Below are 144,179 nucleotides of genomic sequence, written 5' to 3' on the forward strand. Positions count from 1 at the left end.
AACAAAGAAAAACCTATTCAGAGAGTGGGTAGTTCACTGGAGACGGTCTTCCACAGCTGGATAATGATGATGTCGTTCAGTAGGTATACTGTCACCCTATAGCTTTGTCTTTTGACAGCTTAGCTTGTTCATGTTTGTACCTGACTTCAATGAAAAAGCTTTGATTCAACTTGAATCCAAAATGGCTGTGTGTTCCCTGCCCATTAAGCTGTATTCTGGCTCTGTGTTTGGTGCAATGGCGAAAGAGGAGGTCCTTGCAGGCTTCCATAGGCATGCTCTTCTCTTTCATCCTACTCTCTCCTCATTTTACTGCTTTACTCACTCATTATGTTTCCTCTGTTCTCTTTACTCACTCATTATGTTTCCTCTGTCCTCTTTACTCACTCATTATGTTTCCTCTGTCCTCTTTACTCACTCATTATGTTTCCACTGTCCTCTTTACTCACTCATTATGTTTCCTCTGTCCTCTTTACTCACTCATTATGTTTCCACTGTCCTCTTTACTCACTCATTATGTTTCCACTGTCCTCTTTACTCACTCATTATGTTTCCACTGTCCTCTTTACTCACTCATTATGTTTCCTCTGTCCTCTTTACTCACTCATTATGTTTCCACTGTCCTCTTTACTCACTCAATATGTTTCCTCTGTCCTCTTTACTCACTCATTATGTTTCCACTGTCCTCTTTACTCACTCATTATGTTTCCACTGTCCTCTTTACTCACTCAATATGTTTCCTCTGTCCTCTTTACTCACTCATTATGTTTCCACTGTCCTCTTTACTCACTCATTATTTTCCACTGTTCTCTTTACTCACTCATTATGTTTCCACTGTTCTCTTTACTCACTCATTATGTTTCCACTGTCCTCTTTACTCACTCAATATGTTTCCTCTGTCCTCTTTACTCACTCATTATGTTTCCACTGTCCTCTTTACTCACTCATTATGTTTCCTCTGTCCTCTTTACTCACTCATTATGTTTCCACTGTCCTCTTTACTCACTCATTATGTTTCCTCTGTCCTCTTTACTCACTCATTATGTTTCCACTGTCCTCTTTACTCCCTCATTATGTTATACTACAACATATGTTATTTACAGAATAAAACTAAGGCTAAAACATCCACCCCTGTTTGAATATAATTATGCTGGCTAACAGGAGTTGCTTAAGATGTGCCATGAACAGTGATCGATGAATCCACTATGATAGAGCACAGTCGGTATCCATGGATATCTGACAACCTTGTTCCAGGATCACACATGTCTCTCAGAGCGAGAAAAAGCTCGGAGCTGGCAGGGGAAGTAAGGCCCTCTTTTGCCAAACATTCTGCGGCAGATGGCAGTCAATTTATAGAAGAGAAGCAAAATTAGTGCCTGGAGAAGCAAGTCTCTTTAATGGTATGTGGTAAAGTATTAATGGTGCCTGGTGGTAGTGCAGGTGAGGAATTTGAGAGCCATGAGACATTGATTAACCTTTAACTCTAATCCTGAAGAACAAAGGTCAGCTAGAAGTGAAGGACTAGCTCTGAGTTACAGTAGGTCACTTCCTACACTGACCCCTAACCCCTACCTCTGTGGATGGCTCTCTGTCTCCTCTGCAGGACTAGCTTTCGTACAGTAGGTGGAAGTGAGAAGAGCTCTCTTAAGATTAATGCACTTACTGTAAGTCACTCTGGATAAGAGTGTCTGCTAAATGAATTTTAAAAAACATTTTAAAAATCTAAATGTAGAAAAGGGGAAGTTAACATTAATTCTGTACACTTTTTTCAGTCCCACTTTATATTGATGACAAAACATACACTACCGACCAAAGGTTTTCCAACACCAACTCATTCAAGGGTTTTTCTTAATTTGTACTATTTTCTACATTGTACAATAATAGTGAAGACATCAAAACTATGAAATAACACATATGGCATCATGTAGGAACCAAAAAAGTTTTATATTTTAGATTTGAGATTCTTCAAAGTAGCCTGTTAGCCTTGGTGACAGCTTCGCACACTCTTGGCATTCCCTCAACCAGCTTCTCCTGGAATGCTTTTCCAACAGTCTTGAAGGAGTTCCCACATATGCTGAGCACTTGTTGGCTGCTTTTCCTTCACTCTGTGGTTTGACTCATCCCAAACCATCTAAATTTGGTTGAGGTCAGGGATTGTGGAGGCCATGTCATCTGATGCAGAACTCCATCAAGGTCAAATAGCCCTTACACAGGCTGGAGGTGTGTTTTGGATCATTGTCCTTTTGAGAAACAAATGATAGTACCACTAAGCCCAAACCAAATGGGATGACGTATCGCTGCAGAATGCAACAGGGTTTTCTAATGATCAATTAGCCTTTTAAAATGATAAACTAGCTAACACAACGTACCATTGGAACACAGGAGTGATGGTTGCTGATAATGGGCCTCTGTACGCCTACAGTATGTAGATATTCTATTAAAAATCAGCAGTTTCCAGTTCTAAAACTTTTGACTGGTAGTTTATAATTACAGTAATAGATCATAATTACTGTAGTGAGTAAAGTATACTTACTATGAAGGTAAAGATTCTACAAAGCAGCTGTAATTGCACATTGAGGTTTGTGTGATTGCTCACAGAGATGTATTTTATACATGCTTTAGATTTGCAAACAAAGCAAATTCATTGTGATTAAAACCTCCACTCACTTTAAAATTATCACTTTTTAATATCACAGTTTGCAATTTCAAATATCTGAAATTGTGAAATGTCATACACCAGCCAACAATTGAGCCTGGATACGAGGTTAGAAATTCTGCAAGCCACAAACAAGTACTGACACAAGTGTTTTCTAAAACCATGTTATTGTGCAAGGTTTTAAGCATGCTGGTCAGTGTGAGAAGGGGGCTGAATAGTACACCCTCATGATCAGTGTGATATGAGTTAATATGAACCAGATCGTCAGGTCTTAACGTCTCATCCCTCTTCAAGAGGAAACCCAGTTCTTTCCCCTCTCCTATCCTGTCTCTCTCTTTCTCTTCTTCCTCTCTTCTCTTGTCACACTCCCTTTGTCTCTCATCCTACTCCTTTATCATATTCCCATACAACCTCTTACACATCTTCTAACCGTCCACTCTCCTCTAACCGCCCACTCTCCTCTAACCTCCCACTCTCCTCTAACCTCCTACTCTCCTCTAACCGTCCACTCTCCTCTAACCGCCCACTCTCCTCTAACCTCCCCCCTCCTCTAACCTCCCACTCTCCTCTAACCTCCCACTCTCCTCTAACCTCCCACTCTCCTCTAACCTCCCCCTCCTCTAACCTCCCACTCTCCTCTAACCTCCCACTCTCCTCTAACCTCCACTCTCCTCTAACCGCCCACTCTCCTCTAACCTCCCACTCTCCTCTAACTGCCCACTCTCCCTAACCTCCCCCTCTCCTCTAACCGTCCACTCTCCTCTAACCTCCCACTCTCCTCTAACCTCCCACTCTCCTCTAACCGCCCACTCTCCTCTAACCGCCCACTCTCCTCTAACCTCCCACTCTCCTCTAACCTCCTCTAACCTCCTCTAACCTCCCACTCCTCTAACCTCTAACCTCCCACTCTCATCTAATCCCCTTCTAACCTCCCCCTCCTCTAACCTCCCACCCTCCTCTAACCTCCCCTCCTCTAACCTCCCAAACCCCCATCCTCCCCTCCTCTAACCTCCCACCCTCCTCTGACCCCCTCTAACCTCCCACCCTTCTCTAACCTCCCACTCTCCTCTAACCTCCCACCTCCTCTAACCTCCCCCTCCTCTAACCTTCCCCTTCTCTAACCTCCTCCTCCTTTAACCCCCACTCTCCTCTAACCCCCACTCTCCTCTAACCTCCCACTTTCCTCTAACCCCACTCTCCTCTAACATCCCACTCTCCTCTAACCCCCCCACTCTCCTCTAACCCCCCCCTCCTCTAACCCCCACTCTCCTCTAACCTCCCACCCTCCTCTAACCCCCCTCTAACCTCCCACCCTTCTCTAACCTCCCACTCTCCTCTAACCTCCCACTCTCCTCTAACCTCCCCTCCTCTAACCTTCCCCTTCTCTAACCCCTCCTCCTCCTTTAACCCCCACTCTCCTCTAACCCCCACTCTCCGCTAACCTCCCACTCCCTCTAACCTCCCACTTTCCTCTAATCCCCCACTCTCTAACATCCCACTCTCCTCTAACCCCTCCTCACTCTCCTCTAACCTCCTCTAACCTCCCACTCTCCTCTAACCTCCCCCTCCTCTAACCTTCCCCTTCTCTAACCTCCTCCTCCTTTAACCCCCACTCTCCTCTAACCCCCACTCTCCTCTAACCTCCCACTTTCCTCTAATCCCCCACTCTCCTCTAACATCCCACTCTCCTCTAACCCCCCCTCCTCACTCTCCTCTAACCTCCCCCTCCTCTAACCCCCACTCTCCTCTAACCTCCCCCTCCTCTCACACCCCCCTTGTCCTATCATGCCTTTTCTCTCCATTGGTCTCTTTCCTCTCCTCCATTTGTCTCTTTCCTCCATTTGTCTCTTTTCTCTCCTCCATTTGTCTCTTTCCTCTCCTCCATTTGTCTCTTTTCTCTCCTCCATTTGTCTCTTTCCTCTCCTCCATTTGTCTCTTTTCTCTCCTCCATTTCTATCCTTCCTGCTTCTTCCACCCCTTTATTCTCCTGAATTCACCTCTTTCCTCTTTTCCCCTTCTTTCCTATCCTAGCTCACCTCCTCCTTCCCTCCTATCCTCTTTTCCCATCCTCCCCTATCCCCTCTCTCCTCTCCAATCCCTAGGCTTTCCTCATTAGTGTTTCTACAGATTAATTATACATTTGACTAGATGTAGTCAAAGTCAGCACTTATAGTCTGTGTGCACATTAGTGGCTTTCATGTATGTATGCATGTGTGTGTGTGTGTGTGTGTGTGGGCATGTATGTATGTAAGTACGTAAAAATTACAGACCTCTTCATGCTTTGTAAGTAGGAAAACCTGCAAAATCGGCAGTGTATCAAATACTTGTTCTCCCCACTGTATGTACGTACGTATGTATGTATGTACGTTTTCTACAATGTAGAAAATAGTCAAACTAAAGAAAAATCCTTGAATGAGTAGGTGTGTCCAAACTTTTGACTGGTACGGTACTGTACTGTACTGTACTGTACGTACAGTACAGTACAGTACCATATCGTACCAGTCAAAGGTTTGGACACACCTACTCATTCAAGGATTTTTCTTTAGTTTTACTATTTTCTACATTGTAGATTAATAGGGAAGACATCAAAACTATGAAATAGCACATATGGAATCATATAGTACCCCAAAAAGTGTTAAACAAATCCAAATATATTTTAGTTTTTCAAAGTAGCCAACCTTTGCCTTGATGACAGCTTTGCACACTCTTGGCATTCTCTCAACCAGCTTATCCTGGAATGCTTATCCAACAGTCTTGAAGGAGACTGTTGGATAATCCACACATGCTGAGCACTTGTTGGCTGCTTTTCCTTCACTCTGCAGTCCAACTCATCCCAAACCATCTCAATTGGGTTGAGGTCGGGTGATTGTGGAGACCAGGTCATCTGATCCGTCACTCTCCTTCTTGGTCAAATAGCCCTTATACAGCCTGGAGGTGTGTTGGGTCATTGTCCTGTTGAAAAACAAATGATAGTCTCACTAAGCGCAAACCAGATGGAATGGCGTATCGTTGCAGAATGCTCTGGTAGCCATGCTGATTAAGTGTGCCTTGAATTCTAAATAAATCACAGACAGTGTCACCAGCAAAGCACACCCACACCATCACACCTCCTCCTCCATGCTTCATGGTGGGAACCACACATGCAGAGATCATCCGTTCACCTACTCTGCATCTCACAAAGACAGGCTGGTTGGAACCAAAAATATCAAATGTGGACTCATCAGACCAAAGGACAGATTTCCACCAATCTAATGTCCATTGCTCATGTTTCTTGGCCCAAGCACGTCTCTTCTTCTTATTGGTGTCCTTTAGTAGTTGTTTCTTTGCAGCCATTCAACAATGAAGGCCTGATTCACTCAGTCTCCTCTGAACAGTTGATGTTGAGATGTGTCTGTTACTTGAACTCTGTGAAGCGTTTAGTTGGGCTGCAATCTGAGGCTGGTAACTCTAATGAACTTATCCTCTGCAGCAGAGGTAACTCTGGGTCTTTCTTTTCTGTGGCAGTCGTCATGAGAGACAGTTTCAACATAGCACTTGATGGTTTTTGCGAGTGAACTTGAAGAAACTTTCTTGAAAGTTCTTGAAATGTTCCGCATTGACTGACCTTCATGTCTTAAAGTAATGATGGACTGTAATTTCTCTTTGCTTATTTAAGCTCTTCTTGCCATAATATGGACTTGTGTCTTTTACCAACTAGGCCTATATTCTGTATACCACTCCTACCTTGTCACAATTCCACAAATTAACTTTTAACAAGGCACACCTGTTAATTAAAATGCATTCCAGGTGACTACCTCATGAAGCTGGTTGAGAGAATGCCAAGAGTGTGCAAAGCTGTCATCAAGGCAAAGGGTGGCTACTTTTAAGAATCTCAAATATAAAATATATTTTGGTTTGTTTAACAAAAACAATTACATTTCTAAGTGACCCCAAACTTTTGAACGGTAGTGTATTTTGATTTGTTACATGATTCCATGTGTGTTATTTCATAGTTTTTATGCCTTCACTATTATTCTACAATGTAGAAAATAGTAAAAATAAAGAAAAACCCTTGAATGAGTAGGTGTTCTAAAACTTTTGACCGATAGTGTATACAGTATGCATGTATGTATGGGGCGGCAGGTAGCCTAGTGGTTAGAGCTTTGGGCCAGTAACCAAAAGGTTTCTAGTTTGAATCCCTGAGCCGACAAGGTAAAAATCTGTTGTTCTCCCCCTGAACAAGGCAGTTAACCCACTGTTCCCCGGTAGTCCGTCATTGTAAAGAAGAATTTGTATGTATGTGGCTGATTGGCTGCTTTGCTTTCGCTCCAGTGTGAACATCTTTCCACCAACTGCCAGCTTTAGCCTCCATGTTTGTAGAACTGCACCACTTGACGCTGTGCTGCCAGCTCTACCTGGTATCTTTAAGAACGAACATGAATATTATTAGTGACAATCTGAAGCTGTACAGTGTGTGTGTCGGGGAGGATGGGGGTTGAGAAGTGGGTGACTGCTGCTGCCTAGTCTGTAAGATGGAGTTCAGTGGTCATATCTGAGGCCCCCTCACCACTCACACACAATCAAATAAACCCAGCCACTTCATTATTCATTCAGCTGGTGCTGCTGCACACAACTCTGCTCAGCTTAACTTGTCTGACAAGACTGTGTGTCTCCTGAGTGTGCGTGTGTGTGTTCACAGTGTGTACCGGTGTGTGTTTAAGCCATGTGTATGTGTATATTCCAGAGTAAGTGTGTTTCTGCTATAGTGAGGTAAGTATCTCTATTTTCAATATCTATGGTGTGTTGAAAATGTGCAGCTTGTGAGTCCATGTGGGTATATATAGTATGTGAACTCATAATGGAAACTCAAGTATGCATTTGAAAAGTGCATTTTCAGTGATAGTAAAATGTAAGCAAGTTCAATTATATCCTAATGTGTATGTGCCATTTGCCAAGGGGTCTGTGTTGAACTGCTAAGGCAGATAGCTCATATTTGATTTCCAGTCCAGGACACAGGCCAGGACATAGGCCAGGACATAGGCCTGGGTACACAAGCCAGGACACAGACCAGGGCACAGACCAGGACACAGGCCCGGGTACACAAGCCAGGACACAAGCCAGAAAACAAGCCAGGACACAAGCCAGGAAACAGGCCAGGACACAGGCCCAAGTACACAAGCCAGGACACAGGCCCGGGTACACAAGCCAGGACACAAGCCAGGACACAGGCCAGGACACAGGCCATGACACAGGCCCGGGTACACAAGCCAGGACACAGACCAGGACACAGGCCAGGACACAGGCCCGGGTACACAAGCCAGTACACAGGCCAGGACACAGGCCCGGGTAAACAAGCCAGGACACAGGCCAGGACACAGACCAGGACACAGGCCCGGGTACACAAGCCAGGACACAGGCCAGGACACAGGCCGGGGTACACAAGCCAGGACACAGGCCAGGTACACAGGCCAGGACACAGGCCAGGACACAGGCCAGGACACAGGCCCGGGTACACAAGCCAGGACACAGGCCAGGACACAGGCCAGGACACAGGCCAGGACACAGGCCAGAACACAGGCCAGGACACAGGCCAGGACACAGGCCAGGACATAGGCCAGGACACAGGCTCTGTCCTCTGTCCCTCCACCAGCTGTGTGTGTGTTCAGCCACAGGGCCAGAGGAGCAGAGGCACGAATCCTGTCACAGTGCTCCCAGGGTGCTGTTATCTATTGTCTTACTACTGTCTAATTCGCTACTTCTATTCCTCCCTCCTTCACTCTCTCCTCAAGCCTGATTCCATTCTCTTCATCTCCTCCTCTCAACCTTAGTCTCTCTTTCAGAGATATATTGAATGTGTTTATATTCATCCTCATGAAAGGTCTTAGAATAAGTCATAATTTGACATTATAAACTGGGTGGCTCGAGCCCTGAATGCTAATTGGCTGACAGCCGTGGTAAATCAGACCGTATACCACGGGTATGACAAAACTTATTTTTACTGCTCTAATTATGTTGGTAACCAGTTTATAATAGCAATAAGACACCTCAGGGGTTTGTGGTATATGGCCAATATACCACGGCTCAGGGCTGTATCCAGGCACTCCGCGTTGCGTCATGCTTAAAAACAGCCCTTAACTGTGGTATATTGGCCATATACCACACCTCCTCTGGCCTTTTTGCTTAATTATACCATAGATTTTCTTTGCAGTGAGGCTTAGTAGAATGAACACTCTATCTCTCACAGACTGCAACTCGCACGTCACAACCCGCTTCACCACACTCAACCCTACATCTATACAAAGCCCCACACCCACACACTCAGACACCCCTCACACTGTGCCCTGAATCCACACACTCCAACCTATTCAAACACAAAGCCACACACCTACAGATGTACACACTACACGCATTGTACAGTCAGAAAAATACACCCACCCACACACAAACCACTAACAACCAAGCACACTGACTCAAATGGGAGAGAGTCAGAAACAGTGTCAACCTTTGTCCCAATTCTAATTGAATTCTAGATGTTGTATTCAACACAGAATCCACACACAGACCCTGTTTCATGGCTCTAGTCTTCATCTACCTGTTTGATGCTGTCTGTGTAACCGCCTGCCTGGGAATGCTCCCTACTAAAGATGACAGGTTGGATCGGCTGGGGACTAAGTCCCTTCACATTGGGTTAGAAGGCTAATGCTGCAACATGACCCATCCCTAGTGTATTCACTGCTGAATGCCTATCTGGTAACACTGCTGAATGCCTGTCTGGTAACACTGCTGAATGCCTGTCTGGTAACACTGTTGAATGCCTGTCTGGTAACACTGTTGAATGCCTGTCTGGTAACACTGCTGAATGCCTATCTGGTAACACTGCTGAATGCCTGTCTGGTAACACTGCTGAATGCCTGTCTGGTAACACTGCTGAATGTCTGTCTGGTAACACTGCCGAATGTCTGTCTGGTAACACTGCTGAATGCCTGTCTGGTAACACTGCTGAATGTCTGGCTGGTAACACTGCTGAATGTCTGTCTGGTAACACTGCTAAATGCCTGTCTGGTAACACTGCTGAATGTCTGGCTGGTAACACTGCTGAATGCCTGTCTGGTAACACTGCTGAATGCCTGTCTGGTAACACTGCTGAATGTCTGTCTGGTAACACTGCTGAATGTCTGGCTGGTAACACTGCTTAATGCCTGTCTGGTAACACTGGTGAATGTCTGGCTGGTAACACTGCTGAATGTCTGGCTGGTAACACTGCTGAATGTCTGGCTGGTAACACTGCTGAATGCCTGTCTGGTAACACTGCTGAATGCCTGTCTGGTAACACTGTTGAATGCCTGTCTGGTAACACTGCTGAATGCCTATCTGGTAACACTGCTGAATGCCTGTCTGGTAACACTGCTGAATGCCTGTCTGGTAACACTGTTGAATGCCTGTCTGGTAACACTGCTGAATGCCTATCTGGTAACACTGCTGAATGCCTGTCTGGTAACACTGCTGAATGCCTGTCTGGTAACACTGCTGAATGTCTGTCTGGTAACACTGCTGAATGCCTGTCTGGTAACACTGTTGAATGCCTGTCTGGTAACACTGCTGAATGCCTATCTGGTAACACTGCTGAATGCCTGTCTGGTAACACTGCTGAATGCCTGTCTGGTAACACTGCTGAATGTCTGTCTGGTAACACTGCTGAATGCCTGTCTGGTAACACTGCTGAATGTCTGTCTGGTAACACTGCTGAATGCCTGTCTGGTAACACTGCTGAATGTCTGTCTGGTAACACTGCTGAATGTCTGTCTGGTAACACTGCTGAATGTCTGGCTGGTAACACTGCTGAATGTCTGTCTGGTAACACTGCTGAATGCCTGTCTGGTAACGCTGTTGAATGCCTGTCTGGTAACACTGCTGAATGCCTATCTGGTAACACTGCTGAATGTCTGTCTGGTAACACTGCTGAATGCCTGTCTGGTAACACTGCTGAATGTCTGTCTGGTAACACTGCTGAATGTCTGTCTGGTAACACTGCTGAATGTCTGTCTGGTAACACTGCTGAATGTCTGTCTGGTAACACTGCTGAATGTCTGTCTGGTAACACTGCTGAATGCCTGTCTGGTAACACTGCTGAATGTCTGGCTGGTAACACTGCTGAATGTCTGGCTGGTAACACTGCTGAATGTCTGGCTGGTAACACTGCTGAATGCCTGTTTGGTAACACTGGTGAATGTCTGGCTGGTAACACTGCTGAATGTCTGGCTGGTAACACTGCTGAATGCCTATCTGGTAACACTGCTGAATGCCTGGCTGGTAACACTGCTGAATGTCTGGCTGGTAACACTGCTGAATGTCTGGCTGGTAACACTGCTGAATGTCTGGCTGGTAACACTGCTTAATGCCTGTCTGGTAACACTGGTGAATGTCTGTCTGGTAACACTGCTGAATGTCTGGCTGGTAACACTGCTGAATGTCTGGCTGGTAAACACTGCTGAATGTCTGTCTGGTAACACTGCTGAATGTCTGGCTGGTAACACTGCTGAATGTCTGGCTGGTAACACTGCTGAATGCCTATCTGGTAACACTGCTGAATGCCTGGCTGGTAACACTGCTGAATGTCTGGCTGGTAACACTGCTGAATGTCTGGTAACACTGCTGGTCTGTCTGGTAACACTGCTGAATGTCTGGCTGGTAACACTGCTGAATGTCTGGCTGGTAACACTGCTGAATGCCTATCTGGTAATACTGCTGAATGTCTGGCTGGTAATACTGCTGAATGTCTGGCTGGTAACACTGCTGAATGCCTGTCTGGTAACACTGGTGAATGTCTGGCTGGTAACACTGCTGAATGTCTGGCTGGTAACACTGCTGAATGCCTATCTGGTAACACTGCTGAATGCCTGGCTGGTAACACTGCTGAATGTCTGGCTGGTAACACTGCTGAATGTCTGTCTGGTAACACTGCTGAATGTCTGGCTGGTAACACTGCTGAATGTCTGGCTGGTAACACTGCTGAATGCCTATCTGGTAATACTGCTGAATGTCTGGCTGGTAATACTGCTGAATGTCTGGCTGGTAACACTGCTGAATGCCTGTCTGGTAACACTGGTGAATGTCTGGCTGGTAACACTGCTGAATGTCTGGCTGGTAACACTGCTGAATGTCTGGCTGGTAACACTGCTGAATGTCTGGCTGGTAACACTGCTGAATGCCTATCTGGTAACACTGCTGAATGTCTGGCTGGTAACACTGCTGAATGTCTGTCTGGTAACACTGCTGAATGTCTGTCTGGTAACACTGCTGAATGTCTGGCTGGTAACACTGCTGAATGTCTGGCTGGTAACACTGCTGAATGTCTATCTGGTAACACTGCTGAATGTCTGGCTGGTAACACTGCTGAATGTCTGTCTGGTAACACTGCTGAATGTCTGGCTGGTAACACTGTTGAATGCCTGTCTGGTAACACTGTTGAATGCCTGTCTGGTAACACTGCTGAATGTCTGGCTGGTAACACTGCTGAATGCCTGTCTGGTAACACTGCTGAATGCCTGTCTGGAAACACTGCTGAATGCCTGTCTGGTAACACTGCTGAATGTCTGGCTGGTAACACTGCTTAATGCCTGTCTGGTAACACTGCTGAATGCTTATCTGGTAACACTGCTGAATGTCTGGCTGGTAACACTTCTGAATGCCTGGCTGGTAACACTTCTGAATGCCTTGCTGGTAACTCTGCTGAATGTCTGGCTGGTAACACTGTTGAATGCCTGGCTGGTAACACTTCTGAATGCCTGGCTGGTAACACTGCTTAATGCCTGTCTGGTAACACTGCTGAATGCCTATCTGGTAACACTGCTGAATGCCTGGCTGGTAACACTGCTGAATGTCTGGCTGGTAACACTGCTGAATGTCTGTCTGGTAACACTGCTGAATGTCTGGCTGGTAACACTGCTGAATGCCTATCTGGTAACACTGCTGAATGTCTGGCTGGTAACACTGCTGAATGTCTGGCTGGTAACACTGCTGAATGTCTGTCTGGTAACACTGCTGAATGTCTGGCTGGTAACACTGCTGAATGTCTGGCTGGTAACACTGCTGAATGTCTGTCTGGTAACACTGCTGAATGTCTGGCTGGTAACACTGCTGAATGCCTATCTGGTAATACTGCTGAATGTCTGGCTGGTAACACTGCTGAATGTCTGGCTGGTAACACTGCTGAATGTCTGGCTGGTAACACTGCTGAATGCCTGTCTGGTAACACTGGTGAATGTCTGGCTGGTAACACTGCTGAATGTCTGGCTGGTAACACTGCTGAATGTCTGGCTGGTAATACTGCTGAATGTCTGGCTGGTAACACTGCTGAATGCCTGTCTGGTAACACTGGTGAATGCCTGTCTGGTAACACTGCTGAATGTCTGGCTGGTAACACTGCTGAATGCCTATCTGGTAACACTGCTGAATGTCTGGCTGGTAACACTGCTGAATGTCTGTCTGGTAACACTGCTGAATGTCTGGCTGGTAACACTGCTGAATGTCTGTCTGGTAACACTGCTGAATGTCTGGCTGGTAACACTGTTGAATGCCTGTCTGGTAACACTGTTGAATGCCTGTCTGGTAACACTGCTGAATGTCTGGCTGGTAACACTGCTGAATGTCTGTCTGGTAACACTGCTGAATGTCTGGCTGGTAACACTGCTGAATGCCTATCTGGTAATACTGCTGAATGTCTGGCTGGTAACACTGCTGAATGTCTGGCTGGTAACACTGCTGAATGTCTGGCTGGAAACACTGCTGAATGCCTGTCTGGTAACACTGGTGAATGTCTGGCTGGTAACACTGCTGAATGTCTGGCTGGTAACACTGCTGAATGTCTGGCTGGTAACACTGCTGAATGCCTGTCTGGTAACACTGGTGAATGTCTGGCTGGTAACACTGCTGAATGCCTGTCTGGTAACACTGGTGAATGCCTGTCTGGTAACACTGCTGAATGTCTGGCTGGTAACACTGCTGAATGCCTATCTGGTAACACTGCTGAATGTCTGGCTGGTAACACTGCTGAATGTCTGTCTGGTAACACTGCTGAATGTCTGGCTGGTAACACTGCTGAATGTCTGGCTGGTAACACTGCTGAATGCCTGTCTGGTAACACTGGTGAATGTCTGGCTGGTAACACTGCTGAATGTCTGGCTGGTAACACTGCTGAATGTCTGGCTGGTAACACTGCTGAATGCCTGTCTGGTAACACTGGTGAATGTCTGGCTGGTAACACTGCTGAATGTCTGGCTGGTAACACTGCTGAATGTCTGGCTGGTAATACTGCTGAATGTCTGGCTGGTAACACTGCTGAATGCCTGTCTGGTAACACTGGTGAATGCCTGTCTGGTAACACTGCTGAATGTCTGGCTGGTAACACTTCTGAATGCCTGGCTGGTAACACTTCTGAATGCCTGGCTGGTAACACTGCTTAATACCTGGCTAGTAACACTGCTGAATACCTGGCTGTGGCTGGCTGGCTGGCTGACTGGCTGACTGACTGGATGGCTAGAGACATATCTCAGAAAAGAATAGACTGGTATGAAATAATGTCCTTTGGTGTCAAGGGAAACGGTGGGATCCATACAAGACATTCCTTTGATCCCACACTGTATAAAGATGGCCATGTCGTCTCCTATAGGAGTGTCAGAGGTATTATTAGCCTCGCGAATGCATCAGATACTATGACAGTGCTCTTATCATACTCTTCAACATAGAGTAGGCTGACACCTTGTGGCATGATGTATAAGTGCAAGAAAATGGGAATTTAGCCCAGGGACACTATTTCTACTGCTTCATTACTCATTTTACATCATTAAATTCATAATATTCCTGTACAATAGCCTAGATCCTAATTTGCGTAGCGTCTGTCGTTTTTCAACCATTATGCATCCTCGTCATGGGATGAGACCACTAAAAAATAAGGAATCAGTAGAGAGAATGACAACGAATATGACTCCTGCATTAGCCTAGTGGTTTGTGAAAAATGACTGTTTTCCCTGCTCTGTTAATCTGAAATTCTGGTCGGGAAAAATTAGTCAGCTTAACCTGCTGCATTCCAAAAAAAAGGCTCCTCTGAATGCCTAAGTCTTTGATGTCGATGACGTGCTCTCTAGTGTTAATGGCGTAAACTGCTACCTCAATATCTGTCACAGGCAGGACTGAATAGAGAGAAAACATGACAGATCAATTAACTGATTATATGAAGGCACAAACATACACACGTGCTTGCACGCACGCACACACACGCACGCGCACGCACAGACATGCACGCACGCACGCAATCACGCACACACACACACACACACACACACACGAGTGGTCTGTTTGTCTCTGACTCTGTATCTTCATGTTCCTCTTATGGGTGATGTCAGTTGCTTAGCAACCAAGCTATCAGGGCCCGTTTGTTGCCATGACAACATGGCAGGGGTATCATAGAGAGAAAAGATATGAAAGGCGAGGGAAGGAAAAATGAGAGAGGGGCTGAGAGTCCAAGAGAGCGAAAGAGGAGGGGGTAGAGAGAGAGTGATGAGAGAGTGAGGGAAAGCGAGCACGAGCACAGAGTTAGACATGTTGTTGATGAGTGTTGATGATATGAAACCTGGAGTGTGCAGGTAGGAGGGTGACATCGGCGTAGGCGGTAGCAGAGAATAGGAAATTAACACTTTTTACATGGTAACGTAGTATTCACGCGTTGTGTATAATGTAGATGTTCTGTGTTATACAACATTTGTTGAGTACTGTTTCAATGAAAAGGACTATATGGCTGTTAGATTGCTTTAATCATGGATACAGAATGTTCTAGTTCAAATACCCTCTATCTAATACAATTGGGCTCTCAGTCCAACCTCAGCTGCTGTCAGAATATATGCAGCAACCCAGTTCAATGGGGCCTAGTCCAGTGGGGTCAGGGCTGTTTTCCCTCTGTTTACCTGCTGTTTCACACCCCTCTGAACCAGTAGTGGTGTGTGGGTAAAATCACTGGGGAAGCCAGTAAAAGAGCCATACTACAACCTATGTTGTGATAATTGCGTTGTTTGCTAGATGACCTATTAATGAATATGCCTTGCGACCATGATATATATAGGGCCTAAAGACAGAGACAATAAGAAGACACAGTGGCAGAATAACTTCAACCGCACCTTTGTTTTATCACAAAACCAGATAGCAACATCTGTCCAGTGAAGTCCACAAAGCATATTGCATGTAACAGACAGTTACACGACCTACAGCATGGTCAAGCAAATGAATGTTTCTGGATTTTTCAGACTACTTAACAACTGTTGATATAGAACCACAGAGAGATACTGCAAGTCACAAAGAAAACAGGAGCTGCCTCCACTATTCCAGCATCATTTCAACTTCAACATCATCAAATCACCTCTGCTTAGTCTAATACAGTGACAACTAAAAGATACCAAACACAATTTAGTCCAATCAATGTAAGCTAAATATGATGTGGCTGTCCATGGTTGTGATTCCTCTGTGTGTGTGTGCGTGCGTTTTTGCAAATATGTTGACTCACCCTACTTGTAGAGAAACACCAACGCCATCCTCCTCTCTTTCGTGTTGACAAAACGGTCTATCACCCTGTCATACAGTACACACTTTTAGTTTTTGTTGTCCCAGGCTACCTGGCTAAAATGCCTGCTCGCTAGCCTAACTTCCATTCATGGGCAACGTTAGCTAGTTAACATCAGCCTTCTACATCTAGCTACATATTGAACTTCCATCCTCTCAGGCTAGGGGCACAACAATGTGTGAATTAATGGTTGGATTAGAATGCCATTGTAGCCTAATCCCTGTCTCCAACCATGGATCATTTAGAAATGGCCAACTTTAGCTAGCTGCCTAGCTAACCACCGGAGAACAACACAACGAGATGCAGCAATTCAAGTTGTTTCTGTCAATGACATGTGCTCTCAATGCGATTTGATAGGAGTGACGCCAAAATCCAAGCGGGCTTCCCTGTTCGCTCGGTCGGATGCTTTCACCAGTGAGATACATTCAGCCTCTTGCAAATTGAAGGAATATTTTGAAACACAGAGACAAAATATAGATAATTTTATATGTTTAAAAAAAAGAAGCCTTGGGAGAAGCCTGGCTTCCCTTGGCCTCCAGGAATACATGCCACTGCTCTGAACAGACTGGAAATAACACAATATTATGTAGCTGTGGTATGAATGTAGTTGGCTCTGGGCTAGCACACACATGCTCTGTGGCCACATCCACTCACATGAATCCATAGTGGGCAGGTGTGGATGGATGCTATAACCCAGATAGGGCTGGGCTCAGGCAAATCAACCTCCGGAGGTGAATGTGTTTTGGTTGTTCTGTGGCTATAGGTTGTTTTGAAATTGAACCAGCCAGTGGGTCATTTGAATTGCAGATGAGTTGGCCTATTACTACTACTGTTTCTTAGGTAGCTCCACATCCTGTTGATTAGAATGTCAAATCAAATCAAATTTGATTTGTCACATACACATGGTTAGCAGATGTTAATGCGAGTGTAGCGAAATGCTTGTGCTTCTAGTTCCGACAATGCAGTAATAACCAACAAGTAATCTAACTAACAATTCCAAAACTGCTGTCTTATACACACAAGTGGAGGGGGATAAAGAATATGTACATAAAGATATATGAATGAGTGATGGTACAGAGCGGCATAGGCAAGATACAGTAGATGGTATTGAGTGCAGTATATACATATGAGATGAGTATGTAAACAAAGTGGCATAGTTAAAGTGGCTAGTGATACATGTATTACATAAAGATGCAGTAGATGATATAGAGTACAGTATATACGTATACATATGAGATGAATAATGTAGGGTATGTAAACATTATATTAGGTAGCATTGTTTAAAGTGGCTAGTGATATATTTTACATAATTTCCCATCAATTCCCATTATTAAAGTGGCTGGAGTTGAGTCAGTGTGTTGGCAGTGTAATGTGTACTCCAAGTGCTGCCAGAACACAGTTGGATATTATAAGCAACTTTAATTGACCATGCACAGGGATTGTCTGAAATTACAAATATTTTGGTTGAATTCAATGCTAGTCCAAATTTGAACATAGATTTCGTTTAAAGCTGCAATGATATCACAGTCCAATACCATGTTCCTCCACTGACCTGAGTCATATAGGAGGAATCCAAATGAGGGGGAAGGTATGTGAGAGAGAGGGACAGAGAGGGAGGGAGGGAGGTAGTGAGGGAGGGAGGGAGGTAGTGAGGGAGGGAGGGAGGGATAGGGGGTGGAGGGATGAGGGAGGAAGAGAGGGAGGTGGAATGAGAGAGAGAGAGAGAGAGAGAGAGAGAGGGAGGAACAGAGGTAGGGAGAGGAGTGGAGGGATTGAGGGGCTATGAACAGTACTGTATGTTTGAAGGGAAGAGCAGAAAATACATGCAAAAGCGTAGGTGAGGTCTACACTCACTCTCTCCTTCTCTCTGTTTCACTCTCTCTTCCTCTCTCCTTCTCTCTGTTTCACTCTCTCTTCCTCTCTCCTTCTCTCTGTTTCACTCTATCTTCCTCTCTCCTTCTCTCTTCCTCCCTCTCCATCGCTCTCAATCCCTCTCTCTCTCCCCTCCCTCTCTCACTGGCTGTGACGAACATATTTTGTGAGTCACGGCTGGATCAGTCAACCAGCTCTCTCTTTTCAGACCCTAGACTTAACACTGAGACGTAGCCAACACCAACTCTGGCTTCCAGGAACAACTCTCTCTCCTCATCTGCTACGATAACCCCCCTACTTCTCCCCTCCCCGCCTCTCTTTTTTATTCCCCCAGCCCATTCACAGTCTCCCATCGCTCTCTCTCTCTTTCTATTCCTCCGTCCCTCCTTTCCTCCTTTACTACTGGCGTCTGAGAGGCTGTTTTTCTGTGTGTCTTGCTCATGAAGGGCCGCAACAAGCTCCCTTCGCTCTGCTCGTGTGTGGTAGGTAGATTTACCTCTGTGTCTTTCGGTATTACCCCTCATCCGTCTCTCCGTCTATGTCTGGCATGTCGGTCAAAGTGTTGTTGATGAGTGGTAGTTGCTGTGGGAACGGTGGTCAATCTGTCTGCCTGGTTGTATGTCGGTCTGTCTGTAGGTCTGTCTGCCTGTTCACCTATAGCTTAGCACCAATAGGAGCTGGAGGTAAAAGCTCTGTTTTTGTCATATGTTGTGCATGCTGTGTTTGGGTGTGTTCCTTAGATTTATAGTTATGCAGTTATGTACGTGTGTGTATGGGAGGGTGGGTTGAATCAGCGTATGAATGTGGCCTGGCATATGTGGTGTGTGTGTCAGGGTAAGTGCGTATAGAGAGTGGTTCAAGTGGACTTGTTGAAGACAGGAGTACATGCCTCCTCTGGTTTTGTGTTAGATTATATTTATTTGGGTGCGTTTGGAAGGTTGTTTCTCTGTACAGTGTGTGTATGTATAGTGTTTGTACATACAGTATGTGTGTAAGTGCACAAATAGGAACATGAGAGCATTGATTAGTTACTGGTAGCTCAGGTCTCCCCAGGCTTAGTTACTGAGTGGACATAAACGGGGCCTGAGCTGTCTGGCCATGATTGTGTGTGTGTGTGCGTGTGTGTGTGTGTGACAGTCTCACTGTGTTTGTTGTGTCTCAGGGTGGTGTGTGACAGTCTCACTGTGTGTGACAGTCTCACTGTGTTTGTTGTGTCTCAGGGTGGTGTGTGACAGTCTCACTGTGTGTGACAGTCTCACTGTGTGTGTTGTGTTTCAGGGTGGTGTGTGACAGTCTCACTGTGTTTGTTGTGTCTCAGGATGGTGTGTGATAGTCTCACTGTGTTTGTTGTGTCTCAGGGTGGTGTGTGCGCGTGTGTGTGTGTGACAGTCTCACTGTGTTTGTTGTGTCTCAGGGTGGTGTGTGCGTGTGTGACAGTCTCACTGTGTTTGTTGTGTCTCAGGGTGGTGTGTGACAGTCTCACTGTGTGTGACAGTCTCACTGTGTGTGTTGTGTTTCAGGGTGGTGTGTGACAGTCTCACTGTGTGTGACAGTCTCACTGTGTGTGTTGTGTCTCAGGATGGTGTGTGATAGTCTCACTGTGTTTGTTGTGTTTCAGAGTGGTGTGTGACAGTCTCACTGTGTTTGTTGTGTCTCAGGGTGGTGTGTGATAGTCTCACTGTGTTTGTTGTGTCTCAGGATGGTGTGTGATAGTCTCACTGTGTTTGTTGTGTCTCAGGGTGGTGTGTGATAGTCTCACTGTGTTTCTTGTGTCTCGGGGTGGTGTGTGACAGTCTCACTGTGTTTGTTGTGTCTCAGGATGGTGTGTGATAGTCTCACTGTGTTTGTTGTGTTTCAGGGTGGTGTGTGACAGTCTCACTGTGTGTGTTGTGTCTCAGGATGGTGTGTGATAGTCTCACTGTGTTTGTTGTGTCTCAGGATGGTGTGTGACAGTCTCACTGTGTGTGACAGTCTCACTGTGTGTGTTGTGTCTCAGGATGGTGTGTGATAGTCTCACTGTGTTTGTTGTGTTTCAGAGTGGTGTGTGACAGTCTCACTGTGTTTGTTGTGTCTCAGGGTGGTGTGTGATAGTCTCACTGTGTTTGTTGTGTCTCAGGATGGTGTGTGATAGTCTCACTGTGTTTGTTGTGTCTCAGGGTGGTGTGTGATAGTCTCACTGTGTTTCTTGTGTCTCAGGGTGGTGTGTGACAGTCTCACTGTGTTTGTTGTGTCTCAGGATGGTGTGTGATAGTCTCACTGTGTTTGTTGTGTTTCAGGGTGGTGTGTGACAGTCTCACTGTGTGTGTTGTGTCTCAGGATGGTGTGTGATAGTCTCACTGTGTTTGTTGTGTCTCAGGATGGTGTGTGACACTCTCACTGTGTGTGTTGTGTCTCAGGATGGTGTGTGATAGTCTCACTGTGTTTGTTGTGTCTCAGGATGGTGTGTGACAGTCTCACTGTGTGTGTTGTGTCTCAGGATGGTGTGTGATAGTCTCACTGTGTTTGTTGTGTTTCAGGGTGGTGTGTGACAGTCTCACTGTGTGTGTTGTGTCTCAGGATGGTGTGTGATAGTCTCACTGTGTTTGTTGTGTCTCAGGATGGTGTGTGACAGTCTCACTGTGTTTGTTGTGTCTCAGGGTGGTGTGTGATAGTCTCACTGTGTTTGTTGTGTTTCGGGGTGGTGTGTGACAGCCTCACTGTGTTTGTTGTGTCTCAGGGTGGTGTGTGACAGTCTCACTGTGTTTGTTGTGTCTCAGGGTGGTGTGTGACAGTCTCACTGTGTTTGTTGTGTCTCAGGGTGGTGTGTGACTGTCTCACTGTGTTTGTTGTGTCTCAGGGTGGTGTGTGATAGTCTCACTGTGTTTCTTGTGTCTCAGGGTGGTGTGTGACAGTCTCACTGTGTTTGTTGTGTCTCAGGGTGGTGTGTGATAGTCTCACTGTGTTTCTTGTGTCTCAGGGTGGTGTGTGACAGTCTCACTGTGTTTGTTGTGTCTCAGGGTGGTGATGACAGTCTCACTGTGTTTGTTGTGTTTCGGGGTGGTGTGTGATAGTCTCACTGTGTTTCTTGTGTTTCGGGGTGGTGTGTGACAGTCTCACTGTGTTTGTTGTGTCTCAGGATGGTGTGTGATAGTCTCACTGTGTTTCTTGTGTCTCAGGGTGGTGTGTGACAGACAGTCTCAGGGTGGTGTGTTGTCTCACTGTGTTTGTTGTGTCTCAGGGTGGTGATGACAGTCTCACTGTGTTTGTTGTGTTTCGGGGTGGTGTGTGATAGTCTCACTGTGTTTCTTGTGTTTCGGGGTGGTGTGTGACAGTCTCACTGTGTTTGTTGTGTCTCAGGATGGTGTGTGATAGTCTCACTGTGTTTGTTGTGTTTCAGGGTGGTGTGTGACAGTCTCACTGTGTGTGTTGTGTCTCAGGATGGTGTGTGATAGTCTCACTGTGTTTGTTGTGTCTCAGGATGGTGTGTGACAGTCTCACTGTGTCTGTTGTGTCTCAGGATGGTGTGTGATAGTCTCACTGTGTTTGTTGTGTCTCAGGATGGTGTGTGACAGTCTCACTGTGTTTGTTGTGTTTCAGGGTGGTGTGTGACAGTCTCACTGTGTTTGTTGTGTCTCAGGGTGGTGTGTGACAGTCTCACTGTGTGTGTTGTGTCTCAGGATGGTGTGTGATAGTCTCACTGTGTTTGTTGTGTCTCAGGATGGTGTGTGACAGTCTCACTGTGTGTGTTGTGTCTCAGGATGGTGTGTGATAGTCTCACTGTGTTTGTTGTGTTTCAGGGTGGTGTGTGACAGTCTCACTGTGTGTGTTGTGTCTCAGGATGGTGTGTGATAGTCTCACTGTGTTTGTTGTGTCTCAGGATGGTGTGTGACAGTCTCACTGTGTTTGTTGTGTCTCAGGGTGGTGTGTGATAGTCTCACTGTGTTTGTTGTGTTTCGGGGTGGTGTGTGACAGCCTCACTGTGTTTGTTGTGTCTCAGGGTGGTGTGTGACAGTCTGACTGTGTTTGTTGTGTCTCAGGGTGGTGTGTGACAGTCTCACTGTGTTTGTTGTGTCTCAGGATGGTGTGTGATAGTCTCACTGTGTGTGTTGTGTCTCAGGATGGTGTGTGATAGTCTCACTGTGTTTGTTGTGTCTCAGGGTGGTGTGTGACTGTCTCACTGTGTTTGTTGTGTCTCAGGGTGGTGTGTGATAGTCTCACTGTGTTCCTTGTGTCTCAGGGTGGTGTGTGACAGTCTCACTGTGTTTGTTGTGTCTCAGGGTGGTGTGTGATAGTCTCACTGTGTTTCTTGTGTCTCAGGGTGGTGTGTGACAGTCTCACTGTGTTTGTTGTGTCTCAGGGTGGTGATGACAGTCTCACTGTGTTTGTTGTGTTTCGGGGTGGTGTGTGATAGTCTCACTGTGTTTCTTGTGTTTTGGGGTGGTGTGTGACAGTCTCACTGTGTTTGTTGTGTCTCAGGGTGGTGTGTGACAGTCTCACTGTGTTTGTTGTGTCTCAGGGTGGTGTGTGACAGTCTCACTGTGTTTGTTGTGTTTTGGGGTGGTGTGTGACAGTCTCACTGTGTTTGTTGTGTTTCGGGGTGGTGTGTGACAGTCTCACTGTGTTTGTTGTGTCTCAGGGTGGTGTGTGACAGTCTCACTGTGTTTGTTGTGTTTCGGGGTGGTGTGTGACAGTCTCACTGTGTTTGTTGTGTCTCAGGGTGGTGTGTGACAGTCTCACTGTGTTTGTTGTGTTTCGGGGTGGTGTGTGACAGTCTCACTGTGTTTGTTGTGTTTCGGGGTGGTGTGTGACAGTCTCACTGTGTTTGTTGTGTCTCAGGGTGGTGTGTGACAGTCTCACTGTGTTTGTTGTGTCTCAGGGTGGTGTGTGACAGTCTCACTGTGTTTGTTGTGTTTCGGGGTGGTGTGTGACAGTCTCACTGTGTTTGTTGTGTCTCAGGGTGGTGTGTGACAGTCTCACTGTATTTGTTGTGTCTCAGGGTGGTGTGTGACAGTCTCACTGTGTTTCTTGTGTCTCAGGGTGGTGTGTGATAGTCTCACTGTGTGTGTGGTGTCTCAGGGTGGTGAAACAAGGTGAAATGTATGTCAGGTCATTGTTAAATAAATTATTCAAGGTGGATGTAATTCACGTACAGAAGAACCTACATTTTACATGGAAATACAGGAAGAACATATGTTTTCAAAAAGGGTGAAGTATATACGACCCCTGTCTTAAGTGACCAACCTTCTTGTTTACTGTGCCTTTAAAGAGGCAACATGTCTCTGGCTATCCCACTGTTTGGCAGAATTCCTGCAGATATGCTGTGATCTCTTCCTGTAATGTTAGTGTTTACCAATCAATTGATTAGAGACCCCCACGATTGGACCATATTGTTCCAGCCCACCACTATAGCACACCTGACTCAGCTAGTCAAATGACCAAGTCTTTGATTAAGAGTGAATCAGGTGTACTTGTTGAGCTGGAACAAAAATGTTCAGTCCTTGTGGGTCCCTGACAAGGTTTTTCCTTTTCATGTTGTCCAACACTGCTGCTGTAGGCCTTCAACAGGTACAGATGTAGGAGCTTAATTTGATCACTCATTTGTTGCGGATAATCTCTCTGCACTGCAGGAAATGCAGACAAGCTTTTTGATTTACATAAATTCACTGAAAACTCAATATTTGGTATTTTATGAGGATCCCCATTTGCTGTTGTGAAAGCAGCAGCTACTCTTCCTGAGGTCCACACAGAACATGACATAATACAGCACATTAATAGACAAGAACACCTCAGACAGAACTACATACATTTAAAGGTTTTGTGATAAAAACCTTTAAATGACACACATACTTTGTTTAATTTCCATGTTAAGTCAGTAGTAAAAATATAAAAGAGTAGAGGGCCAAGAGAGCTGCCCTGCCGTGCACTACACAGTTTAACATTACAGAAGCTTCCATTAAAGAAATTCCTCTGTGTTCTATTAGATAGATATTTCTGAATCCACTATGTGGCAGAGGTTGAAAAGCCCTAACACATATGTTTTTTCTACAGCAGGTTATGGTCAATAATATCAAAGGCTGCATTGAAATCAAACAGTAAAAGCTCCCACAATCTTCTAATTACCAATTTCTTTCAACCAATCATCAGTCATTTGTGTCAGTGCAGTAAATCAAGTCAAATTGCATTTCTCACATGCGCTGAATACAACTGGTGTAGACTTTACTGTGAAATGCTTGCTTATCAGCCCTTCCCAACAATGCAGAGTTTAAAAATAATCATAAAATAGTAACACGAGGAATACAGTAAAATATACAAGAATGGAGCTATATACAGGGAGTACCAGTATCAGATCAATGTGGAGCTATATACAGGGAGTACCAGTATCAGATCAATGTGGAGCTATATACAGGGAGTACCAGTACCAGATCAATGTGGAGCTATATACAGGGAGTACCAGTACCAGATCGATGTGGAGATATATACAGGGAGTACCAGTATCAGATCAATGTGGAGCTATATACAGGGAGTACCAGTACCAGATCAATGTGGAGCTATATACAGGGAGTACCAGTACCAGATCAATGTGGAGCTATATACAGGGAGTACCAGTACCAGATCGATGTGGAGATATATACAGGGAGTACCAGTATCAGATCAATGTGGAGCTATATACAGGGAGTACCAGTACCAGATCAATGTGGAGCTATATACAGGGAGTACCAGTACCAGATCGATGTGGAGCTATATACAGGGAGTACCAGTATCAGATCAATGTGGAGCTATATACAGGGAGTACCAGTATCAGATCAATGTGGAGCTATATACAGGGAGTACCAGTACCAGATCAATGTGGAGCTATATACAGGGAGTACCAGTACCAGATCAATGTGGAGCTATATACAGGGAGTACCAGTATCAGATCAATGTGGAGCTATATACAGGGAGTACCAGTACCAGATCAATGTGGAGCTATATACAGGGAGTACCAGTACCAGATCGATGTGGAGCTATATACAGGGAGTACCAGTATCAGATCAATGTGGAGCTATATACAGGGAGTACCAGTATCAGATCAATGTGGAGCTATATACAGGGAGTACCAGTACCAGATCAATGTGGAGCTATATACAGGGAGTACCAGTACCAGATCAATGTGGAGCTATATACAGGGAGTACCAGTATCAGATCAATGTGGAGCTATATACAGGGAGTACCAGTACCAGATCAATGTGCAGAGGTACGAGGTACTTGAGGTAGACATGTACACAAAGGCAGGGTGAAGTGGCTAAGCATCAGGATTTATAATAATAAGAGTAAAATAAAGACCAGAGCAGCAGAATGCTCTTCTTTATAAGCATGCTGAAAGTCTGTTGTTCATTTGTTTACAGAGAAGTAGCATTATATCTGGTCATTATTATTTCTTCTTAAGTTTGCTAAGAGTTGGTAGCAAGCTGATTGGTCGGCTGTTAGAACCATTAAAGGTTTCTTCGGTAGCGGAATGACTTTAGCTTCCCTCCAGGTCTGAGGACAAACATTTTTCTCCAGACTAAAAATATGACAAAACGGAGTGGCAATATAGTCAGCTGCCATCCTCAGCAGCTTTCCATCTAAGCTGTCATTATCTGGAGGTTTCTCATTATTGATGGGCAACAATAATTGTTCCACTTCACCCAAACGTACTTTACAAAATTACAATGCTTTTCTTTCATTATTAGGTATTTTATGAATGAATATGATGGCTCACAGTCTGTTGTTGGCATATCATGCCTATGTTTGCCTACTATGCCAATTTAATAGTCATTAAAGTAATTGGCAACATCAAAAGGTTTTGTGATAAATGATCCATCTGATTCAGTGAAAGATCGAGTGGAATTAGCCCCTTCGGCCTATAATTTCATTTAAACTATTCCAAAGATTTTTTTCCATCATAATTTATTTTTAATTTTTATTCAGTTTAGTCACTTAAAGTTCTCAATTTACAGTAGGTTTGCCAATCAGATGTGCAGCCAGACTTATAAACCAGTACTTTTTCCTCATCCCTCTCAACCATAAAATGGTTAAATTCTTAATCAATCCACGGGGCTTTAACAGTTCTAGCAGTCAGTTTCTTAATAGGTGTATGGTCTGGATGCTCCTCATTACACACATCAGACCAGAACATATTTTTTGTGACTTCAACATAGGAATCAGTACAAAAGGTTTTGTATGATCTATTATTCTCTATTTTAGGACAAGCCTTTGGAACTTTGGCTTTCCTGGATATGGCCACTATATTCTGATCAGTACATCCAATGGATATGGATACAGCTTTAGAGCAAAGTTCTGCAGCATGGGTAAAAATATTATCAATACACGTGGATGATTTACTGTAGTTCCTGTACTGTTTCTAAACACCCTGGTAGGTTGATTAATAACCTGAGCCAGATAACAGGCACTGGTTACAGTGAGCAGCTTCCTCATAAGCGGATAGTTTGATGAAAACCAGTATATATATTCAGGTTACCCCAAAATAGACCTCTATGTTAACATCACACACATTATCAAGCATTGCAAACATACACTACATGACCAAAAGTATGTGGACACCTGCTCGTCGAACATCTAATTCCAAAATCATGGGCAATTATTAAGGAGTTGGTCCCCCCTTCGCTGCGAAAACAGCCTACACTCTTCTGGGAAGGCTTTCCACTAGATGTTGGAACATTGCTGCAGGAACTTGCTTCCATTCAGCCACAAGAGCATTAGTGAGGTCGGGCACTGATGTTGGGCAATTAGGCCTGGCTCGCAGTCGGCGTTCCAATTCATCCCAAAGGTGTTCGATGGGGTTGAGGTCAGGGTTCGGTGCAAGCCAGCCAAGTTCTTCCAAACAGATCTCGACAAACCATTTCTGTATGGACCTCACTTTTCTGCATGAGGTCATTGTCATGCTGAAACAGGAAAGGGCCTACCCCAAACAGAATAGTCTAGAATCTCATTGTAGGCTGTAGCGTTAAGATTTCCCTTCACTGGAACTAAGGGGCTTAGCACGAACCATGAAAAACAGCCCCAGACCATTATTCGTCCTCCACCAAACTTTGCAGTTGGCACTATGCATTGGGGCAGGTAGCGTTCTCCTGGCATCCATCGGACTGCCAGATGGTGAAGAGTGATTCATCACTTCAGAGAACGCGTTGCCATTGCTCCACAGTCCAATGGCAGCGAGCTTTACACCACTCCAGCCAACGGTTGGCATTGCAAATCTTAGGCTTGTGTGCGGCTGCTCGGCCATGGAAACCCATTTCATGAAGCTTCCTACAAACAGTTCTTGTGTTAACATTGTTTCAAGAGGCAGTTTGTACCTCGGTATTGAGTGTTACAACAGAGGACAGACGATTATGGTATCATTCTGTGAGCTTGTGTGGCCTACCACTTCGCGTCTGAGCCATTGTTGCTCCTAGATGTTTCCACTTCACAATAACAGCATTTGCAGTTGACTGGGGCAGCTGTAGCAGGGCAGAGATTTGGAAAGTTGGCATCATATGACGGTGCCACGTTGAATGTCACTGAGCTCTTCAGTAAGGCATTCTACAGCCAATGTTTGTCTATGGAGATTGCATCTGTCAGCAACGGGTGTGGTTGAAATAGCCAAATCCACTCATTTGAAGGGGTGTCCACATATTTTTGTATATATAGTATATTATCCAAATAATTAATGTTAGCACTTGGTGACCCATAGCAGCACCCCAAAACAAGAGGCATCAGCTGAGGCAGGTGAATTTGAAACTATACACCTCTTCAACAGTACTAGACATGAGATCCTCTCTAAGATATACAGGAATATGGCTCTGAACATATACAGCTGAATCTATTTTCCTGTTGTAACAACTGCTTGTAGAAACGTTTTTGTTTGCTTAAAAGCTCCTTCACCTGTGCTAGAGAAACACTGTCCTCTCCGTTACTCCCACAGGCTTTGGTTTTGTATGTCATGGTAGCGACGTAGGCTAACGCTGGTGCTGCACGTAGTTCCGGAAACTGCAACAATCAGCAGGGATTGAGACAGCCACATGCCCGGGACAATCCGCAGTCCTAGCCACAAGGGCTATCCGTGTCGCTGGCTATGTTCAAGTTCAGGAAACCTTGCTAGCTGAATAGCTAGTTAGCAGCTAGGCTAGCTGCTACACCAAGCAGCTCTTCAGACTTTTGGTTGGCAGGATCCCTGGACAGATAGTGGCGGTCCCAGCAACAGATGCTAACCGAATGCTATCCGAATTCAAAAGGTAGCTAGTAACCAAACGTTTTCAACAGAATACTTTTTCTGAAACAATCAAAAGTTTAAAAACAATAAACCTAGCTCTCCCTCGTTCTGCTTTCAGCACGTGAAAGCCTCTCAATCTAATAAAAGGAGAAACAGTCTTTGAGTCTTACAAAGGTTGCAGAACTGATCATCTCAAAAGAGGTGCCAAGGTAGCATGCTCTAAATGAGGGGTCCTGCTTTAACACTAAAACCTGCATTAACACACAGTTACATTAACGGGACTCCCTAAAAACACACCAGTTTGATACGACTGGAAGGGATTTTTCGTAACAGGTTAGGAGAGCATTTCCACTAACACTAACCCTAAACCTTCTCCAAACCTTAACATAAATTCTCCTAACTTGCTACGTTAATTCTCCTAACCTACTGAGTAATTTGTTCTAACCTGTTCTAGCCTGCTACATAGCTGTATCGAAGTGGCGTGTTTTTAGGGAATCTCTATATTAATAGTATTGCACTTTTCATGTAGCCTACTTTTGTCCAGCTAATAGCTTAACCACCAAGCAACATTATGGACTAAAAGTTAAAATCTTGTTGCTGCAGGATTACTTTGCTACGACAATACTAGTCAAATTAAGATCCTACATCTGTAGCATCAGGTACCCTAAGGTAGTATTCTCTCAACAGGTGCTTTCAAATAGTGCCGCTCCTTGGGTTTCATATCATGTACAGTTGAAGTCGGAAGTTTACATACACTTAGGTTGGAGTCATTAAAACTAGTTTTTCAACCACTCCACAAATTTCTTGTTAACAAACTATAGTTTTGGTAAGTCGGTTAGGACATCTACTTTGTGCATGACACAAGTAATTGTTCCAACAATTGTTTACAGACAGATTATTTCATTTAGAATTCACTGTATCACAATTCCAGTGGGTCAGAAGTTTACATAGACTAAGTTGACTGTGCCTTTAAACAGCTTGGAAAATTCCAGAAAATTATGTCATGGCTTTAGATGCTTCTGATAGGCTAATTGACATCATTTGAGTGAATTGGAGGTGTACCTGTGGATGTATTTCAAGGCCTATCTTCAAACTCAGTGCCTCTTTGCTTGACATCATGGGAAAATCAAAAGAAATCTGCCAAGACCTCAGTCAAAATATTGTAGACCTCCACAAGTCTGGTTCATCCTTGGGAGCAATTTCCAAACGCCTGACGGTACCACGTTCATCTGTACATCTGTACGTTCAATAGTACGCAAGTATAAACACCATGGGACCACACAGCCGTCATACCACTCAGGAAGGAGACGTGTTCTGTCTCCTAGAGATGAACGTACTTTGGTGCGAAAAGTGCAAATCAATCGCAGAACAACAGCAAAGGACCTTATGAAGACGCTGGAGGAAACTGGTACAAAGGTATCCACAGTAAAAACGAGTCCTGTATTGACATAACCTGAAAGGCTATTCAGCAAGGAACCACTGTACCAAAACCGCCATAAAAAAGCCAGACTGCAGTTTGCAACTGCACATGGGGACAAAATTTATACTGTTTGGATAAATGTCTTTTGATCTAATGAAACAAAAATAGAACTGTGACGATAATGACCATCGTTATGTTTGGAGGAAAAAGGGGGAGGCTTACAAGCCAAAGAACACCATCCCAACCGGGAAGCACGGGGGTGGCAGCATCATGTTGTGGAGGTGCTTTGCTGCAGGAGGGACTGGTACACTTCACAGAATAGATGGCACCATGAGGAAGGAAAATTATGTGGATATATTGAACCAACATCTCAAGACATCAGTCAGGAAGTTAAAGCTTGGTCGCAAATGGGTCTTCCAAATGGACAATGACCCCAAGCATACTACCAAAGTTGTGGCAAAATGGCTTAAGGACAACAAAGTCAAGGTATTGGAGGGGCCATCACAAATCCGACCTCAATCCTATAGAAAATCTATGGGCAGAACTGAAAAAGCATGTGCGAGCAAGGATGCCTACAAACCTGACTCAGTTACACCAGATCTGTCAGGAGGAATGGGCCAAAATTCACCCAACTAATTGTGGGAAGCTTATGGAAGGCTACCCGAAACGTTTGACCCAAGTTAAACAATTTATAGGCAATGCTACCAAATACTAATTGAGTGTATTTAAACTTCTAACCCACTGGGAATGTGATGAAAGAAATAAAGGCAGAAATAAATCACTCTCTACTATTATTCTGACATTTCACATTCTTAAAATAAAGTGGTGATCCTAACTGACCTAAAACAGGGAATTATTACTAGGATTAAATGTCAGGAATTGTGAAAAACTGAGTTTACATGTATTTGGCTAAGGTATATGTAAACTTCCAACTTCAACTGTATATCTGACAATCTGCAAGTTGTGCTGTGTTTCTATGATGTTAACGTAGAGCTGTTCTTGAGTTAGCTCTACAATATATAGTGCTTTAATCTGACATTTACCAAACAAAATTGCAGTAGTCATGTAACTGACTGTTACCTACAATTATGCTTTCATCACTTAACTAAAATCACAACACATCCCCTCGCGTTACATAAAAGGTGTGCCTTAAATCAACCCCAAGTCACATCGAATCATGAGAGAGGGGAGACTAGAACACACGAAAGGTGTGTCAGTCAAGGCCAGTGAGGTGGAAGCCAGTGACAGCCGGTGTAGCAGCAGGAGGAGGAGGAGACCCATGGCCTGACTGTACACACTAAGAGGCTGTAATAGTTCATGAGGATGTGCAGTCATACCATAGGAACCCGGTAACCTGACCACCAGCCAGCTAGCCAATGGACTATTCGACGGGGAATCCCCACCCCCTGCAGATGTTGTCATGGAAACACTCTAGCTCTTGTGGGGTATCCTCTCTCTTGCTTGTTCACCAGCTGCAGTGCAGTGTTGGCATGTGAAGCTCACCTCTACACAATGCATTGCTGGGGTTTGAAGTTCACTACTCCACAATGCTCTCCTGGGACGTGTAGTTCACTATTACACAATGTATTGTTGGGATGTGTAGTTCTTTATTACACAATGTTCTGCTGGCACTATTACAGAATGTTCTGCTGGGACGTGTAGTTCACTACTACATAATATAGGCCTGTGAAGTGTAGTTCACTACTACACAATGTACTGCTGGGACGTGTAGTTCCCTATGACACAATGTACCGTTGCGATGGGTAGTTCCCAGAGGTGGAAAAAGTACTCAATTGTCATACTTGAGTAAAAGTAAAGATACCTTCATAGAAAATGACTCAAGTAAAAGTGAAAGTCACCCAGTAAAATACTACTTGAGTAAAAGTCTAAAAGTATCTGGTTTTAAATGTACTTAAGTACAGTGATGGAAAAAATACTTAATTGTCATACTTGAGTAAAAGTACAAAGTAAAAGTAAATGCTATACATCAAATTCCTGATATTAAGCAAACCAGACGGCACAATTTCCTTATTCTATTTTTTTTGACAGCCAGGGGCACAATCCACCACTCAGACATCATTTATAAACTAAACATTTGTGTTTAGTGAGTCCGCAAGATCGGAGGCAGTAGGGATGACCAAGGGTGTTCTCTTGATAAGTGTGTGAATTGGACCATTTTCTGTCCTGCTTAGCATTCAAAATGTACTTTTGGGTGTCAGGGAAACTATATGGACTAAAAAGTACATTAATGTAGTGAAGTAAAAGTTGTCAAAAATATAAATAGTAAAGTACAGATACCCCAAAAAACGACTTAAATAGTACTTTAAAAAGTACTTTACACCACTAGTAGTTCCCTACTACACAATGTACCGTTGGGATGTACATTTCATTACTACACAATATACTTCTGGGATGTGAATATTACTGACACGCAATGTAGCAGTGTGATGTCAAACTTACTATTACACAATGCCAACTTTCAATGTAGCAGTGGTGGACAGTAGTTTAGTGGTATAGGGGGGGGGGGGGGGGGTGTTGATGACTAAACAGACACCTCTTTTTAAGATCCATAGAAATGTTTTTAAAAAACGGACATTATTGATCATATATCCAAGCAGGGTCCCACCATGTGATGTGAGAGCTGTACTGCCTGAACCCACTGAGGAGTAGGCCAGCCCCACATACAGGTTTCTGTGACTGTGGCAGCTAGGCTAGGTCCCACACTGTCTGCCATTCACATAGAACACACCAGAAATGGACTACATCATGGTACATGTATATAACCATAACACTATCATTGAGAGCCTCTTTAAGCAGGCTATAGTGTTTTGGATGACACTGGAAGGCCTCCAGTTTCTTCTAATATGGATAATGTCTATGTTCTCTTGAACGTGTATTTACCAATCACGGCCAGTGAGGTTATTTTCTTTGGGTGTACCTGTTGTGACAAGCAGTTTTTAACAGTATACATCTATCAATCAATCAATCTTCACACTGTTTGTCATCCTGCATTTGTCCAGAAACATCTGAGTCTTTTATCTGTCTGCCTCCCCAATGTTTGGTACCGCAACCAAGGGGGAAGCTCTATTTTAGAAGACAATATCCACGGAAACCATGTTGTGGGGTTCCAAAGCACAGTATGCCTGGTCATATACACAATTATGCATAATGCAGAAACAGAGTGAGTAGCCCCTCAATCCCTCCACTCCTCTCCCTACCTCTGTTCCTCCCTCTCTCTCTCTCTCTCACACACACACACACACACACACACACACACACACACACACACACACACACCCGGTATATATGTAACTTTCTACATGTTTTTCTTTTTGACTTTCTTCTTTGTTCCATTCCATTTTAGGCTGTAGCAATATGAAAATAGGCGTTGTGGGCAAATAATGACATGGTTTTAGCATTTTATAAAGCGTAATATTTACAGTGAGTTTTCTCGATTTAGACATTTGATTTTTGCAGGTGCTAAGTGTTTGCACCCAGGCAAGGTTTTCAAACGTATAGTTTGGTAATGATTGGATGAAAGCCGTGTGGAGTTACTTGGCTGTGTACACAATTGATTTGTTAGTTTATGAACCTCTGTGGTCTCTCTGGAATGCAAGGCTACAGGGTCAAACGGAATTTATCCAGGATATTACACATACGGTAGGCTATAAACTGTGAATGGTGAACTTCCTCTTGGAATAACGACAGCCCATAAATGTTAATTGTAACGTCCCTGACACCTTTACGTGCCTCTTATTACGGGGGAGAGACAAGGTTTTTTGAATAAAATGAAAAAGGTATTTTATCTATGCACACACTGTGCGTCTCCTACCGTCGCATCTGTTCCACTTAACATTGACGTCATTCGAGAGCGTGGAGCACATCGCCGCAGTCTGTCCTGAGATGAATGCACAATATTTAGTCCACCTGGTTCTCTCGCTCCACCGTGTGGACGCAGTCGGTCCTGAGATGAATGCACAATATTTAGTCCACCTGGTTGTCTCGCTCCACCTTGTGGACGCAGTCGGTCCTGAGATGAATGCACAATATTTAGTCCACCTGGTTCTCTCGCTCCACTGTGTGAACGCAGTCGGTCCTGAGATGAATGCACAATATTTAGTCCACCTGGTTCTCTCGCTCCACCTTGTGGACGCAGTCGGTCCTGAGATGAATGCACAATATTTAGTCCACCTGGTTCTCTCACTCCACCTTGTGGACGCAGTCGGTCCTGAGATGAATGCACAATATTTAGTCCACCTGGTTCTCTCACTCCACCTTGTGGACGCAGTCAGCCAGCGCCCCTCCCCCCCCCCACAAAAAAATCTAATATTCAGGAGAACCACTTGAAAAGTTTGATTCCGATAATCTCAGTGTTTGTAGTTGTTATCATAGATTGACATCTACACTTGTAAGTGTGTGTGTGTGTGGCGTGCGTGTGTGTGTGTGAGAGAGAGAGAGATAGATGGAGGGAGGGAGGGGGCGGGTGAAGTGAAGTGGGGGCATATTACACTAATCTGGGCCAGAAGAGCCCGGTAAAGGCATATAGCCTTTCCGGTGTGTTTTAGCTAGGCCTCTGCTTTGTTCTTCGAGAGAGGATGGAATATGGACGCTTTATCATACAACCAGACACAGACTTTGGATGGCCTTGTGTGAGTATGTGTCTCTGCATGTTTGACCATAACGTTCTATTTTAGATTTAGGAATGGTCTCAGTGTTAAACATACCGACACATACTGATATACAGGCGATTGCATTTGCAAGCTGAAAATAGTGTGTCGCTGGCCACTGCGGTGCTGAAGCTTTATTCAACTGCCAGGTCGCAGTTGTAAATGAGAATTTGTTCTAAACTGGTCTACCTGGTTAAATAAAGGTGAACAAAAAAATCGCATTTTAGGACCATGGAGAGTTCCCAGCAGACACTTCTCAATTTGTACATGTGGAGGCGCTATTATAACACCATATGGGTTTTCTATGATCGCTGCGGAGTTGTGAGCGTGAACAGCAGGCAACTTGAGGGGACTATGATGTGCAAACGTCAGCTCATGATAGTAAATAATTGATTGGTTTTTGATTATTTGTTGGCATGTTTTGATAAAAATAACCTACCGTCCAAAAATCATTGTGTATGTCGTGGATTATCGATAGCCTATGTCTGCATGGGAGCCTATAACATAACTGCTTTTGTCTTGATTCACTTATGCAGAGCCTAATACACGTTCCAATTATAATTGCGCATGAAATCCAAACCTTACGGTGGTGAGAGAGAGAGAGAGTCCGATGTGGATGAAGACTTGTGCAAATCATGAATGATGGTTATTCTTGTAACACTTGAATAGAAGGAACATGAGGTGAACAACAGTATTTCATCCTTAATTAACATCTGTCCAGGGTCTAAGCAAACCTTAAAGCTAATAGGCTAGGCTACAATCCATAACTAATGTTCCCGAACTGAAGTTAGATTTTCTGATCATACAAGCGCTTGGAGTTGAACGTCGGATTTCAGCGTTGAGTAGCTTAGCACGTTTCAGGGTAGGCTGCCAACTGTGGATAGCCTAGACACCTGCACCCACTACCGCTCTTCAACGCTCCCTCTGCTCCAGCATCGCTGATCTGGCGGTGGACGGGTATGGTCTGGTCTATGGGTGTTGAACAGATGTCTCCGCCTGTTAGGAATCTAAAGTGCCTCTCACCGATGATGTGTCAGTGTAAGGTCATCTGCAGCAACCGGACTCTCTCCCTCATGTTCGGTTGCAAGGTAAGCTTAGAGCAGTTTTGGTGTAACAGTTGTAGCGAAGCTATTACAACAGTTTGTAATTGCAACACAATTCACGTATATTGGGAGAAAGCGATGAGATGGCGAGACAGATGGCTTAAAAGGATGAATGAGATACTATAGAGCGTGCTTGTGTGTTGGTGTGTGTATTTGTGCGTGTGCACGTTCGTCTCATGTGTTCAAAATCAGAAACCGTTCGGTTGACACAAATGAAATTGCTGACTGAGCATTGTGATCATTCCCCAAATATGATTCCACTACCTCACACAGCTTTTATTTTTAGGCTACTTTTGTGTTTCCACTTTCACATAATGATCTAGTCCCTGATTATCTGAAGCTTTGAAATGTGAGCCTCTGCTGGCAATAGGCCTTATATGGGTTTCCTGGTTTTATGGGCCTACTCATATGGATTATTCACGCCTGATATACAGCACTGTGTGTTCAGATCAACACTGCGGTCAAGTGACTTTGCATGCCGACATTTAGATCTGCCATTTCCACAGGCAATTTCCATGACATATCAACCAGCATATCTGAGCCGTCCATGCATGTTACAGAGATTGTACCATTTGATTATCTTATAAAGACCATCAATGAACAATAAACCTTATACTTCACATTTGTGCTGTTTAAGTTAATGGTCAGCATGTAAACCAGCAGAATCATTATCTTCAGTTGTGGGTCATGAGCTTTCTGTTTTGCATTCCAACTAAGAGACCATATAGATCCCAGCTAGTGCATTTGGGAATATATGTTTTTGGTTTCCAATTGGTTGTGGGAGGAAGCCATGCCTTTACTGACCGGTAAAACTGAATGTTTTTTAAAACATTTTGGGAACAGAAGTGAACATTTAGCCCGTTTAGGAACACTTATTTTTAGGCTACAGGGAGGTTCTGAGAATGTTTTACTCGGTTTCTTTGAATGTTTTCCTGGTAGGTTTTATTAACGCTCTGAGAACGTAAATTCGAGGTTATTTTGAGATATTTTCATAACTTTCTTAAAACTTTCAGTAAATGTTCCAATAAGACTTTTAATAACACTGCTTAGTTTGTGTTCACTTGTTTGAACTCCAAGCCCAGATAGGTATTAATCATGCTAACAATTTTTTTATTTAATTTTTTTATCAGTGAGCTTCGAATCTTCTGTTCGCTATCCATGGAGTTAGTCCACTCCGCCACCAGGATGGAGCTAGAATGCCAGTTTTTTTAATACATACAAAGCTGTTTATTTTAGTCTATTCAAGCAGACCCCATTTCAAAAGGAAACAAGCCCTCATTAAGATCAGATGTGGCGAATTAGTGGGTGCGGCCAACACACCTTAACACACTTAACAAGATAGAGGATAGAGTTTTGTTGATGCTGAGAACGGAATGTATATGTTTGTAAATAACACTTCTTAGAACGTTCTCTAAAAGGTTACAACCTTTTTATTGTGCTTTTATGGAAACTTTTCTTAATTTCCACATCATATTGATGAAATTTAACCAACGTGGAATAGACATCTGTGCCCAATGGGATGAGGAAACTTACAGGAAACGTTATGCTGAGGAAACGTTTTGCTAGAGGCGTCACTACAGACCAGAGTTTGATCCCAGGCTGTATCACAACCGGCCATGATTGGGATTCTCATAGGGTAGCGCACAATAGGCCCAGCGTCATCCGTGTTAGGAGAGGGTTCGGCCATCATTGTAAATAAGAATTTGTTCTTAACTGACTTGCCTAGTTAAGTCAAATAAAAAGTATTTAAATTCCCACAGAACCTTTGTTCTTAACATTCTCTGAATTATTTGCGAACATTCTCAGTGTCAAACATGGAGAAAGTTCCTAGAACATTACAAACATTGAAATGAACCAACTTTTAGGAAACGTTCCTTTAAAGCTACAATATGTACGTTTTTGGGCGACTCAATCAAATTCACATAGAAATGTGAGTTATAGATCTTTAATTCCCGTTGAAAGCAAGTCTACGAAGCTGTAGATCTGTTTTGTGTGCTGTTTCGTTTTTGCATCTTTTACTCGTGGTTTTGTACACCATGCTTCAAGCAGCTGAATATACAATATTTTTGGCGATGAAAAATATTTCACAGAGGTTTAGATCGAACAATTATTCTCTACACATTGACTATTTGTTTTGTCTCGATCACATTTAAGGTAAGACCCAGATGCAGACTGTGTTGAAGTAACAATGTTTATTACAACAACAGGGGCAAAAGTACAGGACGGCAGGCAGGCTCAGGTCAGGCAGAGGTCGGTAATCCAGAGTAGTGGGGCAAAGGTACAGGACGACAGGCAGGCTCAAGGTCAGGGCAGGCAGAAGGGTCAAAGCCGGGAAAAACAAGAAAACGCTGGTAGGTTCAACGAACAAAACCAACTGGCAACAGACAAACAGAGAACACCGGTATAAATACACCGGGGATAATGTGGAAGATGGGCGACACCTGGAGGGGGGTGGAAACAAGCACAAAGACAGGTGAAACAGATTAGACAGACAGTCACATGAACTGAAATGAAGTGGTCTATTAGAATTTTAGCAACCAGGAAATGGCAGAGCAATTTCTGCATAGTGCATCTTTAAAGTAACAAAATACCAATATCATTCCATTTTTTTTTGTCAAGTTCCTTAAAATGTGCAGAGAATGTTCCAAAGCCAAGCAACTATCCTGTATCATTCCCAAAAGGTTGTGGGAAGGTTGTATGGAAAATAATCATAGGACAACCACACTCTCACCAAGCTCTAAGAAACATATGGTTCTCAGAAATGTATGTGCTAGCTGGAATATAGCTTCTTATCCTTAAATTCAGAGAGAGCTGTTTGTGACCTTTGGATAAATCCAATTTATTGGTAAGGGTGTTCACTTTGAGATCAGTCCATAAAGGCTACTAACTGGTTGGGGGCTGTCTATTGTGAATCAAAAGTGTAATGATTGGTACCACTGCAAATTAGATCACTGTCGTGGTAGCCTCGTCGAGAACCAGGCTCCCCTAAAACGGGAGGCATGACAATGTGAGACTACTGTCATGGAGACTAGAAGGTGTCTATCTTGACTGTATCAATGCCATCAGCCTTGGTAGGCAAAATTTATTGTGGAATGAGATCATTGAACAGTTCAAAGGAAAACTTCACTGCTAGTCACTATTTGGGGTGTTTTCCCAGTCTCCCTACAGAATTATGATTGATGAGAGGTGTTTCAGATATAATTATACAACATAGCGGTATTTTTGAGGCGGGAGAGTTCAACCAATGATGTCATTGGTTAATTGAGCCTGCTGTCTGATATGGTGGCCTTTGTGTTTAGCCAATTGCACGGTAATGCTATCAGCGAGTAGACATGGTTGTCCTTGTTCAATAGAGCTATTGGAATTGTCTCAACAATGTTCCTATCAGTTTGGAACCACCAAGACTCTTCATAGAGCTGGCAACCCGGCCAAACTGAGAAATCGGGGGAGAAGAGCCTTGGTCAGGGATGTGACCAAGAACACCAATGGTCACTGACAGAGCTCCAGAGTTATTCTGTGGAGATGGGAGAACCTTCCAGAAGGATAACCATCTCTGCAGCACTCCACCAATCAGGCCTTTATGGTAGAGTGGCCAGACGGAAGCCATCAGTAAAAGGCATATGACAGCCCGTTTGGAGTTTGCCAAAAGGGACTAAAGGACTCAGACCATGAGAAACAAGAATCTCTGGTCTGAAAAAACCAAGATGAACCTCTTTGGCCTGAACGTCTGGTGGAAACCTGGCACCATCCCTACGTTGAAGCATGGTGGTGGAAGCAACAGGGACTGGGAGACTAGTCAGGATCGAGAGAAAGATGAACGGAGAAAAGTACAGAGAGATCCTTGATGAATACGTGATCCAAAGACCTCAGGATCTCAGATTGGGGCGAAGGTTCACCTTCCAACAGGACAACGACCCTATGCACACATCCAAGACAACACAGGAGTGGCTTGGGGACAAGTCTCTGAATGTCCTTGAGTGGCCCAGCCAGAGCCCGGACTCGATCGAACATCTCTGGAGATACCTGAAAACTGCTGTCCACCGACGCTCCCCATCCAACCTGATAGAGCTTGAGAGGATCTGCAGAGAAGAATGGAAGAAACTCCACAAATTCAGGTGTGCCAAGCTTGTAGCGTCATACCCAAGAAGACTCTAGGCTGTAATCACTGCCAAAGATGCTTCAACAAAGTACTGAGTAAAGAGTCTGAATACTTCTGTAAATGTGATATTTCATATTTTTTGTTTGAATAAATAAATAAAATATTTTTTGCTTTGTCATTATAGGGTATTGTGTGTAGATTGGCAAGGGGGAATTTTTTAAAAATTAATTTTAGAATAAGGCTGTAACATAACAAAATGTGGAAAGTCAAGGGGTCTAAATACTTTCCAAAGGCACTGTATACTGAACAAAAATATAAAATCGCAAAATGCAACAATTGTAAAGATTTTCCTGAGGTCATAGAAGGAAATCAATCAATTTATATAAATTAATTTATGGATTTCATATGACTGGGCAGGGTCGCAGCCATGGTTGGGCGTGGGAGGGCATAGGTCTACCCACTGGGGAGCCAGGCCCAGCCAATCAGAATAGTTTTCCCTACAATAGGGCTTTATTACAGAAATACTCCTCACTAACAGGGATGTAAACAGATTTGTGCACAAAATGAGAGAAATAAGCTTTTTGTGTGTATGAAACATTTCTGGTATCTTTTATTCATCTCATGAAACGTGGGACCAACACGTTACATGTTGCATTTATATTTCTGTTCAGTATATATATGTCATACATTGACTTAACTGTCCCTGCTTACTGCGGTGTAAACTTACCTCGGTCTTTTCCTATTATATATTTATTTCCTCATAATGGAGTCATGGAAAGATTTAGTTAAGGTGACTTACATTAGTTATTGGTGCGGAGCTTGATGTTGATGGGATCAGAATCTGTAAATGGAACACATAGGCCAGTCACATCAGCCTCTGTGGTAGTTAGTTAGTTAGCTAACCCCAGTCATATACACTAACTGCTTTAGCGCCTATTAACGATAGAATCTTTTGACCAGGGGTGTTTTGTTAAGAGTCCCGACGCTTGCTCTAAACGTTAACACGCATCGCTTGTGGTACGTTTTTGTAAACATACGGTATCTTTCATATCAGCAATATGTAACAGTATAACTTTAGACCGTCCCCTCGCCCATACCCGGGCGCGAACCAGGGACCCTCATCATTTTCACACAAAAAAGGTTCAATTACTACACACCTTTATAGGATTAGTGTTCCCACATGGCCATATCGCCATGCTACCTCGCTTGTGTACAGAAGACAGACTGAAGACATTGGCAGATACCTGTGCTAATTAGCTATCTAGCGTGCTCTGAACACCTGTGTGTAAACGTAAGTGGAGTGGAAGTGTAGTTTGTCAACTGGAGGAACACACAGCTTGTGGATCTGTGCAAAACTGTTACAGTAAGTGTGTATATTTTTTGAAATATTATTTCTTGCTGATATGAGAGATATGGGGCATATCAGCATATGTTTCGAAAAACATTTTGATTATTGACTTTTCAATAATCAAACACAGCATAGGAAGTGTAGTTCACATAAAGCCAAATGTGGGTGAATGTAACTGCTGAAAAACCTACATACGGAGAAGGGTTTTCAAGAGCTAGCTAGCGGTTAGATACGGCTCGGTAGGCTGTAGCTAATATAACCTAAAGTAGCTAACGTTAGCTTGCAAAGTTACAAATCACATCACCAGAAAGCAGTTGGCTAATTACATTGATGTGCTTTGGAATGTCTAGCCAGCGTATTATGAAAGCTAGCAAGATTTGGTATAGATAAACAAATGTAATTCTCTACCTAGTTAGCTATGTTACCGCTGCCAGATTTAGTAAGGTAACCAATGAAATTATACCCCAGCAGCCTGTGCTTGCTTTTAGTTTGGACAGCCACGTTGAGCACCACACCATGACTAAACTGTACAGTTGTTCTCGACACAAAAATCCAAATAAATAATTATTCACACGCTGATGTTCTATGAACGAGTGGCTGGTCCAGTGAATAGCGTTAGCTACCCGTTGACACCCATTCTCAACTGGGTCCACCTCGACAGGCGCTGTACTTGTCACGACTTCTACCGAAGACGATGCCTCTCCTTGTTCGGGCGGTGCTCGGCGGTCGACGTTACCGGTCTTCTAGCCATCATTGATCCATTTTTCATTTTCTATTGGTTTTGTCTTGTCTCCCTACACACCTGGTTCCAATCCCATTCATTACCTGTTGTGTATTTAACCCTCTGTTTCCCAGCATGCCCTTGTTAGAAATGTTTTGTTTTTTTCATGCTCGTGTTGTTTGTATTGGTGGGCGACGGGTCCTCGTACCCACTTTGCTTTTATTTATGTAAAATGGTTTTGGAGCTGTGTTTATTTAAGTTATTAAACTACTCCATTCAAACGAAGTTGGATTCTCCTGCGCCTGACTTCCCTGCCACCTATACACACGACGTGCGACGTGACAGTCCTACATCCTGAAATCGCAATGAATTCTGGATATTGTGGTTTGCTTACAACCATGAAGTGTAAATGTCTCATTTCTACCGGTGAGATGCAGAAACGCTCGCATTTGTGTGTAGTGAGGAAATGTTCCATTTCTATGACACGTATTATATGTTCATAACATAACAACATATACAGTGAAAGAGCAGTGGTGAAATGTCCCTTTAAGAACTGAGTTCTGTAGAACCTGTGGATTTGTCACCCAGTGATGGGCTTGGTACAGTATGTGTGTTTCCAGTTGGACAACCACAGCCTAAGTATATCATGCTTTCAAAGACACTTATAAGACTGGTGCCGTCACCTGGCCGTATCTGTTGATTTGATTCCCTCACTCGCCCATCCACTTCATCCCCTCTTTCGCCCCTCCCATTTTCAGGTGTTTCTGGCCGGACAGCTTGCTCTGTTTCTCCTTCCCCATGGCATGGAATGGGTCTTCAGCCTGTTTTCCTCCGTCTCTTAGCTGTATCTAGATAACCGTTTCTTCTCTGGCTCTGCCAATTGGCCGTGCTGTGTCCATTAACAAGGTGCCTGGGTCTCTGTGGTATCTAACATATCCAGATACTTGTGAGACCCAGGCAGCACCTCCACTTCTCATCCTCTCCTCTCCCTTCGGCACCAGATACTAGTTCCCTCCCTCCCTTAACACCATCCTGCACCACAGCTTCACACACACACTCAAACAGACTCCACTCCGAAGCCCAGATAGCACAGAGAAAGAATGAGAATGTGAGCGAGAGAGAACAAGAAAGAAAAATGAGAGTAAGAGATCAGTGTTTCAATTCCATCAGTGTTTACAAATCTGAGGAGCAGTAGTGTTGGAGTGTACCAATATTTTGAAGTGTATTGAAAATTGAAATGGAGATACTGATATGCATTTACTCATGGACAGACAATCTTTGATCTAAAGGAGAAACAGTTGGCCCAAACATGGCGCCAGCATGATGTATACAGTGAGGGGAAAAAGTATTTGATCCCCTGCTGATTTTGTACGTTTGCCCACGGACAAAGAAATGATCAGTCTATCATTGTAATGGTAGGTTTAATTGAACAGTGAGCGACAGAACAACAAAAATCCAGAAAAACAGATGTCAAAAATGTTATAAATTGATTTGCATTTTAATGAGGGAAATAAGTATTTGACCCCTCTGCAAAACATAACTTAGTACTTGGTGGCAAAACCCTTGTTGGCAATCACAGAGGTCAGACGTTTCTTGTAGTTGGCCACCAGGTTTGCACACATCTCAGGAGAGATTTTGTCCCACTCCTCTTTGCAGATCTTCTCCAAGTCATTGAGGTTTCGAGGCTGACGTTTGGCAGTTCAAACCTTCAGCTCCCTCCAGATTAAGGTCTGGAGACTGGCTAGGCCACTCCAGGACCTCAATGTGCTTCTTCTTGAGCCACTCCTTTGTTGCCTTGGCCGTGTGTTTTGGGTCATTGTCATGCTGGAATACCCATCCACGACCCATGTTCAATGCCCTGGCTGAGGGAAGGAGGTTCTCACCCAAGATTTGATGGTACATGGCCCCGTCCATCGTCCCTTTGATGCAGTGAAGTTGTCCTGTCTCCTTAGCAGAAAACACCCCCAAAGCATAATGTTTCCACCTCCATGTTTGACGGTGGGGATGGTGTTCTTGGGGTCATAGGCAGCATTCCTCCTCCTCCAAACACGGCGAGTTGAGTTGATGCCAAAGAACTCCATTTTGGTCTCATCTGACCATAACACTTTCACCCAGTTGTCCTCTGAATCATTCAGATGTTCATTGGCAAACTTCAGACGGGCATGTATATGTGCTTTCTTGAGCAGGGGGACCTTGCGGGCGCTGCAGGATTTCAGTCCTTCACGGCGTAGTTTGTTACCAATTGTTTTCTTGGTGACTATGATCCCAGCTGCCTTGAGATCATTGACAAGATCCTCTCCTGTAGTTCTGGGGTGATTCCTCACCGTTTTCATGATCATTGCAACTCCACAAGGTGAGATCTTGCATGGAGCCCCAGGCTGAGGGAGATTGACAGTTCTTTTGTGTTTCTTCCATTTGCGAATAATCGCACTCACTGCTGTCACCTTCTCACCAAGCTGCTTGGCGATGGTCTTGTAGCCCATTCCAGCCTTGTGTAGGTCTACAATCTTGTCCCTGACATCCTTGGAGAGCTCTTTGGTCTTGGCCATGGTGGAGAGTTTGGAATCTGATTGATTGATTGCTTCTGTGGACAGGTGTCTTTTATACAGGTAACAAACTGAGATTAGGAGCACTCCCTCTCAGCTCGTTACCTGTATAAAAGACACCTGGGAGCCAGAAATCTTTCTGATTGAGAGAGGGTCAAATACTTATTTCCCTCATTAAAATGCAAATCAATTTATAACATTTTTGACATGTGTTTTTCTGGATTTTGTTGTTATTCTGTCTCTCACTGTTCAAATAAACCTACCATTAAAATTATAGACGGATCATTTCTTTGTCAGTGTAGCCGGGAATGGCTGGTGTATTTTATTGATTGTCAATTCAGTATCCTCTCTACACTATCTCTCCTCTTTCCCCTCTTTCCTCTCTTCTCTCCAACGCTGTCTCCCTGGCCTGTTCCATCCTCCCTGCTGGCTGGCTTGGTGTTGCTCTAGCACAAGCCCCATTCCATTACTTAGTAGACTTGCTGAGTTGAATCTCGGCCAGGATGACTGAAACTACAGATGCCAAAAGGTCATTCGACCAAATGGAGTGAAGCCCTGGACTAGTGTAAAGGGACATACAGTAGAACACATTTAATAACATTACTCTCTAGTTCACATTCTCTTAATAACCCCAAATAATTCCAAACATTTTAGTTGCCTTGATGTATTGTCTGTGTAATCCCTTTGTGGAGATGACTGGTAGTGATTGAATTGAGAGTTGCTGTGTCATGTGTAGGCTATCTCTGCCTTCCCAACTGCTTTTCTGGATGGACTGTCCCTTAAGACCACACATGAGCGATTTCATTGATTGAATTATCTTCCATTATCTGAAGTTAAGAGTAAGCATTCATTTCAATGCAATTACATTAAATCTAACTAGCAGTGCATGTTACTGTAACATACATGTACATGATCACATCCAAGATACACTCCTACCACAGCCTTCATTTGATCAGCATCAAATCTATTTTCTTGTCTGCCTACTTTCCTCTGATTAAAAATGTTTTCACACATTTTTACCCCCTTAATTTCTCTCTGTTTGTTCATCTGTTGTTGGAGGAGTCTTGTACCACATTACCTCACTCCTCCTCCTTGTTATCTCCTCCTTTCACTCTCCTCCTCCTTGCTCTCTCCTCCTCCTTGTTATCTCCTCCTCCTCGCTCTCTCCTCCTCCCTGTTATCTCCTCCTCCTTGCTCTCTCCTCCTTGCTCTCTCCTCCTCCTTGCTCTCTCCTCCTCCTTGTTATCTCCTCCTCCTTGCTCTCTCCTCCTCCTTGCTCTCTCCTCCTCCTTGTTATCTCTCCTCCTTGCTCTCTCCTCCTCCTTGTTATATTTTCCTCTATACTGACTCTCCCAGTTCTCCCCCTCTTTCCCATTTCTCCACTTCTATCTCTCAAACCCCCTCCCCATCTTTTTCCCATTTCTCCCCTTCCCTCTCTCAAACCCACTCACCCCCTCTCTCCCATTTATCCACTTCCCTCTCTCAAGCCCCCTCCCCCCTCTTTCTCATTTCTCCACTTCCCTCTCTCAAACCCCCACCCCCTCTCTCCCATTTCTCCACTTCCCTCTCTCAAACCCCTCCCCCTCTCTCCCATTTCTCCACTTCCCTCTCTCAAACCCCCTCCCCCTCTCTCCCATTTCTCCACTTCCCTCTCTCAAACCCCTCCCCTCTCTCCCATTTATTATTTTACATTTCTCAACCCTTTCCTCGTTCATCCACGCACCCATCTCTCTTACCTCTTCCAATCTCTCCCTTTCTCTCTCTCCCTCTCCTCTCTCTCCCTCTCTCTCTCCCTCACTCTCTGTGTGTGTGTGTGTGTTGTGGTCTTGCTGTCTCAGTGTAATGTGATCCAGCAGCAGTGCTGATTGCCCCCTGCTCTGCTCTGGTTGCTAGGCAGCTGATCTGAGACCAGTCCCTCCTTAGTGCTGCACCTCCCTTGCCGACCCTTCTGCCTGCCGCCAAAGAGAGGAGGGGGGATGGTAGCACCGTGACACCAATCTGAATGCCACACATTTACATTTACATTTAAGTCATTTAGCAGACGCTCTTATCCAGAGCGACTTACAAATTGGTGCAGTCACCTTATGACATCCATTTACCACCCTGTGAAGTTCATAATAGCTTAATAAACTGTGTGTTTTCCAGAGTCGTATTGGGAGGACCCCACACCATGTCATCGCGTGACTCCAAGTTTACTCTCAGGCCACCAGGCAGGCAGGCGACACTCAGTCAACCCCTAGAATCTTCTAGGCTCTAAGGATGGGCAGAGGCTTGTCAGACTGCAGTACTGCAGAGTGTAGTGTACACAGCCAGGGGACAGCAGGGGTTAGCTATGAACTGGTTACACAGATATGAACAATAACCTCTAAGGTCGCTCCGGCAGATTGGCTGTATGATGCGGGGCCTTCTTCTAATGTCTTGGTGTTAAAACACTACATGCACATTTGAGCCTTCTATGTCATTCATTACCTGAGCGTAGGCCCCAGTGTGTGGCTAGCACAGTGGGTTAGCTGTTGGAAGGTTGCCCAGGTGTTGGGTATCAGTAGGGTGGTAGCTATGGTTATTGGTTAGTAACAGAGTGTTAGCTTGCTGGGCTGCTGTGGTGATGCTCCATTTGGTGGTGAAGGATAATGGTCTTAGACTTACTTCACAGTGGACTCATTTAGGGCCCCATTTTCTGTCCAAAGACAGCTCTCAGATGCACTAGAGCAGTTTTGTTATTTTTGTGCATAAATGGAAGCACATTGGAGCCACATTGACTCCTTTAGGGGATTGAGTGAAAAACTCTTGCCCTTTCTTGGTTGGTGCATTTAAAGTGTAACAACCACAGAAGCAAGGAACGTTTACATTTCTGAGCTACATTTAGCTGAGATGTAGGCTCTGTTTTGCACACAGGCACAGTGTCTGTGTTGAAATGAAAGCTGTTGTTAACTAGGGCTGGGAATGGCCAGGGACCTCACAATACAATGTTATCACTATACTTAGGTGTCGGTACAATATGCATTGCCATTCTCACCATTAAATACTGAACAAAAATCTATAGTTACAGTTCACGAAAGAAAACCACTCAGTATCTCTAAAACCACTCAGTATCTCTAAAACCACTCAGTATCCCTAAAACCACTCAGTATCTCTAAAACCACGTAGAGAAATGAACATTACATTCTCTGGCAACAGCTCTGATGGACATTCCTGCAGTCAACATGCCAATTTCACGCTCCCTCAAAACCTGAGACATCTGTGGCATTGTGTTGTGTGACAAAACTGCACATTTTAGAGTGGCCTTTTATTGTCCCCAGCACAAGGTGCACTTGTGTAATGATCATGGTGTTTAATCAGCTTCTTGATATCCCACACCTGTCAGGTGGATGGATTATCTTGACAAAAGAGAAATGCTCACTAACAGGGATGTAAACAAATTTGTGCACAACATTTGAGAGAATAAGCTTTTTGTGCACATGGAACATTTCTGGGATCTTTTATTTCAGCTCATGAAACATGGGACCAACACTTTACATGTTGCTTTTTATATTTTTGTTCAGTTTATATGTATTGTGATTTGATACTGTGATTTTATTGCAATTCAACGTTCCAAACATATTGCTCCCCATATGTCTGCTGCAGAGGGACAAGAGAGAGCTATTCAGTAATGGAAATAAGTGCTGAAAACAAATTGTCTCCCTGTTTAAAAAGAATATGGAGAACAAGCTAGCTGATGCAGGTACAGCTAACTAGCACAAAAATAATATTATCAAAACAATAGGATATATTGTCCAACATAATATATTGATATGTAACTGTATCAATTTGATCCCCATCACTATTGTTAACCCCTGATATGTAATGCCGAATAGCATTAACCACCCCCTTCTCTCATCCCTCTCCTCCTCCCTCACGTCTCTCTCTTTCTCTACTTCTCTCTCTCTCTCTCTCTGTAGAAGTACCGGTACCAGGATGAGGAGACACCCCCCTTGGAGCACAGTCCAGCCCATTTGGGTCAAGGGAAAAGCGCTGAGATGCTTCACATGAGCGATAAGAACCTCGCCGCCATGGAGGCAATGCATGGCTACACGCCGCACACACACATCTCCCCTATCAAGGTAGGACAAACTCACGTATGTTACATACCTCTGTCAGGTAGGACAAACTCACGTATGTTACATACCTCTGTCAGGTAGGACAAACTCACGTATGTTACATACCTCTGTCAGGTAGGACACACTCATTAATCACTGCACCCACACTTACAGTATATCTCCCCCTTTAAAGAAGGACACACAACAATCACAAGCAAATACATCCACCCATGCATGGTACCACCCACACACAAACTGTCTCTTTATATCACTCTACATCTATTTCTATCCCTCTCACTCTCTCTCTCTCTCTCTCAGTGCATCCTCTTGGGAAAAATGCATTCACATTTGTCTTTGTCTCTGAAATCAACATTCACAGTTGGTCAGTGTCTTCATCACAGTCTGTGTATTGGATTGATTTTGTGTACTGTGACTTGAATGATATGACTCCTGCCTTTTCCTGGACTTGTTCTGATCCATGTGGTTTCCCTGAAGTCTAGAGTCAAGGAGCCTGAAAACGATCCTAAATCGTATGACATTTCTTGAAGGCAAGATCATTAAGACTTCACTGAGGACATGTCTGTGACGTGACATTTTGATCATTGCATTATGACATCACCAATCATCTGCCCAGTTAAGTCCTCCTACACTCACTGCAGTGTCAGCAGGACCTAAGGGGACTTGATGTTTTCACTTCTCTGTACATGCTGCTCATATCAAAGGCCCCTCTGTGAGACTGTCTGGTCTGATCTCCAGGATGATCTGTTCCACTGATCCCAAGTACAGATATAGTGCTCCCTGAGTTCCCTGTTGGCTCTCTTTTAGTGTAGATGAAGGTTAAATTAGATTATCACTGATTCAGGTTATGGTATTGCTTAATTACAACAACACATACATTTGATCATTATCTCTTATGTTATGACAAAGTGCAGATGTGATGTTCATTGTCTCTCCCTATTTTTGGAATACTCCCTACTTTGTTGGTTCCGCTTTGAGATGGAGTTAGATCCATTTTAAAGGTCTTATGTTTGTCTGGTCACTCAGATCGGAGGGTATTTGCCCCCTCGTGTGTTAGCTAAGAGGAACTGCAACTTAATTTCTGCACTGGAGAAACTGGATTCACTTCATGTGAAATGTTCTGTTTATTGACACCTGAAGCATTTATTCTGTGAAATAATCATTAGTGTTCCTCGATGTTAATGTAATGCTGATAGGTCTGGTCCTAGTTGCTGATTAGACAAGGAGAGATCAAGCTGTTATACAGCTTATAATATGGAATGTTCCACCCAATGACAGGAATAATGATGGTGGTGGGGATGGCAGGTTTTTTGTGTTTTTATTCTTTTTCCGATGTCTAGTTTTCCATGTCTAGTTCCATGTCTAGTTCCATGTCTAGTTTTCCATGTCTAGTTCCATGTCTAGTTCCATGTCTAGTTTTCCATGTCTAGTTTTCCATGTCTAGTTTTCCATGTCTACTTCCATGTCTAGTTCCATGTCCCCACTTTTGTTTCTTGTCTCATCCTCTGGCTTTCCTTCTCTTACATAACACGCATCCTCTGGCTTTCCTTCTCTTACCTAACTCTCATCCTCTGGCTTTCCTTCTCTTACCTAACTCTCATCCTCTGGCTTTCCTTCTCTTACCCAACACTCATCCTCTGGCTTTCCTTCTCTTACCCAACACTCATCCTCTGGCTTTCCTTCTCTTACCTAACTCTCATCCTCTGGCTTTCCTTCTCTTACCTAACACTCATCCTCTGGCTTTCCTTCTCTTACCCAACACTCATCCTCTGGCTTTCCTTCTCTTATCCAACACTCATCCTCTGGCTTTCCTTCTCTTACCCAACACTCATCCTCTGGCTTTCCTTCTCTTACCTAACCCTGATTGAACTAACAATGCTAACTACCTTCTATTTCAGTTGAATAGTTGGATAATACTTATTTTGTTTACTTACTTCACTCTTCTTCTTCTTCTTCTTTTTCTTCTTCTTCCTCCTCTTCCTCCTCCTCCTCTGGTATTTACACCTATCTGTATGATTACTTGCGTAGCACTCTGCAATATAACCTGTCAATGTATTACCCTGCTCTTCTTTTTTTAACTCAAACTAGATTATAACACAACACTAGATTATAACACAACACTAGATTATAACACAACACTAGATTATAACACAACACTAGATTATAACACAACACTAGATTATAACACAACACTAGATTATAACACAACACCTGTTTATAACACAACACCTGTTTATAACACAACACCTGTTTATAACACAACACCTGTTTATAACACAACACTAGATTATAACACAACACCTGTTTATAACACAACACTGTTTATAACACAACACTAGATTATAACACAACACTAGATTATAACACAACACTAGATTATAACACAACACTAGATTATAACACAACACTAGATTATAACACAACACTAGATTATAACACAACACCTGTTTATAACACAACACTAGATTATAACACAACACTAGATTATAACACAGCACCTGTTTATAACACAGCACCTGTTTATACTATTTTATTCCAATTTTCTTTGCCGTACTATTACCCCTTCTTCTCTGTGCACCCCATTCCTTGTTTCTTACTACCTATCCTCTTATCTCCTCCACCCTAGTTACCCTCTGCCCTTTACCATCTCTGTTGTTTTGCAGCCAGTGTTGATGTCGTCAGGCCACACTCCTATGTACACCTCTGCTGTTTCCACACTGGTAAGAGCACAGAGCTCCCCTGCTGCTCAGAGCAGAGCTGTTGTTGTCATCACCATCATCCCTGCGGCTTTCTTACATCGTTATGTATCCCCCGTTGTGACAACATTACCAGTCCTGCAGTGATGTCACATGTAAAACTTGGTTGTACTGTATCATCACAGTTATGTTGCATCATACATTCTGTAGTTGTTCTTTCAAGGAGTATAAAGTCATCTGTGATGTGATCCTAGTGGTCATCTGTGATGTGATCCTAGTGGTCATCTGTGATGTGGTCATGATGTGGTCATGCTCACACAGTAGTTATCAGCATCTGGACTGGTCATTTTCACATTGCAGAGTAGTTGTTGTTTAAGAGTGGGGTTTCATCTTCTACAGTATTTACTTGTTACTGGCTAATGTCTGTGTATTTTTATGTGTGAAGCTGGAATCTGTTTTGGATCACGGTGAAAAATGTGTAAAGCTCCTAGATTTATTTATTTTGTTGCGAAAAGCTTTGGCAGCCTGGTCTATTGGACTGGTTAGCAGCCTGGTCTATTGGACTGGTTGGCAGCATGGTCTATTGGACTGGTTGGCAGCCTGGTCTATTGGACTGGTTGGCTGCCTGGTCAATTGGACTGGTTGGCTGCCTGGTCTATTGGACTGGTTGGCAGCCTGGTCTATTGGACTGGTTGGATGCCTGGTCTATTGGACTGGTTGGATGCCTGGTCTATTGGACTGGTTGGCTGCCTGGTCTATTGGACTGGTTGGCTACCCGGTCTATTGGACTGGTTGGCTACCCAGTCTATTGGACTGGTTGGCTACCCAGTCTATTTGATTGGCTGGAGGCCTGGTCTATTGGACTGGTTGGCTGCCTGGTCTATTGGACTGGTTGGCTGCCCGGCCTATTTGATTGGCTGGATGCCTGGTCTATTGGACATGTAGGATGCCTGGTTCTTTGGACTGGCTAAATGCCTCATCTATTTGACTGGTAGGATGCCTGGTCTATTTGACTGGTAGGATGCCTGGTCTATTGGACTGATAGGATGCCTGGTCTATTTGACTGGTTGGCTGCCTGTTCTATTGGCCTGGTTGGATGCCTGGTATATTGGACTGGTTGGCTGCCTAATCTATTGACCTGGTTGGATGCCTGGTTGGATGCCTGGTCTATTGGACTGGTTGGATGCCTGGTCTATTGGACTGGTTGGATGCCTGGTCTATTGGACTGGTTAGCTGCCTGGTCTATTGGACTGGTTGGCTGCCTGGTCTATTGGACTGGTTGGCTGCCTGGTCAATATTGACTGGCTGGCTGCCTGGTCAATATTGACTGGCTGGCTGCCTGGTCTATTTGACTGGCTGGCTGCCTGGTCTATTTGACTGGTTTTCTGCCTGGTCTATTTGACCAGTAGTGTGCCATGTCTATTGGACTGCTTGGCTGCCTGGTCTATTTGACCAGTAGGATGCCTGGTCTATTGGACTGCTTGGCTGACTGGTCTATTGGACTCTTTGGCTGCCTGATTTATTGGACTGGTTTGCTGACTGGTCTATTTGACTGGTTGTCTGCCCGGTCTATTTGACTGGTAGGATGCCTGGTCTATTTGACTGGTAGGATGCCTGGTCCATTTGATTGGTAGGATGCCTGGTCTATTGGACTGATTGGCTGACTGGTCTATTTGACTGGTTGTCTGCCCGGTCTATTTGACTGGTAGGATGCCTGGTCCATTTGACTGGTAGGATGCCTGGTCTATTGGACTGATTGGCTGGCTGGTCTGTTGGATGGGTTGGCTGCCTGGTCTATTTGACTAGTGGGATGCCTGGTCTATTGGACTGGTTGGCTGCCTGGTCTATTGGACTGCTTGGGTTCCTAGTCTATTTGACTGGTTGGCTGCCTGGTCTATTTTGACTGGCCGGTTTCCTGGTCTATTTGACTGGCTACCTGGTCTATTTGACTGGTAGGCTGCTTGGTCTATTGGACTGGTAGGATGCCAGGTCTATTGGACTGGTAGGATGCCAGGTCTATTGGACTGGTAGGATGCCTGGTCTATTGGACTGGTAGGATGCCTGGTCTATTGGACTGGTAGGATGCCTGGTCTATTGGACTGGTAGGATGCCTGGTCTAATTGACTGGTAGGATTCCTGGTCCTTTGGACAGCTTGGTTGCCTGGTCTATTTGACTAGAGGGTTGCTTGGCTTGTTTTACTGGTTGGCTCTCTGGTCTATTGGACTGGTTGTCTGCTTGGTCTATTGGACTGGTTGTCTGCCTGGTCTATTGGACTGCTTGGCTGCCTGGTCTATTTGACTGCTTGTCTCCCTGGTCTATTTAACTGTTTGGTTCCTAGTCTATTTGACTGGTAGAATGCCTGGTCTATTTGATTGGTTGGCTGGCTGGTCTATTTGACTGGTTGGCTGCCTTGTCTATTGGACTAATTGGCTGCCTGGTCTATTTGACCAGTTGGATGCCTGGTCTATTGGACAGCTTGGTTGCCTGGTCTATTTGACTAGAGTGTAGCTTGGCTTGTTTTACTGGTTGGCTCTCTGGTCTATTGGACTGGTTGTCTGCTTGGTCTATTGGACTGGTTGGCTGCCTGGTCTATTTAACTGTTTGGGTTCCTAGTCTATTTGACTGGTTGGCTGCCTGGTCTATTTTGACTGGCCGGTTTCCTGGTCTATTTGACTGGCTACCTGGTCTATTTGACTGGTAGGCTGCTTGGTCTATTGGACTGGTAGGATGCCTGGTCTATTGGACTGGTAGGATGCCTGGTCTATTGGACTGGTAGGATGCCTGGTCTATTGGACTGATTGGATGCCTGGTCTAATTGACTGGTAGGATTCCTGGTCCTTTAGACAGCTTGGTTGCCTGGTCTATTTGACTAGAGGGTTGCTTGGCTTGTTTTACTGGTTGGCTCTCTGGTCTATTGGACTGGTTGTCTGCTTGGTCTATTGGACTGGTTGGCTGCCTGGTCTATTTAACTGTTTGGGTTCCTAGTCTATTTGACTGGTTGGCTGCCTGGTCTATTTTGACTGGCCGGTTTCCTGGTCTATTTGACTGGCTACCTGGTCTATTTGACTGGTAGGCTGCTTGGTCTATTGGACTGGTAGGATGCCAGGTCTATTGGACTGGTAGGATGCCTGGTCTATTGGACTGGTAGGATGCCTGGTCTATTGGACTGGTAGGATGCCTGGTCTATTGGACTGGTAGGATGCCTGGTCTAATTGACTGGTAGGATTCCTGGTCCTTTGGACAGCTTGGTTGCCTGGTCTATTTGACTAGAGGGTTGCTTGGCTTGTTTTACTGGTTGGCTCTCTGGTCTATTGGACTGGTTGTCTGCTTGGTCTATTGGACTGGTTGTCTGCCTGGTCTATTGGACTGCTTGGCTGCCTGGTCTATTTGACTGCTTGTCTCCCTGGTCTATTTAACTGTTTGGTTCCTAGTCTATTTGACTGGTAGGATGCCTGGTCTATTTGACTAGAGGGATGCTTGGCTTGTTTTACTGGTTGGCGCTCTGGTCTATTGGACTGGTTGTCTGCCTGGTATTTTGGACTGGTTGTCTGCCTGGTATTTTGGACTGGTTGGCTGCCTGGTTTATTTGAGTGGTTGGCTGCCTGGTCTATTTGACTGCTTGTCTGTCTGGTCTATTTAACTGTTTGGATTCCTTTTCTGTTTGACTGGTATGATGCCTGGTCTATTTGACTGGTTGGCTGACTGGTCTATTCGACTGGTTGGCTGATTGGTAATTTTAACTTGTGAAATACCTGATCTCTTTGACTGCTTGTCTGCCTGGTCTATTTAACTGTTTGGATGCCTGGTCTATTTGACTGGTTGGCTGCCTGGTCTATTTTGACTGGTAGGATGCCTGGTCTATTGGAATGGTAGGATGCCTGGTCTATTGGAATGGTAGGATGCCTGGTCTATTGGACTGGTAGGATGCCTGGTCTATTGGACTGGTAGGATGCCTGGTCTATTGGACTGGTAGGATGCCTGGTCTAATTGACTGGTAGGATTGATGGTCCTTTGGACTGATTGGATGCCTGGTCTATTTATATGGGAGTTTGCTTGGTCAATTTGACTGATTGGCTGCCTGGTCTATTTGACTGGTAGAATGCCTGGTCTATTGGACTGGCTACCTGGTCTATTTGACTGGTAGGCTGCTTGGTCTATTGGACTGGTAGGATGCCTGGTCTATTGGACTGGTAGGATGCCTGGTCTATTGGACTGGTAGGATGCCTGGTCTATTGGACTGATTGGATGCCTGGTCTAATTGACTGGTAGGATTGATGGTCCTTTGGACTGATTGGATGCCTGGTCTATTTATATGGGAGTTTGCTTGGTCAATTTGACTGGTTGGCTGCCTGGTCTATTGGACTGGTTGGCTGCCTGGTCTATTGGACTGGTTGGCTGCCTGGTCTATTGGACTGGTTGGCTGCCTGGTCTATTGGACTGGTTGGCTGCTTGGTCTTTTCGACTGGTTGGCTGCCTGGTCTGTTTGACCAGTAGGATGCCTGGTCTATTTGACTGGTAGGCTGCCTGTCCTTTTGGACTAGTTGGCTGCCTGGTCTATTTTGACTGGTAGGATGCCTGGTTTATTTGATTGGTTGGCTGCCTGGTCTATTTGATTGGTTGTCTGCCTGGTCTATTTCACTGGTAGGATGCCTGGTCTATTAGACTGATTCGCTGGCTGGTCTGTTGGACGGGTTGGCTGCCTGGTTTATTTAACTAGTGGGATGCCTGGTCTATTGGACTGATTCGCTGGCTGGTCTGTTGGACGGGTTGGCTGCCTGGTTTATTTGACTAGTGGGATGCCTGGTCTATTTGACTGGTTGGCTGCCTGGTCTATTTGACTGGTTGGCTGCCTGGTCTATTTGACTGGTTGGCTGCCTGGTCTATTGGACTGGTTGGCTGCCTGGTCTATTGGACTGGTTGGCTGCCTGGTCTATTGGACTGGTTGGCTGCCTGGTCTTTTCGACTGGTTGGCTGCCTGGTCTGTTTGACCAGTATGATGCCTGGTCTATTTGACTGGTAGGCTGCCTGGCCTTTTGGACTAGTTGGCTGCCTGGTCTATTTTGACTGGTAGGATGCCTGGTTTATTTGATTGGTTGGCTGCCTGGTCTATTTGATTGGTTGTCTGCCTGGTCTATTTCACTGGTAGGATGCCTGGTCTATTGGACTGATTCGCTGAATGGTCTGTTGGACGGCTTGGCTGCCTGGTTTATTTAACTAGTGGGATGCCTGGTCTATTGGACTGATTCGCTGGCTGGTCTGTTGGACGGGTTGGCTGCCTGGTTGATTTGACTAGTGGGATGCCTGGTCTATTTGACTGGTTGGCTGCCTGGTCTATTTGACTGGTTGGCTGCCTGGTCTATTTGACTGGTTGGCTGCCTGGTCTATTGGACTGGTTGGCTGCCTGGTCTATTGGACTGGTTGGCTGCCTGGTCTGTTTGACCAGTAGGATGCCTGGTCTATTTGACTGGTAGGCTGCCTGGCCTTTTGGACTAGTTGGCTGCCTGGTCTATTTTGACTGGTAGGATGCCTGGTTTATTTGATTGGTTGGCTGCCTGGTCTATTTGATTGGTTGTCTGCCTGGTCTATTTCACTGGTAGGATGCCTGGTCTATTGGACTGATTCGCTGGCTGGTCTGTTGGACAGGTTGGCTGCCTGGTTTATTTGACTAGTGGGATGCCTGGTCTATTTGATTGGTTGGCTGCCTTGTCTATTTGACTGGTTGGCTGCCTGGTCTATTTGACTGGTTGGCTGCCTTGTCTATTTGACTGGTTGGCTGCCTGGTCTATTTGACTGGTTGGCTGCCTTGTCTTTTCGACTGGTTGGCTGCCTGGTCTGTTTGACCAGTAGGATGCCTGGTCTATTTGACTGGTAGGCTGCCTGGCCTTTTGGACTAGTTGGCTGCCTGGTCTATTTTGACTGGTAGGATGCCTGGTTTATTTGATTGGTTGGCTGCCTGGTCTATTTGATTGGTTGTCTGCCTGGTCTATTTCACTGGTAGGATGCCTGGTCTATTGGACTGATTCGCTGGCTGGTCTGTTGGACAGGTTGGCTGCCTGGTTTATTTGACTAGTGGGATGCCTGGTCTATTTGACTGGTTGGCTGCCTGGTCTATTTGACTGGTTGGCTGCCTGGTCTATTTGACTGGTTGGCTGCCTGGTCTATTTGACTGGTTGGCTGCCTGGTCTATTTGACTGGTTGGCTGCCTGGTCTATTTGACTGGTTGGCTGCCTTGTCTATTGGACTAGTGGGATGCCTGGTCTATTTGATTGGTTGTCTGCCTGGTCTATTTGACTGGTAGGATGCCTGGTCTATTGGACTGATTCGCTGGCTGGTCTGTTGGACGGGTTGGCTGCCTGGTTTATTTGACTAGTGGGATGCCTGGTTTATTTGACTGGTTGGCTGCCTGGTCTATTTAAATGTTTGGATTCCTAGTCTATTTGACTGCTTGGCTGCCTGGTCTATTTGACTGGTAGGATGCCTGGTCTATTGTACTGATTCGCTGAATGGTCTATTTGATTGGTTGTCTGCCTGGTCTATTTGACTGGTAGGATGCCTGGTCTATTGGACTGATTGGCTGGCTGGTCTGTTGGACGGGTTGGCTGCCTGGTTTATTTGACTAGTGGGATGCCTGGTCTATTTGACTGGTTGGCTGCCTGGTCTATTTGACTGGTTGGCTGCCTGGTCTATTTGACTGGTTGGCTGCCTGGTCTATTTGACTGGTTGGCTGCCTTGTCTATTTGACTGGTTGGCTGCCTGGTCTATTTGACTGGTTGGCTGCCTGGTCTATTTGACTGGTTGGCTGCCTGGTCTATTTGACTGGTTGGCTGCCTGGTCTATTTGACTGGTTGGCTGCCTGGTCTATTGGACTGGTTGGCTGCTTGGTCTATTTAACTGTTTGGATTACTAGTCTATTTGACTGGTTGGCTGCCTGTTCTGTTGGACTGCTTGGCTGCCTGGTCTATTGGACAGCTTGGCTGCCTGGTCTATTTGACTAGTGGGATTCATGGTTTGTTTTACTGGTTGGCTCTCTGGTCTATTGGACTGGTTGGCTGCCTGGTCTATTGGACTGGTTGGCTGCTTGGTCTATTTAACTGTTTGGATTACTAGTCTATTTGACTGGTTGGCTGCCTGTTCTGTTGGACTGCTTGGCTGCCTGGTCTATTGGACAGCTTGGCTGCCTGGTCTATTTGACTAGTGGGATTCTTGGTTTGTTTTACTGGTTGGCTCTCTGGTCTATTGGACTGGTTGGCTGCCTGGTCTATTGGACTGGTTGGCTGCTTGGTCTATTGGACTGGTTGGCTGCTTGGTCTTTTCGACTGGTTGGCTGCCTGGTCTGTTTGACCAGTAGGATGCCTGGTCTATTTGACTGGTAGGATATCTGGCGTATTTGACTGGTTGACTGCCTGGTCTTATGGACTGGTTGGCTGCCTCGTCTATTGGACTACTTGGCTGCCTGGTCCATTGGACCTTTTGGTTGCCTGGTCTATTTGACTGTTAGGATGCCTGGTCTGTTGGACTGGTTGGCTGCCTGGTCTATTGGACTGGTTGGCTGCCTGGTCTATTGGACTGGTTGGCTGCCTGGTCTATTGGACTGGTTGGCTGCCTGGTCTATTTGACAGCTTGTCTCCCACGTCTATTTAACTGTTTGGATTACTAGTCTATTTGACTGGTTGGCTGCCTGGTCTGTTGGACTGCTTGGCTGCCTGGTCTATTTGACCAGTTGGATGACTGGTCTATTGGACAGCTTGGCTGCCTGGTCTATTTGACTAGTGGGATGCTTGGTTTGTTTTACTGGTTGGCTCTCTGGTCTATTGGACTGGTTGTCTGCCTGGTATTTTGGACTGGTTGGCTGCCTGGTTTATTTGAGTGGTTGGCTGCCTGGCCTATTTGACTGGTAAGCTACCTGGCCTATTTGACTGGTGTGCTACCTGCTCTATTGGAGTGGTTGGCTGCCTGGTCTATTTGACTGCTTGTCTGCCTGGTCTATTTAAATGTTTGGATTCCTAGTCTATTTGACTGCTTGGCTGCCTGGTCTATTTGACTGGTTGGCTGCCTGGTCTATTTGACTGGTTGGCTGTCTGGTCTATTTGACTGGTTGGCTGCCTGGTCTATTTGACTGGTTGGCTGCCTGGTCTATTTGACTGGTTGGCTGCCTGGTCTATTTGACTGGTTGGCTGCCTTGTCTATTGGACTGGTTGGCTGCTTGGTCTTTTCGACTGGTTGGCTGCCTGGTCTGTTTAACCAGTAGGATGCCTGGTCTGTTTGACTGGTAGTCTGCCTGGCCGTTTGGACTAGTTGGCTGCCTGGTCTATTTTGACTGGTAGGATGCCTGGTTTATTTGATTGGTTGGCTGCCTGGTCTATTTGATTGGTTGTCTGCCTGGTCTATTTCACTGGTAGGATGCCTGGTCTATTGGACTGATTCGCTGAATGGTCTGTTGGACGGGTTGGCTGCCTGGTTTATTTAACTAGTGGGATGCCTGGTCTATTGGACTGATTCGCTGGCTGGTCTGTTGGATGGGTTGGCTGCCTGGTCTATTTGATTGGTTGTCTACCTGGTCTATTTCACTGGTAGGATGCCTGGTCTATTGGACTGATTCGCTGGCTGGTCTGTTGGACAGGTTGGCTGCCTGGTTTATTTGACTAGTGGGATGCCTGGTCTATTGGACTGGTAGGTTACCTGGTTTATTTGATTGGTTGGTTGCCTGGTCTATTTGATTGATTGTCTGCCTGGTCTATTTGACTAGTGGGATTCTTGGTTTGTTTTACTGGTTGGCTCTCTGGTCTATTGGACTGGTTGGCTGCCTGGTCTATTGGACTGGTTGGCTGCTTGGTCTATTGGACTGGTTGGCTGCTTGGTCTATTGGACTGGTTGGCTGCTTGGTCTATTTAACTGTTTGGATTACTAGTCTATTTGACTGGTTGGCTGCCTGTTCTGTTGGACTGCTTGGCTGCCTGGTCTATTGGACAGCTTGGCTGCCTGGTCTATTTGACTAGTGGGATTCTTGGTTTGTTTTACTGGTTGGCTCTCTGGTCTATTGGACTGGTTGGCTGCCTGGTCTATTGGACTGGTTGGCTGCTTGGTCTTTTCGACTGGTTGGCTGCCTGGTCTGTTTGACCAGTAGGATGCCTGGTCTATTTGACTGGTAGGATATCTGGCGTATTTGACTGGTTGACTGCCTGGTCTTATGGACTGGTTGGCTGCCTCGTCTATTGGACTACTTGGCTGCCTGGTCTTTTTGACGGGTAGAATGCCTGATTTATTGGACTGGTTGGCTGCCTGGTCCATTGGACCTTTTGGTTGCCTGGTCTATTTGACTGTTAGGATGCCTGGTCTGTTGGACTGGTTGGCTGCCTGGTCTATTGGACTGGTTGGCTGCCTGGTCTATTGGAGAGGTTGGCTGCCTGGTCTATTTGACAGCTTGTCTCCCACGTCTATTTAACTGTTTGGATTACTAGTCTATTTGACTGGTTGGCTGCCTGGTCTGTTGGACTGCTTGGCTGCCTGGTCTATTTGACCAGTTGGATGACTGGTCTATTGGACAGCTTGGCTGCCTGGTCTATTTGACTAGTGGGATGCTTGGTTTGTTTTACTGGTTGGCTCTCTGGTATATTGGACTGGTTGTCTGCCTGGTATTTTGGACTGGTTGGCTGCCTGGTTTATTTGAGTGGTTGGCTGCCTGGCCTATTTGACTGGTAAGCTACCTGGCCTATTTGACTGGTGTGCTACCTGCTCTATTGGAGTGGTTGGCTGCCTGGTCTATTTGACTGCTTGTCTGCCTGGTCTATTTACATGTTTGGATTCCTAGTCTATTTGACTGCTTGGCTGCCTGGTCTATTTGACTGGTTGGCTGCCTGGTCTATTTGACTGGTTGGCTGCCTGGTCTATTTGACTGGTTGGCTGCCTGGTCTATTTGACTGGTTGGCTGCCTGGTCTATTTGACTGGTTGGCTGCCTGGTCTATTTGACTGGTTGGCTGCCTTGTCTATTGGACTGGTTGGCTGCTTGGTCTTTTCGACTGGTTGGCTGCCTGGTCTGTTTGACCAGTAGGATGCCTGGTCTGTTTGACTGGTAGGCTGCCTGGCCGTTTGGACTAGTTGGCTGCCTGGTCTATTTTGACTGGTAGGATGCCTGGTTTATTTGATTGGTTGGCTGCCTGGTCTATTTGATTGGTTGGCTGCCTGGTCTATTTCACTGGTAGGATGCCTGGTCTATTGGACTGATTCGCTGAATGGTCTGTTGGACGGGTTGGCTGCCTGGTTTATTTAACTAGTGGGATGCCTGGTCTATTGGACTGATTCGCTGGCTGGTCTGTTGGACGGGTTGGCTGCCTGGTCTATTTGATTGGTTGTCTACCTGGTCTATTTCACTGGTAGGATGCCTGGTCTATTGGACTGATTCGCTGGCTGGTCTGTTGGACAGGTTGGCTGCCTGGTTTATTTGACTAGTGGGATGCCTGGTCTATTGGACTGGTAGGTTACCTGGTTTATTTGATTGGTTGGTTGCCTGGTCTATTTGACTGGTTGGCTGCCTGGTCTATTGGACTGATTCGCTGGCTGGTCTGTTGGACGGGTTGGCTGCCTGGTTTATTTGACTAGTGGGATGCCTGGTCTATTTGACTGGTCTATTTGACTGGTTGGCTGCCTGGTTTATTTGACTGGTTGGATGCCTGGTCTATTTGACTGGTTGGCTGCCTGGTCTATTTGACTGGTTGGCTGCCTGGTCTATTTGACTGGTTGGCTGCCTGGTCTATTTGACTGGTTGGCTGCCTGGTCTATTTTACTAGTGGGATGCCTGGTCTATTTGACTGGTTGGCTGCCTGGTCTATTTGACTGGTTGGCTGCCTGGTCTATTTGACTGGTTGGCTGCCTGGTCTATTTGACTGGTTGGCTGCCTGGTCTATTTGACTGGTTGGCTGCCTGGTCTATTTGACTGGTTGGCTACCTATTGGACTGGTTGGCTGCTTGGTCTTTTCGACTGGATGGCTGCCTGGTCTGATTGACCAGTAGGATGCCTGGTCTATTTGACTGGTAGGATATCTGGCGTATTTGACTGGTTGACTGCCTGGTCTTATGGACTGGTTGGCTGCCTCGTCTATTGGACTACTTGGCTGCCTGGTCTTTTTGACTGGTAGAATGCCTGATTTATTGGACTGGTTGGCTGCCTAGTCTATTTGACTGTTAGGATGCCTGGTCTATTGGACTGGTTGGCTGCCTGGTCTATTTGACTGTTAGGATGCCTGGTCTATTTGACTGATAGGATGGCTGGTCTATTGGACTGATTCGCTGGCTGGTCTGTTGGACGGGTTGGCTGCCTGGTTTATTTGACTAGTGGGATGCCTGGTCTATTTGACTGGTTGGCTGCCTGGTCTATTTGACTGGTTGGCTGCCTGGTCTATTGGACTGGTTGGCTGCTTGGTCTATTGGACTGGTTGGCTGCTTGGTCTTTTCGACTGGTTGGCTGCCTGGTCTGTTTGACCAGTAGGATGCCTGGTCTATTGGACTGGTTGGCTGCCTGGTCTATTGGACTGGTTGGCTGCCTGGTCTATTGGACTGGTTGGCTGCCTGGTCTATTGGAGAGGTTGGCTGCCTGGTCTATTTGACAGCTTGTCTCCCACGTCTATTTAACTGTTTGGATTACTAGTCTATTTGACTGGTTGGCTGCCTTGTCTGTTGGACTAATTGGCTGCCTGGTCTATTTGACCAGTTGGATGACTGGTCTATTGGACAGCTTGGCTGCCTGGTCTATTTGACTAGTGAGATGCTTTGTTTGTTTTACTGGTTGGCTCTCTGGTCTATTGGACTGGTTGTCTGCCTGGTATTTTGGACTGGTTGGCTGCCTGGTTTATTTGAGTGGTTGGCTGCCTGGCCTATTTGACTGGTAAGCTACCTGCTCTATTGGAGTGGTTGGCTGCCTGGTCTATTTGACTGCTTGTCTGCCTGGTCTATTTAAATGTTTGGATTCCTAGTCTATTTGACTGCTTGGCTTTCTGGTCTATTTGACTGCTTGGCTGCCTGGTCTATTTCACTGGTAGGATGCCTGGTCTATTGGACTGATTCGCTGAATGGTCTGTTGGACGGGTTGTCTGCCTGGTTTATTTAACTAGTGGGATGCCTGGTCTATTGGACTGATTCGCTGGCTGGTCTGTTGGACGGGTTGGCTGCCTGGTTTATTTGACTAGTGGGATGCCTGGTCTATTTGACTGGTTGGCTGCCTGGTCTATTTGACTGGTTGGCTGCCTGGTCTATTTGACTGGTTGGCTGCCTGGTCTATTTGACTGGTTGGCTGCCTTGTCTATTGGACTGGTTGGCTGCCTGGTCTATTGGACTGGTTGGCTGCTTGGTCTTTTCGACTGGTTGGCTGCCTGGTCTGTTTGACCGGTTGGCTGCCTGGTCTGTTTGACCAATAGGATGCCTGGTCTATTTGACTGGTAGGCTGCCTGGCCTTTTGGACTATTTGGCTGCCTGGTCTATTTTGACTGGTAGGATGCCTGGTTTATTTGATTGGTTGGCTGCCTGGTCTATTTGATTGGTTGTCTGCCTGGTCTATTTCACTGGTAGGATGCCTGGTCTATTGGACTGATTCGCTGAATGGTCTGTTGGACGGGTTGGCTGCCTGGTTTATTTAACTAGTGGAATGCCTGGTCTATTGGACTGATTCGCTGGCTGGTCTGTTGGACGGGTTGGCTGCCTGGTTTATTTGACTGGTTGGCTGCCTGGTCTATTTGACTGGTTGGCTGCTTGGTCTATTGGACTGGTTGGCTGCTTGGTCTTTTCGACTGGTTGGCTGCCTGGTCTGTTTGACCAGTAGGATGCCTGGTCTATTTGACTGGTAGGATATCTGGCGTATTTGACTGGTTGACTGCCTGGTCTTATGGACTGGTTGGCTGCCTCGTCTATTTGACTACTTGGCTGCCTGGTCTTTTTGACTGGTAGAATGCCTGATTTATTGGACTGGTTGGCTGCCTGGTCCATTGGACCTTTTGGTTGCCTGGTCTATTTGACTGTTAGGATGCTTGGTCTATTGGACTGGTTGGCTGCCTGGTCTATTGGACTGGTTGGCTGCCTGGTCTATTGGACTGGTTGGCTGCCTGGTCTATTGGACTGGTTGGCTGCCTGGTCTATTGGAGAGGTTGGCTGCCTGGTCTATTTGACAGCTTGTCTCCCACATCTATTTAACTGTTTGGATTACTAGTCTATTTGACTGGTTGGCTGCCTTGTCTGTTGGACTGCTTGGCTGCCTGGTCTATTTGACCAGTTGGATGACTGGTCTATTGGACAGCTTGGCTGCCTGGTCTATTTGACTAGTGGGATGCTTGGTTTGTTTTACTGGTTGGCTCTCTGGTCTATTGGACTGGTTGTCTGCCTGGTATTTTGGACTGGTTGGCTGCCTGGTTTATTTGAGTGGTTGGCTGCCTGGCCTATTTGACTGGTAAGCTACCTGCTCTATTGGAGTGGTTGGCTGCCTGGTCTATTTGACTGCTTGTCTGCCTGGTCTATTTAAATGTTTGGATTCCTAGTCTATTTGACTGCTTGGCTTTCTGGTCTATTTGACTGCTTGGCTGCCTGGTCTATTTGACTGGTAGAATGCCTGGTCTATTGGACTGATTCGCTGGCTGGTCTGTTGGACGGGTTGGCTGCCTGGTTTATTTGACTGGTTGGCTGCCTGGTCTATTTGACTGGTTGGCTGCCTGGTCTTATGGACTGGTTGGCTGCTTGGTCTTTTCAACTGGTTGGCTGCCTGGTCTGTTTGACTGGTTGGCTGCCTGGTCTATTTGACTGGTTGGCTGCCTGGTCTATTTGACTGGTTGGCTGCCTGGTCTATTGGACTTATTGGCTGCCTGGTCTATTGGACTGGTTGGCTGCCTGGTCTATTGGACTGGTTGGCTGCTTGGTCTTTTTGACTGGTTGGCTGCCTGGTCTGTTTGACCAGTAGGATGCCTGGTCTATTTGACTGGTAGGCTGCCTGGCCTTTTGGACTAGTTGGCTGCCTGGTCTATTTTGACTGGTAGGATGCCTGCTTTATTTGATTGGTTGTTTGCCTGGTCTATTTGATTGGTTGTCTGCCTGGTCTATTTCACTGGTAGGATGCCTGGTCTATTGGACTGATTCGCTGGCTGGTCTGTTGGACAGTTTGGCTGCCTGGTTTATTTCACTAGTGGGATGCCTGGTCTATTTGATTGGTTGTCTGCCTGGTCTATTTGACTGGTTGGCTGCCTGGTCTATTTGACTGGTTGGCTGCCTGGTCTATTTGACTGGTTGGCTGCCTGGTCTATTTGACTGGTTGGCTGCCTGGTCTATTTGACTGGTTGGCTGCCTTGTCTATTGGACTGGTTGGCTGCTTGGTCTTTTCGACCGGTTGGCTGCCTGGTCTGTTTGACCAGTAGGATGCCTGGTCTATTTGACTGGTAGGATATCTGGCGTATTTGACTGGTTGACTGCCTGGTCTTATGGACTGGTTGGCTGCCTCGTCTATTGGACTACTTGGCTGCCTGGTCTTTTTGACTGGTAGAATGCCTGATTTATTGGACTGGTTGGCTGCCTGGTCTATTTGACTGTTAGGATGCCTGGTCTATTTGACTGGTAGGATGCCTGGTCTATTGGACTGATTCGCTGGCTGGTCTGTTGGACGGGTTGGCTGCCTGGTTTATTTGACTAGTGGGATGCCTGGTCTATTTGACTGGTTGGCTGCCTGGTCTATTTGACTGGTTGGCTGCCTTGTCTATTGGACTGATGGCTGCTTGGTCTATTGGACTGGTTGGCTGCCTGGTCTATTGGACTGGTTGTCTGCTTGGTCTTTTCGACTGGTTGGCTGCCTGGTCTGTTTGACCAGTAGGATACCTGGTCTATTTGACTGGTAGGATATCTGGTGTATTTGACTGGTTGACTGCCTGGTCTTATGGACTGGTTGGCTGCTTGGTCTATTGGACTGGTTGGCTGCCTTTCTATTTGACTGGTTGGCTGCCTGGTCTATTTGACTGGTTGGCTGCCTGGTCTATTTGACTGGTTGGCTGCCTGGTCTATTTGACTGGTTGGCTGCCTGGTCTTATGGACTGGTTGGCTGCTTGGTCTTTTCAACTGGTTGGCTGCCTGGTCTGTTTGACCAGTTAGCTGCCTGGTCTGTTTGACCATTAGGATGCCTGGTCTATTTGACTGGTAGGCTGCCTGGTCTATTTGATTGGTTGTCTGCCTGGTCTATTTCACTGGTAGGATGCCTGGTCTATTGGACTGATTCGCTGAATGGTCTGTTGGACGGGTTGGCTGCCTGGTTTATTTGACTAGTGGGATGCCTGGTCTATTTGACTGGTTGGCTGCCTTGTCTATTTGACTGGTTGGCTGCCTTGTCTATTTGACTGGTTGGCTGCCTGGTCTATTTGACTGGTTGGCTGCCTGGTCTATTGGACTTATTGGCTGCCTGGTCTATTGGACTGGTTGGCTGCCTGGTCTATTGGACTGGTTGGCTGCTTGGTCTTTTCGACTGTTTGGCTGCCTGGTCTCTTTGACCAGTAGGATGCCTGGTCTATTTGACTGGTAGGCTGCCTGGCCTTTTGGACTAGTTGGCTGCCTGGTCTATTTTGACTGGTAGGATGCCTGCTTTATTTGATTGGTCTGCTGCCTGGTCTATTTGATTGGTTGTCTGCCTGGTCTATTTGACTGGTAGGATGCCTGGTCTATTGGACTGATTCGCTGGCTGGTCTTTTGGACGGGTTGGCTGCCTGGTTTATTTGACTAGTGGGATGCCTGGTCTATTTGACTGGTTGGCTGCCTGGTCTATTGGACTGGTTGGCTGCTTGGTCTATTTGACTGGTTGGCTGCTTGGTCTTTTCGACTGGTTGGCTGCCTGGTCTGTTTGACCAGTAGGATGCCTGGTCTATTTGACCGGTAGGATATCTGGCGTATTTGACTGGTTGACTGCCTGGTCTTATGGACTGGTTGGCTGCCTCGTCTATTGGACTACTTGGCTGCCTGGTCTTTTTGACTAGTAGAATGCCTGATTTATTGGACTGGTTGGCTGCCTGGTCTTTTGGACTTTTTGGTTGCCTGGTCTATTTGACTGTTAGGATGCCTGGTCTATTGGACTGGTTGGGTGCCTGCTCTATTTGACTGGTAGGATGGCTGGTCTATTGGACTGATTCGCTGGCTAGTCTGTTGGACGGGTTGGTTCCTGGTTTATTTGACTAGTGGGATGCCTGGTCTATTTGACTGGTAGGCTGCCTGGCCTTTTGGACTAGTTGGCTGCCTGGTCTATTTTGACTGGTAGGATGCCTGGTTTATTTGATTGGTTGGCTGCCTGGTCTATTTGATTGGTTGTCTGCCTGGTCTATTTCACTGGTAGGATGCCTGGTCTATTGGACTGATTCGCTGAATGGTCTGTTGGACGGGTTGGCTGCCTGGTTTATTTGACTAGTGGGATGCCTGGTCTATTTCACTGGTTGGCTGCCTGGTCTATTTGACTGGTTGGCTGCCTGGTCTATTTGACTGGTTGGCTGCCTGGTCTATTTGACTGGTTGGCTGCCTGGTCTAATGGACTTATTGGCTGCCTGGTCTATTGGACTTATTGGCTGCCTGGTCTATTGGACTGGTTTGCTGCCTGGTCTATTGGACTGGTTGGCTGCTTGGTCTTTTCGACTGTTTGGCTGCCTGGTCTGTTTGACCAGTAGGATGCCTGGTCTATTTGACTGGTTGGCTGCCTGGTCTATTTGACTGGTTGGCTGCCTTGTCTATTTGACTGGTTGGCTGCCTTGTCTATTTGACTGGTTGGCTGCCTGGTCTATTTGACTTGTTGGCTGCCTGGTCTATTTGACTTGTTGGCTGTCTGGTCTATTTGACTTGTTGGCTGTCTGGTCTATTTGACTGGTTGGCTGCCTGGTCTATTTGACTGGTTGGCTGCCTTGTCCATTGGACTGGTTGGCTGCTTGGTCTATTGGACTGGTTGGCTGCTTGGTCTTTTCGACTGGTTGGCTGCCTGGTCTGTTTGACCAGTAGGATGCCTGGTCTATTTGACCGGTAGGATATCTGGCGTATTTGACTGGTTGACTGCCTGGTCTTATGGACTGGTTGGCTGCCTCGTCTATTGGACTACTTGGCTGCCTGGTCTTTTTGACTAGTAGAATGCCTGATTTATTGGACTTTTTGGTTGCCTGGTCTATTTGACTGTTAGGATGCCTGGTCTATTGGACTGGTTGGGTGCCTGCTCTATTTGACTGGTAGGATGGCTGGTCTATTGGACTGATTCGCTGGCTAGTCTGTTGGACGGGTTGGCTGCCTGGTTTATTTGACTAGTGGGATGCCTGGTCTATTTGACTGGTTGGCTGCCTGGTCTATTTGACTGGTTGGCTGCCTTGTCTATTGGACTGGTTGGCTGCTTGGTCTATTGGACTGGTTGGCTGCCTGGTCTATTGGACTGGTTGGCTGCTTGGTCTTTTCGACTGGTTGGCTGCCTGGTCTGTTTGACCAGTAGGATACCTGGTCTATTTGACTGGTAGGATATCTGTTGTATTTGACTGGTTGACTGCCTGGTCTTATGGACTGGTTGGCTGCCTCGTCTATTGGACTACTTGGCTGCCTGGTCTTTTTGACTGGTAGAATGCCTGATTTATTGGACTGGTTGGCTGCCTGGTCCATTGGACCTTTTGGTTGCCTGGTCTATTTGACTGGTTGGTTGCCTGGTCTATTGGACTGGTTTGTTTGCCTGGTCTATTGGAGAGGTTGGCTGCCTGGTCTATTTGACAGCTTGTCTCCCACGTCTATTTAACTGTTTGGATTACTAGTCTATTTGACTGGTTGGCTGCCTTGTCTGTTGGACTGCTTGGCTGCCTGGTCTATTTGACCAGTTGGATGACTGGTCTATTGGACAGCTTGGCTGCCTGGTCTATTTGACTAGTGGGATGCTTGGTTTGTTTTACTGGTTGGCTCTCTGTTCTATTGGACTGGTTGTCTGCCTGGTATTTTGGACTGGTTGGCTGCCTGGTTTATTTGAGTGGTTGGCTGCCTGGCCTATTTGACTGGTAAGCTACCTGCTCTATTGGAGTGGTTGGCTGCCTGGTCTATTTGACTGCTTGGCTGCCTGGTCTATTGGACTGCTTGGCTGCCTGGTCTATTGGACTGCTTGGCTGCCTGGTATTTTTGACTGGAAGAATGCCTGGTATTTTTGACTGGTAGAATGCCTGGTAATTTTGACTGGTAGAATGCCTGGTAATTTTGACTGGTAGAATGCCTGGTATTTTTGACTGGTAGAATGCCTGGTATTTTTGACTGGTAGAATCCCTGGTTTATTGGACCAGTTGGCTGCCTTGTCTTTTGTACTTTTTGGCTGCCTGGTTTCTTGGACTGGTTGGCTGCTTGGTTTCTTGGACTGGTTGGTTGCCTGGTTTCTTGGACTGGTTGGCTGCCTGGTCTATTGGACTGGTAGGATGCCTGGTCTATTTGACTGGTCGATTGCCTGGTCTATTGGACTGGTTAATTGCCTGGTCTATTGGACTGGTTAATTGCCTGGTCTATTGGACTGGTTAATTGCCTGGTCTATTGGACTGGTTAATTGCCTGGTCTATTGGACTGGTTAATTGCCTGGTCTATTGGACTGGTTAATTGCCTGGTCTGTTGGACTGGTTAATTGCCTGGTCTGTTGGACTGGTTAATTGCCTGGTCTGTTGGACTGGTTAATTGTCTGGTCTGTTGGACTGGTTAATTGTCTGGTCTGTTGGACTGGTTAATTGTCTGGTCTGTTGGACTGGTTAATTGTCTGGTCTGTTGGACTGGTTAATTGCCTGGTCTGTTGGACTGGTTAATTGCCTGGTCTATTGGACTGGTTAATTGCCTGGTCTATTGGACTGGTTAATTGCCTGGTCTGTTGGACTGGTTAATTGCCTGGTCTGTTGGACTGGTTAATTGCCTGGTCTATTGGACTGGTTAATTGCCTGGTCTATTGGACTGGTTAATTGCCACAGCCAGTTATTATTTTGTGTCAATGGTCTACAGGATATGGGTATTTGGATAATCCTTCTGTATGTTTGATATGAGCTAGACTTTAGGCCAGTGCAGCAGGAATAGACAGTGGCCAGGAGTGGGCAGTGTTTAACTGTGGTGTTCTCATCATCACCTTCAATTGGTGGCCAGGTTGCAGGAACTCTAATGCATGTGTTTAATGATGAAGGCAGATAAGAGTTGTTATGATCAAAGTGCAGTTGCTGTTGCATATTGTTTTAAGTTCAGTTGAGGGTGTTGATTAGCGAGATCTTTCCTCCGTACAAACAGTGATTTATATACAGTAACATATATGCATCTCATTAAAAATGGGGCAGGTAGGGTGAGAAAAAAATAAAATATTTGTTGTCTCTTATCTGAACACATTAATCTGTGTGTGTGTGTGTGTGTGTGCCGGTATGAGCTGTGATGTGATGCTGCTTTGTGTGGAGTGCTCCTTAGGGATTCAGCTCCCCAGCCGGTCGGCAGTGATCCAATAAATTATGTCTCCCCAACACACTCACACACACTCTTGCTTCTGCAGCGACAGGAAGCCACTGATGTGGTTTTCTAGGCAGATGGCAGTAGTTGTGGTGTCAGTCGTGCATCTCGTTGGCTGCTAAGTGCCTGACTGCTCCGTTTGCCAACAACACTGAAGACTCCCGCTCTGCTCTGTTCTGTTCTGCTCTGTTCTGCTCTGCTCTGCTCTGCTCTGTTCTGTTCTGTTCTGTTCTGTTCTGCTCTGCTCTGTTCTGCTCTGCTCTGCTCTGTTCTGCTCTCTCTGCTCTGTTCTGTTCTGCTCTGCTCTGTTCTGCTCTGTTCTGTTCTGTTCTGCTCTGCTCTGTTCTGTCCTGCTCTGCTCTGCTCTGTTCTGTTCTGCTCTGCTTTGCTCTGTTCTGTTCTGCCCTGTTCTGTTCTGCTCTGCCCTGTTCTGTTCTGCCCTGTTCTGTTCTGTTCTGCTTTGCTCTGTTCTGCCCTGTTCTGTTCTGCTCTGTTCTGTTCTGCTCTGCTCTGCTCTGCCCTGTTCTGCTCTGTTCTGTTCTGCTCTGTTCTGTTCTGCTCTGCTCTGCTCTGTTCTGCTCTGCTCTGCTCTGCTCTGCTCTGTTCTGCTCTGCGCTGTTCTGTTCTGCTCTGCCCTGTTCTGCTCTGTTCTGTTCTGTTCTGTTCTGTTATGTTCTGCCCTGTTCTGCCCTGTTCTGCCCTGTTCTGCTCTGCTCTGTTCTGCTCTGCTCTGTTCTGCTCTGCTCTGTTCTGTTCTGCTCTGCTCTGTTCTGCTCTGCTCTGTTCTGTTCTGTTCTGCCCTGCTCTGCTCTGTTCTGTTCTGTTCTGCCCTGTTCTGTTCTGCTCTGCTCTGCTCTGTTCTGCCCTGTTCTGTTCTGCTCTGCTCTGCTCTGTTCTGCCCTGTTCTGTTCTGCTCTGTTCTGCCCTGTTCTGTTCTGCTCTGCCTCTGTTCTGCCCTGTTCTGCCCTGTTCTGCCCTGTTCTGCTCTGTTCTGTTCTGTTCTGTTCTGCTCTGCTCTGTTCTGCTCTGCTCTGCTCTTCTGTTCTGCCCTGCTCTGCTCTGCTCTGCTCGGCTCTGTTCTGCTCGGCTCTGTTCTGCTCTGCTCTGCTCTGCTCTGTTCTGTTCTGTTCTGTTCTGCTCTGTTCTGTTCTGCTCTGCTCTGTTCTGTTCTGCCCTGTTCTGTTCTGCTCTGCTCTGCTCTGTTCTGCCCTGTTCTGCTCTGCTCTGTTCTGCTCTGCTCTGCCCTGTTCTGCTCTGTTCAGCTCTGTTCTGTTCTGTTCTGTTCTGTTCTGTTCTGCTCTGCTCTGCTCTGTTCTGTTCTGTTCTGTTCTGCTCTGCTCTGCTCTGCTCTGCTCTGCTCTGCTCTGTTCTGCTCTGCTCTGCTCTGCTCTGCTCTGCTCTGTTCTGTTCTGTTCTGATGCTTTATGGCAGTGGTCACCAACCATTTCTAAGTCAAGATCACTTTCTGAGTCAAAATGCATGCCAAGATCTACCTCAGATTTTTTATTAACATGACTTAAAAAATGTAAGCCGATGCAACATTAACCAATTAAAAACAGAACTGTAGCAATGAGGATTGTGCAGTAAACTATAGGACCAGTACATTATCACTGCATACGGGCTTTGCTTGAATTCTCCTGCCAGTGTTGTTTTTCTCAGACCGTTTTGAAATTATATTTAAAAACATGTAGGTATATGGTCACACTGGTAATAGATCATTTGTTGTATTACTTGTGAAGCACAGCTGAGTGAGCAATATAATTAGCTTCTTTTTTTCTGGACTGATGGCCTGCATCTGATGGTCAGTCTGAGGGTAGGTAGGGATCAGCAGTGAGGCTGCCTCTCACCCAACTCACCGTCCCTCGTCTCTCCCTAAAGGGGACACAGTCTTCCAGCTGATGGCGAAACTTAAGTCGCACCCATTCATTTTGTTTCTCCTATGACCAGTGAAATATTAACTGATATTAAAGAAGACACGAGCTGCTAATAATAACAACACAAGCTTATCACAACACTTTGATGTGCTCATTCATTACAGCTGCAGTGCTGGTTGTACTCATTCATTACAGCTGCAGTGCTGGTTGTACTCATTCATTACAGCTGCAGTGCTGGTTGTACTCATTCATTACAGCTGCAGTGCTGGTTTTACTCATTCATTACAGCTGCAGTGCTGGTTGTACTCATTCATTACAGCTGCAGTGCTGGTTGTACTCATTCATTACAGCTGCAGTGCTGGTTGTACTCATTCATTACAGCTGCAGTGCTGGTTGTACTCATTCATTACAGCTGCAGTGCTGGTTGTACTCATTCATTACAGCTGCAGTGCTGGTTTTACTCATTCATTACAGCTGCAGTGCTGGTTGTACTCATTCATTACAGCTGCAGTGCTGGTTGTACTCATTCATTACAGCTGCAGTGCTGGTTGTACTCATTCATTACAGCTGCAGTGCTGGTTGTACTCATTCATTACAGCTGCAGTGCTGGTTGTACTCATTCATTACAGCTGCAGTGCTGGTTGTACTCATTCATTACAGCTGCAGTGCTGGTTTTACTGCATTCATTACAGCTGCAGTGCTGGTTGTACTCATTCATTACAGCTGCAGTGCTGGTTGTACAGCTCATTCATTACAGCTGCAGTGCTGGTTGTCCTCATTCATTACAGCTGCAGTGCTGGTTTTACTCATTCATTACAGCTGCAGTGCTGGTTGTACTCATTCATTACAGCTGCAGTGCTGGTTTTACTCATTCATTACAGCTGCAGTGCTGGTTTTACTCATTCATTACAGCTGCAGTGCTGGTTGTACTCATTCATTACAGCTGCAGTGCTGGTTGTACTCATTCATCTAGTGCAGCTGCAGTGCTGGTTGTACTCATTCATTACATCTGCAGTGCTGGTTGTACTCATTCATTACAGCTGCAGTGCTGGTTGTACTCATTCATTACAGCTGCAGTGCTGGTTTTACTCATTCATTACAGCTGCAGTGCTGGTTGTACTCATTCATTACAGCTGCAGTACTCATTCATTGCTGTGCTGGTTTTACTCATTCATTACAGCTGCAGTGCTGGTTTTACTCATTCATTACAGCTGCAGTGCTGGTTGTACTCATTCATTACAGCTGCAGTGCTGGTACTCATTTTTACTCATTCATTACAGCTGCAGTGCTGGTTTTACTCATTCATTACAGCTGCAGTGCTGGTTTTACTCATTCATTACAGCTGCAGTGCTGGTTTTACTCATTCATTACAGCTGCAGTGCTGGTTTTACTCATTCATTACAGCTGCAGTGCTGGTTGTACTCATTCATTACAGCTGCAGTGCTGGTTGTACTCATTCATTACAGCTGCAGTGCTGGTTGTACTCATTCATTACAGCTGCGGTGCTGGTTGTAGTGTGAGTGGTGGTAGGGAGAACACGCATTATGGCTTATAAAAGTGTTGAGTCTCTCTCTCTCTTTGCGGTAGGTAGCCTAGTGGTTAGAGCATTGGACTAGTAACCGAAAGGTTGCAAGATCAAATCCCAGAGCTGACAAGGTAAAAATCTGTCGTTCTGCCCCTGAACAAGGCAGTTAACCCACTGTTCCTAGGCCGTAATTGTAAATAAGAATTTGTTCTGAACTGACTTGCCTGGTTAAGTATATATATTTTTTAATTCGTGGTTTTAAACGTTTAGAAATCTCACAATACAAACTTTGCTGTGCGTTCAAGGCTTCTTTTTACAGTCTATGGCGCAAGGAAACTGTGCAGACACAGTGATCTGAGCTATCTGATTGGCCAGTGGAAGGCCTCTAAGTGCAATTGATTTTCTCTCTGGGCTGCTGAAGGGCTGCTAGGGCTGCTGAATCAAGTGCACCTACCGCCAACAGCACTAGGGCTGCTGAATCAAGTGCACCTACCGCCAACAGCACTAGGGCTGCTGAATCAAGTGCACCTACCGCCAACAGCACTAGGGCTGCTGAATCAAGTGCACCTACCTCCAACAGCACTAGGGCTGCTGAATCAAGTGCACCTACCGCCAACAGCACTAGGGCTGCTGAATCAAGTGCACCTACCGCCAACAGCACTAGGGCTGCTGAATCAAGTGCACCTACCGCCAACAGCACTAGGGCTGCTGAATCAAGTGCACCTACCGCCAACAGCACTAGGGCTGCTGAATCAAGTGCACCTACCGCCAACAGCACTAGGGCTGCTGAATCAAGTGCACCTACCACCAACAGCACTAGGGCTGCTGAATCAAGTGCACCTACTGCCAACAGCGTGAAATACATTTGAAAAAACTAGGAAAGGAAGGCTTTATCATTTTTTACAGAAATGTTTGGTGATCAGATAGGAATGCCTTGGAGACCACTGTCTTGATGACCACTACTTTATGGGTAGGATGGCCTCAGGAAGCACTGCAGTGGTTTGGCATGGTGACAGGAGGTGGCCCTGCAAGCCTCCTCCGTTATGGAGATGACAGCACCAGCGTCATAGAGCTTTGGCTTGGAGTCCTTAAGAATGTCTTAAATGAGCTCTTGGTGACGACAGTGCATTGACACTGAGGTCAGCCCTTAAAGACCTGTCTATGATAGGACATTACGACAGGCTGTCCTCGCCAATCCTTTACTGTGTTTTAGTTTTATCACCACTCTGATCCCAATCACCCCTTCTCATGCATGATTTCATTGAACGCTTTTGCCCAATCCTACTCCCCCTATCCACTGCACATTAGCCTACTATTCTCGCTGCACTATGCTATCAATCTGCCCCTCTCCCTCCCTTCTCTGACCCTTTTTGCACTAACTTTTTTGTCTCATCACATACGCTGCTGCTACTGTTTACTGTCTATCACTTAACTCCTAGTTATATGTACATATCTACCTGAATAACTCGTACCCCTGCACATGGACTCTGTACTGATACCCTGTGTATAAAGCCACATAATCATTACTCATTATGTATTTATTATTACTTCTATTACATGTTTTACTTTCAATTATTTCTCTGTTTTCTTTCTCTCTGCATTGTTGGGAAGGGCCTGTAAGTAAGCATTTCACTGTTAGTCTACACCTGTTGTTTACGAAGCATGTGACACATAAACATTTATTTGATACTCAGCATCCTCCCTCTCATCCATCTCCACACTCTCTCCCTCTCATCCAACTCCTCCCTCCCTCCCTCTCATCCATCTCCACACTCTCTCCCTCTCATCCAACTCCTCCCTCCTTCTCTCCCTCTCCTCTAACTCCTCCCTCTCATCCAACTCCTCCCTCTCTCCCTTCCTCTCATCCATCTCCTCCCTCCCCCTCTCCTCCTCCTCTAACTCCCCTCTCCCTAACTCCTCTCCCTCTCCCTCTCATCCATCTCCTCCCTCCCTCTCTCCCTCCCTCTCATCCATCTCCTCCCTCCCCTCTCTCCATCTCCTCTAACTCCTCCCTCTCTCCTTCTCATCCAACTCCTCCCTCTCTCCCTCTCATCCAACTCCTCCCTCTCTCCTCTCATCCATCTCCTCCCTCCCTATCTCTCATCCATCTCCTCCCTCCCTCTCATCCATCTCCTCTAACTCCCCCCTCTCATCTAACTCCTCCCTCCCTCTCTCACTCTCATCCAACTCCTCCCTCTCTCCCTATCATCCAACTCCTCCCTCTCTCCCTCCCTCTCTCCCTCTCCTCTAACTCCTCCCTCCACATACTGTATACTATGAGAGTCTGATGACCTCCCTCATATTTACTGCCATGTTTTGGTTACAGTCAACTAACCCAGTCATTTTTTATGCAGGAATTCAATTACCATTTTCCTCTAACGTATTCCCCATGTCCCTGCATCGCTCCTTCTCCCTTCCTCTCTCTTCCTCTTGCTCCCTCTCTCTCTCTCTCTCTCTCTGCATTCATCTCTGTATCTGACTGGTATCTTCATTTTCTTTGTCTTCCTTACTTTTCTTTAATAAATGTTTAAAGATGTCCCTGCAGCTCCAATGTAATTACTGTGCAAGAGAAGCGTAAGTCTACTGGGAAGGGGAGCGGAGAGCAGAGGAAGAGAAAGACGATGCAAGCTAGAAGAAGAGAAAATCGTCAGCATTAGATAGAAGAGAGGGAGGGAGGGAGTGAGAGTAGAGTGGGCCCTGAGACAAAATTAGGTAAGGGTAGTGCAGGGGGAGAGAACTTATTTACTAAAATGAGGTTGTCAGCTCTGCATGTCCTTACATAACTCGTGTGTGTGTGTGTGCGCATGCTCGTGACTGAGTGATAGAGAGAATGATAGAGGGAGATCATAAAAGAGAAGATGGTGACAATGTCAAGAGACTTTCTCCACTTCCTCCAAGTTTGAGCAGTTTGCCACCAAGGAGCAACGTAATTGGCTGACTCTTGCCGCTAGAGACACAGCAATAGGATGATTGCCAGACCCAGACATTGCACAGTGTTTCCCACTGCATCTCTCACTCAGGCACCCCTCCCTCTCTCTTTCTCTTTGGGGATCTCTCCATCTCTCTCTTAGTGTTCCATCGCTGTCTGTGTTGCTGTCCATGGTGCTGACTTCATTGGTTGCAGCAGAGTGGGGTGGAGAGCTGGTGAAGAGGAGAGGAGGAATGGACACAGAGAGAGAGAGATAGGGGGGTACAGCGAGGGGAAGAGAAACAAACAGAATATTGAATTAAACATTAAATATGTGTTCTCTGTTCCCAGCGCTGCTCTAGTGAAGTGGCATCCCTGTAGAGTCGGGTCCTATTGGGAAAGCCTGGAGCAGTGGAGCACTGTTAAGTACAGCTCAGACAGACTGACTGACAGACTGACAGGTAGACAGACCGAGAGACTAGGGCTGCCTGGTGGCAGAAAGAAAATGTTGCCTGCCAGAGAGGAATAGCTCATTGGAATACTGCGTGTCGGCAGCATGTGGCCAACACAGTAATGACTGCGCAGCTGATTGGCATTGGAAGTGCAACCTACTGTGCTGCATTGGTAGAACACTGTGTAAACTGCTAGGCTGATACAGTGGGTTGCTGCTATGTTGTTTAATTGATGAGTGGTGCAGAGAATATAGTTTGAACTGACTACAGGGATATGAAATATGTATAACCAAGCACATATTGCAGTGTGTTTAACATTAGATTAAAATGTCAATTTAGGGGTGTTTATTACTGCTTGTTCCAAAGCTTAGTCACCACTCCCTCTTCAAACATAAACACAACTCTACCCTCTTTAAACACAAACAAACACCACTAACACCATCAACACCCCTCCCCTGCCATCATAATTGCCATCAAACTTCCCCTTTTCCTTCCCCTGGGGTGGGAGGGGGCACAGCAGCCGCAGCAGCATAAACTGCATCTCAGTGAGCACAGTACAGGGTGGGGGGCATGGGATATTCACTCAGAGAGAGAGAGACTACAGCGGGCTGTTCTAAAACAGAGGATGGAGCTCGAATGGAGAGAACGGTCGCGCTCCTCAGAATATAGAATAACGGAACACATTTTGGATATGCAGGGACTCATGTGTTTAGAGCTTGTTTTCCCAAATTAGATGCAACCATATTCAGTGTGACTTGAATGGAAAAGAAGTATCCCTGTCCTAGGCTATTCGTAGGCTGTGCTATTTATTTTTGGTCCATATTTCAATTGACAGCTGTTCCAAATAGCACTATTTTTGATATTTGAGATGTAGGCTAATTATTAAACAGGCAGGTAGGCTACAATTCCACTCAAGCTTCCGTCTTCCTCAAACGAACGACTCCACACTTGGATTACACAGCAGAGGGAGGAAGGAACGCTGTCGACAGAGTCCAAACTCTACTCAGCCAAGTTATTTTGGTTCCCAGACCGTGATTTCGGCACCCCCGGATTTAAAAAAACATCTGGTTTGGAATGTAAAGCCATCCGCGTTCCTAGCCCAATGCTTGATATCAGCGGTATTGTTGAGATTTTTGGCTTTCGATTGTTTTGCATGAGTTGAATGTTCATGTTTAGTAGGCCTATGGGGTTATTTTAAAAAGCATATTTAACTTATATTGAGATATTCCCCGGCTATACGGATACTCCTAATAATGTAGGAGTGTGGCAGAGACTGCCTTGATATCATCTTTGATATCATAAGTGTTTATGCATTTGTCATATTTTTTGGAGAGGAAACGCCCCTTCAGCGCATCCCCTCTCTTTCTCTCTGCCACCCACTCACCCGGCTCGTCCATTGAAGGTGAACGGTGTTTGTTAGGTTCCACACGGCGGCTCAGTGCTCAGCACTCAGGCAGGATGTTCATCTCGGTGTGGTATGCCAAAAAAATGGGTCGGCGATTCATCGACAACGTCCGGAAAGCCAAGAAGCATCCGCACCATATAATGGTAGGCACCAAGTGAACATAGCGGTTGACTGACTCCTCTGATGACAGTCAGATCCAGCTATGTCATATTGCTATGTGGTGTGGTTTCTGTGGTTAAATGGTGTGTGAAATTGTGTGAAAATTATCAAAATGGAAAATTGAGATTTGTGAACATTACTAGGGAAATATATTGGCTTTTTTGTCATGTTTAACATAGACATCCATTTACATCTTTGCTGCACCTTGAGTGAAGGTGTATTCTGAAGAATCATACATAAACTGCTTTATGTACTCATAAGACTTAGTTTGGTCCATGTCTGGTCTGACACTTGGAGTCTGGCTCTCATCTAAAGCATTTTTTGTAACCAGTTTCATTAGGGTTTTCAACTCTCTGCCCAGAATGTGAAAAGATAAGGAGAAATAAGAGGCGGAATTTGTTGAGTGAGACTTTTGTCAACTCCGTGAACTCATGGGACTAATCGCATGGATGGTTTCTCTTATGGTGACAGGAATGTCGTTTAACTCATGGGACTAATAGCATGGATGGTTTCTCTTATGGTGACAGGAATGTCGTTTAACTCATGGGACTAATAGCATGGATGGTTTCTCTTATGGTGACAGGAATGTCGTTTAACTCATGGGACTAATAGCATGGATGGTTTCTCTTATGGTGACAGGAATGTCGTTTAACTCATGGGACTAATAGCATGGATGGTTTCTCTTATGGTGACAGGAATGTCGTTTAACTCATGGGACTAATAGCATGGATGGTTTCTCTTATGGTGACAGGAATGTCGTTTAACTCATGGGACTAATAGCATGGATGGTTTCTCTTATGGTGACAGGAATGTCGATTTTCTTAATACATTTGCTAATATCGGCACTCGCCAACATGAAGCTTGGATTTCCGGAATGAGGATATTTGTTGCCACACATTTGGTTCCTGAGAAATATGTGTGAATCACAGACCCTGTGTCCCAATCATGTGAACATGACCTCCTTTGTAGCTCCTCTGTCTACACTGTCAGTGTATGCTGGTATTTCAGGGAGTATATAGTCTCTATAGTTCTCACCATCCTCTGAGTCCCTCGCTGCCAAAGGTGCTTTAACAAAGTACTGAGTAAAGGGTCTGAATACTTTTTTGATTTGAATCCATTTGCAAAAATGTCTAAAACCAGTTTTTTGCTTTGTTATAATGCGGTGTTGTGTGTAGATTGATGAGGGGAAAAGGATTTAATCAACTTTAGAATAAGGCTGTAATTGAACAAAGTGTGGAAAAGGTGAAGGGGTCAGAATACTTTCCCAATACAGTTGCAGTTCTCAATATCCTCTGAGTCCCTTCTATGTGATGCTACGCATGTGTCATTTACCGTTTCAGTGTGCAATAATGTGTAGCTGGCCCTTATCTCTTCCTCTCTCTCAAACACACACACACACACACACACACACACACACACACACACACACACACAGCCATTTACACACCGTATTTCTTTTCTGTGGAAGTGCATAAGGGGCTTTCATAAATAACGGTGTGTGAATGATGTCCCGTCAAAATGAACCCCTGTAACATCCCCATTGCACGCACGCACACACACACACACACACACACACACACACGCGCAAACATGCACACACCTGTGTGGATCTGCTGCCATTCCCTCCCTTCCCCCCACATCTATCTCACCCTCTCTCATCCCCCCACCTTCCTCTCCTCCTGTCCTTCTTTGGGCAGAGCTGTGCTGCCCTCAGGTCAGGGCCAGTCTGGAGTGTACTTGCCTCTTCTGTTCCTGTCTCTACTGCTATTGTTCGTTCTCTCTCTCTCTCTCTCTCTCTCTCTTTCTCTCTCTCTCTCTCTCTCGTTCTCTTTCTTTCGCTCTCGTTCTCGCTCTCTCTCTCTCAGCATCTGTTTACCCTGATTTTTCCCCTTAAACAGAGTACACATTTAGACACAGCAACTACAGAAATAGAAACCTCTCTAGTTGCCTGACTGACTGCATAATCAGTGCTGTTCTGGAAGATTATAACACTCCAATGGAAACATCTGACTGTTGATACTCATGTGTCTATATTGCAATATGAATGCTATTCCATATGAAGCACTGAAAATAATTGACGGTTGTGATTGATGTTGGGAGAGATAGTGAGGGTTTGTGTAAGTGGGTTTGTGTAAGTGAGTAAGTGGGTGTGTGTAGGTTTGTGTAATTGAGTGAGTGGGTTTCTGTAGGTGAGAGAGAAGGTTTGAGTGGGTTTGTGTAGGTGAGAAGGTTTGTGCGTGTTTGTGTGGGTAAGTGGAGCATGTTGGCATAGCTTTTAGGTTAATTGTGATTAATTTTGTCTTGACTGACTGAATCCATTAGATAAGTTGCGTTCTGTTTGCTTGATAAATCGTTGAGGGTATTGGAGCACATTCTTATGACACTGCTTAGCTGTTGGCTTATGTAGAGCCACATTGCTTATACCACAGCTACAACATACAGCTAGTTAATGAAACCTCTAGCAGAGACCAGAGGTATTACCCGAGTTAGCCTGTTAGATCATTATCATTTGAAGTGATACCTTTTAATTTTCTTCTAAAATCTCTCTGTAGTCTTATCCACTGACATAACAGCATTGTCCCCTAATTTAGTTCAAAAGAGCTTTTTCCCACTGCTGGGTTGGGGTTGTGCATTAACAACATACAGTTGAAGTAGAAAGTTACAAACACTTAGGTTGGAGTCATTAAAACTTGTTTTCCAACCACTCCACAAATGTATTGTTAACAAACTATAGTTTGTCGGTTAGGACATGTACTTTGTGCATGACACAAGTCATTTTTCCAACAATTGTTTACAGACAAACTATTTCACTTATAATTCACTGGATCACAATTCCAGTGGGTCAGAAGTTTACATACACTAAGTTGACTGTGCCTTTAAACAGCTTGGAACATTCCCGAAAATGATGTCATGGCTTTAGAGGCTTCTGATAGGCTAATTGACATCATTTGAGTCAATTGGAGATGTACCTGTGGATGTATTTCAAGGCCTACCTTCAAACTCAGTGCCTCTTTGCTTGAGATAATGGGAAAATCAAAAGAAATCAGCCAAAACTTCTACAAGACTGGTAGACTTCCACAAGACTGGTTCATCCTTTGGTGCAATTTCCAAATGCCTGAAGGTACCATGTTCATCTGTACAAACAATAGTACGCAAGTATAAACACCATGGGACCACGCAGCCGTCATACCACTCAGAAAGGAGACTTGTCTCCTAGAGATGAACATACTTTGGTTCGAAAAGTGCAAATCAATCCCAGAACAACAGCAAAGGACCTTGTGAAGATGCTGGAGGAAACAGGTACAAACTTATCTATATCCACAGTGAAACAAGTCATATATCGACATAACCTGAAAGGCCGCTCAGCAAGGGAGAAGCCACTGCTCCAAAACCGCCATAAAAAGCCAGACTACGGTTTGTAACTGCACATGGGGACAAAGATGGTACTTTTTGGAGAGATGTCCTCTGGTCTAATGAAACAAAAATAGAACTGTTTGGCCAAAATGACCATCGTTATGTTTGGAGGAAAAGGGGGAGGCTTGCAAGCCAAAGAACACCATCCCAACCGTGAAGCAGCTGGGGTGGCAGCATCATGTTGTGGGGGAGCTTTGCTGCAGGAGGGACTGGTGCACTTCACAAAATAGATGGCATCATGAGGGAGTAAAATGATGTGGATATATTGAAGAAACATCTGAAGACATCAGACAGGAAGTTAATAAAGCTTGGTCGCAAATGGGTCTTCCAAATGGACAATGACCCCAAGCATACTTCCAAAGTTGTGGCAAAATGGCTTAAGGACAACAAAGTCAAGGTATTGGAGGGGACATCACAATGCCCTGACCTCAATCCTATAGAGAATGTGTGGGCAGAACTGAAGAAGCGTGTGCGAACAAGGAGGCTAATAAACCTGACTCAGTTACACCAGCTCTGTCAGGAGGAATGGGCCAACTTATTGTGGGAAGCTTGTGGAAGGCTACCTGAAGTGTTTGACCCAAGTTCAACAATTTAAAGGCAATGCTACCAAATACTAATTGAGTGTATGTAAACTTCTGCCACACTGGGAATGTGATGAAAGAAATAAAAGCTGAAATAAATGGTTCTCTCTTACTATTATTCTGACATTTCACATTCTTAAAATAAAGTGGTGATCCTAACTGACCTAAGACGGAATTTTCGCTACGATTAAATGTCAGGAATTGTGGAAAAACTGAGTTAAAATGTATTTTTATAAGGTGTATGTAAACTTCTGACTTCAACTGTATTTTTAGGGTTTTAGAAGGGAGCATTCTAGTCTCCCCTGCAAGTATAGACATGCTCTCTAGTGCATCCTGATCCTCAAGTGAGTGATGATCAATCTGTGGAGAGACAGAGCAGAAATAAAAGGAATGTTTTGTTTAAAGGGTAGCAGCCGTCGATCACTTTCTTATTGAAAGCTCCGTTGATTCTACCTTTCCTCCAAGCTCTCTCTCACTCTCTCTCCTCTGCTGTCTCTCTCCCTCTCCCTCTCTCTGTCTCTTTTTCATTCTCTCCACTGTTCCCCTTGCTGTCTCTCTCTCTCTGCTCCCCTGTTGAGGCCTGGTAAAAGCCTGCTGGTCAGCATATTTAGGCTAGCTGTGTATTCATATTTCAGCACTCTCTGACGCCTGGCTCTAATTTGATGTTAAAACGTTTCAACTCTAGGGAGGTAGTGAGCATGTGGGGTTATTTTTAGCTGTTTGCCGGTGAACTACCTTTAACCTTTGCCTCTGCAGCAGACTGATTGACGTAACACTGTCTTTCACATCATCACCTAAACCTGCACACTGACTCCACACTTCCTCCTCCTACTCTATAGCAGGTGTATACGTCAACAATACACAGAGCAAAATGTAGCCTTGCAAACACACACATCCGCTCAATCAGATATACAAATGAACAAACACATATTCACTCAATCGCTCTGTTTATCTCTCTCAAACTCTCTTTCTCTCTAAATCTCTTTTTCTCTCTTTTTTCTCTCTATCTCACTTTTCTCTCTCTGGTTCTGTCTTTCTGTTTCTCTTTCTCTGTCTATCTCTCTTCTCTCTTCTTTGTAATGGCTCCAGGGTATTGTGAGTCTAGAAATCAAGCAATCACATCCCACTCCTCCTCCAACCCCTTATCTGTCCTCTCAGTCGTCTCTGTGGGGCGAGGCTCTCCTTCATCTGTCAGGGCTCCCAGTCTCGGTGTGTTTGTGGTTTGCCTTCACCCCTTGTCCTCCCTTGTCCCTTCACCCCTTGTCCTCTGGTGATTACTGCTTCTTGTTTAGACCCTGTCAGCCTACAGAGTGCTGGACAGTGGAGTGTGCTGGACAGTGGAGTGTGCTGGACAGTGGAGTGTGCTGGACAGTGGAGTGTGCTGGACAGTGGAATGTGCTGGATTGGATCTCAGCATGCTCTCCTATGGGGAAAGACAGGAAGTGAAACGTTCGACTGTTAGAGAACAGTGGTTCAGGGTTGGGGATAAAGCTTGGGTTTAAATGACTGCTTAAGTAAGATGTTCATTTAAGAATTAGTGTCAGGATCAGTATTCTGGGCTGTGAGCTTTTGATTCAGAGGTTCCAGTTCGTGGCTAAAGGTCAAGATTCAGGAGTTTGATATTGGACAAGGGATGACAGGGTATATCAGGAGTTTGATATTGGACAAGGGATGACAGGTTATATCAGGAGTTTGATATTGGACAAGGGATGACAGGTTATATCAGGAGTTTGATATTGGACAAGGGATGACAGGGTATATCAGGAGTTTGATATTGGACAAGGGATGACAGGGTATATCAGGAGTTTGATATTGGACAAGGGATGACAGGTTATATCAGGAGTTTGATATTGGACAAGGGATGACAGGTTATATCAGGAGTTTGATATTGGACAGGGTATATCAGGAGTTTGATATTGGACAAGGGATGACAGGTTATATCAGGAGTTTGATATTGGACAAGGGATGACAGGACTGGGAGGTCCGTGGGGCGACGCACAATTGGCCTAGGGGGAGGCTTAGGGAGGGGTTGGCCGGTAGGGATAATCCTTGTCTCATCGCGCACCAGTGACTCCTGTGGCGGGCCGGGCGCAGTGCGCGCTAACCAGGTCGCCAGGTGCACAGTGTTTCCTCCGACACATTGGTGCGGCTGGCTTCCGGGTTGGATGCGCACTGTGTTAAGAAGCATTGCGGCTTGGTTGGGTTGTGTATCGGAGGACGCATGACTTTCAACCTTCGTCTCTCCCGAGCCCGTACGGGAGTTGTAGCGATGAGACAAGATAGTAGCTACTAAAACAATTGGATACCACGAAATTGGGGAGAAATTTTTTGTTTTTTAAATCATTAAAAAAAAGTGAAGGTTTGGGGGCGGCCTGGAAAAGAAAGACGATGGGAGAGTAGGTGGAGTAATTCTGTAAGGGTTTTCCTGTGGTGAAGGAGAAGCGGACCAAAATGCAGCGTGGTGGTTATTCATGTTCTTTAATCAAGGAACTAGACATGAAATAACTAGCAAAACAATAAATGTGCGAAAACCTAAACAGTCCTATCTGGTGCAAACACAGAGACAGGAACAATCACCCACAAATACACAGTGAAACCCAGGCTACCTAAGTATGATTCTCAATCAGAGACAACTAATGACACCTGCCTCTGATTGAGAACCATACTAGGCCGAAACATAGAAATACCCAAATCATAGAAAAACAAACATAGACTGCCCACCCCAACTCACGCCCTGACCATACTAAATAATGACAAAACAAAGGAAATAAAGGTCAGAACGTGACAAATTCCCTATATCCAGCCTCCCACTTCCTGACAAAGAACAGCTAGGGAGTCTCCTATCAAACCCTTGTAGGAGGACTGTGTGTATTAGGGGTTGTGTACTAACTGCACAAGGTATGTTCCTCAGCCTGGATATATAGGATACTTTTGACACGTCAGATAGTAGCTGGACGTGTTTGGCCCAGTTAAAGGCGTTAGCGGCTCTGTGCAGCCATACAGTAACAGAAGGTGACACAGACTCAAGGCAGGAGGAGAGATGTAGGCCGACCCTGGGATGAAATCCCTGCAGTAGGAATACAGATCCTTTTTGAGTTATAAAGTTAGTTTTTTAATCCGGCCCAGATGGTTTGATTAGCCTATAGAGTAACTTAGTACTGCATGTGAGTGGTCTTTAGCTTATAGTTTGTGTGGCCTGCAATTTACAGCTAGAATTATAAGTAATGCAGGTTTTGAGTGGTTTAGCAGCTTGGTTTTGAGGTTGTGAACCTGGAACAGAGATAAGGGAGAGGCTTTATAACACCTACACTCCAATATGTTCTCAATATATCTGACTTCTACGGGATATGAGCCTTACTGGTTATTGTCATTGCTGCCCTTCTCTCTCTCTCTCTCTCTCTCTCTCTCTCTCTCTCTATTTCTGTCCCTCTCTCTCTCTCGTCTCTGTCTCCTTCCTCTACCTCTTTCCTCTCTCTCCTCTCTCTCTCTCCTCTTTGTTTCCTCTCTCTCTCTCTCTCTCTCTCTCTCTCTCTCTCTGTTTCTGTCCCTCTCTCTCCTCTCTCTTCTCTCCTTCTTTCTCCTCTCTCTCTTTCCTCTCTCTCTCTCCTCTGTTTCCTCTCTCTCTCTCTCTCTCTCCTCTTTGTTTACTCTCTCTCTCTCTCTCTCTCTCTGTTTCTATCCCTCTCTCTCCTCTCCTCCTCTCTATCCTCTCTCTCTATCCTCTCTCTCTATCCTCTCTCTCTCTCCTCTGTCTCTCCTTTCTCTATCCTCTCTCCTGTCTCTCTCTATCCTCTCTCTCTATCTCTTCTTTCTCTCTCTCCTCTCTCTCCTCTCCCTATCCTCTCTCTCTCTCCTTTCTCTATCCTCTCTCTGTCTCTCTGTCTCTCTCTCCTCTCTCCTCTCTCTCCCTCCTCTCTCTCCTCTCTCTGTCTCCCCTCTCTCTCCTCTCTCTGTCTACTCTCTCTATCCTCTCTCTCTATCCCTCTCTCTCTCCTCTCTCCTCTCTTTGTCTCTTCTCTATGTCTCCTCTCTCTCCTCTCTCTTTCTCCTCTCTCTCCTCTCTCTGTCTCCTCTCTCTCCTCTCTCCGTCTCCTCTTTCTCCCTCTCTCTCTCTCTCTGTTCCTCTCTCTTTGTTTCCTTTCTCTCTCTTTCTTCTCTCTGTCGCCTCTCTCTCTTTCCTCTCTCTCTCTCCTCTCTCTTTCCAACAGCAATTAATTAAGAGCCTAACAAGCTGCATTAATGAGTCTGTTTGGGCGTATGGGAGGGAGGGGGAGGAGGGGGAAGGTGTAGGGGGCTGCAGAGATAAGTTAAACTTTTATGTTGGGACAGATGTTCGAGAGAGAGAGAGAAAACCGAATGAGTGTGGTACAGTAGCCAACAAGGAATTGAAATGGGGTTTCTGGCTTATGTCCAGGTGAAGATGACATCATCCCTCAGGCGTCCTCTGCTCCGTTAGTAAAACTGTGTGTCTCTATTTAATGCCTCATCACCATACAGATAGATGACCACGCACTAAATGGAGATGGAAGGAAGACTTCTACTCTAGACTAGAGATGTAGAGCAGCAGGTAGCCTAGCAGTTAAGAGTGTTGGACCAGTAACCGAAAGGTCGCTGGTCTGAATCCCCAAGCCAACTAGGTGAAAAATCTGTCAATGTGTTCTTGAGCAAGGCAATTACCCCTAATTGCTTGTGTAAGTCACTCTGGACAAGAGCATCTCCTAAATGGCGACAGTAAGATGACACAGATAATGAGCATATTTCTTGATCTGATCTCAAGTGCCTCTCTCCCTCTGTCTTTTCATGATTGCATTGCATATTCTCTGCATCATAGCATATTACTGTATCTCACCCCATAGTTACAGCATAGGAAGCAATAAGCCCTTCCAAGCAGTTCCTTCTAATAATGCTAATCCTAAAGGAATCCCATAGGAATATTTCTGGAAAGTACAGAGAACTGTACATGAAATGCCTGACAGTTTCAATGTACTGCCCAAATGGAGCTGTCAGTGTCAAGAGTTAAGAGCGGATTGATCCGATGATGCTTCAGATTATGTAATAGACGTAGTGGAAAGGATTTCTACTCCCCTGTTGTTTTTGCTATGATCTTCTATGCCATATAGCTAGAGCTTTAGGCCATCGGAATGAACATCCAGGTTACCATGGAGACAGGCTTTCCTCCGAGCCTCAGAGGCTCCAGTGGCTGATGCTACTTTATTCTGTAGCCATGGTAGCGGCGGTCAGTACAGGAGCGAGGGATGGAGTGGGCCAAACCTCCAGAGAATGAATACAAACTGTCTGTACAGCGAGAACATGTGACATTTCAGTAGATGCAGTATGTGCTGTAATAGCAGCATGGAGAAAGAGGAATGTTTGGATAGAGTCCGAATTTAAGGGATGGAGATGGAATTATCGAGATATGCGATATATCTGGGACTCATTGGAACAGTGTGATTGTCTGTGTCTGTGTATCTCTCTGTGGGCTGTCGGTTGTGTGAAGGTCGGCAGGCTGGTTTCATGCTGCTGTTGTTTGCTGCTCTGTAAGCACTCTGCCTCCCTCATGCTAATCAGGGAGGGACAAAATAACACACAGAGAGAGATGGCAGAGTATTCTCTAAGGAGTACAGCATGCTGCACCCCCTCTTCTGACATCAGATGGGGAGATGCAACAGTCATTATTTTGGAGAGAGAAGCAGTGAGGGGAGAGGGCTGAAAGGGATGAAGGGAGTTCAAAAGAGAGAAAGAGAGAGACAGAGATATAGAGAGATGGAAGTAAAATCCCCACCAGACAGAGTGTAGTCTCTGTCACTGTACAGGACGAGCCTAAACCATCCTAATGCCAATAGGCCTGGCATGTCATTGACTTGTTGTCTTGTCAATTATTGTGTTGTTGTATGTGTTGAACTGCTTTGCTTTATCTTGGCCAGGTCGCAGTTGTAAATGAGAACTTGTTCTCAACTGGCCTACCTGGTTAAATAAAGGTGAAATAAAAAATGTAAAATTACAAAATTAGCATCTCCCTGATTAATGACACCTAGTCTGCTGAAAATAGATGTCCTGCCCATTGGTCTCAGCTTTCAGATGGGCTCTGGTCTGCTCTGGTCTGGTCTGGTCTGCTCTGGTCTGGTCTGCTCTACTCTGCTCTGTTCTGGTCTGCTCTACTCTACTCTGGTCTGCTCTACTCTGGTCTGCTCTACTCTGGTCTGCTCTGGTCTGGTCTGCTCTACTCTGGTCTGCTCTACTCTGGTCTGCTCTGGTCTGCTCTGGTCTGCTCTGGCCTGCTCTGGCCTACTCTGGCCTACTCTGGCCTACTCTGGCCTACTCTACTCTGGCCTACTCTACTCTGGCCTACTCTACTCTGGCCTACTCTACTCTGGCCTACTCTACTCTGCTCTGGTCTGCTCTGCTCTGGTCTGGTCTGGTCTCTCTGGTCTGGTCTGCTCTGGTCTGCTCTGGTCTGGTCTGCTCTGCTCTGCTCACAGGTCATCAGTGACACAACATGCATCCGGAGGCTTTGTAGAACTCTGAGCGAGAGGAACCACACGGATTGCCTTGAAAGCTGGCATCTCTGTTAGATGTTGCCTCGATGTTGCCTTTCATGATGGTGTTATGAAATGACTACAAACCCTGAATGTATTCATAGAAGCATGTCACAGAATGTTGCCAATGTGACACTTTGCTAGATAACGTTGACTCATAGGAAAGAGATGCAATGTCAGGGCCTTGTGGCTGGGGTCTTGTGGCTGGGGTCTTGTGGCTGGGGCCTTGTGGCTGGGGCCTTGTGGCTGGGGCCTTGTGGCTGGGGCCTTGTGGCTGGGGTCTTGTGGCTGGGGTCTTGTGGCTGGGGTCTTGTTGCTGGGGCCTTGTGGCTGGGGCCTTGTGGCTGGGGCCTTGTGGCTGGGGCCTTGTGGCTGGGGCCTTGTGGCTGGGGTCTTGTGGCTGGGGCCTTGTGGCTGGGGCCTTGTGGCTGGGGCCTTGTGGCTGGGGGCCTTGTGGCTGGGGGCCTTGTGGCTGGGGTCTTGTGGCTGGGGGCCTTGTGGCTGGGGCCTTGTGGCTGTTGCCTTGTGGCTGGGGCCTTGTGGCTGTTGCCTTGTGGCTGTTGCCTTGTGGCTGTTGCCTTGTGGCTGGGGCCTTGTGGCTGGGGTCTTGTGGCTGGGGTCTTGTGGCTGGGGTCTTGTGGCTGGGGTCTTGTGGCTGGGGCCTTGTGGCTGGGGTCTTGTGGCTGGGGTCTTGTGGCTGGGATTTTGTGGCTGGGATTTTGTGGCTGGGATTTTGTGGCTGGAGTCTTGTGGCTAGGGTCTTGTGGCTGGGATTTTGTGGCTGGGGTCTTGTGGCTAGGGTGTGGAGCAGTCAGTGTGTGTCAGGCAGGACATGTCACATGGACTGTTTTTGGTGTTGTCATCATCATTGGGCTCTAAAATGGCCGTGGCTGTGACTGTAGGGCCTGCCTGCCTGCCTGCAGAGAGGCTCCACAGTCTGAGCAGGGCAGACTGATTCCATGCCTTCTTATCCTGAGGAATCACTCAAACACTATCCCACTGTACAGACAGAGGGTCGAGACAGAAAAATATTGTATATGCCACAAGGCCATGGCCCTAAATATTCTGTGTGTGTGTGCGTGTGCGTGTGTGTGTGCGCATGCGCATTGAGTGCGCGTGCAGTGAGTGCATGTGTGGGCTAACATTTTCTCTCCTCTCTCTCTCTCCCTTACCTTCACTCTCTCCCTCACTCTCTCTCTCCTCTCTCTCTTCCTCTCTCTCTCATCTCTCTCTCTCCCTTACCTTCTCTCTCTCGCTCCCTCCCTCTCTCCTCTCTCTCCCTTACCTTCTCTCTCTCGCTCCCTCCCTCTCTCCTCTCTCTCTCCCTCTCTCCTCTCTCTCTCCCTTACCTTCTCTCCTCTCTCTCTCCCTTACCTTCTCTCCTCTCTCTCTCCTTCTCTCTCTCCCCTCTCCCCTCTCTCTCTCCCCTCTCTCTCCCCCTCTCTCTCCCCCCTCTCTCTCCCTCTTTCTCTCTCCTCTCTCTCCCTCTTTCTCTCTCCCTCTCTCTTTCTCCCTCTCCCTCCCCTCTCTCTCTCTCTCTCTCTCCTCTTTCTCTCCCTCTCCTCTCCCCCTCTTTCTCTCTCTCTCTCTTCCTCTCTCTCTCCTCTCTCTCTCTCCCTTACCTTCTCTCTCTCGCTCCCTCCCTCTCTCCTCTCTCTCTCCCTTACCTCTCTCTCTCGCTCCCTCCCTCTCTCCTCTCTCTCTCCCTTACCTTCTCTCTCTCGCTCCATCCCTCTCTCCTCTCTCTCTCCCTTACCTTCTCTCTCTCTCTCTCCCTTACCTTCTCTCCCTCTCTCTCCCTTCTCTCCTCTCGCCCTCTCCCCCCTCTCTCTCCCCTCTCTCTCCCTCTTTCTCTCTCCCTCTCTCTCCCTCTTTCTCTCTCCCTCTCTCTCTCCCTCTCTCTCTCTCCCTCTCTCTCTCTCTCTCTCTCTCTCTCTCTCTCCCTCTCTCTCCCCCTCTCTCTCTCTCCCTCTTTCTCTCCCTCTCTCTCTCCATCTCCCCAGGGAAATTCTCCTCCAGTGATGGTGAACACTGACACACTTGACGGCTCCCCCTACGTAAGGATCATACTCCCACTGTATTTAAAGCAGAGCACTGGTTGATTGGTCATCATCCTTCACAATCCTCATCCCATATGTTAAATAATGCCACTTTAATAGTGTTTACATATCTTACAATAATCACATCACATGTACTCTATATACTGTATTTTATACCATCTACTACACCTTGCCCATGCCGCTCGGCCATCACTCATCCATATACTTATATATATTCTCATTCTCTCCTTTAGATTTGTGTATATTAGGTAGTTGTTGGGGAATTTTTAGATGACTTGTTAGATATTACTGCACTGTCGGAACTAGAAGCACAAGCATTTTGCTACACTCACATTAACATCCGTTAAACATGTGTATGTGACCAATACGATTTGATTTGTTGTTCTCCTCATAGACTTTATAATCACTCACTGAAAGTGTGCTGGCACTGTGTCTTCCTCGCAGGTCAACGGGACAGAGGGGGAAATTGAGTATGAAGAGATTACACTGGAAAGAGTGAGTGTCTTTTCAACAGATTACTGGAATGGTGCCAACATGGTGTGAAAGCCTTAATATCATCATCCCACAACCAATCAGGGACAGCCACATTCAAATGTATGTCATCTAGTACAGTTTGGTCTGTAATAGTCACCAGGTTTGATAGTGTACATTATGGTGTGTGTTCAGGGTAACTCAGGCCTGGGCTTCAGTATAGCTGGGGGGACAGATAACCCTCATGTTGGTGATGACCCCAGCATCTTCATCACCAAGATCATCCCTGGAGGAGCTGCGGCCCAGGACGGACGGCTGAGGTACGCCACTAACTACTGTACCTAACGCAGCTAACATCCCCACCTCTTCACCCCCCTCAAGTTGTCAATCCCAACCTTGACTCTCAGTGGACATACATTCACACATCCATAGGCACACTTTTGTGTGTACACACGTGAATATTCACAGGCTCAAGCATACATACGCAAATGCACACAGACACAAACACAAACACAGACACAAACAAACCCACAACTCAGAGGTACACCAGTGATGTAGGCTACTCATGTCAGAGCCAGCTGGGTCTACGAGGGAGAAGTACCAACCCCCCCATACATCTCCTTCACAGACTGCATTCACTCAGTCAGCCAGACAGACACTTTTCACCACTGAGCCCACCCATCACAGAGGAGCTGTCTAAATATAGTCCTCCCCCTCCCTTTGTTCCCTCCTCTTCACCCTACCCAGACCCTCAGTACTGTACCACACTCCACCATCCATCCCTGTGTCAGCCCTGGACCAGACTCCTACTCTCTCCCTCACAGGCCTGTCCATTACTGAAGGAATTGAATATGGCATTTAAAGAGCACATTTGGGATTGTAAAAGGTATCAGAGGAGATGAATATCACACGTCTACCACATTAGTCATGGCTGGCTGTGCTACCTCCATCCAAATCACACTTATCCTTACTCAGACATGTCATATTTCTCTCAATGTTATGGAACATTCTGTAGCTTTGAATGTAATAAAGGACAGTTTGAGAGTCACTCAAATGTGCTGAAATATGCCTCTAATATAAACATTTAGCAGTGTAAATTTAGTGTGTTCTTCGAATGAAGCAAGATGGTATTTAAGAAGCAGTGTTTTCATGGTGGGTGATTATGCAAAGGCAGGTGTCAGAATGTAACTTTAGGAACAGGTGACGTAATGGACAAGGTCATAACAATGTCACTTCCTGAATATTAATGAGCACCAAGGTTTCGAAAAATGTGAATCACATTATGGTGCTTGAAAAGCCTCTGCTATGTATCAACATTCTCTGTGGACCTCAAAATGAGCTGACGCTGAGCCATAGGGCTGGTGGACTGACTGACTGACTGACTCACTGAGCCATAGGGCTGGTGGAATGACTGACTGACTGACTCACTGAGCCATAGGGCTGGTGGAATGACTGACTGACTGACTCACTGAGCCATAGGGCTGGTGGAATGACTGACTGACTGACTGACTCACTGAGCCATAGGGCTGGTGGAAATGCCTGACTCACTGAGACTGACTGACTGACTGACTGACTCACTGAGCCATAGGGCTGGTGGACTGAATGACTGACTCACTGAGCCTGGCTGGTGGAATGCCTGACTGACTGACTGACTCACTGAGCCATAGGGCTGGTGGAATGACTGACTGACTGACTCACTGAGCCATAGGGCTGGTGGAATGACTGACTGACTGACTGACTCACTGAGCCATAGGGCTGGTGGAATGACTGACTGACTGACTGACTCACTGAGCCATAGGGCTGGTGGACTGACTGACTGATTCACTGAGCCATAGGGCTGGTGGAATGACTTACTGATTGACTGGCTGACTCACTGACTCACTGACTGACTGATTGACTGACTCACTGACTGACTGACTGACTGATCCATAGGGCTGGTGGAATGACTGACTGACTGATTCACTGAGCCATAGGGCTGGTGGAATGACTGACTGATTGACTGGCTGACTCACTGACTGACTGACTGACTGATCCATAGGGCTGGTGGACTGACTGACTGAGCCAAAGCGCCGGTGGACTGGCTGACTGACAGCCATAGGGCTGGTGGACTGACTGGCTGACTCACTGACTGACTGAGCTGTAGGGCTGGTGGACTGACTGACTCTCTACCTACCTTATGGACAAACATTTTTAAAAAGAAACATGTTTTTTTCAAAAGTCGGACACATAAATTCCCCACGTTTGAAATGTTGTTTCCACGTGTTTATTTTACGCCACTTTCAGATACATACAGTGGGGCAAAAAATTATTTAGTCAGCCACCAATTGTGCAAGTTCTCCCACTTAAAAAGATGAGAGGCCTGTAATTTCCATCATAGGTACACTTCAACTATGGCAGACAAAATGAGAAAAAAAAATCCAGAAAATCACGTTGTAGGATTTTTAATGAATTTATTTGCAAATTATGGTGGAAAATAAGTATTTGGTTGTTTATCTCAATACTTTGTTATATACCCTTTGTTGGCAATGACAGAGGTCAAACGTTTTCTGTAAGTCTTCACAAGGTTTTCACACACTGTTGATGGTATTTTGGCCCATTCCTCCATGCAGATCTCCTCTAGAGCAGTGATGTTTTGGGGCTGTTGCTGGGCAACACGGACTTTCAACTCCCTCCAAAGATTTTCTATGAGGTTGAGATCTGGAGACTGGCTAGGCCACTCCAGGACCTTGAAATGCTTCTTACGAAGCCACTCCTTCATTGCCGGGCGGTGTTTTTGTTATCATTGTCATGCTGAAAGACCCAGCCACTTTTCATCTTCAATGCCCTTGCTGATGGTAGGCTTGGTTACTTTGGTCCCAGTTCTCTGCAGGTCATTCACTAGGTTCCTCCGTGTGGTTCTGGGATTTTTGCTCACCGTTCTTGTGAGCATTTTGACCCCATGGGGTGAGATCTTGCGTGGAGCCCCAGATCGAGGGAGATTATCAGTGGTCTTGTATGTCTTCCATTTCCTAATAATTGCTCCCACAGTTCATTTCTTCAAACCAAGCTGCTTACCTATTGCAGATTTAGTCTTCCCAGCCTGGTGCAGGTCTACAATTTTGTTTCTGGTGTCCTTTGACAGCTCTGTGGTCTTGGCCATAGTGAAATTTGGAGTGTGACTGTTTGAGGTTGTGGACAGGTGTCTTTTATACTGATTACAAGATCAAACAGGTGCCATTAATACAGGTAACGAGGAGGAGGACAGAGGAGCCTTTTAAAGAAGAAGTTACAGGTCTGTGAGAGACAGAAATCTTGCTTGTTTGTAGGTGACCAAATACTTATTTTCCACCATAATTTGCCAATAATTTCATTAAAAATCCTACAATGTGATTTTCTGGATTTTTTTTTTCTTATTTTGTCTGTCATAGTTGAAGTGTACCTATGATGAAAATTACAGGCCTCTCTCATATTTTTAAGTAGGAGAACCTGCACAATTGGTGGCTGACTAAATACGTTTTTGCCCCACTGTATGTTCTACAATCCAGGAACCGACCAGGACTGACCCTGCTTAGCTTCACACACAAACCAGCCGTGGGATGCAGGGTGCAATGTTGCTGGAAGGAATGTGCCTAAACTTGCAAGTAGAAAAAAGCCAGCAAAAGCAAAGGCCAGGGTCACATAACCAGGGTCACATAACCAGGGTCACATAACCAGGGTCACAACCAAAGAAAGGGACAATTCAGGAAAGAGGGAGTTTATTTTAATTTTATTGCGTTATCATAAAAAAGTTTTCACTGAAGAAAAAAGTGTCCATTTGCAGTTAATTTGTTCTTGCATTTCAAAATAATTTCTTTGCAATATTTTCTTCTGCTTTCAATGTCATTATTTTCTGTCTGGACGTACAGCAAGATTATGCCACCACTGGAACGTGATCCATTAACCTGCCCAATGTTTTTGATTTTGTCCAATGTTCCACCAATGTCTCGCAAAATAGTTCCATTTTCCTGCATTGGGGCTTCTTAGATGTGGTCACACTAATTCCACCGTTGGAAACATTGCTACTGAAACATGTTAACACCATCTTTTCACATGTGAGGAGAATAACATTATTTCAACCCCACATGTCAATCTGCAATTCTACATATGAAAGTGAGATTTTCACAGTTGTAGTTTTCTTACATGTAAAACCGCAAATCTGATTTTCACTTTCACATGTGGAATTTCAAGTTCATCTGTTAAAATCAGATTTAAAAATCTAATTTGCTGTTTTATATGTCAAACTTTCACGTGAAAATCTCACTTTCACATGTAGAATTGCATTCCCATGTGAATGTTTTTCACGTGAGGTGAAAACATGTTATTCTCCTCACATGTGAAAATGTGGTGTTAACATATGAACTCTAAATGTAATACCTGTGAAAATATGGTTTCACTTGTGAAATGTAAACTCAACATGTGAAAACAGATATTTCACATGAGAAAATGTGATTTCACATGTGAAACTGCAAATTTGACTTGTTTTTTTGTAAGGGTCTGACTGACTGACTGATTGGCTGGCTGGCTGACTGACTCTGACTGCTCCTCTCTCTGGGTAGTTAGTGATAGAGTGAAGGCCAGCCCAGCTGCAGCAGGTCACGTGCCACAGGACAGGAGGATGGGGCCAAGAGAGTATTCTGTAACAGAGATGATGGTGCACAGGGCCATCTCAAACAGAGGAGAGAATAGGAGAGATATCAGAGGAGGAGAGACATTGTTTTGGGGTATTATTCTGTGTGTCAGACTTGTCACTAACTTATCACCTCTCTCTCGCTCTTTTCTCTCTCTCTCTCTCTCTCTCGCAGTGTGAATGACAGTATCCTGTTTGTAAATGATGTTGATGTGAGGGAGGTGACCCACAGTCTGGCTGTAGAAGCTCTGAAGGAGGCGGGGGCCATCGTCCGCCTCTACGTGCTGCGCAGGAAACCAGCCGCAGAGAAAGTTACAGAGATCAAACTCATCAAAGGGCCCAAAGGTACAGCTCGGTTTAGGTTTCTGTTTGTATACTTTACATATTTGTGTACCTGTCAGTTATTATTTACATTTACATTATCTTACATCTTTCTTCCTACCTCCGTCTCTCTCACACATGCTCTCTCTCCTTCTCTTTCTCTCCCTCTCTCTTTCTCTGTTTCTCTTTCTCTGTTTCTCTCTTGCTCTCTCTCTCCTCTCTCTTTTTCTCTCCCTCCTTCTGTTTCTCTCTTGCTCTCCCTCGCTCTTTCTCTGTCTCCCTCTCTCTCTCTCTCTGTTTTGTCTCTCTCTCTCGCTCTCTCTGCCTTATCCTGGCCCTAGGTTTAGGTTTCAGCATCGCTGGAGGAGTGGGTAACCAGCACATTCCAGGAGACAACAGCATCTATGTCACTAAGATCATCGAGGGTGGAGCTGCTCACAAGGACCAGAGGCTGCAGATAGGGGATAAGATACTGGCGGTCAGTCCAGACAGACAGGCAGACAGGCAGACAGGCAGACAGACAGACAGACAGACAGACAGGCAGGCAGGCAGGCAGACAGGACAGACAGACAGACAGACAGACAGACAGACAGACAGACAGACAGACAGACAGACAGACAGACAGACAGACAGACAGACAGACAGGACAGACAGACAGACAGACAGACAGACAGACAGACAGACAGACAGACAGACAGACAGACAGACAGACAGACAGACAGACAGACAGACAGACAGACAGACAGACAGACAGACAGACAGACAGACAGACAGACAGACAGACAGACAGACAGACAGACAGACAGACAGACAGACAGACAGACAGACAGACAGACAGACAGACAGACAGACAGAGTAGACAGACAACAGACAGACAGACAGACAGACAGACAGACAGACAGACATTTAGACTACTTCAGTAGCTTAGACAGTGCATTAAGAGCAGACAGAAACAGACAGACAGACAGACAGATTTACAGACAGACAGACAGACAGATTACTTTCATTAAGACAGACAGATAGATGACAGACAGACAGACAGACAGACAGACAGACAGACAGACAGTTATTTAAGACAGACAGACAGACAGCATTGCAGACAGACAGACAGACAGACAGACAGACAGACAGACAGACAGACAGACTACAGACAGACAGACAGACTTGACAGACCATGACAGACAGACAGACAGACAGACAGAGACAGACAGAGACAGGACAGACAGACAGACAGACAGACAGACAGACAGACAGACAGACAGACAGACAGACAGACAGACAGACAGAGTAGAGGAACACTTTGACATGCCAACACATTTAGTCTACTTCAGTAGCTTAGGTGCATTAAGAGCCTACATAAATTACAGTTTTATTTTTCACAGCCTAAGATTACTTTCATTAATATCGTAATAGATGTGTGAGATGGGCGAGTTATTTAATTCACTTCAGCATTGCTGCTGCCTGCACTGTGTGTCACTACTGCCATCTCTTGGACCATGGAGCAATTGCAGCTGAGTGTGAGGTTAGACCCAATATGGACTCAATGCAGAAGCTACAAAATGTTGTAGGTGGCCCTGCCAAATGGAGCCTGGTCCACTGCTTCATGTCCTAACGAGCCATGACATCATACCAGTCATGTAGAATAGCTTCAAATCCTTCCCAACGAGCCATGACATCATACCAGTCATGTAGAATAGCTTCAAATCCTTCCCAACGAGCCATGACATCATACCAGTCATGTAGAATAGCTTCAAATCCTTCCCAACGAGCCATGACATCATACCAGTCATGTAGAATAGCTTAAAATCCTTCCCAACGAGCCATGACATCATACCAGTCATGTAGAATAGCTTAAAATCCTTCCCAACGAGCCATGACATCATACCAGTCATATAGAATAGCTTCAAATCCTTCCCAACGAGCCATGACATCATACCAGTCATGTAGAATAGCTTCAAATCCTTCCCAACGAGCCATGACATCATACCAGTCATGTAGAATAGCTTCAAATCCTTCCCAACGAGCCATGACATCATACCAGTCATGTAGAATAGCTTTAAATCCTTCCCAGTCATGTAGAATAGCTTTAAATCCTTCCCAGTCATGTAGAATAGCTTTAAATCCTTCCCAGTCATGTAGAATAGCTTTAAATCCTTCCCAGTCATGTAGAATAGCTTTAAATCCTTCCCAGTCATGTAGAATAGCTTTAAATCCTTCCCAGTCATCTAGAATAGCTTTAAATCCTTCCCAGTCATGTAGAATAGCTTTAAATCCTTCCCAGTCATGTAGAATAGCTTTAAATCCTTCCCAGTCATGTAGAATAGCTTTAAATCCTTCCCAGTCATGTAGAATAGCTTTAAATCCTTCCCAGTCATGTAGAATAGCTTTGAATCCTTCCCAATGAGCCATGACATCATATCAGTCATATAGAGTAATTTAGAATACCTTCAAAACCTTCCCAGTGAGTCATGACACAATATCAGTTATGTAGAATATATTCCAAACCTCCTCAGAGAGAAGCATCACTTTGACATGTCAGTGACTGGGAAGCTTTATAAATGCCTGTCAGCACACCATGAGCTATTTTACTGCATCTCTGACGTACAGGTTACAAAAATCTCTGATCTACAGGTTACAAACATCTCTGATGTACAGGTTACAAACATCTCTGATGTACAGGTTACAAACATCTCTGATGTACAGGTTAGAAACATCTCTGATGTACAGGTTAGAAACATCTCTGATGTACAGGTTACAAACATCTCTGATGTACAGGTTACAAACATCTCTGATGTACAGGTTACAAACATCTCTGATGTACAGGTTACAAACATCTCTGATGTACAGGTTACAAACATCTCTGATGTACAGGTTACAAACATCTCTGATGTATAGGTTACAAACATCTCTGATGTACAGGTTACAAACATCTCTGATGTACAGGTTACAAACATCTCTGACGTACAGGTTACAAACATCTCTGACGTACAGGTTACAAACATCTCTGACGTATAGGTTACAAACATCTCTGATGTACAGGTTACAAACATCTCTGATGTACAGGTTACAAACATCTCTGATGTACAGGTTACAAACATCTCTGATGTATAGGTTACAAACATCTCTGATGTACAGGTTACAAACATCTCTGACGTACAGGTTACAAACATCTCTGATGTACAGGTTACAAACATCTCTGACGTACAGGTTACAAACATCTCTGATGTACAGGTTACAAACATCTCTGATGTACAGGTTACAAACATCTCTGATGTACAGGTTACAAACATCTCTGATGTACAGGTTACAAACATCTCTGACGTTACAAACATCTCTGAGGTTACAAACATCTCTGATGTACAGGTTACAAACATCTCTGATGTACAGGTTACAAACATCTCTGATTACAAACACAGGTTACAAACATCTCTGACGTACAGGTTAAAAACATCTCTGACGTACAGGTTACAAACATCTCTGACGTACAGGTTACAAACATCTCTGACGTACAGGTTACAAACATCTCTGACGTACAGGTTACAAACATCTCTGACGTACAGGTTACAAACATCTCTGACGTACAGGTTACAAACATCTCTGACGTACAGGTTACAAACATCTCTGACGTACAGGTTACAAACATCTCTGACGTACAGGTTACAAACATCTCTGACGTACAGGTTACAAACATCTCTGATATGTACAGGTTACAAACATCTCTGATGTACAGGTTACAAACATCTCTGACGTACAGGTTACAAACATCTCTGATGTACAGGTTAGAAACATCTCTGACGTACAGGTTACAAACATCTCTGACGTACAGGTTACAAACATCTCTGATGTACAGGTTAGAAACATCTCTGATGTACAGGTTACAAACATCTCTGATGTACAGGTTACAAACATATCTGTGTCTGTGTTCAGGTGAACAGTGTGTTCAGGTGAACAGTGTGTGTCTGTGTGTTCAGGTGAACAGTGTGTGTCTGTGTGTTCAGGTGAACAGTGTGTTCAGGTGAACAGTGTGTGTCTGTGTGTTCAGGTGAACAGTGTGTTCAGGTGAACAGTGTGTGTCTGTGTGTTCAGGTGAACAATGTGTTCAGGTGAACAGTGTGTTCAGGTAAACAGTGTTTAGGTGAACAGTGTGTGTCTGTGTGTTCAGGTGAACAGTGTGTGTCTGTGTGTTCAGGTGAACAGTGTGTGTCTGGAGGACGTGATGCACGAGGATGCAGTGGGAGCCCTGAAGAACACAGCTGAGGTGGTTTACCTCCGGGTGGCCAAGCCTAACAACCTCTACCTGAACTCCTACAACCCCCCTGACCTCACCAGCAGTAAGTGAAAGTGTGTGTGTGTGTGTGTGTGCGCGCTCAGCTCTAATGGTCCATGTCTTCTTTCTCCAGCATACTCCCCTCACATGGACACAGATCTTGGCCCCACCTACCTTGGATCAGATTACCCACAAGCTCTCACTCCCACCTCGCCCAGTCGCTTCTCTCCGGTGTTGCACAGCTTGATGGGGGATGAAGATCTTCCCAGGTGAGGAACGCTTTCTGGGCTCACTCATATACCAAATCAAGCCATGCCCTTTCTGAAAGGCATCTCATGTGGATCGTAAATGATTGATGTGAAATTGAAAAGCTCCTGGCGGGGGTGGATTTGGTTGACATAGACCTGACCCATAGACCTGACCCATAGACCTGACCCATAGACCTGACCCAGAGCTAACCAAGTATTATTCCATTTTTCTCTCTCTGCATCCCTCCTTCTCGTGGCCCAAAATGCGGTGTCCCCATTTCACTACACATTTACACATCTCTCTACCCTTCTCCCCTCCCCCCCACATTATCACTCCCTCTTTTTAGTCTCCTCCTTCCCCTCCATTTCTCCTCGTCTCTCCCTGACCCCCCGTCCCTCTCCCTCTCCCCTGCTCTCTCTGTCAGGGAGCCTAGGAGAGTGCTGATCCACCGGGGTTCTACAGGCCTGGGTTTTAACATCGTGGGAGGAGAGGATGGAGAGGGAATCTTTATCTCCTTCATCCTGGCAGGGGGGCCTGCCGACCTCAGCGGAGAGCTGCGCAAGGGCGACCAGATCCTCAGCGTAAGGACACTCACGCAAACACACACAAATGTATTCATATTCTGAATACACACACATACTCACATGTGTATAGTCACACACCCACACATGCACAGAATGATATACACACGCTATCATTTTCTCTCTCTCTCTCACACACACACACACACACACACACATACACATACACATACACACATACACATACACACACACAGCTTCATACACACACACAGCTTCATACACATACTTCTTTTGTGTGTGTGTTTGTGTGTGTATCAGGTAAATGGAGTGGACTTGCGTATCGCCACCCATGAGCAGGCTGCTGCAGCCCTGAAGAACGCTGGCCAGACTGTCACCATCATTGCCCAATACAGACCAGAGGGTGAGGCCAGCACTACAGTAACCTAGCATTGAACACCACACTGCACACCCATACGCCAAGGAACCGTACATGAACTAATGTGTGTGTGTTCACCCTACATATGCTAATGTGTGTGGGTTCAGAATACAGCCGTTTCGAAGCAAAGATCCACGACCTGAGGGAACAGCTGATGAACAGCAGCATGGGATCTGGTCAGACAACACTGAGGAGCAACCCCAAGAGAGGCTTCTACATCAGGTACTCATTAATACTGCACTATATACTATATACAACCCCAAGAGAGGCTTCTACATCAGGTACTCATTAATACTGCACTATATACTATATACAACCCCAAGAGAGGCTTCTACATCAGGTACTCATTAATACTGCACTATATACTATATACAACCCCAAGAGAGGCTTCTACATCAGGTACTCATTAATACTGCACTATATACTATATACAACCCCAAGAGAGGCTTCTACATCAGGTACTCATTAATACTGCACTATATACTATATACAACCCCAAGAGAGGCTTCTACATCAGGTACTCATTAATACTGCACTATATACTATATACAACCCCAAGAGAGGCTTCTACATCAGGTACTCATTAATACTGCACTATATACTATATACAACCCCAAGAGAGGCTTCTACATCAGGTACTCATTAATACTGCACTATATACTATATACAACCCCAAGAGAGGCTTCTACATCAGGTACTCATTAATACTGCACTATATACTATATACAACCCCAAGAGAGGCTTCTACATCAGGTACTCATTAATACTGCACTATATACTATATACAACCCCAAGAGAGGCTTCTACATCAGGTACTCATTAATACTGCACTATATACTATATACAACCCCAAGAGAGGCTTCTACATCAGGTACTCATTAATACTGCACTATACACTATATACAACCCCAAGAGAGGCTTCTACATCAGGTACTCATTAATACTGCACTATACACTATATACAACCCCAAGAGAGGCTTCTACATCAGGTACTCATTAATACTGCACTATACACTATATACAACCCCAAGAGAGGCTTCTACATCAGGTACTCATTAATACTGCACTATACACTATATACAACCCCAAGAGAGGCTTCTACATCAGGTACTCATTAATACTGCACTATACACTATATACAACCCCAAGAGAGGCTTCTACATCAGGTACTCATTAATACTGCACTATATACTATATACAACCCCAAGAGAGGCTTCTACATCAGGTACTCATTAATACTGCACTATATACTATATACAACCCCAAGAGAGGCTTCTACATCAGGTACTCATTAATACTGCACTATATACTATATACAACCCCAAGAGAGGCTTCTACATCAGGTACTCATTAATACTGCACTATATACTATATACAACCCCAAGAGAGGATTCTACATCAGGTACTCATTAATACTGCACTATATACTATATACAACCCCAAGAGAGGCTTCTACATCAGGTACTCATTAATACTGCACTATATACTATATACAACCCCAAGAGAGGCTTCTACATCAGGTACTCATTAATACTGCACTATATACTATATACAACCCCAAGAGAGGCTTCTACATCAGGTACTCATTAATACTGCACTATATACTATATACAACCCCAAGAGAGGCTTCTACATCAGGTACTCATTAATACTGCACTATATACTATATACAACCCCAAGAGAGGCTTCTACATCAGGTACTCATTAATACTGCACTATATACTATATGCAACCCCAAGATCAACCCCTACATCAGGTACTCATTAATACTGCACTAAACACTATATACAACCCCAAGAGAGGCTTCTACATCAGGTACTCGTTAATAGTGCACTATACACTATATACAACCCCAAGAGAGGCTTCTACATCAGGTACTCATTAATACTGCACTCTATACTATATACAACCCAAAGATAGGCTTCAACATCAGGTACTCATTAATACTGCACTACATACAACCCCAAGAGAGGCTTCTACATCAGGTACTCATTAATACTGCACTATACACTATATACAACCCCAAGAGAGGCTTCTACATCAGGTACTCATTAATACTGCACTCTATACTATATACAACCCAAAGAGAGGCTTCAACATCAGGTACTCATTAATACTGCACTACATACTATATATAACCCCAAGAGAGGTTTCTACATCAGGTACTCATTAATACTGCACTATACACTATATACAACCCCAAGAGAGGCTTCTACATCAGGTACTCATTAATACTGCACTTAATACTATATACAACCCCAAGAGTGGCTTCTACATCAGGTACTCATTAATACTGCACTATATACTATATGCAACCCCAAGATCAACCCCTACATCAGGTACTCATTAATGCTGCACTATATACTATACACAACCCCAAGAGAGGCTTCTACATCAGGTACTCATTAATACTGCACTATATACTATATACAACCCCAAGAGAGGCTTCTACATCAGATACTGGGTTAATAGTGCACTACATACTATATACAACCCCAAGAGAGGCTTCTACATCAGGTACTCATTAATACTGCACTTAATACTATATACAACCCCAAGAGTGGCTTCTACATCAGGTACTCATTAATACTGCACTGTATACTATACACAGCCACACAACCGCAAAACTGCTACTGTTACGCCCCTGAAAACAGGGGAACGGTGTTGTATTCTCAATTCAACGTATAGTTCAATCATTTCACAAAAGTAACACATTACAAAACAACAGAAAACCCATTATACAAATAACACCACAAAATATCTTATTAACAACGCACATGTTCATTCACAATCGACATAAAATGGCAGCTACTCTCAGTACGATGCTATTCTTCACTTCAACCGAGCAGGGCTAATATTACTCTCTTCAAACTTAACTCTAACTTCCTCAAGACGTTACTAAAACACACTTTAAACACTCTTGACATGTTAGCAAGTTATAACATTTAAATGACTATTTTTATCATCAATAAAGTACCTGAAAACAGGGGAGAAATAATCACGACAGTGATACGGTGTTATATTCTCAATTCAACGTATAGTTCAATGAGAAAAGACCGCGATTTTCCCCAGGAATATGGGTGGAGACCAGAGCAATCGATCTCCGGCTCATAGATTAAGAACATTTCGTAGATCACAGATTAACACTTTTAGGCACTACAAAATAAAGTAATCAATATAACGTTTACACATTACTCTCACAATTCGTACCCTTTGACAGATTTTAACTTTAACACAATTATATGAATGTTATCAATCTCTATCAACTAATACTGAATGCATCTTTTTAACCTTAGATGTTTTAAGATCCCCACATACTATGAACTTACTAATACTTTTTAATGTATAACAGGCTATGAATATTTCCTTTAACCTGTCACACTACTGCCAGGCTAGTACAACACTATGTACTATATACAACCACAGCACTGCTACTACCAGAGCATGACAACCCACTAGACTCCGAAGAAAAGCTGTACTGCTTCTATAACTGTCTTCTACCTCTCCTCCATCTGTTCCAGGGCCCTGTTTGACTATGATAAGACAGCAGACTGTGGTTTCCTGAGCCAGGCGGTGGGCTTCAGGTTTGGTGACGTGCTCCATGTCCTGGACTGTGGTGATGAGGAGTGGTGGCAGGCCAGACGGGTCAGTCCTCCGACAGAAGCTGAGGAGGTCGGCTTTATTCCCAGCAAACGCAGGTCAGACACCTCACAGCAGTGTGTGTGTTTGTGTGCCTGCCTGTGTGTGTGTGTGTGTTGAAGTTTGTGTGTGACTGTATTTCGATCAGCTTTTTCCTTTTAATATACTATTAGTTGTTTTGCTTCTGTATGGTGAAGTGCATAGACAGCATGATTGATGCTGTTTTCTATGGTTATGTAGCAGATGTTTGACTTTCAGCTGTTCATACACTCCTTTCTTTCTGTCTCCTGCTCTTTCTGTCTCCTGCTCTTTCTGTCTCCTGCTCTTTCTGTCTCCTGCTCTTTCTGTCTCCTGCTCTTTCTGTCTCCTGCTCTTTCTGTCTCCTGCTCTTTCTGTCTCCTGCTCTTTCTGTCTCCTGCTCTTTCTGTCTCACTCTCTTTCTCTCCCTCTGCCTTTTACTGCCTTCTTTCATTCCTAACCCCTTCAGGGCAGAAAGGAAAGAGTGGTCTCGCATGGGCACAAAAGAAAGGGTAAGCACATTAGTTAGTGAGCATCTATGAATGATCTTACATCAATGTCTTCTTCTGTCTCTGTCTAAACATCTGTTTTCTCTGTGTTGTGTAGGATCACAGTCGAGACAGCCTCGGGTCTCAAGGTAAGCAGGCGTACAGGAGGGGAGTGGCTCAACCCTCAGTAAAGGAAGAATGACATGGGGGTAGCAGCAGCTGACTGACTGCTGGCTGACTGACTAGCTGACTGCTGACTGACTGACTAGCTGACTGACTGCTGACTGACTGACTGTCTGACTAGCTGACTGACTGCTGACTGTCTGACTAGCTGACTGACTGCTGACTGACTGACTAGCTGACTGTCTGACTGACTGACTGTCTGACTAGCTGACTGACTGCTGACTGTCTGACTGACTGACTGTCTGACTAGCTGACTGGCTGACTGACTGACTGTCTGACTAGCTGACTGACTGCTGGCTGACTGACTGACTAGCTGACTGTCTGACTGACTGACTGTCTGACTAGCTGACTGACTGCTGACTGACTGACTAGCTGACTGTCTGACTGTCTGACTGACTGACTGTCTGACTAGCTGACTGGCTGACTGACTGACTGTCTGACTAGCTGACTGACTGCTGGCTGACTGACTGACTGACTGACTAGCTGACTGTCTGACTGACTGACTTACTGACTGACTGACTGTCTGACTAGCTGACTGACTGCTGACTTACTGACTAGCTGACTGACTGCAGACTGACTGACTAGCTGACTGTTGACTATCTGGCTGACTGAATGACTGACTAACTAGCTGACTGACTGCTGACTGACTGACTGACTGACTAGCTGACTGTTGACTGACTGCTGACTGAATGACTGACTGACTGACTAGCAGACTGACTGTCTTGCAGACTTACTGAATGACTAGTTAACTGACTGTCTGACTGACTGACTGACTGACTGACTAGCAGAGTGACTGTCTTGCAGACTTACTGAATGACTAGTTAACTGACTGTCTGACTGACTGACTAGCTTACTGACTGCTGACTGACTAGCTGACTGTTGGCTGACTGCTGACTGAATGATTGACTATCTGACTAGCAGACTGACTGTCTAGCAGACGACGGAATGACTAGTTATCTGACTGACTGCTGACTGAATGACTGACTGACTAGCAGACTGACTGTCTTGCAGACTTACTGAATGACTAGTTAACTGACTGCTGACTGACTAACTGCTGACTGACTAACTACTGGCAGATGGCTGATGGCTGACTAGCAGACTGGCTGGCTGACTAGCAGACTGGCTGGCTGACTAGCAGACTGGCTGGCTGACTAGCAGACTGGCTGGCTGACTAGCAGACTGGCTGACTGAATGACTGACTGTCTGACTGACTGACTAGCTGACTGTCTGACTGACTGACTAGCTGACTGTCTGACTGACTGACTGCTGACTGACTGGCTCTGACTGACTGGTATTGTTGTGTTCTGCTTCCAGGAAGGGATGATTCTCAACACAGCTATGAAACAGTCACACAAGTGGAGGGTGAGAATACACTTTGAAGTACTATCCTTTCACACTATACTTGTTTCTGCTCATTCCATGTCTTATGTATCCCCTTACCTCTCTCCTCTCTCTCTACATAGTCCATTATGCGAGGCCCATCATCATATTGGGTCCTATAAAGGACAGGGTAAATGATGACCTGCTGTCGGAGTTCCCTGACAAGTTTGGATCTTGTGTCCCTCGTAAGTATTGACCCTTCACAGAGTAACCATTTGCCTGCTTAGTACTCCAGTGGTTTACATTGATCTATTGACAGGGTGATTGATTGACAGCCTGAATGACCACTTGGCCCTTCCCCCACAGACACTACACGGCCCAAGCGTGAGTACGAGGTGGACGGGCGGGACTACCACTTTGTGTCGTCGCGGGAACAAATGGAGAAGGACATCCAGAGCCACCGTTTCATCGAGGCGGGCCAGTACAACAGCCACCTGTACGGCACCAGCGTCCAGAGTGTTCGCCAGGTGGCAGAGCAGGTACAGACAGCACAGATCAGAGACCTTGTCAATCAAGCTTTGGAGATGCATTATCATTGTGATATTTATATTATATTTACATGAGAGGGATGATACAGGGTAGCCTAGTGGTTAGAGCGTTGGACTAGTAACCGGAAGGTTGCAAGTTCAAACCCCCGAGCTGACAAGGTACAAATCTGTCGTTCTGCCCCTGAACAGGCAGATAACCCACTGTTCCTAGGCCGTCATTGAAAATAAGAATTTGTTCTTAACTGACTTGCCTAGTTAAGTAAAGGTAAAAATAAAAATAAAAACATTAGGCCAATCTACATTATTTACTATGCTCACAACAACAGCTGTTGTTCTGTATTGATTGGCTTACGAAGTGAAAAGGGATCTGGCTGATTGAATCCCTTCTCTCTTTCCCTCCCTCTGTTCTCTCCCCCTTCTCTCTCCCCCTCCCTCTGTTCTCTCTCCCCCTCCCTCTGTTCTCTCCCCCTTCTCTCTCTCCCTCCCTCTGTTCTCTCCCCCTTCTCTCTCTCCCTCCCTCTGTTCTCTCCCCCTTCTCTCTTTCCCTGCCTCTGTTCTCTCCCCCTTCTCTCTCTCCCTCCCTCTGTTCTCTCCCCCTTCTCTCTCTCCCTCCCTCTGTTCGCTTCCTCTGTTCCCCCTCCCCTCTCTCGCTCATTCCTCTCTCTTCCTCCATCTCTCCCTCCCCTTACCCCTCCTTTGCTGTGAGTAGCAAGGAAAACACTGTATACTGGACGTGTCGGCCAATGCTGTCCGCAGACTACAGGCCGCTCAGCTTCACCCTGTCGCCATCTTTGTCCGGCCCAAGTCACTGGAGAATGTCCTGTATGTACACACACTTACACACACACACACACACGGACACACAGACTCACACACTAGCTATATAATTGTGTGTGTGTGTGTTGTTTTTGTGCAGAGAGATCAACACTCGACTGACAGAAGAGCAGGCCAGAAAGGGCCTGGACCGTGCTCTCAAACTGGAACAGGACTTTCTAGAGTGTTTCTCAGGTAACACTGTCTAGAACACTGTGGGCTGTCATCTCTTTAAGCAGGAATGTGTTGACCTAATTAGCCTCTAACTCTGCATGTGGAGTGTGACTTGATCTTGATGTTTGCTCAAAAAAATGTTATTCGTGACACCACACACAGATACATATCTGACATTCTCTCTCTCTCTCTCTCTCTCTCTCTCTCTCTCTCTCTCTCTCTCTCTCTCTCTCTCTCTCTCTCTCTCTCTCTCTCTCTCTCTCTCTCTCTCTCTCTCTCTCTCTCTCTCTCTCTCTCTCTCTCTCTCTCTCTCTCTCTCTCTCTCTCTCTCTCTCTCTCTCTCTCCAGCTGTGGTGGAAGGAGACAGCTTCGAGGAGGTTTACCACAAGGTGAAGACGGTGATCGAGGAGCAGTCGGGGCCTTACATCTGGATCCCCACCCGGGAGAGGCTGTGAGGCTGCCCCATAACCCACCCCCACCCCCCCAACCACCCTCAGTCTGCCCTCCAGCCCAACCAGGGCAGAGAGACAGAGAGAGAAAGACAGACAGAGGAACACGTGAAGATAGAGACAGGAGGGGAAACATAATCACACAGAGAGAGAGAGAGACACAGAATAACACTAAAAGAGACACATAAATAGAAACACAGAGAGATAGACATGGACGGTATTGAATAAATATGAATATATTATCAATGTGTAGTGAGTACTGAGAAAGACTGGACAGGGGTGACCTAGTTGGGTGTGGCAGGGCGGGTCAGGGGGCGTCCCCGGAGTAACACAGGGTAAATGATCCACAATCTCTCCCTCTCCTTCTCTCTGTCTCATTGGCTGCCTTTGACATCCCCGCCGACAAGGTGGCAAAACCATCAGCATCCATCTGATCCTTCCTTTTTTATCCCTTAGCCTTCTCTCCTCCTCCTGTCTCCCCTCTCCTTTCAGGACATGAAAAGGAGGGAGAGAGAGAGAGAGAGAGAAGGAGAGTGCATAGACTATGGAAGGACACAGATCCTATTGGGTCCCTCTAATCCAGAGGAGGCTCTTTTCTAGTGAAGAGGCTTTGCTCTATGAACAACATCCCACTAACCAAGACAGGCATTTGCTCAATCACCCACGAAAAGCATTGCAAGAACATTTTTAAAAAGCAGCACAAATGAAAACTCAGAAGTTGAACTTGTGCATGCGTCCTCAGAGGACTCGGAGATGGGAGTTGAGGAAAATGACGGATATTATGAAGACCCTATAGAGAAAAAGAAGAAGAAGAAGAATGGCCACCCGTCTTTCTGTTTTTCCCTCCTTTTTGATGGTGGGAGGTTTTTAGCATGTCTCTACAGAGAGAGGAGCAGAGCGGTGCAGACAAGGAAAGAGGGGGGTGTCTTTCTTGTGTGCAAACTCACTGTGTGCATTGACAATGGAAGACCTCACAGTATAACCACTGGGTCTCTTCTGTACCGCACACACAGTCAGCCGTACAGTAGTACCATTCTAATCCACCTGGCTGTTCTCCAAAAGCACTGGTTGTTCTGCCTGTTTGCAACAGGCAAGTAGATCCCAGGCTGAATGTTCTCTTAATGCACAACAGCAGAATTCTTATGTTCAGCTCTTTAGTGTGAAGAGCACCGCAGCCAATTCTCTGATCACTCTTCCAAAAAGACCCCTCAACAACCCACACACAGTGTTCTCACTGGCCGCTCTGAGCAGTGGTGTGTGTGTGTGTGTGTGTGTGTGTGTGTGTGTGTGTGTGTGTGTGTGTGTGTGTGTGTGTGTGTGTGTGTGTGTGTGTGTGTCTCTTCCTCCCGACCACTCTTTCTCTGCCTCTTTCTTTCTCTCGCTCTATGTTCGTCACACATGAAGGCTACTTATATATAACACGTTTAACAGACAAAATGGCCTATATAAATATATATTTTTAATGACGATTTCTAACAGGAGTTGGAGACTGTAAAATGTAAAATCTCTTCAACAATTTTCCATTGCTTTCTTTGGGTAATGTTTCTCTTGTGTTTGGTGATTTGTTTTGGTCATTGACTTTGCTTGATTTCCCACTCCACACAACACAGTCCTGACAAACAAACACACAAAGAAACACATAATAGCTGAACTATACCTGAGAAATACCTGAGAAATACCTGAGAAATACCTGAGAAATACCTGAGAAATACCTGAGAAATACCTGAGAAATACCTGAGATATACCTGAGATATACCTGAGATATACCTGAGATATACCTGAGATATACCTGAGATGTACCTGAGATATACCTAAGCTGTACCTGAGATATACCTGAGATATACCTGAGATATACCTGAGATATACCTGAGATATACCTGAGAAATACCTGAGAAATACCTGAGAAATACCTGAGAAATACCTGAGAAATACCTGAGAAGTACCTGAGATGTACCTGAGCTGTACCTGAGATACCTGAGATGTACCTGAGATATACCTGAGATATACCTGAGATATACCTGAGATATACCTGAGATGTACCTGAGCTGTACCTGAGCTGTACCTGAGCTGTACCTGAGCTATACCTGAGCTGTACCTGAGATATACCTGAGATATACCTGGACTATACCCGAGATATACCCGAGATATACCTGAGATATACCTGAGATATACCTCGAGCTATACCCGAGCTATACCTGAGCTATACCTGAACTATAACTGAACTATAACTGAACTATAACTGGACTATAACAGAGATGTAACTGAGATGTAACTGAGATATAACTGAACTATAACTGAGATGTAACTGAACTATAACTGGACTATAACAGAGATGTAACTGAGCTATAACTGGACTATAACAGAGATGTAACTGAGCTATAACTGGACTATAACAGAGATATAACTGAACTATAACTGAACTATAACTGAGATGTAACTGAACTATAACTGGACTATAACAGAGATGTAACTGAGCTATAACTGGACTATAACTGAACTATAACTGGACTTTAACAGAGATGTAACTGAGCTATAACTGGACTATAACAGAGATGTAACTGAGCTATAACTGGACTATAACTGAACTATAACTGAACTATAACTGGACTATAACTGAGATGTAACTGAGCTATAACTGGACTATAACTGAACTATAACTGGACTATAACAGAGATGTAACTGAGCTATAACTGGACTATAACTGAACTATAACTGAACTATAACTGGACTATAACTGAGATGTAACTGAACTATAACTGAACTATAACTGAGATGTAACTGAACTATAACTGGACTATAACAGAGATGTAACTGAGCTATAACTGAACTATAACTGAGCTATAACTGGACTATAACTGAACTATAACTGGACTATAACTGAGATGTAACTGAACTATAACTGAACTATAACTGAGATGTAACTGAACTATAACTGGACTATAGCAGAGATGTAACTGAGCTATAACGGGACTATAACAGAGATGTAACTGAGCTATAACTGGACTATAACAGAGATGTAACTGAACTATAACAGGGATATAACTGAACTATAACTGAGATGTAACTGAGCTATAACTGGACTATAACAGAGATGTAACTGAACTATAACAGGGATATAACTGAACTATAACTGAGATGTAACTGACCTATAACTGAGCTATAACTGAGCTATAAAAGAGATGTAACTGAACTATAACTGAACTATAACTGAGATATAACTGAACTATAACTGAGATGTAACTGAGCTATAACTGGACTATAACAGAGATGTAACTGACCTATAACTGACCTATAACTGAGCTATAACTGAGCTATAAAAGAGATGTAACTGAACTATAACTGAACTATAACTGAGATATAACTGAACTATAACTGGACTATAACAGAGATATAACTGAGATGTAACTGAGATATAACCGGACTATAACTGAGATATAACTGTAACTGAACTATAACTGAGATATAACCGGACTATAACTGAGATATAACTGAGATATAACTGAGATATAACTGAACTATAACTGAGATATAACTGGACTATAACTGAGATATAACTGGACTATAACTGAGATATAACTAGACTATAACTGGACTATAACTGGACTATAACTGAACTATAACTGGACTATAACTGAGATATAACTGGACTATAACTGAGATATAACTGGACTATAACTGAGATATAACTAGACTATAACTGAGATATAACTGGACTATAACTGGACTATAACTGGACTATAACTGGACTATAACTGAGATATAACTGAGACTATAACTGGACTATAACTGAGATAACTGAACTGTAACTGAACTGTAACTGAGATACAACTGAGATATAACTGGACTATAACTGAGATGTAACTGAGATGTAACTGAGCCTCAATTATTTATCTCCAGTTACACATCTCACTTCCTGGTTGGAGGTGCAGTATATAATACAGTAATATTGGATGGGATAAAAAAGATGGTGTGTGTTGTATGTGGGTGGTTGTGCAACTGTGAGTGTCTGTGTGTGTTCTTGCTCGTGTGTGTGAGTGCCAGGCTCTTGAGATTTAGTGCAATGGTGTAATGATGATATGCAATGAGAGTGGGTTTGTGTGTCTTTAAAATATATACAAGCCTAGTAATAATTTGCACTGATAGCATTAATACAGGTATTGAGTGAGAATCAGACAGAATACAACATGAATTCATTCAAACACTAGTTTGCATTTATTTAAACATTGTTTAGAACTTTTGATTTCATGTTTAAAAGTTACAGGTGGAAATGACCGTTCATATTTATTGTTCCTTTATTTTAGCTCACTTGCTTTCCCCAGTGAGAGATGGAAAGTCTTCATGTTTTGGATTGATTATGTATTGTTAACTGCTCTCGCTCTTTCAGTTTTACTCACTTAGAAGTCTGTATATTTTATTGTATACTTTTTTGTTGTTGCACATTGTCAGTTTTGGGGGACTGGCCAGAACTATTGTAAATACAGAGATGTTGGGGTCGTGTGGGGCGTGGGACTCTGGCCATGCACACTGCTGATTGGACATTAGACAAACCATCAGAGCCTCAGCACTGGGACCTGAGCCCACAGCCCTGCAACAACCTCTAATACACAGGAACACGTCACTTTGGGTGGGTCTCACACACACACACATGCACACACACACACATGCAGACACACACACAAGAACAAACATTCTACATGAATGGAATAATATGCTATCAATTTGTTTATTTGAAAAATCTAATGTATTTCTTATTCTCTGTTTGTCATCCATATCATAGTGTGATACTCCTAAACAAAATATATATTCATTTTTACTGAAAAGACTGATGATAAATTACGACAAAGTCAACTGATGCTGAAAATATGTTTAAAATGATTTATCTTGCAAAAGATAACAATATCAAGCAAACTAATATGTTTCATTTCAGTGAATTGCTTGTTGTAAATGAGCTATAAAAACAATACAATAATTAAAATAAGCTTTCTGAAAAAAAGCTGTGTCATGGCACCTTTTTTGGGGGGGGGGGTTGAAGAAGATTCCATGTTGTTATTTGGTACCAAGCCAGAAACCATGCAAGATAACGTTGGTCCTCAGCCTGGGAAGAGGAAAAATACATTTGGCTTCCAGGGGGTGCTCAAATGTCATTTTTGTAAGAACTTCTCTGCAGTCTCCAATTTCACCTACTGCAGGCTCTTATCTTCTCCAGTCTCACCTACTGCAGGCTCTTATCTTCTCCAGTCTCACCTACTGCAGGCTCTTATCTTCTCCAGTTACACCTACTACAGGCTCTTATCTTCTCCAGTTTCACCTACTGCAGGACCTTATCTTCTCCAGTTTCACCTACTGCAGGCTCTTATTTTCTCCAGTTTCACCTACTGCAGGCTCTTATCTTCTCCAGTTTTACCTACTGCAGGCTCTTATCTTCTCCAGTTTCACCTACTGCAGGCTCTTATCTTCTCCAGTTTCACCTACTGCAGGCTCTTATCTTCTCCAGTCTCACCTACTGCAGGCTCTTATCTTCTCCAGTTTCACCTACTGCAGGCTCTTATATTTGTTTATTTTTCCTTTTGCTTGTGGTGTTTTTGTGTGTTCCCAAATTCATTGATTTCCTTTTTTCTATCTCTCTGTGTCCCCCCCACCTTGCTGACACTCAGGGGAGTTCAAGTCCCACCCTTATCCCTTTAGGAAATCACACAACAAAGATGCTTCCTGTGTGTGTGTGTGTGTGTGTGTGTGTGTGTGTGAATGCTCTGGCAGGTCCCTTCACCTGCACTCTGTGCTGATGTTCCACCCCACCCTCATGGTGTACAGCCTTTGTTTCATCCACATGTTCCTCACTGTGGCTCAGCACTTCAGGTCACAACAACAGTATTCCATTACTGTTTGATTTATGAGCACATTATACCGTCAGAACTGGCTCCTCATAGGGTTGGTTTTAGCGCAATGAGATTTGAAATCCCAGGACTACGGATGGATACCTCTGTTAAAGGGATGGGATTACATAAGAATTTACAATAATACTAACAGTATCATAGGTATTAACCATAATACCTGGGTTTCCTCCCTTTAAGTCAGTGTTTAACATCGCTGGTACTCCACTACCCCCAACAGTACACATGTATATTGTTACCCTGGTACTCCACTACCCCCAACAGTACACATGTATATTGTAACCCTGGTCCTCCACTACCCCCAACAGTACACATTTATATTGTTACCCTGGTCCTCCACTACCCCCAACAGTACACATTTATATTGTTACCCTGGTCCTCCACTACCCCCAACAGTACACATTTATATTGTTACCCTGGTCCTCCACTACCCCCAACAGTACACATTTATATTGTAACCCTGGTCCTCCACTACCCCCAACAGTACACATTTATATTGTTACCCTGGTCCTCCACTACCCCCAACAGTACACATGTATATTGTTACCCTGGTCCTCCACTACCCCCAACAGAACACATGTATATTGTTACCCTGGTCCTCCAGTACCCCCGACAGTACACATTTATATTGTAACCCTGGTCCTCCACTACCCCCAACAGTACACATGTATATTGTTACCCTGGTCCTCCACTACCCCCAACAGTACACATTGATATTGTTACCCTGGTCCTCTAGTACCCCCAACAGTACACATTTATATTGTTACCCTGGTCCTCCAGTACCCCCGACAGTACACATTTATATTGTTACCCTGGTCCTCCACTACCCCCGACAGTACACATTGATATTGTTACCCTGGTCCTCTAGTACCCCCAACAGTACACATTTATATTGTTACCCTGGTCCTCCACTACCCCCAACAGTACACATTTATATTGTTACCCTGGTCCTCTAGTACCCCCAACAGTACACATTTATATTGTAACCCTGGTCCTCCGCTACCCCCAACAGTACACATTTATATTGTTACCCTGGTCCTCCACTACCCCCAACAGTACACATGTATATTGTTACCCTGGTCCTCTAGTACCTCCAACAGTACACATTTATATTGTATCCCTGGACAAACACCTCATTCAGCTCATTGAGGGTTTGATGATTAGAAGACTAGTTGAATCAGGTGTGCTTGTCCAGGGTAACAATATAAATGTGTACTGTTGGGGGTAGTGGAGGACCAGGGTTACAATATAAATGTGTACTGTTGGGGGTAGTGGAGGACCAGGGTAACAATATAAATGTGTACTGTTGGGGGTAGTGGAGGACCAGGGTTACAATATAAATGTGTACTGTTGGGGGTAGTGGAGGACCAGGGTAACAATATAAATGTGTACTGTTGGGGGTAGTGGAGGACCAGGGTTACAATATAAATGTGTACTGTTGGGGGTAGTGGAGGACAAGGGTTACAATATAAATGTGTACTGTTGGGGGTAGTGGAGGACCAGGGTAACAATATAAATGTGTACTGTTGGGGGTAGTGGAGGACCAGGGTAACAATATAAATGTGTACTGTTGGAGGTAGTGGAGGACCAGGGTAACAATATAAATGTGTACTGTTGGGGGTAGTGGAGGACCAGGGTTACAATATAAATGTGTACTGTTGGGGGTAGTGGAGGACCAGGGTTACAATATAAATGTGTACTGTTGGGGGTAGTGGAGGACCAGGGTAACAATATAAATGTGTACTGTTGGGGGTAGTGGAGGACCAGGTTACAATATAAATGTGTACTGTTGGGGGTAGTGGAGGACCAGGGTTACAATATAAATGTGTACTGTTGGGGGTAGTGGAGGACCAGGGTAACAATATAAATGTGTACTGTTGGGGGTAGTGGAGGACCAGGGTAACAATATAAATGTGTACTGTTGGGGGTAGTGGAGGACCAGGGTAACAATATAAATGTGTACTGTTGGGGGTAGTGGAGGACCAGGGTTACAATATAAATGTGTACTGTTGGGGGTAGTGGAGGACCAGGGTTACAATATAAATGTGTACTGTTGGGGGTACTAGAGGACCAGGGTTACAATATAAATGTGTACTGTTGGGGGTACTGGAGGACCAGGGTAACAATATAAATGTGTACTGTTGGGGGTAGTGGAGGACCAGGGTAACAATATAAATGTGTACTGTTGGGGGTAGTGGAGGACCAGGGTAACAATATAAATGTGTACTGTTGGGGGTAGTGGAGGACCAGGGTTACAATATAAATGTGTACTGTTGGGGGTAGTGGAGGACCAGGGTTACAATATAAATGTGTACTGTCGGGGGTACTGGAGGACCAGGGTAACAATATAAATGTGTACTGTTGGGGGTAGTGGAGGACCAGGGTTACAATATAAATGTCTACTGTTGGGGGTAGTGGAGGACCAGGGTTACAATATAAATGTGTACTGTTGGGGGTAGTGGAGGACCAGGGTAACAATATAAATGTGTACTGTTGGGGGTAGTGGAGGACCAGGGTAACAATATAAATGTGTACTGTTGGGGGTAGTGGAGGACCAGGGTAACAATATAAATGTGTACTGTTGGGGGTAGTGGAGGACCAGGGTAACAATATAAATGTGTACTGTTGGGGGTAGTGGAGGACCAGGGTAACAATATAAATGTGTACTGTTGGGGGTAGTGGAGGACCAGGGTTACAATATAAATGTGTACTGTTGGGGGTAGTGGAGGACCAGGGTTACAATATACATGTGTACTGTTGGGGGTAGTGGAGGACCAGGGTAACAATATAAATGTGTACTGTTGGGGGTAGTGGAGGACCAGGGTTACAATATAAATGTGTACTGTTGGGGGTAGTGGAGGACCAGGGTTACAATATAAATGTGTACTGTTGGGGGTAGTGGAGGACCAGGGTTACAAGATAAATGTGTACTGTTGGGGGTAGTGGATGACCAGGGTAACAATATAAATGTGTACTGTTGGGGGTAGTGGAGGACCAGGGTAACAATATAAATGTGTACTGTTGGGGGTAGTGGAGGACCAGGGTAACAATATAAATGTGTACTGTTGGAGGTAGTGGAGGACCAGGGTAACAATATAAATGTGTACTGTTGGGGGTAGTGGAGGACCAGGGTAACAATATAAATATGTACTGTTGGGGGTAGTGGAGGACCAGGGTAACAATATAAATGTGTACTGTTGGGGGTAGTGGAGGACCAGGGTTACAATATAAATGTGTACTGTTGGGGGTAGTGGAGGACCAGGGTTACAATATAAATGTGTACTGTTGGGGGTAGTGGAGGACCAGGGTGGGGTTACTAGTTGTATGGATAGGGTGTCACAAGGATGTGGGGTAAAGTGTGGGGTTAACAGACACATACTAGAGGTAAGAGGCAGAACTGGTCTGTGTTTGGTAACGTTGTTACATCCATCTCGGTGTTAGGAAATATTAGGATATATGGGTGTTTGGATTGTGGTGGGCTGATTTTCGATGGGTGGGGCTAAAGGTTTGTAGGGAGGGGTTGTAGTGAAGGGGGGTGGGGTGTGTTTATGTTATGTTGGGATGGGATGGGATGGGGGTAGAACCTGGTATGGCAACACAGTGTATGTTGTATGGTCTGCAAGACTCAGAGTGTCTGGTTCTGTTCGATTGACTTAATGCTGTTTTCTGCTGAAAGTCTCCCTGGTTGCCAAACACGAGACCATGAGCCATGAAACAGTCCTTTCACAGCTCTCTCACATCTCTCTCCTCTCCCTCTCCCCTCTCTCTCACCTCTCTCTCCCTCTCCCCTCCCTTCCTTCTCCTCTCCTTCTCCCTTCTCTCTCCCCTCTCTCGCCTCCATATCAGCTACCCCCCTCTCCCCTTCCTCTCCCCTTCCCCTCACACACCCACCCACACACTCTCTCTATGTGTCCTTCATGTCCTTCTCCTCTCCCCCTCCTCTACCTGACACGCTCACTCTCTCTTCCTGTATAGGTCTGTGTCCTTCTCCTCTCCCCCTCCTCTACCTGACACATTCACTCTCTCTTCCTGTATCCTCAGTGTCCTTCTCATCTCCCCCTCCTCTACCTGACACGCTCACTCTCTCTTCCTGTATCCTCAGTGTCTTTCTCCTCTCCCCCTCCTCTACCTGACAGGCTCACTCTCTCTTCCTGTATCCTCAGTGTCCTTCTCCTCTCCCCCTCCTCTACCTGACACTCTCTCTTCCTGTATTCTCAGTGTCCTTCTCCTCTCCCCCTGCTCTACCTGACACGCTCATTCTCTCTTCCTGTATCCTCAGTGTCCTTCTCCTCTCCCCCTCCTCTACCTGACACTCTCTCTTCCTGTATTCTCAGTGTCCTTCTCCTCTCCCCCTGCTCTACCTGACACGCTCACTCTCTCTTCCTGTATCCTCGGTGTCCTTCTCCTCTCCCTCTCCTCTACCTGACAGGCTCACTCTCTCTTCCTGTATCCTCAGTGTCCTTCTCCTCTCCCCCTCCTCTACCTGACACGCCCACTCTCTCTTCCTGTATCCTCTGTGTCCTTCTCCTCTCCCCCTCCTCTACCTGACACACTCACTCTCTCTTCCTGTATCCTCAGTGTCTTTCTCCTCTCCCCCTCCTCTACCTGACAGGCTCACTCTCTCTTCCTGTATCCTCAGTGTCCTTCTCCTCTCCCCCTCCTCTACCTGACACGCTCACTCTCTCTTCCTGTATCCTCGGTGTCCTTCTCTCTCCCCTCCTCTACCTGACACGCTCACTCTCTCTTCCTGTATCCTCGGTGTCCTTCTCCTCTCCCTCTCCTCTACCTGACACGCTCACTCTCTCTTCCTGTATCCTCGGTGTCCATCTCCTCCTCCTCTACCTGACACGCTCACTCTCTCTTCCTGTATCCTGTATCCTTCTCCTCTCCCCCTCCTCTACCTGACACGCTCACTCTCTCTTCCTGTATCCTCGGTGTCCATCTCCTCTCCCCCTCCTCTACCTGACACGCTCACTCTCTCTTCCTGTATCCTCGGTATCCTTCTCCTCTCCCCCTCCTCTACCTGACACGCTCACTCTCTCTTCCTGTATCCTCGGTGTCCTTCTCCTCTCCCCATCCTCTACCTGACACGCTCACTCTCTCTTCCTGTATCCTCGGTGTCCTTCTCCTCTCCCCATCCTCTACCTGACACATTCACTCTCTCTTCCTGTATCCTCGGTGTCCATCTCCTCTCCCCCTCCTCTACCTGACACTCTCTCTTCCTGTATCCTCGGTGTCCTTCTCCTCTCCCCCTCCTCTACCTGACACGCTCACTCTCTCTTCCTGTATCCTCAGTGTCCTTCTCCTCTCCCTCTCCTCTACCTGACACGCTCACTCTCTCTTCCTGTATCCTCGGTGTCCATCACCTCTCCCCCTCCTCTACCTGAAACTCTCTCTTCCTGTATCCTCAGTGTCTTTCTCCTCTCCCCCTCCTCTACCTGACACTCTCTCTTCCTGTATCCTCAGTGTCCTTCTCCTCTCCCCCTCCTCTACCTGACACTCTCTCTTCCTGTATCCTCGGTGTCTTTCTCCTCTCCCCCTCCTCTACCTGCTCACTCTCTCTTCCTGTATCCTCAGTGTCCTTCTCCTCTCCCTCTCCTCTACCTGACACGCTCACTCTCTCTTCCTGTATCCTCGGTGTCCATCACCTCTCCCCTCCTCTACCTGAAACTCTCTCTTCCTGTATCCTCAGTGTCTTTCTCCTCTCCCCCTCCTCTACCTGACACTCTCTCTTCCTGTATCCTCAGTGTCCTTCTCCTCTCCCCCTCCTCTACCTGACACTCTCTCTTCCTGTATCCTCGGTGTCTTTCTTCTCTCCCCCTCCTCTACCTGACACTCTCTCTTCCTGTATCCTCGGTGTCCTTCTCCTCTCCCCCTCCTCTACCTGACACTCTCTCTTCCTGTATCCTCGGTGTCCTTCTCCTCTCCCCCTCCTCTACCTGACACGCTCACTCTTTCTTCCTGTATCCTCGGTATCCTTCTCCTCTCCCCCTCCTCTACCTGACACGCTCACTCTCTCTTCCTGTATCCTCGGTGTCCATCTCCTCTCCCCCTCCTCTACCTGACACGCTCACTCTCTCTTCCTGTATCCTCGGTGTCCTTCTCCTCTCCCCCTCCTCTACCTGACAGGCTCACTCTCTCTTCCTGTATCATCGGTGTCCTTCTCCTCTTCCTCTACCTGACACTCTCTCTTCCTGTATCCTCGGTGTCCTTCTCCTCTCCCCCTCCTCTACCTGACACGCTCACTCTCTCTTCCTGTATCCTCTGTGTCCTTCTCCTCTCCCTCTCCTCTACCTGACACGCTCACTCTCTCTTCCTGTATCCTCTGTGTCCTTCTCCTCTCCCCCTCCTCTACCTGACAGGCTCACTCTCTCTTCCTGTATCCTCGGTGTCCTTCTCCTCCCCCTCCTCCTCTCTTCCTGTATCCTCGGTGTCCTTCTCCTCTCCCCCTCCTCTACCTGACACGCTCACTCTCTCTTCCTGTATCCTCTGTGTCCTTCTCCTCTCCCCCTCCTCTACCTGACACGCTCACTCTCTCTTCCTGTATCCTCGGTGTCCTTCTCCTCTCCCTCTCCTCTACCTGACACGCTCACTCTCTCTTCCTGTATCCTCGGTGTCCATCTCCTCTCCCCCTCCTCTACCTGACACGCTCACTCTCTCTTCCTGTATCCTCGGTATCCTTCTCCTCTCCCCCTCCTCTACCTGACACGCTCACTCTCTCTTCCTGTATCCTCGGTGTCCATCTCCTCTCCCCCTCCTCTACCTGACACGCTCACTCTCTCTTCCTGTATCCTCGGTATCCTTCTCCTCTCCCCCTCCTCTACCTGACACACTCACTCTCTCTTCCTGTATCCTCGGTGTCCTTCTCCTCTCCCCATCCTCTACCTGACACGCTCACTCTCTCTTCCTGTATCCTCGGTGTCCTTCTCCTCTCCCCATCCTCTACCTGACACATTCACTCTCTCTTCCTGTATCCTCGGTGTCCATCTCCTCTCCCCCTCCTCTACCTGACACTCTCTCTTCCTGTATCCTCGGTGTCCTTCTCCTCTCCCCATCCTCTACCTGACACGCTCACTCTCTCTTCCTGTATCCTAAGTGTCCTTCTCCTCTCCCTCTCCTCTACCTGACACGCTCACTCTCTCTTCCTGTATCCGGTGTCCATCACCTCTCCCCCTCCTCTACCTGACACTCTCTTCCTGTATCCTCAGTGTCCTTCTCCTCTCCCCTCCTCTACCTGACACTCTCTCTTCCTGTATCCTCGGTGTCTTTCTCCTCTCCCCTCCTCTACCTGACACGCTCACTCTCTCTTCCTGTATCCTCAGTGTCCTTCTCCTCTCCCTCTCCTCTACCTGACACGCTCACTCTCTCTTCCTGTATCCTCGGTGTCCATCACCTCTCCCCTCCTACCTGAAACTCTCTCTTCCTGTATCCTCAGTGTCTTTCTCCTCTCCCCTCCTCTACCTGACACTCTCTCTTCCTGTATCCTCAGTGTCCTTCTCCTCTCCCCCTCCTCTACCTGACACTCTCTCTTCCTGTATCCTCGGTGTCTTTCTCCTCTCCCCCTCCTCTACCTGACACTCTCTCTTCCTGTATCCTCGGTGTCCTTCTCCTCTCCCCCTCCTCTACCTGACACTCTCTCTTCCTGTATCCTCGGTGTCCTTCCCCCCTCTCTCTCCTCTCCTTCCTATCCTCGGTGTCCTTCTCCTCTCCCCCCTCCTGACACGCTCACTCTTTCTTCCTGTTCCTGTATCCTTCTCCTCTCCCCTCCTCTACCTGACACGCTCACTCTCTCTTCCTGTATCCTCGGTGTCCATCTCCTCTCCCCTCCTCTACCTGACACGCTCACTCTCTCTTCCTGTATCCTCGGTGTCCTTCTCCTCTCCCTCCTCTACCTGACAGGCTCCTCTCTCTTCCTGTATCAGGTGTCCTTCTCTCTCTTCCTCTACCTCACTCTCTCTTCCTGTATCCTCGGTGTCCTCTCCCCTCCTCCTCTACCTGACACGCTCACTCTCTCTTCCTGTATCCTCTGTGTCCTTCTCCTCTCCCCCTCCTCTACCTGACACGCTCACTCTCTCTTCCTGTATCCTCTGTGTCCTTCTCCTCTCCCCTCCTCTACCTGACAGGACTCTCTTCTTCCTGTACGGTGTCCTTCTCCTCTCCCCTCCTCTACCTGACACTCTCTCTTCCTGTATCCTCGGTGTCCTTCTCCTCTCCCCCTCCTCTACCTGACACGCTCACTCTCTTCCTGTATCCTCTGTGTCCTTCTCCTCTCCCCCTCCTCTACCTGACACGCTCACTCTCTCTTCCTGTATCCTCGGTGTCCTTCTCCTCTCCCTCTCTCTACCTGACATCTCTTCCTGTATCCTCGGTGTCCTTCTCCTCTCACTCCTTCCTCCTCTACCTGACACGCTCACTCTCTCTTCCTGTATCCTCGGTGTCCTTCTCCTCTCCCCCCTCCTCTACCTGACACGCTCACTCTCTCTTCCTGTATCCTCGGTATCCTTCTCCTCTCCCCCTCCTCTACCTGACACACTCACTCTCTCTTCCTGTATCCTCGGTGTCCTTCTCTCTCCCCATCCTCTACCTGACACGCTCACTCTCTCTTCCTGTATCCTCGGTGTCCTTCTCCTCTCCCCATCCTCTACCTGACACATTCACTCTCTCTTCCTGTATCCTCGGTGTCCATCTCCTCTCCCCTCCTCTACCTGACACTCTCTCTTTCCTGTACGCTCACTCTCTCTTCCTCTAAGTGTCCTTCTCCTCTCCCTCTCTCTACCTGACACGCTCACTCTCTCTTCCTGTATCCCGGTGTCCATCACCTCTCCCCCTCCTCTACCTGAAACTCTCTCTTCCTGTATCCTCAGTGTCTTTCTCCTCTCCCCCTCCTCTACCTGACACTCTCTCTTCCTGTATCCTCAGTGTCCTTCTCCTCTCCCCCTCCTCTACCTGACACTCTCTCTTCCTGTATCCTCGGTGTCTTTCTCCTCTCCCCCTCCTCTACCTGACACGCTCACTCTCTCTTCCTGTATCCTCAGTGTCCTTCTCCTCTCCCTCTCCTCTACCTGACACGCTCACTCTCTCTTCCTGTATCCTCGGTGTCCATCACCTCTCCCCCTCCTCTACCTGAAACTCTCTCTTCCTGTATCCTCAGTGTCTTTCTCCCTCCCCCTCCTCTACCTGACCTCTCTCTTCCTGTATCCTCAGTGTCCTTCTCCTCTCCCCTCCTCTACCTGACACTCTCTTCCTGTATCCTCGGTGTCTTTCTCCTCTCCCCCTCCTCTACCTGACACTCTCTCTTCCTGTATCCTCGGTGTCCTTCTCCTCTCCCCCTCCTCTACCTGACACTCTCTCTTCCTGTATCCTCGGTGTCCTTCTCCTCTCCCCCTCCTCTACCTGACACGCTCACTCTTTCTTCCTGTATCCTCGGTATCCTTCTCCTCTCCCCTCCTCTACCTGACACGCTCACTCTCTCTTCCTGTATCCTCGGTGTCCATCTCCTCTCCCCTCCTCTACCTGACACGCTCACTCTCTCTTCCTGTATCCTCGGTGTCCTTCTCCTCTCCCCTCCTCTACCTGACACGCTCACTCTCTCTTCCTGTATCCTCCGTGTCCTTCTCCTCTCCCCTCCTCTACCTGACAGGCTCACTCTCTCTTCCTGTATCATCGGTGTCCTTCTCCTCTCCCCTCCTCTACCTGACACTCTCTCTTCCTTCCTGTCCTTCTCCTATCTCCTCTACCTGACACGCTCACTCTCTCTTCCTGTCCTTGTCCCTCCTCTCCCCTCCTCTACCTGACACGCTCACTCTCTCTTCCTGTATCCTCGGTGTCCTTCTCCTCTCCCCTCCTCTACCTGACAGGCTCACTCTCTCTTCCTGTATCCTCGGTGTCCTTCTCCTCTCCCCTCCTCTACCTGACACATTCACTCTCTCTTCCTGTATCCTCGGTGTCCTTCTCCTCTCCCCATCCTCTACCTGACACGCTCACTCTCTCTTCCTGTATCCTCGGTGTCCTTCTCCTCTCCCCATCCTTCCTGACCATTCACTCTCTCTTCCTGTATCCTCGGTGTCCTTCTCCTCTCCCCCTCCTCTAGTGTCTTCTCCTCTCCCCCTCTCTACCTGACACTTCCTCTCCTCTCCCCCTCCTCTACCTGACACTCTCTCTTCCTGTATCCTCGGTGTCCTTCTCCTCTCCCCCTCCTCTACCTGACACGCTCACTCTCTCTTCCTGTATCCTCGGTGTCCTTCTCCTCTCCCCTCCCCTCCTCTACCTGACACGCTCACTCTCTCTTCCTGTATCCTCGGTGTCCATCTCCTCTCCCCCTCCTCTACCTGACACGCTCACTCTCTCTTCCTGTATCCTCGGTGTCCTTCTCCTCTCCCCATCCTCTACCTGACACGCTCACTCTCTCTTCCTGTATCCTCGGTGTCCTTCTCCTCTCCCCCTCCTCTACCTGACAGGCTCTCTCTCTTCCTGTATCATCGGTGTCCTTCTCCTCTCCCCCTCCTCTACCTGACACTCTCTTCCTGTATCCTCGGTGTCCTTCTCCTCTCCCCTCCTCTACCTGACACGCTCACTCTCTCTTCCTGTATCCTCTGTGTCCTTCTCCTCTCCTCTCCTCTACCTGACACGCTCACTCTCTCTTCCTGTATCCTCTGTGTCCTTCTCCTCTCCCCCTCCTCTACCTGACACTCTCTCTTCCTGTATCCTCGGTGTCCTTCTCCTCTCCCCCTCCTCTACCTGACACTCTCTCTTCCTGTATCCTCGGTGTCCTTCTCCTCTCCCCCTCTACCTGACACGCTCTCTTTCTTCCTGTATCCTCGGTGTCCATCTCCTCTCCCCCTCCTCTACCTGACACTCACTCTCTCTTCCTGTATCCTCGGTGTCCTTCTCCTCTCCCTCTCCTCTACCTGACACGCTCACTCTCTCTTCCTGTATCCTCGGTGTCCTTCTCCTCTCCCCATCCTCTACCTGACACGCTCACTCTCTCTTCCTGTATCCTCGGTGTCCTTCTCCTCTCCCCCTCCTCTACCTGATAGGCTCACTCTCTCTTCCTGTATCCTCGGTGTCCTTCTCCTCTCCCCCTCCTCTACCTGACACGCTCACTCTTTCTTCCTGTATCCTCGGTATCCTTCTCCTCTCCCCCTCCTCTACCTGACACGCTCACTCTCTCTTCCTGTATCCTCGGTGTCCATCTCCTCTCCCCCTCCTCTACCTGACACGCTCACTCTCTCTTCCTGTATCCTCGGTGTCCTTCTCCTCTCCCCATCCTCTACCTGACACGCTCACTCTCTCTTCCTGTATCCTCGGTGTCCTTCTCCTCTCCCCCTCCTCTACCTGACAGGCTCACTCTCTCTTCCTGTATCATCGGTGTCCTTCTCCTCTCCCCTCCTCTACCTGACACGCTCACTCTCTCTTCCTGTATCCTCGGTGTTCTTCTCCTCTCCCTCTCCTCTACCTGACACGCTCACTCTCTCTTCCTGTATCCTCTGTGTCCTTCTCCTCTCCCTCTCCTCTACCTGACACGCTCACTCTCTCTTCCTGTATCCTCGGTGTCCTTCTCCTCTCCCCTCCTCTACCTGACACTCTCTCTTCCTGTATCCTCTGTGTCCTTCTCCTCTCCCCTCCTCTACCTGACACGCTCACTCTCTCTTCCTGTATCCTCGGTGTCCTTCTCCTCTCCCCTCCTCTACCTGACAGGCTCACTCTCTCTTCCTGTATCTCGGTGTCCTTCTCCTCTCCCCCTCCTCTACCTGACACGCTCACTCTCTCTTCCTGTATCCTCGGTGTCCTTCTCCTCTCCCCTCCTCTACCTGACACGCTCACTCTCTCTTCCTGTATCCTCTGTGTCCTTCTCCTCTCCCCTCCTCTACCTGACACGCTCACTCTCTCTTCCTGTATCCTCGGTGTCCTTCTCCTCTCCCCCTCCTCTACCTGACACTCTCTCTTCCTATCCTCGGTGTCCTTCTCCTCTCCCCCTCCTCTGTATCCTCGGTGTCCTTTCTCCTCCCCCTCCTCTACCTGACACGCTCACTCTCTCTTCCTGTATCCTCGGTGTCCTTCTCCTCTCCCCTCCTCTACCTGACACTCTCTCTTCCTGTATCCTCGGTGTCTTTCTCCTCTCCCCATCCTCTACCTGACACGCTCTCTCTTCCTGTATCCTCGGTGTCCTTCTCCTCTCCCCCTCCTCTACCTGAAAGGTCCTCTCTCTTCCTGTATCCTCTGTGTCCTTCTCCTCTCCCCTCCTCTACCTGACACGCTCACTCTTTCTTCCTGTATCCTCGGTATCCTTCTCCTCTCCCCCTCCTCTACCTGACACGCTCACTCTCTCTTCCTGTATCCTCGGTGTCCATCTCCTCCCCCTCCTCTACCTGACACGCTCACTCTCTCTTCCTGTATCCTCGGTGTCCTTCTCCTCTCCCCATCCTCTACCTGACACGCTCACTCTCTCTTCCTGTATCCTCGGTGTCCTTCTCCTCTCCCCCTCCTCTACCTGACAGGCTCACTCTCTCTTCCTGTATCATCGGTGTCCTTCTCCTCTCCCCCTCCTCTACCTGACACTCTCTCTTCCTGTATCCTCGGTGTCCTTCTCCTCTCCCCCTCCTCTACCTGACACGCTCACTCTCTCTTCCTGTATCCTCTGTGTCCTTCTCCTCTCCCTCTCCTCTACCTGACACGCTCACTCTCTCTTCCTGTATCCTCTGTGTCCTTCTCCTCTCCCCCTCCTCTACCTGACACTCACTCTCTCTTCCTGTATCCTCTGTGTCCTTCTCCTCTCCCCCTCCTCTGACAGGCTCACTCTCTCTTCCTGTATCCTCGGTGTCCTTCTCCTCTCCCCCTCCTCTACCTGACACGCTCACTCTTTCTTCCTGTATCCTCGGTGTCCATCTCCTCTCCCCCTCCTCTACCTGACACGCTCCTCTCTCTTCCTGTATCCTCGTGTCCTTCTCCTCTCCCTCTCCTCTACCTGACACGCTCACTCTCTCTTCCTGTATCCTCGGTGTCCTTCTCCTCTCCCCATCCTCTACCTGACACGCTCACTCTCTCTTCCTGTATCCTCGGTGTCCTTCTCCTCTCCCCCTCCTCTACCTGATAGGCTCACTCTCTCTTCCTGTATCCTCGGTGTCCTTCTCCTCTCCCCTCCTCTACCTGACACGCTCACTCTTTCTTCCTGTATCCTCGGTATCCTTCTCCTCTCCCCCTCCTCTACCTGACACGCTCACTCTCTCTTCCTGTATCCTCGGTGTCCTTCTCCTCTCCCCCTCCTCTACCTGACACGCTCACTCTCTCTTCCTGTATCCTCGGTGTCCTTCTCCTCTCCCCATCCTCTACCTGACACGCTCACTCTCTCTTCCTGTATCCTCGGTGTCCTTCTCCTCTCCCCCTCCTCTACCTGACAGGCTCACTCTCTCTTCCTGTATCATCGGTGTCCTTCTCCTCTCCCCCTCCTCTACCTGACAGGCTCACTCTCTCTTCCTCTCTCTTCCTGTATCCTCGACACGCTCACTCTCTCTTCCTGTATTCTTCTCCTCTCCCTCTCCTCTACCTGACACGCTCACTCTCTCTTCCTGTATCCTCTGTGTCCTTCTCCTCTCCCTCTCCTCTACCTGACACGCTCACTCTCTCTTCCTGTATCCTCGGTGTCCTTCTCCTCTCCCCCTCCTCTACCTGACACTCTCTCTTCCTGTATCCTCGGTGTCCTTCTCCTCTCCCCATCCTCTACCTGACACGCTCACTCTCTCTTCCTGTATCCTCGGTGTCCTTCTCCTCTCCCCCTCCTCTACCTGACAGGCTCACTCTCTCTTCCTGTATCATCGGTGTCCTTCTCCTCTCCCCCTCCTCTACCTGACACGCTCACTCTCTCTTCCTGTATCCTCGGTGTTCTTCTCCTCTCCCTCTCCTCTACCTGACACGCTCACTCTCTCTTCCTGTATCCTCTGTGTCCTTCTCCTCTCCCTCTCCTCTACCTGACACGCTCACTCTCTCTTCCTGTATCCTCGGTGTCCTTCTCCTCTCCCCCTCCTCTACCTGACACTCTCTCTTCCTGTATCCTCGGTGTCCTTCTCCTCTCCCCCTCCTCTACCTGACACGCTCACTCTTTCTTCCTGTATCCTCGGTGTCCATCTCCTCTCCCCCTCCTCTACCTGACACGCTCACTCTCTCTTCCTGTATCCTCGGTGTCCTTCTCCTCTCCCTCTCCTCTACCTGACACGCTCACTCTCTCTTCCTGTATCCTCGGTGTCCTTCTCCTCTCCCCATCCTCTACCTGACACGCTCACTCTCTCTTCCTGTATCCTCGGTGTCCTTCTCCTCTCCCCCTCCTCTACCTGAAAGGCTTACTCTCTCTTCCTGTATCCTCTGTGTCCTTCTCCTCTCCCCCTCCTCTACCTGACACGCTCACTCTTTCTTCCTGTATCCTCGGTATCCTTCTCCTCTCCCCCTCCTCTACCTGACACGCTCACTCTCTCTTCCTGTATCCTCGGTGTCCATCTCCTCTCCCCCTCCTCTACCTGACACGCTCACTCTCTCTTCCTGTATCCTCGGTGTCCTTCTCCTCTCCCCATCCTCTACCTGACACGCTCACTCTCTCTTCCTGTATCCTCGGTGTCCTTCTCCTCTCCCCCTCCTCTACCTGACAGGCTCACTCTCTCTTCCTGTATCATCGGTGTCCTTCTCCTCTCCCCCTCCTCTACCTGACACTCTCTCTTCCTGTATCCTCGGTGTCCTTCTCCTCTCCCCCTCCTCTACCTGACACGCTCACTCTCTCTTCCTGTATCCTCGGTGTTCTTCTCCTCTCCCTCTCCTCTACCTGACACGCTCACTCTCTCTTCCTGTATCCTCTGTGTCCTTCTCCTCTCCCTCTCCTCTACCTGACACGCTCACTCTCTCTTCCTGTATCCTCTGTGTCCTTCTCCTCTCCCCCTCCTCTACCTGACAGGCTCACTCTCTCTTCCTGTATCCTCGGTGTCCTTCTCCTCTCCCCCTCCTCTACCTGACACTCTCTCTTCCTGTATCATCGGTGTCCTTCTCCTCTCCCCCTCCTCTACCTGACACGCTCACTCTTTCTTCCTGTATCCTCGGTGTCCATCTCCTCTCCCCCTCCTCTACCTGACACGCTCACTCTCTCTTCCTGTATCCTCGTGTCCTTCTCCTCTCCCTCTCCTCTACCTGACACGCTCACTCTCTCTTCCTGTATCCTCGGTGTCCTTCTCCTCTCCCCATCCTCTACCTGACACGCTCACTCTCTCTTCCTGTATCCTCGGTGTCCTTCTCCTCTCCCCCTCCTCTACCTGATAGGCTGACTCTCTCTTCCTGTATCCTCGGTGTCCTTCTCCTCTCCCCCTCCTCTACCTGACACTCTCTCTTCCTGTATCCTCGGTGTCCTTCTCCTCTCCCCCTCCTCTACCTGACACGCTCACTCTTTCTTCCTGTATCCTCGGTATCCTTCTCCTCTCCCCCTCCTCTACCTGACACGCTCACTCTCTCTTCCTGTATCCTCGGTGTCCATCTCCTCTCCCCCTCCTCTACCTGACACGCTCACTCTCTCTTCCTGTATCCTCGGTGTCCTTCTCCTCTCCCCATCCTCTACCTGACACGCTCACTCTCTCTTCCTGTATCCTCGGTGTCCTTCTCCTCTCCCCCTCCTCTACCTGACAGGCTCACTCTCTCTTCCTGTATCATCGGTGTCCTTCTCCTCTCCCCCTCCTCTACCTGACACTCTCTCTTCCTGTATCCTCGGTGTCCTTCTCCTCTCCCCCTCCTCTACCTGACACGCTCACTCTTTCTTCCTGTATCCTCGGTGTCCATCTCCTCTCCCCCTCCTCTACCTGACACGCTCACTCTCTCTTCCTGTATCCTCGGTGTCTTTCTCATCTCCCCCTCCTCTCTCATTCCCATCCTATCCCGCTCTCTTTTGCGTAATGAACTATTTGGTGTCTGCGTTATTATTTTAATCATGCATTCCACAGCACAATTTACTACCCTCCCCACACTTTTCTACCCTCCCTGGTCACCATGGCAATGCCATATTTTCAAGTTGTTTCCATTTTGATATTCCAATTACAGATGTGATCATGGTGGGAAGAGGGGGGCTGAGGAGGATTGCAGATGAAAGCATTGGGGGGAATTACAGAGACTGTGCAGTCATAAATTAGTCATCAATATTATGGATGGGAAGACTATTATGGATGGTATTGTGTGGTGCAGTTGGTAGAGCATGGCACTTGCAATGCCGAGGTTGTGGGTTCTATTCCCCTATGGGACCAGTCTGAAAAATGTATGCACACGCTGTATGCACACACTGTATGCACACTTTCAGTCGCTTTGCATAAGAACGCCTGGTAAATGACTTAAATGTTGGGATGAGTGTCAGAAGCAGAGGGATATCTGAAAGTAGCTATAAACCTTTGGTCATTGCTACCTCACACCTGCTCCACTGTCGGGGGCTAGATAGATGATGGAAGTGTTTTCAGCCCGGACATAACAGTAGCATCAAATGCCCTGAAGCCATGGTAGAACAGTGGCTGCTTGATGGGCCTTCCCTCCCCATTCACACCACACATGGACTGACGTTGAACCACAGCAGACTTCACACCTCTGTGGCACTGTGCCAGTCTCAGCTCTTCCCGATGTGTCTTTCTTTCACTTATTATTGTGGTTTCCTCTGTTCTGACCTCCAACATGTCTCACCTCCACCGTGTCAGTCTCACCCCAGAGAGAAAAGTCTCACCCAACACCCTCCGAGCTTTTACCATTATATGCGAGGGAACATGGGGTTTATGGCTCACTATGGATGCAGGCCTTCTCTGAGAAACTTGCTGATCCAACCTTATTCCGGGGCCAACTTCTTCCTTGAATTCACACTAACACAGTGGCAGATAGGGTGTTTTCCTGCTGCTGTTGTGTTGTGGGTTGGCAGCGGGGGGTGTTTGTTTTTTAAGGAACTCAGTCCGACTTACTCGTGGAAGTTGTAATAGTAGAATGCACAAGGTGACATTTCTATTATTGGGAAGTGCATCATCAGTTCCTCTTGTCATGTCAGTCATTTCATACCTTAGAGAGCTATTTATATACTGAACAAAAATATAAACGCAACATGAAACAATTTCAAAGATTTTACTGAGTTACAGTTCATATAAGGAAATCAGTCAATTGAAATATATTTATCAGGCCCTGATTTATGGATTTCACATGACTGGGATAGATCAGAAACACTCAGTATCTGGTGTGACCACCGTTTACCTCGTGCAGCACGACACACCTTCGCATAGAGTCGACCAGACTGTTGATTGTGGCCTACGGAACATTTTCCCACTCCTCTTCAATGGCTGTGTGAAGTTGCAGATATTGGTAGGAACTGGACCACACTGTTGTACACATCAATCCAGAGCATCCCAAACATTCTCAATGAGTGACATGTCTGGTGAGTATGCAGGCCATGGATATTTTTAGCTTTTAGGAATTGTGTACAGATCCTTGCAACATGGGGCTGTGCATGATCATGAATTTAGTTTTATTTAACCCTTATTTTACCAGGTAAGTTGACTGAGAACACCTTCTCATTTACAGCAATAACCTGGGGAATAGTTACAGGAGAGGGGATGAATGAGCCAATTGTAAGCTGGGGATGATTAGATGACCATTATGGTATGAGGGCCAGATTGGGAATTTAGTCAGGACACCGGGGTTAACACCACTACTCTTACAATTAAGTGCCATGGGATCTTTTATTGACCACAGGAAGTCAGAACGTTTAACATCCCATCTGAAAAACAGCAACCTACACTGGGCAATGTCCCCAATCATTGCCCTGGGGTATTGGGATATGTTTTTAGACCAGAGGAAAGGGTGCCTCCTACTGGCCCTCCAACACCACTTCCAGTAGCATCTGGTCCAGGGACTGACCAGGACCAACCCTGCTTTGCTTCAGAAGCAAGCCAGCAGGTGGGAAGCAAGATGGTATGCTGGCATACCAGCAGCATGAAACATGAGGTGATGACGGTGGACGAATTGCACGAAAACGGACCTCAGGATCTCGTCACGATATCGCTGTGCCATCAGATTGCCATCGATAAAATACAGTTGTTTTGGTTGTCCGTAGCTTCTGCCTGCCCATACCATAACCCCACTTCCACCACGGGGCACTCTGTTCACAGCGTTGACATCAGCAAACCGCTTGCCCACACGACACCATACAAAATGACATTGGAGGTGGCTTATGACAGAGAAATTAACATTAAATTATCTGGCAACAGCTCTGGTGGACATTCCTGCAGTCAGCATGCCAATTGCATGCTCTCTCAAAAATTGAGACATCTGTGGCATTGTGTTGTGTGACAAAACAGCACATTTTAAAGTGGCCTTTTATTGTCTCCAGGGATGTATACAAATTTGTGCACAAAATTTAAGAGAAATAAGCTTTTGTGCATGTTGGAAATTTCTCAGATTTTTTTATTTAATCTCATGAAACATGGGACCACCACTTTACAAGTTGCATTTATTTGTTCAGTATATCTTGTCAGAAATGTCCAGATCAAAACACCGTTTTTTTAGCTAGGTTTTTTAGCCCATTTTGTAGTAATGTTCGAGTCACTCAAATATCACATGGATACATATTAGACATGGCATAATGTATAGAATTTCAAGAAGATTTGCTTTAAAACTGCAACATTTTCTCTGCACCCCATGACAAAATGTGTAGAATTGCAGGAAATAAGCTTTAAACCTGCAATCAAAATGTCTCTCCGCTAACAAGGTTTGTGTCATGAACAGTGCTTGTGCCCATTGAAGTACTGTACACGTGGCATGCGCGGGATGTTGGCCAGAGTGAAAAGTTTTGGAACCCCTGTAGTGTCTGAACGGAATCGTGCCCAGGAGTGTGTGTCACAGGATACCATGTGCTTACAGCCGTAAGACGGGCCCGGGATTAAAGCCCAGTCAGACCTGACCCCATTAAGCACATTCCTTTGACCCAGTTTATCCACGGGCCGAGGCTTTTTTTGGGCCACCTTGGACTCAAGAGCACAACCGAGTACACTTCTCACTGCAACACACAGCTGCCTACACCATCTGCACAAGGAGCATAGTAGGTAGAGGCAGGTAGCCTAGTGGTGAATAATCTGTCGATGTGCTCTTGAGCAAGGCACTTAACCCTAATGACTCATTTATGTTGATCTGGAGAAGTGTCTTCTAAATGACTAAAATGTAGGTATGGTTGTGTGCATACCGTTCATATATTATTTGTTTAGTTATTTAACCAGGCAAGTCAGTTAAGAACAAATTCTTATTTACAATGATGGCCTGTCCCAGCTGAACCCTAACGACGCTGGGCCAATTGTGCGCAGCCCATGGTACCCCCAATCACAGCCAGTTGTGATACAGCCTGGAATTGTACCAGGGTCTGTAGTGACACCTCTAGCACTGAGATGCAACACCTTAGACCACCGTGCCACCCGGGAGCCCATTTGTGACATATAAGTGTTTCGGGCAAAAGTACAAAGTACAGAGCAAATAGCTCAAATCAACACCATTGCTTATAATTCCTTTATTATACACAGTCGATTTATGAGATTATTATCACATTTAGCAAGGTACATTAACTTACATGACAACATTTTCTGTGTAGGACAAGGAGTTTTAACTCACCTAATGCCTCAAGAGGAAATGCCTGAGAGATATGTGTATGTTAAGTCGTCTATGTGTGGTGTGAAAACATTTGTAGAACATTACAAACCATGAAGAAATTAATAAAAAATTACTTAGAACACAGGAAATGTCCGTTGTGTGTCCTGCAGACCAATTCCATAATAAAGGCCAATCATAGTATAGCAAATGTGTATCATAATAAGCATTGTTTATACTTTCAGACACATAATTTAGACCTAATTCATTCTCAAGCTTTCTCGTTCTCAGCCTGCACTGGCAGTCTTTCGCTGCTACTAATTGTTTTCCACCATGGGTCTTCCAGATCATTTACATAAGAAAAGGACCAACCGCTCCATAACTTTAATGAAGTCACTGCGGAGGAAATAACAGGCCAATCCACAAGGGCATTTGCATGGGAATGACATGAAACCAACAACATTCAGGTTTCTTTTCCATGGATATTGTAGTAACTAGGCAAGTCAGATAAGAACATATTCTTATTTACAATGACGGCCTACCCCGGCCAAACCCTAACGACGCTGGGTCAATTGTGCGCCGCCCTATGGCACTCCCGGTGACGGCCGGTTGTGATACAGCCTGGAATCGAATCAGGGTCTGTAGTGACGCCTCTAGCACTGAGATGCAGTGCCTTAGAACGCTGCGCCACTCGGGAGGCCGAGTATGTATCGCTTACAGAGCAGACTGGAATGAAACTAAATATCATAAAAGAGAACACTTGCAAAAGTATATCAAATACCTGTTGGCTATTTCAATTTGTGTGTCATGAATGAAACATGATAACTCTCTGGTATGAACAATATCACTCCCGGCACTTAGGCTACCGAAGCTCGCAACAACGAAAAGGAAGTAACAGCTCTCCCCTCTTACATACACAATTGCAAAAAATATCGCAAAAATGGGTCGGGCGAATGCGTTGATTTTCATATTCTTTTGACTTACAGCTCGAATTGACCTATGGTTGGCCGAAACTGTGTGCGTGGGGGCGGGGCGTAAGCAGTCAGCGTTTGTTAGTGCTATTCGGCTCTGAATGTGTTGAAATATCCCTAGTGAGAGGTTACTGAGTGGACGGGGATAAGTGCATCACTTTTTGTTTCTAGTTTATTTTTCTTGAGAGTGATTTCTCGTAAAAAAAAATATTTCAGCTCTGTGATTTGTACATCGTTCTACATCATTGGGAACAGCCTAAAGACAAGGGCAGAGACACGCAGTTGTTCCCGACCAGCTATCCACTTAATTTTTGGGGAGGAATTTACAGAAATATCAATACAATTTTGGATCTGGTCGTTTGTAAAGAAACAAACAGAACACAGCAGTAACATGATTTTCATTCATCTCGACAATTGAGTTTTTTGCAAGTGCCTTGACTGCAGACATCGAATTGAGAAGAGATTTGGGAGAAGTCGTCGAGGGTTCATGGACAAAGAGTGGAACGAATACAGCCAATGATACGATAAGTTTTATCTACATGCGTCCCCCTTCTTGAATGTGACAGGGGGGACATGGGACAAGATCATAGGACAACTCCGCTATATAATTGTATAGCCACTATATGCAATATGTTCTAGTGCTATAAAACAACGTTTTTCTTAGTATGAGAGTTAATACTTTATTGACTATTCTAGATTTAAAAAACTGGTGTTTTTTTTATTTGTATCGACTTATTCCATGAGACATTGACTTCCCACCGTCAGTCAAAGCGAGGTTTTCCTTGTAATATTGTGACCACCTTTTTTTTCACTCCTTCCCCAGTGAAACTGGTGTTTTGAACTGTTGTCCGTGTCAGATGTGGTCAGTGTTGCGGCCAATGGGTACACGGCCCAGTTGACGGTGCCAGTAACTCACCAGTTTAACCTTTTTGACACACACAACCGAAGGAGTTCGTTTATATTACGGATATTCTGGATGCCATTATGGAGTTCATATCCAGTCGCATTGCCCCACTTTGGCTGGTCCTGCTGGAGTGTTTGCTTCTGTCGACAGCAGAGGAAGGTAGGTCGGATTGGTTCATATGACCTCCTCTACAACGTTCTCAATTAAAAGGCTTCATGTACTGCTTATTGTCGACGAAACATGTACGGTGGCGTTATTAGGCCACCTAATAGCTTATTGAAAATATGATTTAGTCCAATTTTGCCTTCAACTTCAGATTGTTGTTACATTGAAACAGCATCACATATTACATTGTAACAACTGCACTGTTACGTTGTAACAGCCGCACGTGCTTGTTACAATGTAACATGCTGGTTGTAAATCATCATGATGGTTAATCAATCCTACACTCCTACATTTTCACTGTGTCATATTTTTATTTGTATGAAGAATCATAAGCCTCCACTATCTAACTATTGCAATTAAACTCTGAGTGAGACTTTGCCATTATTGAAGATTCACTTGTTGCAGTGTCTTTTATATATATATATATAAATATAAATATATACAGTACACAGTACACAGTACCAATCAAAAGTTTTAGAACACCTAGTCATTCAAGGGTTTGTCTTTATTTGTACTATTTTCTACATTGTACAATAATAGTGACATAATAAGACATCAAAACTATGAAATAACACAAATGGAATAATGTAGGAACCAAAAAAGTGTTAAACAAATCTAAATATATTTGAGATTTGAGATTCTCCAAAGTAGCCAACCATTGCCATGATGACAGATTTGCACACTGGTATTCTCTCAACCAGCTTCATGAGGTAGTCACCTGGATTGCATTTCAATTAACAGGTGTGCCTTGTTAACTTCTTATGGCTGCCAACCCGTTAACGGGATAATTGTCATCAACGACCGCTGAATTGCATAGCACCACATTCAAATAATATTACAAAAAATATTTTTATTAATGAAATCACAAGTGCAATATAGCAAAACACAGTTTAGCCTATTGTTAATCCACCTGTCGTGTCAGATTTAGAAAATATGCTTTACAGCGAAAGCAATCCAAGTGTTTGTGTAAGTTTATCGATCGCTCTACAAAACATTATGTACACCTAGCATCAAGTAGCTTGGTCACGAAAATCAGAAAAGCAATCAAATGAATCATTTACCTTTGATGATTTTCGGATGTTTTCACTCACGAGACTCCCAGTTACACAATAAATATTCCTTTTGTTCGATAAAGATGATTTTTATCCTCAGTTTGTTTGGCGCGTTATGTTCAGAAATCCACAGGAAAGAGCGGCCACGACAACGCAGACAAATTCCAAATAGTATCCGTAATGTCCACAGAAACATGTCAAATGTTTTTTATAATCAATCCTCAGGTTCTTTTTAAAATATTTAATTGATAATATTTCAACCGCAACTGTCTTTTTCAGTCAGAGAGGGAAAGGCAATGGCTGCCCAAATTCTGTTACGCATACAAAACGCTGCTGGCACCCGCCCATACAATGACGCGATGTTATCTTTCTCGCTAATTTAAAAAATAAAAGCCTGAAACTATGTCTAAAGACTGTTGACACCTTGAGGAAGCGATAGGAAAAGGAATCTGGTTGATATCCCTTTAAATGGAGCAAAGGCAGGCTATGGAACATGGAGTTTTCAAAATAGAAGCCACTTCCTGGTTTGATTTTCCTCATGGTTTCGCCTGCAATGTCAGTAATGTTATACTCACAGACAATATTTTGACAGTTTTGGAAACTTTAGAGTGTTTTCTATCCAATACTAATAATAATATGCATATCTCTTGAGGAAGCGATAGGAAAAGGAATCTGGTTGATATCCCTTTAAATGGAGCAAAGGCAGGCTATGGAACATGGAGTTTTCAAAATAGAGGCCACTTCCTGGTTTGATTTTCCTCATGGTTTCGCCTGCAATGTCAGTAATGTTATACTCACAGACAATATTTTGACAGTTTTGGAAACTTTAGAGTGTTTTCTATCCAATACTAATAATAATATCCATATCTTAGCAACTGAGACTGAGGAGCAGGCTGTTTAGTTTGGGCAACTTATTCATCCAAGCTACTCAATACTGCCCCCCAGCCATAAGAAGTTAAAAGTTCATTTGTGGAATTTATTTCCTTAATGAGTTTGAGCAAATCAGTTGTGCTGTGTCAAGGTAGGAGTGGTATACAAAAGATAGCTCTAGTTGGTAAAAGACCAAGTCCATATTATGGCAAGAACAGCTCAAATAAGCAAAGAGAAATGACAGTCCTTCATTGCTTTAAGTCATGAAGGTCAGTCAATATGGAACATTTCATTAACTTTAAAAGTTTATTCAAGTGTAGTCGCAAAAACAATCAAGTCCTATGATGAAACTGTCTCTCATGAGGACCGCCACAGGAAAGGAAGACCCAGAGTTACCTCTGCTGCAGAATATACGTTCATTAGAGTTACCAGCCCTAAGAAATGCATCTCACATCTCAACATCAACTGTTTAGTGACTGCATGAATCAGACCTTCATGGTCGAATTGCTGCAAAGAAACCACTACTAAAGGACACCAATAAGAAGAAGAGACTTGCTTGGGCCAAGAAACATGAGCAATGGACATTAAACCAGTGGAAATCTGTCCTTTGGTCTGATGAGTCCAATTTTGAGATTTTTGGTTCCAACCGCAGTGTCTTTGTGAGACGCAGAGTAGGTGAATGGATGATCTCCACATGTCTGGTTCCCACCGTGAAGCATGGAGGAGAAGGTGTGATGGTTTGGGGGTGCTTTGCTGGTGACACTTATTTAGAATTCAAAGCACACTTAACCAGCATGGCTACCACAGCATTCTGCAGCGATACTCGATCACATCTGGTTTGCACTTAGTGGGACTATCATTTATTTTTCAACATGACAATGACCCAACGCACCTCCAGGCTGTGTAAGGGCTATTTGACCAAAAAGGCTAGTGATGGAGTGCTGCATCAAATGACTGGGCATCCACAATCACCCGACCTCAACCCAATTGAGATGGTTTGGGATGAGTTGGACCGCAGAGTGAAGGAAAAGCAGACAACACGTGCTCAGTATATGTGGGAACTCCTTCAAAACTGTTGGAAAAGCGTTCCAGGAGAAGCTGGTTGAGAGAATGTGTGCAAGCAGATATCAAGGCAAACTGTGGCTACTTTGAAGAATGTCAAATCTAAACCATATTTTGATTTGTTTAACACTTTTTTGGTTACTACATTATTCCATGTGTTATTTCATAGTTTTGATGTCTTCACTATTATTCTACAATGTAGAAAATAGTAAAAATAAAGAAAATCCGTTGTATGTATAGGTGTTAAAATTTTTGACTGGTACTGGAAATATATATTTATGTATATACAGTTGAAGTCGGAAGTTTACATACACTTAGGTTGGAGTCATTAAAACAGTTTTTTCAACCACTCCACAAATTTCTTGTTAACAAACTATACTATACTAACTGGCTAGTCAGTTAGGACATCTACTTTGTGCATGACACAAGTAATTGTTCCAACAATTGTTTACAGACAGATTATTTCACTTATAATTCACTGTATCACAATTCTAGTGGGTCAGAGGTTTACATACACTAAGTTGACTGTGCCTTTAAACAGCTTGGAAAATTCCAGAAAATGATGTCATGGCTTTAGAAGCTTCTGATAGGCTAATTGACATAATTTGTGTCAATTGGAGGTGTACCTGTGGATGTATTTCAAGGCCTACCTTCAAACTCAGTGCCTCTTTGCTTGACATCATGGGAAAATCAAAATAAATCATCCAAGACTGGTTCATCCTTGGAAGCAATTTCCAAACGCCTGAAGGTACCATGTTCATCTGTACAAACAATAGCACCCAAGTATAAACACCATGGGACCACGCAGCCGTCATACCGCTCAGGAAGGAGACGCGTTCTGTCTCCTAGAAATGAACATACTTTGGTGCGAAAAGTGCAAATCAATCCCAGAATAACAGCAAAGGACCTTGTGAAGTTGCTGGAGGAAACAGGTACAAAAGTATCTATATCCACAGTAAACAGAGTCCTATATCGACATAACCTGAAAGGCCGCTCAGCAAGGGAGAAGCCACTGCTCCAAAACCGCCAGAAAACAGCCAGACTACGGTTTGCAACTGCACATGGGGACAAAGATCGTACTTTTTGGAGAAATGTCCTCTGGTCTGATGAAATAAAAATAGGACTGTTTGGCCATAATGACCATCGTAATGTTTGGAGGAAAAAGGGGGAGGCTTGCCGAAGAACACCATCCCAACCGTGAAGCACGTGGGTGGCAGCATCATGTTGTGGGGGTGCTTTGCTGCAGGAGAGACTGGTGCACTTCACATAATAGATGGCATCACGAGGTAGGAAAATTATGTGGATATATTGAAGCAACATCTCAAGACATCAGTCAGGAAGTTAAAGCTTAGTCACAAATGGTTCTTTCAAATGGACAATGACCCCAAGCATACTTCCAAAGTTGTGGCAAAATGGCTTAAGGACAACAAAGTCAAGGTATTGGAGTGGCCATCACAAATCCCTGACCTCAATCCTATAGAAAATGTGTGGGCAGAACTGAAGAAGCGTGTGCGAACAAGGAGGTCTACAAACCTGACTCAGTTACACCAGCTCTGTCAGGAGGAATGGGCCAAAATTCACCCAATTTATTGTGGGAAGCTTGTGGAAGGCTACCTGAAATGTTTTACCCAAGTTTAAACAATTTAAAGGCAATGCTACCAAATACTAATTGAGTGAATGTAAACTTCTGACCCACTGGGAATGTGATGAAAGAAATAAAAGCTGAAATAAATTATTCTCTCTACTATTATTCTGACATTTCACGTTCTTAAAATAAAGTTGTGATTCTAACTGACCTAAAACAGGGAATTTTTATTAGGATTAAATGTCAGAAATTGTGAAAAAACTGATTTTAAATATATGTGGCTAAGGTGTATGTAAACTTCTGACTTCAACTGTATATACACTACCGTTCAAAAGTTTGGGGTCACTTAGAAATGTCCTTGAATTTGAAAGAAAAGCAAAGTCTTTGTCCATTAAAAGAACATCAAATTGATCAGAAATACATTGTAGACATTGTTAACATTGTAAATTCCTATTGCAGCTAGAAAGGGCTGTATTCTTATGGCGTACAAAGGCCCATTATCAGCAACCATCACCCCTGTGTTCCAATGGCACGTTGTGTTAGCTAATCCAAGTTTATCACTTTAAAAGGCCATTTGATCATTACAAAACCCTTTTGCAATTATGTTAGCACAGCTGAAAACTGTTGTCCTGTTTAAAGAAGCAATAAAACTGGCCTTCATTAGACTAGTTGAGTATCTGGACCATCAGCATTTGTGGGTTTGATTACACAAAATGGCCAGAAACAAAGAAGTTTCTTCTTTGTCTAGACTTGTTCTGAGAAATGAAGGCTATTCCATGTGAGAAATTGCCAAGAAACTGAAGATCTCATACAACGCTGTGTACTACTCCCTTCACAGAACAGATCAAACTGGCTCTAACCAGAAAAGAAAGAGGAGTGAGAAGCTCCGGTGCACAACTGAGCAAGAGGACAAGTACATTAGAGTGTCTAGTTTGAGAAACAGACGGCTCACAATTCCTCAACTGGCAGCTTCATTAAATAGTACCTGCAAAGCACCAGTCTCAACATCAACAGTGAAGAGGCAACTCCGGGATGCATGGAATAGCCTTCATTTCTCAGAACAAAAATAGACTGACAAGTTTCAGAAGAAACTTCTTTGTTTCTGGCCATTTTGAGCGTGTAATCGAACAACTAGTCTAAAGAAGGCCAGCTTTATTGCTTCTTTAATTAGCACAACAGTTTTCAGCTGTGCTAACATAATTGCAAAAGGGTTTTGTAATGATCAAATAGCCTTTTAAAGTGATAAACTTGGATTAGCTAACACAACGTGCCATTGGAACACAGGAGTGATGGTTGCTGATAATGGGCCTCTGTACACCTATGTAGATATTCCATTAAAAATCATCAGTTTCCAGCTACAATAGTCATTTACAACATTAACAATGTCTGCACTGTATTTCTGATCAATTCAATGTTATTTTAATAGTCCAAAAATGTGCTTTTCTTTAAAAAACTAGGACATTTCTATGTGACCCCAAACTTTTGAACGGTAGTGTGTGTATATATATATAGAAATATGTATGTATATATTTGTATGTCTTTTTAAAACAGTCTAAGACAACATACCTACATGGATTCATTAAAGATAGAGGGGTGATAATAAATTAGGTGTGTGTGTGTGTGTGTGTGTGTGTGTGTGTGTGTGTGTGTGTGTGTGTGTGTGTGTGTGTGTGTGTGTGTGTGTGTGTGTGCGTGCGTGCGTGCGCGTGTGTGTGTGTGGTTGTGTGTGTGCACATTGTTGAATTTGTGCTTGTCTGTGTGTGTGGGAGCATGTGCGTTTTGGAAAGGTGACCCCGCCAGTCCACAGCCTGTATATATGCACCCTGCCCAGTTCTGTGGTGTTCCACTACCAATCAATCCTGAACGGCATGGCTCCGATTAGTTCCACACTGCATGCTGAAATGGAGACACCTGGTCCCTTCTATCTACAAACAATTAACATGGTGCTGTTTGACAGGCATCGATAACATCCGAGCACGGCTATGGCATTACAGTAGACTTGAAGGGATTAGTTTGGTATGCCTACTACAAGGTCACCAATTAGCCACAGTAACACCACAATCAATTCATGATTATGTTTCATTTTAAAAATTTCAGTTCAGGTCATTTTAGAGGTCTTGTTG

General features: G+C 45.6%; 2 protein-coding genes across 2 annotated transcripts in view; both read left to right on the plus strand.

Annotated features, from left to right (window-relative positions):
* Positions 1 to 35,371: 35,371 nt before the first annotated feature.
* Positions 35,372 to 112,000, plus strand: LOC115125410 (disks large homolog 4-like). Its single transcript, XM_065004865.1, has 22 exons — positions 35,372 to 35,498; positions 48,166 to 48,327; positions 50,985 to 51,041; positions 91,338 to 91,391; positions 91,839 to 91,889; positions 92,061 to 92,185; positions 96,686 to 96,855; positions 97,173 to 97,309; positions 101,021 to 101,162; positions 101,232 to 101,367; positions 101,772 to 101,928; positions 102,190 to 102,292; positions 102,415 to 102,529; positions 105,829 to 106,005; positions 106,434 to 106,476; positions 106,571 to 106,601; positions 107,950 to 107,997; positions 108,099 to 108,200; positions 108,322 to 108,494; positions 109,213 to 109,325; positions 109,420 to 109,511; positions 109,839 to 112,000. The coding sequence occupies exons 1-22, from the start codon at positions 35,382 to 35,384 to the stop codon at positions 109,943 to 109,945; spliced, it is 2,412 nt and encodes an 803-aa protein (XP_064860937.1). The 5' UTR covers positions 35,372 to 35,381; the 3' UTR covers positions 109,946 to 112,000.
* Positions 112,001 to 136,515: 24,515 nt separating this feature from the next.
* The window catches only part of LOC115119932 (ephrin type-B receptor 4a-like), an 85,875-nt gene continuing 78,211 nt past the window's right edge, over positions 136,516 to 144,179 (plus strand). Inside the window, exon 1 of the mRNA XM_065004866.1 lies at positions 136,516 to 137,481. Coding sequence (XP_064860938.1) covers positions 137,403 to 137,481 — 79 coding nt within the window. The 5' untranslated portion in view covers positions 136,516 to 137,402. The remainder of the gene's footprint in view (positions 137,482 to 144,179) is intronic.

The sequence above is a fragment of the Oncorhynchus nerka genome, linkage group LG19 (assembly GCF_034236695.1).
Source record: "Oncorhynchus nerka isolate Pitt River linkage group LG19, Oner_Uvic_2.0, whole genome shotgun sequence".
Lineage (NCBI taxonomy): Eukaryota > Metazoa > Chordata > Actinopteri > Salmoniformes > Salmonidae > Oncorhynchus > Oncorhynchus nerka.

Excerpts from the sequence above, each read along its gene's own strand:
- LOC115125410 (XM_065004865.1), top strand. The coding sequence starts at position 35,382 with ATGGGTGTTGAACAGATGTCTCCGCCTGTTAGGAATCTAAAGTGCCTC. Across the intron at positions 101,929-102,189 it reads AGGGCGACCAGATCCTCAGC|GTAAATGGAGTGGACTTGCG; the intron begins GTAAGGACACTC and ends TGTGTGTATCAG. Across the intron at positions 107,998-108,098 it reads AACAGTCACACAAGTGGAGG|TCCATTATGCGAGGCCCATC; the intron begins GTGAGAATACAC and ends CTCTCTACATAG.